The sequence below is a fragment of the Salmo salar genome, chromosome ssa17 (assembly GCF_905237065.1).
Source record: "Salmo salar chromosome ssa17, Ssal_v3.1, whole genome shotgun sequence".
Taxonomy (NCBI): domain Eukaryota; kingdom Metazoa; phylum Chordata; class Actinopteri; order Salmoniformes; family Salmonidae; genus Salmo; species Salmo salar.
In genome coordinates, this window is record NC_059458.1 from 68,811,936 (window position 1) to 68,956,114 (window position 144,179).

General features: G+C 45.0%; 1 protein-coding gene and 1 long non-coding RNA gene across 4 annotated transcripts; one reads left to right on the top strand and one right to left on the bottom strand.

Moving 5' to 3' along the window:
- Nucleotides 1-215: 215 nt before the first annotated feature.
- LOC106609664 (semaphorin-3ab-like) lies at nt 216-61,875 on the bottom strand. The gene is made up of 16 exons (XM_045700031.1): nt 61,236-61,875; nt 38,111-38,271; nt 35,876-35,938; nt 21,580-21,699; nt 20,710-20,803; nt 20,480-20,599; nt 17,774-17,916; nt 13,041-13,155; nt 12,825-12,894; nt 10,601-10,745; nt 9,941-10,160; nt 8,923-9,014; nt 8,507-8,706; nt 4,392-4,459; nt 4,024-4,169; nt 216-3,762 (listed from the first exon to the last, which is right to left on the bottom strand). The coding sequence occupies exons 1-16, from the start codon at nt 61,342-61,344 to the stop codon at nt 2,935-2,937; spliced, it is 2,694 nt and encodes an 897-aa protein (XP_045555987.1). The 5' UTR covers nt 61,345-61,875; the 3' UTR covers nt 216-2,934.
- Nucleotides 19,524-59,473, top strand: LOC123728256 (uncharacterized). Of its 3 annotated transcripts, XR_006760174.1 has the most exons (4): nt 19,529-19,687; nt 38,204-38,300; nt 58,516-58,989; nt 59,096-59,473. It is a non-coding gene; the product is annotated as an uncharacterized lncRNA (long non-coding RNA). The 3 variants fall into 3 exon arrangements; XR_006760173.1 differs by lacking the exons at nt 38,204-38,300; nt 58,516-58,989; nt 59,096-59,473 and adding exons at nt 20,535-20,645; nt 21,604-21,750 and having other exon boundaries at nt 19,524-19,687; XR_006760172.1 differs by lacking the exons at nt 58,516-58,989; nt 59,096-59,473 and adding an exon at nt 43,275-43,936 and having other exon boundaries at nt 19,551-19,687.
- Nucleotides 61,876-144,179: the final 82,304 nt, after the last annotated feature.

Consider the following 144,179-nt stretch of genomic DNA (forward strand, 5'->3'; position numbering starts at 1 on the left):
AAAAATATGTTTTTCATCAGCTCAACCTTTTATCTGTGTGTTTGAGTGTGCAAACTGACTGCTCCCAGTCCCACCTGTGACTAAATGTGATAAAATGGCACAATTTGAAATGACGGTACACCACAAACAAAATACATTTTGTCAACTCAGATTCACATGCATCATACTGTACCATATATAACTGGACAGAAGTTACAAAAAAACAACAACAAGGCTAGGTTTTACAGGAAATGTTTAATTAGACAACTGAACGCATGCCAGGAAGAGCCATGTTACAGCAGGGGTATCTGTTCTCTCCTCGTCCACCCTACACACCGTGAGAGACCGGAAACATGCCACAAACCACCAGGAAACCTTGCTATCTGCTGTCCATTATTGCATTGACACATCAGTCTTGTTGTATACTGAGGGGGAAACACACTGTTGTATGAAAAGTTGAAGGTCTTAATACAAGTTTTGGGGTTGGAGTAACATCACTGGGGTGTATTCATTAGCAGACACCATCGCAAAACGTTTAGCTACAGAAAACGATTTGCAACAAAAATGTGCGTTTGTTATTGGACAAGTTCAGGTTAGTCTCTCCCCGTTTCGGCCCGTTTGCTTCTGTTTGGTTCCTAGTGAATACACCCCTGGTACATGTTGGCATCTTTGTTTTGGCAAAAAGGAAGAATATTCACATCTCTCTTACACATGTTGCCTACAGGACTTTTACCTCTCACAGGAAACATCTAGAGACAATAGAAAAGATGCACTTAAGTAGCATTCACATGCAGCTTTAACTCAGCGTCCTCAGACTAGGTTTAGATTTGAACCTTTTCCTTACTAGTTCTTACATTGAAATTCACAGCTAATGTTTATCAGGTTTTGGGTAGTATTATCTTACATAAAATGAGTATTTGGGATGAGCGAATGAAATAGGTGGATGGGATTCCAAACTCCAACGAAGAAACCTCCTAGGTAGAAAAATCCCCCATTTACGAAAAGACCAGAAGAGACAGACACGTAGAAGAGGGCTTGAGAAGCTTGTGCTTATCATCCTGAAGGCTCTCAGTCTGGATAGTGTAAAACACACAACAATCCCCTGCTCCCACTCTCAGTCTGGATAGTGTAAAACACACAACAATCCCCTGCTCCCACTCTCAGTCTGGATAGTGTAAAACACACAACAATCCCCTGCTCCCACTCTCAGTCTGGATAGTGTAAAACACACAATAATCCCCTGCTCCCACTCTCATATCGTGGTTCACTTCCAAAACATGCCCCCCGGAAAAAAGGTCCTTGACAGAGGAAGTCCGTCCTCATTGGTCTGTCTGTGTTTCTCAACGTGCCGCAGTTTCTTTTCTTGGTTATTGATGAGCCAAAATACCAGAATATCAAAAATAAATGCAACCCTTTCACAAAACAATGAGAAATAAATAATCAGTGGTGTTCTGGTTGTATATATTTACATACATAAAGAGTCGTTTTGTTGTTGTATGTATATGTACAGAATCAATAAGCAGTCTGTTTTCCAGACTGAGCACGAACATATGACTGGAATTAGAAGTTCACACGCAACTCCAGGAGAAAGCAAAGAAAGAAAAATAACTTAAAGGGACAGGTCAAAAATTCTACTACATAATTGTTTACCCCTACAGGGATGCAGTGGTTTGTAGGGAGAGAGAGAAGTAAATATCAAATAAAAACAGAAAATAGATTTTTCTTTCATAGGACTCCTTTAACATAAAAAAAAACCTTACATAGCGAATAACTGCCGAAAAATAGCTTATTCATTGATTGACTACGACATGCACAATGCTTTTCAAGCCTTGGGAGGAAGAGAAGCTTGATTTTGCTGCACAGATCACAGGCTATTGTGGATTTTGTTGTTTTATATTGAATTTTTCTGTTATTGAACTACAAACAATATGCACGGCATCGTTGTGGATTGTTAACCAGCTAACTGTGCCCCATTTAATCTGTTTTACCTATAAGACAGTCAAGCTCTATGTACAAGCCCAAAGTGCTCATTCATGAGAGTCATTGTGAATCGAATCAGTTGAATAAAGTTGAGCCGACGAACTGTATTGTGGGAATTGCAGTTCACTCTCTGAAAATGACTATGCTTCTTTTGATGTATTTCGGGTCTAGTTTGCAATCGACTGGACAAATTATTCTTTATCCTTATAGTTCTTCCAGTCTCTATATAGTGGACATCCTCTTCCTTCTGCGCATGTCAACAAGGCCAGTAGCTGCAGTAACGGACGTCCCTACTGACCATTCAAGTCTTAATCCCTTCTGAAATGTCTTCTGAAAGGTCCTGTAGGGGCCATTGTCCAAACTTGTCCAGAGGTCTGAATATGTAACATGTATCATCCTCACTGAAAATGAATGTTTTTTTAACCCCATCCCAGTCCTATAAGGAAGTAGCGTCTGTACTGGAGGGATGGCTATGTATCCACCAGATAACTCGGTCCCCGTTGCAACACGGACCTGGACTACACAGTTCCTCAAATTATACCCACCGGGCCACTATATCCACATGGTTAGCATGTACAGTACGCATACGATTCCAGTTTAGCCTCAGTCTTCAATGTCCTGTTAGTCGCCAGTCTTCTCCAAGTCTTCACAGGGTATTTGCAGTGTGTGTGTGTGTGTGTGTGTGTGTGTGTGTGTGTGTGTGTGTGTGTGTGTGTGTGTGTGTGTGTGTGTGTGTGTGTGTGTGTGTGTGTGTGTGTGTGTGTGTGTGTGTGTGTGTGTGCGCTTTATGGGTATGTTTTAGAGCATTCTATTGGGACGGTATTTTTCTGTCCACATATTATGTGTGAATGAGCATATGTCCATGACCATGAGTATTGCATTATGTGGGATCCTACAGTATATCTTTATGGGATAGCAAGTCTATATTTTAATGTACAATATGTGTGTAAGTGTGTGTGTTGCTGTGTGTGTGTCTCAGACACTCCGCGGGGGTCTCTGTTGCTCGTGGGTCCTCCTGTTTCGCCCCTTCTTATTCTCCTGCATCCGCCTCCACTTGGCCGTGTGCTGGGGTCCACCTCTGGCCCCACCACCAGGCACCTGGGTTCCCCCCAGGGTGCCTTGGCCCTTCTGGGGGCTCTGGGTGTTGGGTGTAGCCTGAGAGTTCTGGGCATTCTGGTTGTTGTTTTTAGGGGCCTGTGCCTGGGTCAGCGTACCCGCATGGTGTTGCACCTTCTGGGGGTTCGTGCTCCGGGTGCTCCCCTCTTTGTTCTGCTGCTGCTGCACCATAGGATGCCCACTCTGCAGCTTCTGGGCATTGGGTGCACCTGCGCCAAGAGGACTACTTTTAGGCTTTAGGCCTGAGCTTAGAGCTCCGCCGTCAGGCCTAGCCAGACTTTGGTCATTGGTGGTGATGGTGGGGGTTTTCAGACGCCGCTGCTTGCGCTCCTTCCGCCACACACGCTCGCAGAACTCCTCCACGCTGTTCAGGTCAGGGTGGTCGAGGAGGGAGAGGAAATCCCTGTACCACAGCTTGTGTTTTGTCGAGTGCCCTGCAGCAGCAGGCCCACCTGCACCACCAGACCCACTACCTGCGCCACCAGACCCTCCAACTCCACCCTGAGGCCCACCAGGCAGCAGCTCACCCAGCCTCTGTGTGGGGATGACCTGGAGGGAGAGGCGGAGGAGGGGCTGGATGAAGCCGTGCTCCACAGCGTGGCAGGTGTAGACACCTGAGTCGGCCTGGGTGAGGATGCGGATGAGCAGGCCCTGCTCCATGCGGATCACCCTGTCCTCCGACTTGATCTGGACAGAGAGATGGAGAGGGAAATGAGGGGGAGGGGAGGAAAGGGAGGGGTAGAATAGAAAGGGTGGGATGGATTCAATATCCACTCAATATGGTTACATTTGAGTGCATGGCAATTGATTATTAACAAACTGAAGCAATTTCGGGTAATCATTTGTGAAGGTTTAGTGTGATTGCAAAGTTATTGAAAATGATTGGGACGTTATTGAGAATGATGGTGAATAGGACACATCTTGCATGCAGAGTGTGTGTGTACCCACCTCATGTTTGCGGTCCTCGTTGGGTCTTTGGAGCTGCCAGTAGATGAGGGCTCTCTGGGACTTGGGACTGCACTCCAGGAACATGCTGCTGTTCTCCACTCCGTACACACTCCTGTCCTCCACATGACCCAGCCCGTCCACGTCGTCTACACAGACACAAGGAATGGGTTACCAGAGAGACACCACAGTGGGTTTCTGTGTGTGTGTGTGTGTGTGTGTGTGTGTGTGTGTGTGTGTGTGTGTGTGTGTGTGTGTGTGTGTGTGTGTGTGTGTGTGTGTGTGTGTGTGTGTGTGTGTGTGTGTGTGTGTGTGTGTGTGTGTGTGTGTGTGAGAAGAAAGCGTAAAATAAAAATCTAAAGAGTTTGTACCATGATGCTGCAGGTCAGAGCACTGGGAGAGGGGATCTCCATTCCTGATGTCCTGGCGTCTCGTTCTCCTATGAAACAACCAAAGAAACATACACACGTTAGATTGTGTTCCCAGTGAGTTAATAAACGTCCCTCACACACAACATATCAACCTGTTTGTGTTGGTCAGGCCACTCACTGCTCTGTTTCCTCAGACTTATTTCCCTCCTCAGTTCCATCGGGAAGGAGCCAGTGATTGAGGGCTCTATGTACTGTGACGTTTCTACCACTAGAGGGCAATCTTAACCAGTGGCACAGCTGACACGTGTGTGTGCAGTACAACTGAAGAACAGAGCAGAACTTTATTTCACCATCAGTCCTCTGTTAAGTCTGATGCTATTGAGTGGGTGGATAAATAAAAAGAGATAAAATCACATTTAAAAACATGTCAATCTTTTTGCTTCTATTAAAGGAATGATTCATTGTGATTTATCATTCAGGGACATGTCATTACTAAACATTATGAAACACAGATAGCCTGGGCCTTGAAAATCCTGACTATGTCCTCTACGACTTGAAAGACCCTTTAGTCCATACAGTGTGTGTGTGTGTGTGTGTGTGTGTGTGTGTGTGTGTGTGTGTGTGTGTGTGTGTGTGTGTGTGTGTGTGTGTGTGTGTGTGTGTGTGTGTGTGTGTGTGTGTGTGTGTGTGTGTGCTCCATGTACTGTGCATGTTCATGCCGATTGCGTGTCCCGAGTCATGTTATAAGCTGTTATAAGCTGTTTTTACAGCTGCGTTGTGGACATTTTGTACTGGCTAACAGATAACATGCTTTCCTGTGCTCCCTATGTGTTTCCTGGTTCTATGGTTCCCTGGTTCACCACCACTAAGATCATAGGCTCTTACGTGTCGTAAAAATCTGAAGGGAGAGAGCCAAAGGTGGAAGTCTCTAGGTCTCGTGTCAGGGTTTCTATAACCGTACAGGACATTTATAAGAGGGAGGCAGGAGAGAGGGAGAGAGAGAGAGAGAGAGGGAGAGAGAGGGAGATGGAGCGGAGAGAGAGAGAGAGAGAGGGAGAGAGAGGGAGATGGAGAGAGAGAGAGAGAGAGAGAGAGAGAGAGAGAGGGAGATGGAGAGGGAGAGAGAGAGAGAGAGAGGGAGGGAGGGAGATGGAGAGGGAGAGAGAGAGAGGGAGATGGAGCGGGAGAGAGAGAGAGAGAGAGAGGGAGGGAGGGAGATGGAGAGGGAGAGAGAGAGAGAGAGAGGGAGGGAGATGGAGAGAGAGAGAGAGAGAGAGAGAGAGAGAGAGAGAGAGAGAGAGAGAGAGAGAGAGAGAGAGAGGGAGGGAGATGGAGAGGGAGAGAGAGAGAGAGAGAGAGGGAGGGAGGGAGCGGGAGAGAGATGGAGAGAGAGAGAGAGAGAGAGAGGGAGGGAGGGAGATGGAGAGGGAGAGAGAGAGGGAGGGAGATGGAGCGGGAGAGAGAGAGAGAGAGAGAGAGGGAGGGAGATGGAGAGGGAGAGAGAGAGAGAGAGAGAGGGAGGGAGATGGAGCGGGAGAGAGAGAGAGAGAGAGGGAGGGAGATGGAGATGGAGAGGGAGAGAGAGAGAGAGAGAGAGAGGGAGGGTGATGGAGCGGGAGAGAGAGAGAGAGAGAGAGAGAGAGAGAGGAAGATGCAGCGGGAGAGAGAGAGAGAGAGAGAGGGAGGGAGATGGAGAGGGAGAGAGAGAGAGGGAGGGAGATGGAGCGGGAGAGAGAGAGAGGAAGGGAGATGGAGCGGGAGAGAGAGAGAGAGAGAGAGAGAGAGAGAGAGAGAGAGAGAGAGAGAGAGATGGAGTGGGAGAGAGAGAGAGGGAGGGAGATGGAGCGGGAGAGAGAGAGAGAGAGAGAGAGGGAGGGAGATGGAGCGGGAGCGAGAGAGAGAGAGTTGTGGGATTGGAGGAGCTGCAAAGGTGAAACAGATGGGGGGAGGGGTTGAGGGAGGGAGGTTTGGTTCAGGCTGATTATTCCTGTATTGGATGGTCAGATTGCTCCTCACTCTCTCTTGCTTTCTTTCTCTCTTTCACAAACACACGTGCACACACACACTCATGCAACAACTCACACCCGTCCACCCACACACACACAAATATAAACAACATGTACACACACCCATTTACCCACCCACCCGCACACACCATTTACGACGCACACACCCTGCTCCTACCCAACACACACACACACACACACACACACACACACACACACACACACACACACACACACACACACACACACACACACACACACACACACACACACACACACTCCACCACTCTTCCTACATTTCCTCCCAAGCATTCCTGTCTTTGGCTGTCTGAACACGTGCAGGTCAGTCCGAGTGCCTGCTGAGCCGAGCCCGGACGTCTGGTTCTCATTTAGCTGGAGAATAAAATATTTGGAGAGTACTGGAGCGCCCCAGCAGCCCTGACCAAGGGTGTACCACCACCCCTCTCCTGCCCTCCTTCTGAGGCTGCTAGTCAATTCTCTCATACTTCCCTAGTGTAAATGTTGATCTTAGGTAAGTTTTGTGTTTTCGGACCTGATGGTTAGGATTGAGGGAGGGTTCGCTGATCCTAGATCTGTGTTTAATAGAGAGTTGTGCTGGACGGAGGTGGATGGCTGGTAGTGGTCAGGCTAATCCTGCTTGATGGAGGAGAAGGTAATTTGAGGGTGTGTTTGTTCATACCTCTCGGCTGGTGGGGTGAAGAAGTCAGATGGCTCCTGTTGGCCTATTATTTGGTGTGTGTGTGGCTATGTGGGTGTTTTATAACTCTTGGCTGTAGGGTGACGTGGTTCTAACACTGCTACTGGCCAGGACTGTGTGTGTGTGCGGGGAAGCATGTTTTTACCACCCCTGAGCTGTGGAATGCACAACAATCACACAAATTGAATGTGTGTACCAGTGTATTTGTGTACCTGTACAAAGGCAAGAAAAGTATGTGAACCCTTTGGAATTACCTGGATTTCTGCATAAATTGGTCATCAAATTTGATCTGATCTTCATCTAAGTCACAGCAATAGAAAAACACAATGTGCTTAAACTAATAACACACAAATTGTTGTATTTTTCTTGTCTATATTGAATACATATTTTAAACATTCACAGTGTAGGTTGTAAAAAGAATGTGAACCCCCAAGGCTAATGACTTCTCCAAAAGATAATTGTAGTCAGAAGTCAGCTAACCTGCAGTCCAGATGAGATTGGAGATGTTGGTTAGAGCTGCCTTGCCCTCTAAAAAACACTGACAACATTTGAGTTTGCTATTCACAAGAAGCATTGCCTGAGGTGAACCATGCCTCAAACAAAGGAGGACCTAAGATTAAGAATTGTTGACTTGCGTAAAGCTGGAAAGCGTATTTCATTTTGCAGGAGAATGTAAGGCTATCTGTCCGCCAATTGAAGCTCAACAGAAGTTGGGTGATGCAACAGGACAACAACCCAAAACACAGAAGTAAATCAACAACAGAATGGCTTCAACAGAAGAAAATACGCCTTCTGGAGTGGCCCAGTCAGAGTCCTGATTGAGATGCTGTGTAATGACCTCAAGAGAGCAGTTCACACCAGACATCCCAAGAAAATTGCTGAACTGAAACAGTTCTGTAAAGAGGAATGGTCCAACATTTCTCCTGTTGTGCAGGTCTATGCAGGTCTATGCAACTGTGTTTGGTTGAGGTTGTTGCTGCTAAAGGAGGGTCAACCAGTTATTAAATCCAATGGTTCACATATTTTTCCCACCCTGCACTGTGAATGTTTACACCATGTGTTCAATAAAGACATGAAAACGTATAATTGTTTGTGTGTTATTAGTTTAAGCAGACTGTGTTTGTCAGTTGTTGTGACCTAGATGAAGATCAGATCAAATTTTATGACCAATTCATGCAGAAATCCAGGTATTTCCAAAGGGTTAACATACTTTTTCTTGCCACTGTATGTGATATGTGGGCATGTGCACACGTGTGCCTAAATGCTTGCACGTGGATTCTGTGCGTATATGTGTATGCATATGTACTTTTCTGTCTGTTTGTCTGTGTGTGTGTGTGTGTGTTTTGCCTGTGTGTGCATGTACAAGAATGTCTGTGTGTGTGTGTTCTTACCGTTTGGCGGTAGGGAAGTAACGGGAGCACTCTGTTCCATCCCAGGCACAGTAGGGGTCACGTGCCAGACAGCACTCAGCGCAAGCCTTCCCGTACACCTCACAGCGGTGCAAAGGCATCTGGGAAACGCCTAGCGCCGAGCCCAGGTACAGCTGTTGCTGTTTGGTGGAAAGCTCCATTGCCGTGATGGGGGTGGGCTCCTGCAGAAAGACACAGTTAGAGCAGATATAACACTCTGATTCATTTACACACACACACCCCCCCCCCCCCTCATAACTTCCAATGGGATTTCCCCATTCCTCCCTTTTATTTCAGAGCTAGACATTGATCAGGTGTTCTATTAGACTTCCTTGAATATTTGCCATATAAATGCAATCAATTATAACCATAACCAGTTTCCCAGTGTGTGACCGTACCCTGAACACGGTCATCTCCTCCAGGACGACCTCTTCCAGGTCATGCCAGCTCTCTCTTGGGATGGTAACCACCTTCAGGACCGTGCCCAGGTCTACAACAGGAAACATACGTCAGTATTCAGTTATCTATCTGACCCTAACCACCTTCAGGACCGTGCCCAGGTCTACAACAGGAAACATACGTCAGTATTCAGTTATCTATCTGACCCTAACCACCTTCAGGACCGTGCCCAGGTCTACAACAGGAAACATACGTCAGTATTCAGTTATCTATCTGACCCTAACCACCTTCAGGACCGTGCCCAGGTCTACAACAGGAAACATACGTCAGTATTCAGTTATCTATCTGACCCTAACCACCTTCAGGACCGTGCCCAGGTCTACAACAGGAAACATACGTCAGTATTCAGTTATCTATCTGACCCTAACCACCTTCAGGACCGTGCCCAGGTCTACAACAGGAAACATACGTCAGTATTCAGTTATCTATCTGACCCTAACCACCTTCAGGACCGTACACAGGTCTACAACAGGAAACATACGTCAACATCTAGCATTTTTTGTGCATGAATTATCAGGTAACATACCTTAATTGTACATATTCTAGACATCCTTCTACTGTACAGTGACACTTTTCATTTCAGTTGTCCCTTACATACTTCATAGTATATTCCCATGGAGAGAACACAGAAGGAATTATAGTTCCACTTCAATGCATGTCCTTGACTTCACATTGCTTGTATTCAATACACTACAATATAACTGTACAATCACTCAAGGTCAAAAGAAGGAGGCAACGAATCATTGCAGGATTTCCTTTTTTATTGAAGTTGATGTCAAGGTGAGCTTTGCTCATTTTCTTGGCTTTTGCGCTCACGCAGCGTAACAATCTTGAGCCCAAATCCTAAATCCCCCCCCAAAAAACATGGACTTTTTTTTATGTAGCATTCAACCAGTTGGATTGCTAATTTTAATAAAAAAGGGTAATCTAAAAATAAATGAATCATATCTCACTGACCTGTTCCAATGAACATGACGTCGTACTGTCCGTCCTCGGCCTCCACCTTGTCCACCACTAGCTGGGAGAACTGGTAGTCCACATCAGTCCTCACCACGATGGGACGACCCCCGATGGGGTGCACAGGGTTAAACATGGCCGGGTGGCCCCGCGCAAAGGTGATCACATCATCAGGGAGGTCCTTGGTGGAGTCAAAGCCCCCAAACGTTTTACTGGGGCACTATGAAGAACAAGAGGCTATAGGTCAGTTTTAATACATCTATGTGTCTGGAACTGAGGTCATAGCTGGGGCACTATGAAGAACAGGAGATTCTAGAGTTAACAAGTCACATTTAATACATCTATGTGTCTGGAACTGAGGTCATATGTATTTCATGTTGAGCCGTGTTATAATTAGTAGGAAATATGGTTATTGAGGTTATTGTAATGAATACTAATGTTTCGTTTCCCTTTCGTAAGTCATATTACCTTGCTATAACTATTGATCTTCATCACTTCTATAAAACTAGACATGTGTGTCGTCAGTCACTTGCTACTTCCATACGTAAATATGGAAATATGGAAATATAAGTATCAGTTTAAATGACTTGTATTTGTCTATCAGCTTCTAAGTAGTATCTATGAGGTGCTATAACTTGTCATAACCCCCATATGACTCACCGTGCCAGGGCGGGGGTAGGGCACCCTCCCCTGGAAGGGTACCCACTGGTAGGTGGGCCCATCTCGGTGGGCATACGGACCCAGGAAGACCCTCCGGATGTCTGCCATGTTGTACATACACACTGCTGAGCCTTTGAATATGTTACTGTAGTGGGGGAGTAGGGAGGGAGGGAGGGAGAGAGAGAGGATGAGAGGAGAGGTAGAGGGAAAGAAAGAGAGAGGGATAGAGAGAGAGAGAGAGAGAGAGAGAGAGAGAGAGAGAGAGAGAGTGAGAGAGAGAGGGGGGGGGAGAAAAAGACTGTGAGACCCATCACCATCACAACATAAGACAATAACAATATTCAGATTTGATATTATAGCTGTAGAAGAGGACAGAATCAAAGCTCACCCTGACTTACAACAGACAGACCAAGAAGAATGTTGTCATAATTTAATGGAGAGGATGACGGTGAGGAACATGGCTGTGATAGAATCCAGCTTCCAGAGAATGGACAGGAATTTAGGCCGGTTACCAACGAGCAAGACCGTAATTCACCTCTAATGGAACACAGTTGGCGGGAATGATGGGACTGCTGCTATAAGGCACAAACTGATCTGGGACCTTTTGCTATAAGGCACAAACTGATCTGGGACCTTTTGTTATAAGGCACAAACTGATCTGGGACTTGGCTATTCAGCACAAACTGATCTGGGACCTTGGCTATAAAGCACAAACTGATCTGGGACCTTAGCTATACAGCACAAACTGATCTGGGACCAGGCTAGCATATTGTGACAATGACTATAGGAGTTGGCTATACAGCACAAACTGATCTGGGACCAGGCTAGCAGTGATGTGGGTGGCATAGGAGCATCGGTCCACCCAGAACCACAGATATCAGTAAACCATTAAAGATTAATGGAGGAGCTTTTGTAAAATGTTAATTAGGGAGAAATGTAATTAACCGCTGGGCATACACAAACACTTCAATCCCTGACACGCCTGAATGGTGGACAGACACTAGTGCATATTAAATACACACACACACACACACACACACACACACACACACACACACACACACACACACACACACACACACACACACACACACACACACACACACACACCACTGGTATCAGTACCATCGATCTATCAGCAGCAGCCTATGGGCCTCATTAAGTGGAATATTAAAAGCCAGTCCCCTGAATCCCCGGCTCTATTCATCTCTGAAACAGGCCACTTACAAAAACAATTAAACCAGTCTAATTCCTCAAAGCCTGTAATTGAATTTTCAAGTGCTGTGTTACACTGCATGCATTAGAGATGGTGGAGAGGAACAGACCCGCACAGTGATTGGTTAAACAAAATGATGGGCCTGTTTTGTTTGTTAACGAGCTTGGCCTCTCCCTCTCTCTCCCCCCCCTCTCTCCACCTCCCTCTCTCGCTCTTCCCCCCCTCTCTCCACTCACCTCTCCTCTCCCCACCCCCTCTCTCTCTCTTCTCATTCTCTCTGTATTCATTCTTATTATTAGGTCTGTGATTAATGATGAAGTGTTTGTCCTAATCGTGCGGCGGCGGCTCCAGACAATGCCGCTCGAACACGGCACGCCGAACGCCGCCAGCCGCCTAATCCATCATCTGAAGAAGCACCCCTCACCACCATTGTTTTTCGCCTCCCGCCGCTTTTAACTCGCTTATTTCATCTCGTACTGCCCAACAGTGTGTACAGTACAATAGAACCACGGCTCTGGAGGCTACCCCTGTCGAGGTTTGAGCGTCAGCCAGGGAGAGGGAGACGTTCCCTGGGAAGCGAGGATTGTGTCCCCCCTCCCCCACCCCACTACCTCTCCACCACTTAATCAGATTTAGCTCCAAGGTTCCACAGAGTTTAGCAATGAAAGGGGACAGGTAGCAAAGAACGGGGAATAGGCTAAAAGGGATTTTCAATTTGAGGAGGAGGTAAGACAAGGTGATGTCTGGCCACTTGTAAGTGGATTAAAGGAGGCAAAAGGGGTTTTATAAAGGATTGTTTAGGGATTACAGAAAGAGAGAGAGGACAGTAGAGATATGAGCTTTGTGTGTTTTAGTAATTTGCCTAGAATGGTTTCACTGTTATACAGTACAGATCCCCTAGTAAACATAGCACATAGCAGCGCGTGTGTACTATGATCAATAGTAGTAGTATTGAATACACACACAGGCACAGTAGGTTTTATGAATCATACATATCTAGATCATTACCTAGAAGTGGTGAAGACAGCATAGATCACTGGGTTCTTAGGATCTTTGGAGCTCATCAGAAAGACATCCTCTGAAACACATAGAAACCACATCAGAACATTAGCACAACCATCCCAACACCATACAGTGTTTGAATGAAACGATGGTACGATACGTACCCCTCTCGGGTAGAAAGTACCCACAGAGAGGCTCACACATACACACACAGTTCCTTACGCAGCTCGTCGAAGTGTGTGTCGATGCCGTTGAGGCCTGGCACTGAGCAGGTCAGTCTGGCCTTGAGGAAGGTGGTCCACTTGTTGACCAGACTCCTGTGACCTCCCAGGTCATTCTGCAGGGACAGGCACACACAAACACACACACACGTTACACACACGTTACACAACCAAATAAACACAAACATGTTACACACACAAACACACATACATTACACACACAGATAGTCTACAGACAGGCATGAAAATCCACAATATATAAGACTTGTGTGAATTCAGCTTTGGTACTGGGGAACCAAATGAGAATATTACATCTGTGTATGTGACATATTTCTGTGTCCCTGTGAATGGAACCTTGTGTGTGAGAGTTTAATATATCCATGATGTGTGTGAGAGTTTAATATACTGCTCAAAAAAATAAAGGGAACACTTAAACAACACAATGTAACTCCAAGTCAATCACACTTCTGTGAAATCAAACTGTCCACTTAGGAAGCAACACTGATTGACAATAAATTTCACATGCTGTTGTGCAAATGGAATAGACAACAGGTGGAAATTATAGGCAATAAGCAAGACACCCCCAATAAAGGAGTGGTTGTGCAGGTGGAGACCACAGACCACTTCTCAGTTCCTATGCTTCCTGGCTGATGTTTTGGTCACTTTTGAATGCTGGCGGTGCTTTCACTCTAGTGGTAGCATGAGACGGAGTCTACAACCCACACAAGTGGCTCAGGTAGTGCAGCTCATCCCGGATGGCACATCAATGCGAGCTGTGGCAAGAAGGTTTGCTGTGTCTGTCAGCGTAGTGTCCAGAGCATGGAGGCGCTACCAGGAGACAGGCCAGTACGTCAGGAGACGTGAAGGAGGCCGTAGGAGGGCAACAAACCAGCAGCAGGACCGCTACCTCCGCCTTTGTGCAAGGAGGAGCAGGAGGAGCACTGCCAGAGCCCTGCAAAATGACCTCCAGCAGGCCACAAATGTGCATGTGTCTGCTCAAACTGTCAGAAACAGTCTCCATGAGGGTGATATGAGGGCCCGACATCCACAGGTGGGGGTTGTGCTTACAGCCCAACAGTGTGCAGGACATTTGGCATTTGCCAGAGAACACCAAGATTGGCAAATTCGCCACTGGCGCCCTGTGCTCTTCACAGATGAAAGCAGGTTTACACTGAGCACGTGACAGACGTGACAGAGTCTGGAGACGCCGTGGAGAACGTTCTGCTGCCTGCAACATCCTCCAGCATGACCGGTTTGGCGGTGGGTCAGTCATGGTGTGGGTGGCATTTCTTTGGGGGGCCGCACAGCCCTTCATGTGCTCGCCAGAGGTAGCCTGACTGCCATTAGGTACCGAGATGAGATCCTCAGACCCCTTGTGAGACCATATGCTGGTGCGGTTTGCCCTGGGTTCCTCCTAATGCAAGACAATGCTAGACCTCATGTGGCTGGAATATGTCAGCAGTTCCTACAAGAGGAAGGCATTGATGCTATGGACTGGCCCGCCCGTTCCCCAGACCTGAATCCAATTGAGCACATCTGGGACATCATGTCTCGCTCCATCCACCAACGCCACGTTGCACCACAGACTGTCCAGGAGTTGGCGGATGCTTTAGTCCAGGTCTGGGAGGAGATCCCTCAGGAGATCATCCGCCACCTCATCAGGAGCATGCCCAGGCGTTGTAGGGAGTTCATACAGGCACGTGGAGGCCACACACACACTACTGGGACTAATTTTGACTTGTTTTAAGGACATTACATCAAAGTTGGATCAGCCTGTAGTGTGGTTTTCCAGTTTAATTTTGAGTGTGACTCCAAATCCAGACCTCCATGGGTTGATAAATTGGATTTCCATTGATTATTTTTATGTGATTTTGTTGTCAGCACATTCAACTATGTAAAGAAAAAAGTATTTAATAAGATTATTTATTTCATTCAGATCTAGGATGTGTTGTTTAAGTGTTCCCTTTATTTTTTGGAGCAGTGTATATCCATGATGTGTGTGAGAGTTTAATATATCCATGATGTGTGAGAGTTTAATATATCCATGATGTGTGTGAGAGTTTAATATATCCATGATGTGTGAGAGAGTTTAATATATCCATGATGTGTGAGAGAGTTTAATATATCCATGATGTGTGAGAGTTTAATATATCCATGATGTGTGAGAGTTTAATATATCCATGATGTGTGTGAGAGTTTAATATATCCATGATGTGTGTGAGTTTAATATATCCATGATGTGTGTGAGTTTAATATATCCATGATGTGTGAGAGTTAAATATATCCATGATGTGTGAGAGTTAAATATATCCATGATGTGTGTGAGAGTTTAATATATCCATGATGTGTGTGAGTTTAATATATCCATGATGTGTGTGAGTTTAATATATCCATGATGTGTGTGAGAGTTTAATATATCCATGATGTGTGTGAGAGTTTAATATATCCATGATGTGTGTGAGAGTTTAATATCCATGATGAGTGTGAGAGTTTAATATATCCATGATGTGTGTGTGAGTTTAATATATCCATGATGTGTGTGTGAGTTTAATATATCCATGATGTGTGAAAGAGTTGAATATATCCATGATGTGTGTGAGAGTTGAATATATCCATGATGTGTGTGAGAGTTGAATATATCCATGATGTGTGAGAGTTTAATATATCCATGATGTGTGTGAGAGTTTAATATATCCATGATGTGTGTGAGATATATCCATGATGTGTGAGAGTTTAATATATCCATGATGTGAGAGAGTTTAATATATCCATGATGTGTGTGAGAGTTTAATATATCCATGATGTGTGTGAGTTTAATATATCCATGATGTGTGTGAGAGTATAATATATCCATGATGTGTGTGTGAGTTTAATATATCCATGATGTGTGTGAGAGTTTAATATATCCATGATGTGTGTGAGTTTAATATATCCATGATGTGTGTGAGAGTTTAATATATCCATGATGTGTGTGAGTTTAATATATCCATGATGTGTGTGAGAGTTTAATATATCCATGATGTGTGTGAGAGTTTAATATATCCATGATGTGTGTGAGTTTAATATGTCCATGATGTGTGTGAGAGTTTAATATATCCATGATGTGTGTGTGAGTTTAATATATCCATGATGTGTGTGAGAGTTTAATATATCCATGATGTGTGTGAGTTTAAGATATCCATGATGAGTGTGAGAGTTTAATATATCCATGATGTGTGTGAGAGTTTAATATATCCATGATGTGAGAGAGTTTAATATATCCATGATGTGTGAGAGTTTAATATATCCATGATGTGTGTGAGAGTTTAATATATCCATGATGAGTGTGAGAGTTTAATATATCCATGATGTGTGTGAGAGTTTAATATATCCATGATGTGTGTGAGAGTTTAATATATCCATGATGTGAGAGAGTTTAATATATCCATGATGAGTGTGAGAGTTTAATATATCCATGATGTGTGTGAGAGTTTAATATATCCATGATGTGTGTGAGAGTTTAATATATCCATGATGTGAGAGAGTTTAATATATCCATGATGTGTGTGAGAGTTTAATATATCCATGATGTGTGTGAGAGTTTAATATATTCATGATGTGAGAGAGTTTAATATATCCATGATGAGTGTGAGAGTTAAATATATCCATGATGTGTGTGAGAGTTTAATATATCCATGATGTGAGAGAGTTTAATATATCCATGATGTGTGAGAGTTTAATATATCCATGATGTGTGAGAGTTTAATATATCCATGATGTGTGTGAGAGTTTAATATATCCATGATGTGTGTGTGAGTTTAATATATCCATGATGTGTGTGAGAGTTTAATATATCCATGATGTGTGTGAGTTTAATATATCCATGATGTGTGTGAGAGTTTAATATATCCATGATGTGTGTGAGAGTTTAATATATCCATGATGTGTGTGAGTTTAATATATCCATGATGTGTGTGAGTTTAATATATCCATGATGTGTGAGAGTTTAATATATCCATGATGTGTGTGAGAGTTTAATATATCCATGATGTGTGTGAGAGTTTAATATATCCATGATGTGTGTGAGAGTTTAATATATCCATGATGTGTGAGAGTTTAATATATCCATGATGTGAGAGAGTTTAATATATCCATGATGAGTGTGAGAGTTTAATATATCCATGATGTGTGAGAGTTTAATATATCCATGATGTGTGTGAGAGTTTAATATATCCATGATGAGTGTGAGAGTTTAATATATCCATGATGTGTGGAGAGTTTAATATATCCATGATGTGTGTGAGAGTTTAATATATCCATGATGTGTGAGAGAGTTTAATATATCCATGATGTGTGTGAGAGTTTAATATATCCATGATGTGTGTGAGAGTTTAATATATCCATGATGTGTGTGAGAGTTTAATATATCCATGATGTGTGTGAGAGTTTAATATATCCATGATGTGTGTGAGAGTTTAATATATCCATGATGTGTGTGAGAGTTTAATATATCCATGATGTGTGTGAGTTTAATATATCCATGATGTGAGAGAGTTTAATATATCCATGATGTGTGTGAGTTTAATATATCCATGATGTGTGTGTGAGTTTAATATATCCATGATGTGAGTGCGTGTCCATGCGTCCATGTGTGTTCGCGTGTCTGACTGTGCATGCCAGTGTGTGCGTGTCTATCTGTGCATGCCAGTGTGTGTGCATGGGATGCTGTGTGTGTGTTTGTGTGTGTGTTGTTACCTTACACAGTTGTCCTATGCGGGCGATAGTGGCCTTGCCAGTGTGTTCTCCGTCCATGGCGTTCTCTTTGAAGAACAGGAATATCTTATCATCTTCAGGGTTGTCACTCTCAGGGATCAGGTTTACACCTACAAACCTGGGGTCTGACACACACACACACACACACACACACACACACACACACACACACACACACACACACACACACACACACACACACACACACACACACACACACGTCAACAATTACATGGGTACACACACACACACACAAACTGCTAACACACACTCACACACACACACAAACTGCTAACACACATGATCACACATTCCAACACATATGTGCAAACACAGATACATGAGCACGCAAACAAACAATGACTAAACAAACAATGACTAATTTTCACAAGGGCTTAACCATGAAACCCTCATATCCACATTAAACCAACCACTATCTAAATCCACCATGTCCTCCATCCTCCAGTCCTCCATAACCCCTATTAGAAGACACCTCCATCCTCCAGTCCTCCAAAACCCCTATTAGAAGACACCTCCATCCTCCAGTCCTCCATAACCCCTATTAGAAGACACCTCCATCCTCCAGTCCTCCATAACCCCTATTAGAAGACACCTCCATCCTCCAGTCCTCCATAACCCCTATTAGAAGACACCTCCATCCTCCAGTCCTCCATAACCCCTATTAGAAGACACCTCCATCCTCCAGTCCTCCATAACCCCTATTAGAAGACACCTCCATCCTCCAGTCCTCCATAACCCCTATTAGAAGACACCTCCATCCTCCAGTCCTCCATAACCCCTATTAGAAGACACCTCCATCCTCCAGTCCTCCATAACCCCTATTAGAAGACACCTCCATCCTCCAGTCCTCCATAACCCCTATTAGAAGACACCTCCATCCTCCAGTCCTCCATAACCCCTATTAGAAGACACCTCCATCCTCCAGTCCTCCATAACCCCTATTAGAAGACACCTCCATCCTCCAGTCCTCCATAACCCCTATTAGAAGACACCTCCATCCTCCAGTCCTCCATAACCCCTATTAGAAGACACCTCCATACAAACACATATGACTGATTCTATGTAATATACACTTCAGGATGTGTCCCAAATGGCACCCTATTCCCTACATAGTGCACTTCTTTTGACCAGGGTCCATAGGGTGCACTACATAGGGAATAGGGTGTCTCTTGGGACAAAGCCCTAATAAATCGATTACAGCTTTCGGAGTGCGAGGAAATCAAACTGCTAAATGACTTGAGCCAAGTGCCTAGGGTTTGAATATCCCCAGCTAGAGGGATAGAGCTCTTTACGGAAAACTGATCTGGGAGCAGTCAGTCACGGAGGCGTTGGCACGGGAAAGGCGAGATGGCGTTTCGCCAACCCAACTGAGTTAGAGAGAGAGCAACAAGCGGGGCAGTGTTACGGTGGCGGTAAGCTCCACACACACACACACACACACACACACACACACACACACACACACACACACACACACACACACACACACACACACACACACACACACACACACAGACGACGGCTGCACTCATGCCATTCAATACATTTAATGTCGGACAAAGGCCACTTCATTGGTCGTGGGCTTAACTATAAACCCGAGTTAGGAGTGTTAACAGATCGGGAGGATGTGTAAATAAATGTCTTGGCCAAAGTCTGTCTGGCCAACCTAGGGTCTGAAGCCTTCTGAAGTGCATACCTATTCACATAGCCATGAAGGATTCTCTCTGAAGTATGAACACCATGCTTACCATTCATACTAGTCTAGAGTCTAGAATAGAATAGAATCCATTTTGGTAATCCCCAAATTACAATAACCAGAGAGGATTTATCCGGAGCCAATGGATGGAGAAGCCAACAGACAATAGGAGGATTAAGGTGAGAAGATTACCTTTTGGGTAAATCGCTCTTTCTGAATATGTCACGGCATTCATCACCATGGAGTGGATTTGGGGGGTTCACTGTTCTGTGAATGGGACGTGGGGCTGTAAAGGAGTGGTGGGGGGTTGAAATTTGACGTCGCTGCCGGAAACAGCTGAGGGGATTAACTCCATGGGAAAGAATATGGACGGCGGGAAAAAAAACATAAATTGACCTTTTGTGCGGCAGCTAGTAAGTCCTTGGCTATGTAGACAGACTGACAGAGTAAGGGCTCCTCTCCTTCCCACCCCTGGCTAATCTCCCCAGCACCAGCAGCCACACACATTCATATACACACTGACTTTATGAATGGGATCTGATATCTATGTCTGTCTTTGAATGGGAATCAGAGATACTCAGGACTTGTAGATGGGACTAAGCTCTGTCCGACAGTTATTTAAACCAATGAATTGCGTCCTCTCGCCAATTGACCAATGAGAAGGTTCCTTTGATGCGCTTTAACGGATAAAGTGTATCATATCTATATTATACTATCAAGAGCCCCCTCTCCTATCGACCAATAAAAAGGGCTGATTCATATAATTTCAGCCTATAAAGGTTGTTTGACCTACTGTGTCATATCATCAACAGTTCCCTCTTGTTCATTTCAATCAGTTATACCTCTGCAAACACAATTTAATCAGAACTGTCTTACATGATTTCTCCCTTGGAAAATAGCAATTTGCTTTAATGTGATCGAGCTGTATAATTAAGGATAAATAAAGAAGATATTAAATCACTGTGTTGTACCATTGAGCCATCTAGAGTCATGTTGCTCAGTCCTGATAGGATGATGCTCCCCCAGGGTACGGAAGATGGCAAAGTCCCTTCCCATGAAGTCTGCCGACGTGCCAGAGTACAGCTCTCCATCTGCCAATCAGACACCAGGGACAGCAACAAGCAGCCAATGAGAGATGTTAAGTGTCAGGAAGTCCACTGGCAAACTCAAACCAATCACGAGTGGGATTAGTCGGACTCACCTAACATGATGGACGCAGAGAGCATCTTGGGGTCGTAGGGGCTTTTCCCCCGGCCGTTCTCGAAGTGGGATGACTCCAGTCGAAAGATGTTGTCCTGAAGGGAAAGATCAGTGTTTAAGAATAGCCCGTAGGAAGCCCATCTAGAACATTCCAAAACAACACGCAAATGACACAAACTTGCGCACTATATAGGGTAGAGTGTCATATTAGTGCACTACAGAAGGAATATGGTTTGCAAGAAGTTCACTAAATGGGGAATAGTGTGTCTAATTAGTGCACTTGATGGGAAACAGTGTGTCATTAGAGACCTGAAACCACGTACTGTGGAGTAGAGCTGTACCTTATGGACCCTTGTAGATGTTTATTAATGACTGACAGACCCCGTCAATCTATGTAAAATAGCACCATGGTATACACACACACACACACACACACACACACACACACACACACACACACACACACACACACACACACACACACACACACACACACACACACACACACACACACACACACACACACACACACACACACACACACACAAGCTCACACACAGACCCCATTATATTAATGCAGGACAAGATAGTGGTTTCCCCCCCTTTGGAACATTGATTAAGCTGCATCTGCTTATCAAGATGATTGATTAAACTGTTGTGTGGGAGAACGATTTCCGCTTGTTAATGTGGGCCTGTGTAATGAGCTTTTTTCCCCCACTTTGCACAAATGAAATCATTGATTAGAAACACTGAATGAGTGGGAAATAGTCACAACAGAAAATAATTATCTAGTCCCTTGTCTTGTTGCAATTTAGATTCTACTGGAGGTTAGAGGGGGCGGTGTGTGTGTGTGTGTGTTGTTGCCCCTTACCTCTGCCCGTTTGCCCATCTCCAGGTAGGCACAGATGGGGTGGAAGGCCCCTGTACCACAGATATACAGGTGGGTGGAGTTGTAGGGCTGGAGCACTCGGATGAAGTTGGAACATTCTTTCTGACAGGAGACGAGAGACAAACACCTCATCAACATCTCATCAACTTGGGCTCCCGAGTGGCACAGCGGTCTAAGGCACTGCATCTCATTGCTAGAGGTTTCACTACTGACCCTGGTTTGATTCCAGTCTGTATCACAACTGGCCGTGATTGGGAGTCTCATAGAGACTCTAACCCGACCAAACCCTGGGTTAGGGTTTGGCCGAGGTAGGCCGTCATTGTAAATAAGAATTTGTTCTTAACTGACTTGCCTAGTTAAATAAAACAATAAAAAAACATCTGATCAGTCTCAAACTCTCAAACAAACAACACTCACATGTTAAAGCTGGAATCCTTAATGATGAAACAGCCATGTCTGTTTGGGATATTACAACAACAAAGAAGTTACTGGAAACAGAAGAGCACACTATGTACTGCTATTTGTTTTTCCATGCTGCATGACGCTCCTCAGCTCGGCAACAAAAACAATAACAACGGTGGTGTGGCCAGTGGCGCTGTTACCCCATACTGCGTAGTCCATCTTTAAGTGTCCACATAGCATCTAGCATTTATTGTATCTGTGTAATTATATACAGCTACAACTAAGCAAATTAAGCAACGATTCAGTTAATATGCGAGTAACTACTTCGAACCAATGATTGTCCAGTTTTGCTGATTGCAGTTCAATCGTTATTTTAAGTGCCTTATCTGCAGTTATCTTGATCAGCTGAGCTACCACATTCTGCCTACCAAAGTAGCTCTACACTGCGTGCACAATTATTAGGCAAATTGTATTCCTCGGGATTCATTTCATTGTTGAACAAACACAATGCTCTCAGTCAATCCAAAATGTTATTGAACCTCAAACCTGAATGTTTAACAAAGGAAAAGTGAGTTTTGTCTTTCTCAGTGAAATATATAAGTGTGCACAATTTTTTGGCAACTATTAGTGTGCAGAATTATTAGGCAACTAAATTACAAAAATAATTTTTAGAGTAAGTATAACAGATAAGTAACACAAAATGACAATTATATAACATTTTTGGCCTTTCAAAAATATTCAGTGACCAATATAGCCACCCTTATTTTCAATAACTGCCATGAGCCTTCCATCCATGGAGTCTGTCAGTTTCTTGATCTGTTCACGATCAACTTTCGCTGAAGCAGCAACCACAGCCTCCCAAATGCTGTTCAAAAAGGTGCATTGTCTTCCATCACTGTAAATCTCACGTTTGAGAAGGGCCCACAAGTTCTCAATAGGATTTAAGTCAGGTGAGGAAGGGGGCCAGGTCATTATTCAGGCATCTTTGAGGCCCTTGCTGGCTAGCCAAGCAGTGGAGTAGTTGGATGCATGTGATGGAGCATTGTCCTGCATAAAGATCATGGCCTTCTAGAATACTGAGGACTTTTTCCTGTACCACTGTTTGACGAAAGAATCTTCCAGAAACTGGCAGTAGGTTTGGGAGTTGAGTTTCAGTCCATCTTCAACCCAAAAAGGTCCAACTACCTCATCCTCAATGATAGCAGCCCATACCAGTACCCCTCCTTCACCTTGCTGGCACCTGACTCAAAGTGGTGCCCTGTGTCCATTACTGATCCAGCCACGGGCCCATCCATTTGGTCCATCAAGAGTCACTTTCATTTCATCTGTCCATAAAACCTTTGAAAATTCTGTCTTCAGGTATTTCTTTGCCCAATGTTGACGCTTCAACTTGTGAATCTTATTCAGTGGTGGTCTTGTTTCAGTCTTCTTGACCTTGGCCATGTCTCTGAGCACTTTACACCTTGTACTTCTGAACACTCCAGGTAGGTTGCAGTTCTGGAATACGGTGGCACTGGAGGATAATGGGTTCCTGGTAGTTTGACGTTTAATTCTTCTCAAGTCTTTTGCAGTTAATTTGCGCCTTTTCTTCCCCATGCGTTTTTTGCGCCCCAGTTGACTATTCGCAACAAAACGTTTGAATGTCCGGTGGTCACACCTCAATAGTTTAGCTATTTAAAGAGTGTCGCATCCGTCTGAAAGGCATTTTACATTTTTGGTTTTTCAGTGTCAGTTAAATTTCTTTTTTGGCCCATTTTACCTGAGGTAATGAGGCTGCCTAATAATTATGCACACCTTGATATAAGGTGTTATTCACTTTCGCCACACCCTCCCTCATTACACAAATACATATCACCTGAAAATGATTAAATCCAATAAGCATTCAAGTTTATATGGTTTGGAGTTCGAAAATGTGAATAGATACAATGATAAGATCAGAATACTCACTTGCCTAATAATTGTGCACGCAGTGTAGAATACAGAGGTTACTACAGGACATAGTGAGGAAAATATGTGTGTGCGCTTCAGCTGTCTTAAAGTGCTGTAGGTGCAACCTAAAACATCTTCAGATTTGATCACTCCAGGCATGAATAAGACTTGGTAGTTGGCACTACTGGAAAGCTCCAGCAATCTGAAGTAGGAGTTTCCAGTTCCCGTTGCTGTGGTAAATTGCTTGTGAAATGAAGTGGCGTTCAGTTTTGCTGAAGGAAATGCCACCTGTGAGCTAAATCAGGCCATGACTGTGTCCTAAATGCACCTCGTACACTCTGTTTGACCAGGGACCATAGGTAGACCCATTTGGGATGCATCCCATGTTCACATCAGATCTTTAATGACCCGTCCGTCCGTGTGTGTTTCCATGTGTGTCCCGTCCGTGTGTGTGTATGTGTGTGTGTGTGTGTCCGTCTGTCTGTCCATCCGTGTGCGTTAGTGCGTGTGTGTTTGTGTGTGTGTCCGTCAGTTCGTCCGTCCGTGTGTGTGTATTCCCGTCAGATCTGTAGTGATCCATCTGGTTGAATTTACTGAAGGTATTTGGACTCCCAGCCTCAGCACATGTGGATAGTCCCAGTGCTGGGAGACTGTTTATGCTAACCCTAATGAATGGGATTAGTTCATGTTCTTGTCCTCTGGTAAGTCTTCTATAGGGTTCAGTAGGGTACACACATGCTAAAAAGATGAAGGCACGATTCATTGATGAGGAATACACACCTTGAGTTGACTGACACACATGCACACACACACACACACACACACACACACACACACACACACACACACACACACACACACACACACACACACACACACACACACACACACACACACACACACACACACACACACACACACACAGACACACACACACACACACACACACAAAGCCCATTCCAGGTTAATACACACACACACACACGTATCTCTTTCCCGGGTCATTAAGAAAATAAATATGGACCTTCTGTGTCAATAAAAATCCTAAACCCAAGGTTTATGTTCTGTCTACACAGAGCCACCTCTAGTCTCAGGGATGCTAACTGCTCAGGCTTCCCTGTCCCTCACAGCAATGAGACATTTCATTTATTTCCTTGCTTCGCTAATAAGTAAGCTAGGACAGTGGAAGGGTCAAAAGTTTTTTTTAAAAGGCTGATAGTTCAACAAACAAGAGAAAATAGAAAATAAACCATTCATGGAGTATATCACTCACAGAAGATATAGTATGTATACCTTGGCCTATCTTCAACCATATACAGTACAACATATTATCCAACAATAAGATGGTCAAAAGTTACACTAACTTAGCGTGTAACCTGTTTCCACCATAAGGTCTTCCTCTGTCAACATGAAATACCAGATTTTGAATAACTAGCCTCTTTGTGTGATGGCTGCTAAAAGTCATTGATATCTAACTGGACAGGTTTGAAGGATATCAACCTTGAGTTAAACTTTAACTGTCAACCCAGGATATTATCACTAACCCATAGTCACAACACCAGGTCACCCCAGGAGAGGATATTATCACTAACCCATAGTCACAACAACAGGTCACCCCAGGAGAGGATATTATCACTAACCCGTAGTCACAACAACAGGTCACCCCAGGAGAGGATATTATCACTAACCCATAGTCACAACAGCAGGTCAACCCAGGATATTATCACTAACCCATAGTCACAACAACAGGTCACCCCAGGAGAGGATATTATCACTAACCCATAGTCACAACAGCAGGTCAACCCAGGATATTATCACTAACCCATAGTCACAACAACAGGTCACCCCAGGAGAGGATATTATCACTAACCCATAGTCACAACAACAGGTCACCCCAGGATATTATCACTAAACCATAGTCACAACAGCAGGTCACCCCAGGAGAGGATATTTGTCACGTCCTGGCCAGTATAAGGGTTAATTGTCATTGTAGTTTCGTCAGGACGTGGCAGAGGGTATTTGTTTTATGTGGTTCGGGGTGGTATTTTGGTAAAAGGGCGTTTGATTTAGTATTTCCGGGTTTTTGGTTTATGGTCTATGTTTATGTATTTCTATGTGGAGTCTAGTGAGTGTGTTTCTATGGTTGATTAATTGGGGTTGGGACTCTCAATTGAAGGCAGGTGTTTTCTCTTTGCCTTTGATTGAGAGTCCCATATATTAGGGTGTGTTTGTGTTTGTCATTTGTGGGAGATTGTTTCTTGTCTAGCGTATGTGAGCCTGAGAAGACTGTCTATATCGTGAGTTCGTTTTGTTATTTTGTATGTTCATTTTGAGTCTAATAAATGTTCAAGATGAGCCAACACAATTCTGCTGCGTATTGGTCCTCCTTTTCCGATGATGATTTCGCCATATCGTCTGACGACGACGAAAGCCGTGACAGAATCTCCCACCAAACCAGGACCAAGCAGCAGAGGATGGAGCAGAGGGATTTTGAATTGGACAAACGGGAGAGATGGACATGGTATCAAGTTATGGCCGGAGAGGGCCCATGGAGAATGGCTGGTAAGGACCGGGAACGTTTCCGAGGAACACGACTGGCGTTGAAGCACGAGAGGCACCCCCAAGAATTTTTTTGGGGGGGCACACGGGTAGTTTGGCTAGGCCAAGGAAGAGCCAGAAGCCAGCTACCCGTGGTTATATGGAGGAGCGTATGAGGTGGAGGGCGCCATGTTTTGCTGAAGAGCGCACTCTCACCCATACGCACGCACAGTCCGGTGCGCGTCATTCCAGCCCCTCGCAGGTGCCGTGCTAGAGTGGGCATCCAGCCTGGTAGGAGGATGCCTGCGCAGCGCATCTGGTCGCCGGTACGCCTCCGAGCGACCAGGCTACCCAACTCCCGCTCTACGCATGGCTACCATCAGGCCCCTGCACAGCCCAGTCCGCCCTGTACAAGCAGCCCGCTCGTACAGGGCTACTAGTTCCATCCAGCCAGGACGGGTTGTGCAGGAGGTAAGATCAAGACCGCCTGTGCGCCTCCATAGCCCGGTGTTTCCAGTTCCTGTCTCTCGTGCGGACCCGGAAGTGCATCAGCCCAGTCCGACTCGTCCTGTTCCCGCTCCCCGCACTAGCCTGGAGGTACGTGTTCCCAGTCTGGTACGTCCAGTACCAGCACCACGCACCAGGCTTCAAGTGCGTCATCCCGTCAGTCAAGAGCCTGAACCACCACCTGCATAGGTGGGTTGGGGAGGGGGGGTGTAGCACAAGTGCCGTCAGTGACGGCAGCCACCCTCCCTTCCCTCCCTTTACTTTAGGGGGATTTTTGTTGTTGTTTGGAGTTTTTGTTTTTCTTGAGGTGCTTCCGGGGTTAGCACCTTTAGGGGGGGGGGTACTGTCACGTCCTGGCCAGTATAAGGGTTAATTGTCATTGTAGTTTGGTCAGGACGTGGCAGAGGGTATTTGTTTTATGTGGTTCGGGGTGGTGTTTTGGTAAAAGGGCGTTTGATTTAGTATTTCCGGGTTTATGGTTTATGGTTTATGTATTTCTATGTGGAGTCTAGTGAGTGTGTTTCTATGGTTGATTCATTGGGGTTGGGACTCTCAATTGAAGGCAGGTGTTTTCTCTTTGCCTTTGATTGAGAGTCCCATATATTAGGGTGTGTTTGTGTTTGTCATTTGTGGGAGATTGTTTCTTGTCTAGCGTATGTGAGCCTGAGAAGACTGTCTATATCGTGAGTTTGTTTTGTTATTTTGTATGTTCATTTTGAGTCTAATAAATATTCAAGATGAGCCAACACAATTCTGCTGCATATTGGTCCTCCTTTTCCGACGATGATTTCGCCATATCGTCTGACGACGACGAAAGCCGTGACAATATTATCACTAACCCATAGTCACAACAACAGGTCACCCCAGGAGAGGATATTATCACTAACCCATAGTCACAACAACAGGTCACCCCAGGATATTATCACTAACCCATAGTCACAACAACAGGTCACCCCAGGAGAGGATATTATCACTAACCCATAGTCACAACAACAGGTCACCCCAGGATATTATCACTAACCCATAGTCACAACAACAGGTCACCCCAGGAGAGGATATTATCACTAACCCATAGTCACAACAACAGGTCTCCCCAGGAGAGGATATTATCACTAACCCATAGTCACAACAACAGGTCACCCCAGGAGAGGATATTATCACTAACCCATAGTCACAACAACAGGTCACCCCAGGAGAGGATATTATCACTAACCCATAGTCACACCAACAGTTCCAGTGTCCCTGTCTATATTCAACCAGCATTCACTTCCTACATTACAAGTATTTCTGTGGTTAGACCAAACCCGGATATGCGCCACCTTATATGGTTCACAACCTTGACCGTTACAAGGGTTACTTGTGTAAACGTCTTCTTAATGACTTTACCTTATGGGCTTCCTAACATTCCGGCAACGTTCCGGCAACAACAGGGCAATGGAACGTTTCAATGTCTTCCTCCATCATTCTCACATTGCTATTATATACATTGTAAACTGTCTCATTAATTATCTTACTGACAGACAGAGATGTTTAGGTTTTCTCATGGTCGTTAGACTCATTTCCAGCCAGGCATTTGTGTCTCTCTGTGTGTGTGTGTGTGTGTGTGTGTGTGTGTGTGTGTGTGTGTGTGTGTGTGTGTGTGTGTGTGTGTGTGTGTGTGTGTGTGTGTGTGTGTGTGTGTGTGTGTGTGTGTGTGTGTAATATTGAGTGCATGTTGTGTGTGTGCCAAGGCTCTGACAGACATTTACTCAGCCTAGTCAGACATGCTACTCTGCAATTTTCTAGGTGAAAAATGACTTCTCTACACACATACTGTGTCGTTACCTGAATACCACTGCATCCTCTGGGGAGAGAAGGGTCATTATTGGGAATAACTGATTACTTTCTCTATAAAGGAGGGGGAATTAGTAGGCAGCTTTGTTTAAGGTAGATGGTTGACTGTGTTTAGAGAGCACACAGTGAACCTAACATGCATCAGTCTGCAGATAAAACTATAACTTCTGGACTAAATGAGAATCATTACTCACTCTGCACTGTGTTGAACCATTCAACATTTTCTGCATCACTTGTCTGTTAGGGCTGGGAATTGCCAAGGACCTCACAATATGATATTATCATGTAACGCCCTGGCCATAGAGAGGGGTTTTTTGTTCTTTATTTTGGTTAGGCCAGGGTGTTACATTGGGTGGGCGTTCTATGTTCTTTTTCTAGGTTTTTGTATTTCTGTGTTTTGGGCCGTGTGTGGCTCCCAGTTCGTTGTTGTTGATTGGGAGTCACACTTAAGGAGCATGTTTTTCCCTTGGGTTTTGTGGTAATTGTTTCTGTTTAGTTTTGTACCTAGCAGAACTGTAGGCTGTCGTTCATGTTCGTGTTTTGTTTAAAGTGTTTCTATTAATTAAATATTGAATATGAACACTCACTCCGCTGCGTTTTGGTCCACCTTTTCCGACGATGACTTCTCTGTTTCATCTGACGACGAAGACAGCCCTTACAGAATTACCCACCACAAAAAGACCAAGCAGCGGAGGAAGGCGAGGCACCAGGAGAAGGAAAGGAATGTGGACTCATGGACTTAGGAGAAAATGGAGAGGATCGTTCAGGATTCCTGGAGATGGGAGGAATTACTGGACGAAGGTGGACCATGGGCTCAAGCTGGGGATTATCGCCGCCCGCAGTGGGAGATCGAGGCAGCGATAGCTGAGAGGCGCTGGTATGAGGAAAGGGAGCGCAGCAGACACGAGAGGCAGGCCCCCCAAAAATTTTTGGGGGGCACACGGGGAGATTGGCGGAGTCAGGCAGTAGACCTGAGCCAACTCCCCGTGCTTACCGGAAGCAGCGTGGTACTGGTAAGACACCGTGTTAAGCTGTGGGGCGCACGGTGTCCCCAGTGCGCGTGCATAGCCCGGTGCGCTACATACCAGCCCCCCGCAAGTGCCATGCGAGTGCAGGCATCGAGCCAGGGTGGATGGTGCCAGCTCAGCGCGTCTGGTCTCCAGTGCGCCTCCTCGGTCCAGGTTATCCTGCGCCGGCGTTGCGTACTGTGTCTCCAGAGCGCTGGGAGGGTCCAGTTCGCCCAATGCCTGCTCTCCGCCCGTGCCGGGCCAAAGTGGGCATTCAGCCTGGAGTAAGCATGTCGAGCGTACATACCAGAACTCCAGTGCTCCCCCACAGCCCGGTTTATCCTGTGCCTCCTCCTCGGTCCAGGCCTCCAGTGGGTCTCCCCATCCTGGTCCGTCCTGTGCCTCCTCCTAGGACCAGGCCCCCAGTGGGTCTCCCCATCCTGGTCTGTCCTGTGCCACCTCCCAGGACTAGGCCTCCAGTGGGTCTCGCCAGTCCGGAGCCGCCCGCCAGTCCGGAGCCGCCAGAGCCGCCCGCCAGTCAGGAGTCGCCAGAGCCGCCCGCCTGTCAGGAGTCGCCAGAGCCGCCCACCAGTCAGGAGTCGCCAGAGCCGCCCGCCAGTCAGGAGTCGCCAGAGCCTTCCGCCTGTCCGGAGCCGCCAGAGCCGCCCGCCTATCCGGAGCCGCCAGAGCCGCCCGCCTGTCCGGAGCCGCCAGAGCCGCCCGCCTGTCCAGAGCAGTCAGAGCCGCCCGCCAGCCCGGTGAGTCCTGTGCCTACGCCTAGGGCCAGGCCTCTAACATGTCTCCTCAGCCTGGTGAATCCTGGGTCAGTGCCGCCAGAGCCGCCAGGGACGCCCGCCAGCCGGGCGCAGCCATCGCCGCCCGCCAGCCGGGCGCAGCCATCGCCGCCCGCCAGCCGGGCGCAACCAGGGCCGCCCGCCAGCCGGGCGCGGTCAGGGTCGCCCACCAGACCTTCGGCGCGGCCAGGTGCACCACCTAAGAGGGCGACGCCAAGGGTGGAACAGAGGCCACGTCCCGCACCTGAGCCGCCGCCGTAAGAAGGCCCACCCGGACCCTCCCCTTCAGTGTCAGGTTTTGCGGCCAGAGTCCGCACCTTGGGGGGGTACTGTAACGCCCTGGCTATAGAGAGGGGTTTTTTGTTCTTTATTTTGGTTAGGCCAGGGTGTTACATTGGGTGGGCGTTCTATGTTCTTTTTCTAGGTTTTTGTATTTCTGTGTTTTGGGCTGTGTGTGGCTCCCAATCAGGCACAGCTGAAGTTCGTTGTTGTTGATTGAGAGTCACACATATGGAGCATGTTTTTCCTTTGGGTTTTGTGGGTAATTGTTTCTGTTTAGTTTTGTACCTAGCTGAACTGTAGGCTGTCGTTCATTTTCGTGTTTTGTTTAAAGTGTTTCTATTAATTAAATATTGAATATGAACACTCACTCCGCTGCGTATTGGTCCACCTTTTCCGACGATGACTTCTCTGTTTCATCTGACGACAAAGACAGCCCTTACATATCACAATATTTAGGTGCTGAAATTATATATATGTAGTGTGATTCTATATGTAGTGTGATTCTATATGTAGTGTCATTCTATATGTATTGCGATTCTATATGTATTGTGATTCTATATGTATTGCAATTCTATATATATTGCAATTCTATATGTATTGCATGCATTGCGATTCTATATGTAGTGTGATTCTATATGCATTGCGATTCTATTTGTAGTGTGATTCTATATGTAGTGTGATTCTATATGTAGTGTGATTCTATAAGCAGTGTCATTCTATATGTAGTGTGATTCTGTATGTAGTGTGATTCTATATGTAGTGTGATTCTATATGCAGTGTGATTCTATATGTAGTGTGATTCTATAGGCAGTGTCATTCTATATGTAGTGTGATTCTGTATGTAGTGTGATTCTATATGTAGTGTGATTCTATATGTAGTGTGATTCTATAGGCAGTGTCATTCTATATGTAGTGTGATTCTGTATGTAGTGTGATTCTATATGTAGTGTGATTCTATATGTAGTGTGATTCTATATGCATTGCGATTCTATATGCATTGCGATTCTATTTGTAGTGTGATTCTATTTGTAGTTTGATTCTATTTGTAGTGTGATTCTATAGGCAGTGTCATTCTATATGTAGTGTGATTCTGTATGTAGTGTGATTCTGTATGTAGTGTGATTTTATATGTATTGCGATTCTATATGTGTCACGTCCTGAACAGTAAAGGGGTTATTTGTTATTGTAGTTTGGTCAGGACATGGCAGGGGGTGTTTGTTTTATGTGGTTCGGGATATGTGTTTATGTAGAGGGGTGTTTGTTTACAGTGTTCGGGGTTTTGGTTAATGTTCTATGTTAGTATATTTCTATGTTCTAGTTTAGTCTTTCTATTTCTATGTTTAGTTGATGGGGTTGACCTTCAATTGGAAGCAGCTGCTCTTCATTGCTTCTAATTGAAGGTCTTATTTAAGAGGGGTGTTTTTGTCATGGAATTTTGTGGGAAGTTGTTTTTGCACTGCAAGGGTTAGCATGCATTACTGTTCGTTAGTTCGTTTTCTTGTTTTGTTTCATTAAGTGTTCTAATAAAAGTTGCGCCTTGATCCACTATATACGACGATCGTTACAATATGTAGTCTGATTCTATATGCAATGCGATTCTATATGTAGTGTGATTCTATATGTAGTGTGATTCTATATGTAGTGTGATTCTATATGTAGTGTGATTCGATTTTTTATTTGATGTCGAAACATTTTGCCTTCATAAAGTACTTATACCCCTTGACTTATTCCAGATTTTGATATGTAATAGCCTGAATTCAAAATCGATTTAATTGACACAATACCACATAATGAACCCCAAGTAAAAACGTTTTTTTAGATTTTTTGCAAATGTATTGAAAATAAAATTAAGAAATATCTCATTTACATAAGTATTCACACCCCTGAGTCAATACTTTGTAGAAGCACATTTAGCATTGATTACAGCTGTGAATCTATCTTGGTAAGTCTCTAAGAGCCTTCTACTCCTGGATTGTGCAACATTTTCCCATTATCTTTTTCAAAATTCTTTAAGGTCTGTCAAGTTGGTTGTTGATCATTGCTAGACAACCATTTTCAGGTCTTGCCATAGATTTTCAAGTAGATTTAAATCAAAGCTGTATCTCGGCCACTCAGGAACATTTGGCCTTGTGTGTTAGGTTATTGTCCTGCTGAAAGGTGAATTCATCTCCCAGACAGAACCAAGTTTTCTTCTAGGATTTTACCTATGCTTAGCTGCATTCCATTTACAAAAAGTGAATTGTTTTGCCACATTTTTTTCAGTATTATATTAGTGCCTTGTTGCAAACAGGATGCATGTTTTGGAATATTTTTATTCTGTACAGGCTTCCTTGTTTTCACTCTGTCAATTAGCTTAGTATTGTGGAGTAACTACAATGTTGTTGATCCATCCTCAGTTTTCTCCTAAACTCAAACTGTTTTAAAGTCACCCTTGGCCTCATGATGAAATCTCTGAGCAATTTCCTCCTCTCTGGCAACTGAGTTTAAATATCAATGTAACGTCGTCCAACAATAATATCACGATATGTAACTGTATCGATCCCTCATCGCTATAATCAACTCTCTCAGATCTCCACAAGTCCACATGGGCTATGGGAATGGGCAATAATCCATAACTGAATCAAATGAGTCACGTTCCTGACTGAATCATACCAAACCTATTGAGTCATATTGTACGAAGCCCAGTGAATCACCAGTAAGACATTTGGGCAGAGAGTGCTGTACTGTTGCATTTGTTCCAGGGCTCCAAATTGAGTGGAGAAATTCAACACTTAGGAGCTAGGAATGCTTTTGTAATGTCCTAATCAAGCATTCGTGTCCACAAAAACGCAGCTTTCATCGCCTCTTTTTCTATAGTAAACATTTTTGCAGCATGCAAATGCCTCATCAAAGTGTGTGAATGTGCGCATGCATCTGTGTGTGTGTGTGTGTGTGTGTGTGTGTGTGTGTGTGTGTGTGTGTGTGTGTGTGTGTGTGTGTGTGTGTGTGTGTGTGTGTGTGTGTGTGTGTGTGTGTTATAGAGTACACGTGTGTGTATCTGGTCATGTGTACAGCAGGAATGTCTGTCTGTATCTGTGTTTGGGCAGTGCTGTGTTTATAACCCAAAAACCTGCCACAGACTATGACCCAAGTGGAACCTCTGTGATTTATGGACTGAACTACGTAATCCCACATAATCCTAGAGCCCCCTCCCCTGCACTGCATGTACACTCAGCCATGAAATTAGAAGCAGATACAACACGAGGGCTGTGTGTAAACCCCACATGAGATAACACACACAATCTGATAAGTAACACACACAGTCTCTCTCTCTCTCTGAGATAACGCACACAATCAGACGGCACACCCACACACACTCACTTCATCTCTCTCTCAAACACACAGACACACACACTGAGTTCAGCTGTGCATGCAGAACATTGGTAGATAAATAAACAGAGTGATGTGATGTAGTGCGTTCTTGCCGCCGTGCCAACCGGCCAACAGCGAGAGGAGAGTTGTGTGCTCTCTGAACCAACAAACACACACAGCGGGGAAGGAACGCTTCCAGGGGACCACAAGGTCATGGAAACTACTAGCAACGACAGCTATGCTAGTTTGGATCAATGTTGCCATAATGTTGCTTCCACATCATTTCCACAACAAACATCTTCTAAATGTTTCCATCTGACGACGTTGAAACGACGTGGAAAAATATTATTATTAATGTTGCAGGTTATTAATGGTTATTAATTATTAATGGTTATTATAGGTTATTAATGTTGCAGGTAACACACAAACAACATGTCAAACATACTAGTTACGTAGGTTACTAATGGTAACACACTAACAGCATGTCAGACATGCTAGTTACGTAGGTTACTAATGGTAACACACTAACAACATGTCAGACATACTAGTTACGTAGGTTACTAATGGTAACACACTAACAGCATGTCAGACATGCTAGTTACGTAGGTTACTAATGGTAACACACTAACAACATGTCAGACATGCTAGTTACGTAGGTTACTAATGGTAACACACTAACAACATGTCAGACATACTAGTTACGTAGGTTACTAATGGTAACACACTAACAGCATGTCAGACATGCTAGTTACGTAGGTTACTAATGGTAACACACTAACAACATGTCAGACATACTAGTTACGTAGGTTACTAATGGTAACACACTAACAGCATGTCAGACATGCTAGTTACGTAGGTTACTAATGGTAACACACTAACAACATGTCAGACATACTAGTTACGTAGGTTACTAATGGTAACACACTAACAACATGTCAGACATACTAGTTACGTAGGTTACTAATGGTAACACACTAACAGCATGTCAGACATACTAGTTACGTAGGTTACTAATGGTAACACACTAACAACATGTCAGACATACTAGTTACGTAGGTTACTAATGGTAACACACTAACAGCATGTCAGACATACTAGTTACGTAGGTTACTAATGGTAACACACTAACAACATGTCAGACATACTAGTTACGTAGGTTACTAATGGTAACACACTAACAGCATGTCAGACATGCTAGTTACGTAGGTTACTAATGGTAACACACTAACAACATGTCAGACATACTAGTTACGTAGGTTACTAATGGTAACACACTAACAACATGTCAGACATACTAGTTACGTAGGTTACTAATGGTAACACACTAACAGCATGTCAGACATACTAGTTACGTAGGTTACTAATGGTAACACACTAACAACATGTCAGACATACTAGTTACGTAGGTTACTAATGGTAACACACTAACAGCATGTCAGACATACTAGTTACGTAGGTTACTAATGGTAACACACTAACAGCATGTCAGACATACTAGTTACATTCCCCTGCATAAGCTGTGTGCTGACAAGTTAAAGTATAGCCTGCAGGTAACATACACCACATGTATCAATCTATTGTGCCAGGCTACATAAGAGTGACATAAGTGGTTATAAGGTGACTCGCAGAACTTACCCCGAGGTCTTTCCCCGCCCATTTGCACTCGTCACGCTTTGAGGGCGTGGCTGGCCATGCGATCTATGGAGAGGAGGAGAGAGGGAGTGTTATAATTCGGAACAGAGGAGAGAATGTGTCATTGAGAGAGATTATAAACAACAACATCATTGAGTTTTATCTCAATCTCTTCATTCGAAGATTCAATCATGGACACTCTTACTGGCTGCTATGTGTGATGTATTGTTGTCTCTACCTTTCTACAGATTGTGTGTGTGTGTGTCCCGCCAGTGTCCCCTGAATTATAAAAACAGATCGTGTGTGGGGCCCTGCCAGTGTCCCCTGAATTATAAAAACAGATCGTGTGTGGGGCCCTGCCAGTGTCCCCTGAATTATAAAAACAGATTGTGTGTGTGTCCCGCCAGTGTCCCCTGAATTATAAATACAGATCGTGTGTGGGGCCCTGCCAGTGTCCCCTGAATTATAAAAACAGATTGTGTGTGTGTCCCGCCGGTGTTCCCTGAATTATAAAAACAGATTGTGTGTGTGTCCCGCCGGTGTTCCCTGAATTATAAAAACAGATAATGTGCTGGGCCGGACTCGTAATAAGAGCTGGAATAATCATCCACACACATGAAAGTTGAGGAGTACAACAAGTCATAGAGGTGCAGGTACCAGAATGCAGGTAGGTGCTAGAACATGTGTACACACCCACACATGGTATGCTCATGGCACTAGAAAAAACACCACACATAGCAGGTTAGCAAACACACACACACACACACACACACACACACACACACACACACACACACACACACACACACACACACACACACACACACACACACACACACACACACACACACACACACACACACACACACACACACATCCTTCTATTCATAGCGTATCTCTCTTCAGGATCAGCTGAGCTGTTCTGTCAGACCAAGGGGACTTGCAGTGCACATCTGGGTAATTGCATTAGATTTGCTAAATCACCGCCTTTCCACTTATCTTTCTCTGCATTATCAAAGATCTGAATAGGGAAAACACATCCGCGCCAAGGGCCCAAAAGAATTATGTAATTCTCTTATATTTAAATAGCCTCTGCAATGCATACAGTGTGTGTGTGTGTGTGTGTGTGTGTGTGTGTGTGTGTGTGTGTGTGTGTGTGTGTGTGTGTGTGTGTGTGTGTGTGTGTGTGTGTGTGTGTGTGTGTGTGTGTGTGTGTGTGTGTATTTCAGCACTTAAGCGCCTTTGTAGTTTCTCCAGTGCCTCAGTGCTTCTTGTTCACATCAATCTCCATGTCTGTGATAGCTGTCAGAATCAGGTAAAAAAGACTCTTAACTCTCCTATAACCTGTTCCAGGTGGACTGATGGAATTATAAACAGGCCTGTCTGGAAAAAGAGACAGAGCGATGGAGAGAAAGGGATGGAAGGAGGAAATCACAGTAATGGACTCCAGAGAGATGGAGAGAGGAGCAAGTGTGGGTCTCGAATAACAATTTTTTAAATTTGAACACACTATGTTCACTAGCCAATCAGCATCATACTCTGTGCTCACTAGTCAATGAGCATGACCTCTGCACTCAGAGATCCAAACATCCAATTAGGATAGGTTTGGATATAACGTGAACCTAAATCCTGATCATGCCATATAGCAGATCTAGTCAAATGGAATCCGGCTCGCCAACTGGTTTAATTACATTTATTCAATTATATTCCTGTCCCCCAACCATCTGCACAGAGGAAAATCATCCCAATGAAAAACATGTAAATACATAGCTCTGCCATATACAGCTGAGAAGTGCATTCTAATTACTCAAGCATCCTCACTTCCTTTTGCTAATTATTCATAGAGATCATCATAGGAAAGTTCAGACAGCTTTCAGCTTTTCAGTATTATGGGAAATGCGGTCCAAGTCTTCTTCTCTCAGAGTTTGATTTGGCAGTGAGGTCCCTTCCATAACTCCATAGATTTTCTATTATGTGTTTTCATTGGCAGTTACTAAATGGACGGCTTGCCTATACACTGGACCTCCTGTCTGAATCAATATCCACTCCTTAAAAGTAGGTTTATTTTATTTAATGTATATGTGCCTTTTACTGGAAGGATTGAGAATAAGCGGTCCATTGTATGTCTGTATTGATGCAAGACCCATAGAGCAAATGTTGGTTTTGTGTGGTCTGTGTGGTCATTGTGTTGTCTTCATAACGTTGACCTTGTGTGCGGTCGAAGAGTAGGACTCTTACCTGTTTGTGCTCTCTGTTGAGATTGACCAAGTCGAAGGAGAAGACATGGTCCTCGGCACCCACCAACAGTCTTCCTCTCTCCTCGTCCAATAGGAAGGTGTCGTAGCCGGAGCTGTTGGTGAGGCCGTTGAAAGTGATGAGGTTACTGGACTCTACCATCTCTGAAACACACACAGAGGACAGAGCATGGGTGAGTCTAAATCAGATAGACAGACAAACGGATGGATGGAAGAGGAAGAAAGGTGGACAGATGGATGAATGGATGGGTGGGTGGGTAGACAGACAGACAGACAGACAGACTAGGGTTAAACAGTTCCAGTAATTTTCCCCAAATTCCCTGCTTTTCCAGAAATCGTGGTTGGAGGATTCCTGGATTTCCAGCTTATTCTCTCATAATTCCAGTAACCTCCCAACCAGGATTTCTGGGAAATCCGGAGAGTTTTGGGAAAGTGACAGGAATTAAGCAACCCTAGAATAGACAGACAAACATATCTAAAGAGCTTCAATTTAGATACGCTGCATGTCCATAGTCAATGTTACGGTTATAACCAACAGCAAATGAATTGTGGCACAACAGAGTATTGTATGACTGTGTTCCTGGTAAAGTGACATAGACAGATGAAGAATTTAAGTTCTGGGAGTTCAGATTTCTCAAGCTAGACACTTCTAATAAGGTTCACCAAAAACTGTCCATTGGGATGTCACACAGATCTGGTCAGGCATGGCGTGAGGCCTCTAAGGTGGACACTGCGTGACCCAATCTCAGCATGGCGCAAAAGCTGCCCAAGCGTATGATTGGCTGAATATTTTATAGGCATTCGGGACAGGGCTGTGTGTGGTCAGTTAAGATGTGTAGTACAGTGAGTGCAGAGGCATAGCGATAAACAGCAGGTGGTGGCAGGACAGTAAGTTCCTATAAACCTGTCAGGTCAACTAAACATCCTCCAACCTGAGACAAAACCTCTGAAACGTTTATCACCAAAGGTAACTTTTGATGACACATGCAGTAGTAACAGCATGTTGAGACTGCTGAGATAAAGCCGAGCCAGCCTTCATTACACCAACAAAAATAACCAACTCAGAAGACAACAGTGTTGCTATGTTTTTGCCTCTGGTTCCTCAATACAAATCAGAATTGCTACTCAACCAAACAACCTGGTCAAAAAACGTTCCAAGAAAATCTAAAAGAATGATTAAGATATGTGAGCATGATGATAAATAATTGATGCGTCGCTAACAGTTTTTCGGGGGTTGGATTCTGCCCTTCTACGTATCTGCTTCCATTCAGACCACACTCCTTGTATCAGACACACCTGGACATACTGTAGACATATGGCCTGTACAGAAATTACAGGTACATTAAAAACCCATGTCTCAGCACCCTGCAACACCCTAGCTCTTCCATCACCGTCCCCACTGGCAGTCTGGACTGTGATCTCCTCTGAGCCCTGATTGACGGGCGGCTAGAATATCGCCCTAAATGGCACACTATTAACCCTACGTAGTGCACTACTTTTGACTGGGGCTCTATGGGTCCTAGTCATCAGTAGTGTACTATGTCGGGAATAGGATGCCACTTCGAACCTTAACCCCAGAGAAGCCATCTGCGCCCACTCTCCCCGGGTATTGTGGGTAAGATCGTGGACATCTGTGTGTATAGAGAGAAGAGGGAGAAGAGAGGGGGTGGGGGGTGTCAGTGATCATCTCGTCTGTGTCAACATCGCTCCGTATCAAGTGTTCCATGGTATTCCCAATGGGATGAGGAGGGGAGGAGAGAGGGATGATGGGGGACTGTGGATCACCCAATAAAGCAGCTCACAGCTCATCTAAGTCGACTAGGGCCGCTTCAAGGCTGAATGTGAGGCTTTTCAAGTCATGTGTAGTGGTTGGTGTTACAGTACTGATATTGTGCTGTCTGTATCGCCTTTATGGCAACCTGTTTGTCTATGTGTGTGTGTGTGTGTGTGTGTGTGTGTGTGTGTGTGTGTGTGTGTGTGTGTGTGTGTGTGTGTGTGTGTGTGTGTGTTTGTGTGTTGTTCATAGGTACGTCATTATACAGTACTTGTGTGCAATTCTGTGTGCACGTTGCTGCCTATGTATGCATGTCCATCAGTCATCTAACAGCTTATCCAACAGTTATAGCAGATGTAACCAGAGAAGAAATGTCAAGTAGACAAACAGAGACTGGCTGACTGATCCCGAGTCTGGAGGCATCGTCAGTGGCTATCAGATAACCCTTTACTCCTAATCAACCAATCAGTTATGACAGCCCCGGGACAGGAAACAAGTTATAGTGAGCACAAGGAAAAGTGCTTTACAGTGAAGGTAATGCTTGAAGAGGTGGACTTCTATTACATACAGTAAGTAAAGGGGAAAATGGAGAAAGTTGGTCAGAGAGGAAGGGAAGAGATGGAAGAAAAGTTACATATTGAGCTGTGATGGTTTTTAAATGGAGACGATTTGTCACTGATAACCTGAATACAACTTCTGCTACAAAAACAAAAGGTGAGGAAGAGAGGGTGAAAGAGGAGAATGGAAGAGAGAGACCACAGGAGGTTGGTGGCACCTTAATTGGGGAGGACAGGCTTGTGTTAATGACTGGAGCGGAATCAGTGGAATGATATCAAATACATCAATGTACATCAATTTGATGCCATTCCATCTGCTCCGTTCCGGCCATTATTAAGGACCGTTCTCCCCTCAACAGCCTCCACTGTGAGAGACAGGAGAACAGATAAAGAGAGCGAGACGGATATACCAAGACAATGGACAGAGACAAAAATAGGAAGAGCAGACGAGATCTGCTCATCTCAAAACAGAACAGAAAGGTATGCAGCTATGCTCTCTGCCATTTTGGCTCTGGATCTGACACTTTCCACCCCTTTAAAAGCCCTCTAAAAGTGAGCGACTGTTGAACCCTGGAGCCAGGAATTTGCACACTCTCTCCATAATGGCAGCCGTGGCGATCCATCGCGAAAGGTTTCCCCCAGATGGGCCGGAGATTAAACACATGCCACATATTTCAACACGTCGCGTTCTCAGAGTAAGACAAGTTGGGATGGTAGGCTGAGCGAGGCTTTATCGTAGCTGAGGATCACCAAGGCTGCGAGGCCGATGGAACTGGGGCGAGACACCTAAGAACCCAAGAGGTAAAGACGGACACACTCGTTTGGAGACGTGTTCACACACAGTACACACACAGCACAACGGCCTTTCTCTCAAACAAATGCAAGGGAGCAGACACACAGAGATATACACACTCTACACACACACACACAAACACACACACTAGCATGTATTACATACTCTCTGTCTTTCTACGCGTGTGTGCACGTGCACACACACACACGCACGCACGCACGCACGCACGCACGCACGCACGCACGCACGCATGCACGTACACTCCTCTTCCCAGACTAAGTTGTAATCCAATCAGTGTTTCTGCAATGGCAGCATTAACCAGTGGAACACTGAGCCCACTCAGCAGTTTCACCGCAGACACACACTCTGCCCAACACCACCACACTCCCACCTCTCTCAAACACACACACACACATCTGCCCAACACCACCACACTCCCACCTCTCTCAAACACACACACACACACACACTCTGCCCCACACCACCACACTCCCACCTCTCTCAAACACACACACACACACACACACACACACACCACACACACACACACACACACACACACACACACACACACACACACACACACACACACACACACACACACACACACACACACTCTGCCCAACACCACCACACTCCCACCTCTCTCAAACACACACACACACACACTCTGCCCCACACCACCACACTCCCACCTCTCTCAAACACACACACACACACTCTGCCCAAGACCACCACACTCCCACCTCTCTCAAACACACACACACACACTCTACCCCACACCACCACACTCCCACCTCTCTCAAACACACACACACACACACTCTGCCCCACACCACCACACTCCCACCTCTCTCAAACACACACACACTCTGCCCAAGACCACCACACTCCCACCTCTCTCAAACACACACACACACACACACACACACACACACACACACACACACACACACACACACACACACACACACACACACACACACACACACACACACACACACACACACACACACACAGGCACACTCCTTATAACGTCTTTCACTCAGACACGTGCGTACACATATCCATTCTCTGCTGCCCATCTCACACACTCACTTATACAAACCTCCTTCTCTTCATACACATCCTCTGTTCCCCTGTTCTCCCTCACACACAGAAGACAGGGAGGTGTGGCTGAATCTGGACCACAGACCTGTCTGTCTGTCTGTGTGTGTGTGTGTCTGTGTGTGTGTGTGTCTGTGTGTCTGTCTGTGTGTGTCTCTGTCTGTCTGTCTGTCTGTCTGTCTGTCTGTCTGTCTGTCTGTCTGTCTGTCTGTCTGTCTGTCTGTCTGTCTGTCTGTCTGTCTGTCTGTCTGTCTGTCTGTCTGTGTGTGTGTGTGTGTGTGTGTGTGTGTGTGTGTGTGTGTGTGTGTGTGTGTGTGTGTGTGTGTGTGTGTGTATACCTGTGCCTGCTCAGGCACACATCTCTCCATGTGTTCAAGCACTCTTTCTACGCGTGGACATGTGTTCGCATTAAGTACGTCCTCAAAACCGATAAACACTCCTGATTCATTCAAATAAATTATTCGCTCCCTATTGTACGCCTCTATGGAAAATAACCAGGCTCTTGTTTTATTTTAAAAGCCTCTGGGGGGAAAAAACTATCCAAATTGAATTCACAAGTGTGATTGTCAGGAGGAGTGCACTTCATCTTTCCATTCTCTAAACAGAGGCCTTTCAGCTGCCTACACCCTCTACACTCAGCACAACGGCAGAATAACCAAACATGAAAAGCAGCGAGACATTAAATGATGTTTATATATGTTTATCGGAATGACTCGAGCATAAAAGTAAGGCCCAACAAGAAAAAAGCACTTCACAAAAAACGTATGCAACACTAGGTTATAGGAATAATAGCAGCGTTTATTGGGGAGTGTTGGTAGTGGGAGAGAGGTATTCTGGGGAACAGAAGTAGAGACTACCTGTGTTTGAAATTGCCTCATTTCCTCTTTCAACATTTCATTTCCTGTCTCTCTGCCAGATCTGTGGTTGGCACTAGTTACCACAGCCACAAAGTCAGAAGGCCCGCCTACTTGACCAATCAGATGAGGAACTGTGATGATGCGTATGCCAACCGGCTTGCAGGAGCAGACGAGATACATGCTTTTATCTTGTGATCCATCAATGATTTGGTTTTTATTAGGTACAATAATAAAACCAACTGTTCTAAATGCAAATTGTCCTATTCAAACTCAGCTTGCAAGCTTATCATTATGTTTGCACTTACTCACTGTTACTTGTCTTAACTCCAAATAGGTTTAGTCCAATACCTGCATTGTTTTTAAAATGGCATGTAGACAAACAAATTGACACATTTTGATTTTCAATTTTCTATTTCAAGTAATCCGCAAGTAAAAAGTGCAGTTCACAGAAGTTTTTTATTTTTTTAATTGGCTGATTTAAGATGGAAAACTTCAGCCCTGTTACATTTATTAATTCAAAGTTGCAATATGCAGAAATCAGTCCTCCATTTCCTTGTTGCACAATGTCTAATAGTTTGCCTAATTTCAGCTTGTGACTAAACAAGCAAGTCTAGTGTAGAGAATCATTGTACCATCTAAACCGCTGTGAAATATATTTTCAATAACCAAAAAATGTATTTTCCGCTGTTTGAAGCTGGTGTACAAAACCAGACAAAAAGTATAAGATGCAAAAATGAAACTTAAGAACGGGAAGCATAGAAATAGGGACTTGCTTTCAAGAGAATGACAGATCTATAACTCACATTTCTATGTGAATTTGGTCGGGTCGCCCAAAAACGTACATACTGCAACTTTAACTTAACATAGCCTTGCAGTCCACCTTTTTGGCATTTCCTACCAGTTTCCATCACTATACGAAGACATGGTCTTCAAGCTATGGAAGATAGCAAAACATGTCATAATAATAATTGATTGGACTTACAGTACATGGCACTTTTCTAGACACCCGAAGCTCTTTATAGTGTAAGGGGAAACTCTCCACCCTTACATAGTATATTTGTATTTCTTTTATTGGCCCATCCACCCCCCTCTTCGAAGGACAAAAGTAACTTTGTTTTACATTTTAGTTTATTTTTATCAGATATTTTGTTACATATATTGTACATTATTCATACAATTTGCATACATGGTGCTTTTATAGACAGTATTAAATGATAGGAATACAGTTTGATATACACATTACACATCATGACATACTCTTGCAATGAGTACCATGGGATCTTTAGCGACCACAGAGTCAGGACACCCGTTTCAAGTCCCATCTTCTTCCATGTTTTTGAGGAACATTACATTGTTAGTTAGCACTTCAAAATGATTCAAATGAAATGAATGTTGTAAAAGTGTATAGAGTAAATTACAGTGAACTGTCTTTGGACTTCTTGTTCAATTCAGAAGCATATTTCTCTTGGGCTTTTGTTTGTCTGTCTTTCCGCTGGTGGCATCCATACGTCTTTGTGCCCACAACCTGAAATGGAAAACCATTGAATGGGAGACTTTTACTCTCCCAAATTAATTGTATTTGTTCCTGCCAAAGGCTGAGCATCTGTTGAAGGTCAATATCATGATATATTACTATTAGAATGAAAGGCAGCTCTATCAAATACAATAACTCTGTGCTTGGAATGGAACCCCTTATGTTATCTAGCTAGCTCATTTTAGATGAGAGTAGCAACAGTTAGCTACTAGTTTCTCAATGTTAGAGAATTTGTGACGTTGCCAATTCTTGTTCCAGAATGTATTTAGTTATTTGATCCTCAAACTTGTACTCGATACGCCATTTCGAAAATGAGGTGTTTCCCGCGAAACTTAATGCATGTCATCACACTCACTCATCTGATTAGACAGGGAGGCGGGCCTTTGGAGACGGCATACGTGTCATCACACTCACTCATCTGATTAGACAGGGAGGCGGGCCTTTGGAGACGTCATACGTGTCATCACACTCACTCATCTGATTAGTTGAGTAAGTGGGCTTTCTGACATTGTGGCTGTGGTAACTAGTGACGTCCCAGATCTGTTGGCATAGCTTCTATTTCCTGGATGGGGTTGACAGGAGGGGTGTATGTCGATGTGTGTGTGTGGTCTTGTTCATCTATCCTCGTGGAGACCTGAAATCCCCAGAAGTCCCCACAAGGATAGTAAAACAAGGAAAATTCTCCCTTGTGGAGAACCAATTTCCCCATGAGGAAAATGGCTATTTTAAGGTTAGGGGTAAGTTTAGGGTTACAATTAGGGTATGGTTACAATTAGGGTTAGGGGTTATGTTTAGGCGTTAGGGTTAGGTTTAGGGGTTAAGGTTTGGGTTGAGTTTAAGGTTAGGGGTTAGGGAAAATAGGATTTTGAATGTACATCAATTTTAGGTCCCCACGAGGATAGAAAAACTAGTGTGTGTGTGTGTGTGTGTGTGTGTGTGTGTGTGTGTGTGTGTGTGTGTGTGTGTGTGTGTGTGTGTGTGTGTGTGTGTGTGTGTGTGTGTGAGAGGTTGGGGTGTGAACATGTGTGTGTGCATGCCTGTGTGTGTTGCGTGCGGAGAGTGTGTGGAGATAGAGGAAGAGATTGAAGATAAATCTGAACAGATCTTGCAGATGATTTGGGAGCTACCTGTTTATCTTTCAAAGAACAATAGCAGACTTTGGAAAAGAAAAACGCCCTTCTCCCACCCAACACCAACAGTCTGGTTTGGCATCCATCTGTCTGTCTCTCTCTTTCTCTCACTCCATTCTCGGTGTGGTTTTGTCAGCGCTCTCACGCCAACCTCCGCTGCAGAGCAAGCACAGGTTGTGGACGCATTTCGATGGAAAGGTGGGGGAGGCTTAGAGCAACACATTTTTTGAATGTTATCTTAAGCCCTGGGATATCCACAAGCCTTGATGCTTGGCTTCTCCTCTCCTTCCTCCTTTTTCTGCACTTCTTCTCCCTCTTTCACAGCTGCTGGTGTGTGTGGCAGGTTGCCTCAGTAACGGTTACTATAACAGAAACGTCCAAAACCGATGGATTTTAAAGCGAACCGACGATTGACAGGCATTGAAAACGGCTGCGAGTGTAAACAGGAACTTGAAATACAGGTGTCTCGCCCTTAGTGACACTGACACACCATTTAAACACAGGAACTATTCATGTCTAAACCCAAGGACTCTGTTGAGGGTTTAGACACTTCAAAGTGTTCCATTGGACAGAACATGTGGATGAATATTTAATGCACATTCATTTTGTTCTCCAATTCATGGAACTGGTTGGATTCTGACGTCACTCTACTGTACTTATGTCTGTTTTGACATACTTTTTCTTTAAAACTGAACTAATCATTATAGCCATGATTTCTCCATAGTGGTAGCTATTCCTTAGAGAGTAACCATCCTGTATGATTTCTCCATAGTGGTAGCTATTCCTTAGAGAGTAACCATCCTGTATGATTTCTCCATAGTGGTTGCTATTCCTTAGAGAGTAACCATCCTGTATGATTTCTCCATAGTGGTAGCTATTCCTTAGAGAGTAACCATCCTGTATGATTTCTCCATAGTGGTAGCTATTCCTTAGAGAGTAACCATCCTGTATGATTTCTCCATAGTGGTAGGTATTCCTTAGAGAGTAACCGTCCTGTATGATTTCTCCATAGTGGTAGCTATTTCTTAGAGTAACCATCCTTTGTGATGCACATAAAGTGAATGTTCACTCCATGTTTGTTGCCCCCTCCTACAATAGCTACAAACAGTAAGTTCATCGGTATCTACAGTTGAAGTCGGAAGTTTACATACACTTAGGTTGGAGTCATTAAAACTCATTTTTCAACCGCTCCACAAATTTCTTGCTAACAAACTATAGTTTTGGCAAGTCTGTTAGGACATCTACTTTGTGCATGACACAAGTAATTTTTCGAACAATTGTTTACAGACAGATTATTTCACTTATAATTCACTGTATCACAATTCCTGTGGGTCAGAAGTTTACATACACTAAGTTGACTGTGCCTTTAAACAGCTTGGAAAATTCCAGAAAATTATGTAATGGCTTTAGAAGCTTCTGATAGGCTAATTGACATCATCTGAGTCATTGGAGGTTTACCTGTGGATGTATTTCAAGGCCTACCGTCAAACTTAGTGCCTCTTTACTTGACATCATGGGAAAATCGAAAGAATTCAGCCAAGACCTCAGAAAAAAAATTATAGACCTCCACAAGTCTAGTTCATCCTTGGGAGCAATTTCCAAACGCCTGACGGTACCACGTTCATCTGTACAAACAATAGTATGCAAGTATAAACACCATGGGACCACGCAGCCATCATACCGCTCAGGAAGGAGACGCGTTCTGTCTCCTAGAGATGAACGTACTTTGGTGCAAAAAGTGCAAATCAATCCCAGAACAGCAGCAAAGGACCTTGTGAAGATGCTGGAGGAAACAGGTACAAAAGTATCTATATCCACAGTAAAACGAGACCTATATTGACATAACCTGAAAGGCCACTCAGCAAGGAAGAAGCCACTGCTCCATAAAAAAGCCAGACTACGGTTTGCAACTGCACATGGGGACAAAGATCATACTTTTTGGAGAAATGTCCTCTGGTCTGATGAAACAAAAATAGAACTGTTTGGCCATAATGACCATCGTTATCTTTGGAGGCGAAAGGGGGAGGCTTGCAAGCCAAAGAACACCATCCCAACCGTGAAGCACGGGGGTGGCAGCATCATGTTGTGGGGGTGCTTTGCTGCAAGGGGGACTGGTGCACTTCACAAAATAGATGGCATCTTGAGGTAGGAAAATTCTGTGGATATATTGAAGCAACATCTCAAGACATCAGTCAGGAAGTTAAAGCTTGGTAACAAATGGGTCTTCCAAATGGACAATGACCCCAAGCATACTTCCAAAGTTGTGGCAAAATGGCTTAAGGACAACAAAGTCAAGGTATTGGAGTGACCATGACAAAGCCCTGACCTCATCCTATAGAAAATCTGTGGGCAGAACTGAAAAAGCGTGTGTGAGCAAGGAGGCCTACAAACCTGACTCAGTTACACCAGCTGTGTCAGGAGGAATGGGCCAAAATTCACCCAACTTATTGTGGGAAGCTTGTGGAAGTCTACCCGAAACGTTTGACCCAAGTTAAACAATTTAAGGGCAATGCTACCAAATACTAATTGAGTGAATGTAAACTTCTGACCCACTGGGAATGTGATGAAAGAAATAAAAGCTGAAATAAATCAATCATTCTCTCTACTATTATTCTGTCATTTCACATTCTTAAAATAAAGTGTTGATCCTAACTGACCTAAGACAGGGAATATTTACTAGCATTAAATGTCAGGAATTGTGAAAAACTGAGTTTAAATGTATTTGGCTAAGGTGTATGTAAACTTCCGACTTCAACTGCATCTACAACTCATGCTTTACTTTCTAACACGATGTGCGTAGGTCAACTCAACCCACCATAGGATATGAATCAGCCACCCTAACAAGACATCCCCAACCACAAACTCTTTACATGAGTGGGCTAAGAATGGATAGAATTTCAGCTTACAGTGATGCTCATCTTTCTTGGGCGAAATAATATATTTCTGAGTAACCGCATGACATTCCTGTTTTTCCTTGAGCCGCAGCGGGAGAGAAAGAGGGAGCAAGAGAGAGGAAGAAAAAGAGAGTGAGAGATGAGTGAGAGAGAGAGAAAGAGGGAGGGAGAAGATGTGAAAGGAAGAGAAAGAAAAAGAAAGAGAAAGAAAGAGGGAGGGATAGAAAGAAAGAGAAATATAGAGAGAGAAATAGAGAGAGAGAAACAGAGAGGGGGAGAGGGACCGTATGTGGAACCATTTAATTAGTTGGATTCTCCGCCTGACACTGGGAGTAGACCATAGAGAGTAGTTTAACCAGCCCATGACAACAGAAACGGTTCAACCCTAAACCCCCCGTGACTACAGAAACGGTTCAACCCTAAACCCCCCGTGACTACAGAAACTGTTCAACCCTAAACCCCTCGTGACTGCAGAAACGGTTCAACCCTAAACCCCCCATGACTGCAGAAACGGTTCAACCCTAAACCCCCCGTGACGGCAGAAACGGTTCAACCCTAAACCCCCATGACTGCAGAAACGGTTCAACCCTAAACCCCCCGTGACTACAGAAACTGTTCAACCCTTATACCCCTCGTGACTGCAGAAACGGTTCAACCCTAAACCCCCCATGACTACAGAAACTGTTCAACCCTTATACCCCTCGTGACTGCAGAAACGGTTCAACCCTAAACCCCCCGTGACTGCAGAAACGGTTCAACCCTAAACCCCCCATGACTACAGAAACTGTTCAACCCTTATACCCCTCGTGACTGCAGAAAGGGTTCAACCCTAAACCACCCCATGACTGCAGAAACGGTTCAATCCTTAAACCCCCCTTTACCGCAGAAACGGTTGAACCCCAAATGCCCCGTGACCTCAGAAACGGTTCAACCCCAAATGCCCCGTGACCGCAGAATGCCCATTCATGCAGGACTAAATGATCCTGTTACCCCAGGCGGGCCATTGTTGTCCCTGTTCTCAATTATGATGAAATCATGCGCACACACACACACACACACACACACACACACACACACACACACACACACACACACACACACACACACACAGGCAGTTGCAAAACCACACACAAACACAGCCACTAAGCTTTGCTGAAAGGGAAAGATTGGTGGATCATTAGACCCACTGATGGATTGGGTTTTGAAAGACAGCGGTGGTTGGTGAGGTCGTGTCTGTTGCCCTCCACTGTTAATATGGTATGTCTTTAGTATAGCATAATGTTCAACATTACTAAGGCTTACCAAAGAGTTTGAGATTACACCAAGAGACTCACGCTCACACAATGAACATATACACAAAAGGTGACACAAACACATAGACAGACTGACAGAGATAGACTGACAGACTGACAGAATGCCAGAGAGACAGACTGACAGAGACAGACTGACAGAGATAGAGGGACAGACTGACATACTGACAGAGAGACAGAGAGACAGACTGACAGAGAGACAGACGGACAGACACAGACTGACAGACTGACAGAGAGACAGACTGACAGAGACACAGACTGACAGACTGACAGAGAGACAGACTGACAGAATGCCAGAGAGACAGACTGACAGAGACAGATTGACAGAGAGACAGACTGACAGACTGACAGAGAGACAGACTGACAGAGAGACAGAGAGACAGACTGACAGAGAGACAGTCGGATACACACCCACCCATGCACACACACAGACAGACAAACAGAGACTTTTACACATGCACCACACATGCACACCATAGAGACATTAGCCTGGGTGAAACATGACCCTGGAGCGGCGCTCCTTGTGGCTGACTGACGAGCCTTAGCAGCTGGGTCTGATCCACACACACTGCTGCAATGCAATGTCCACTCAGTAACCAAACCCTCTATACATAAAACACAGGAGTCATCCCTGTTACACACTGGACCCAATGTCCTCACCATAACCATAGTCAAAATTACAAGTATACATCCATTCCATAAGGATAAACTTCCGCCGTACCTTAATTACAGTGAGGGAAAAAACTATTTGATCCCCTGCTGATTTTGTACGTTTGCCCACTGACAAAGAAATGATCAGTCTATCATTTTAATGGTAGGTTTATTTGAACAGTGAGAGACAGAATAACAACAACAAATCCAGAAAAACGCTATAAATTGATTTGCATTTTAACGAGGTGTAAGGGCTGTCTTCAGGAAAGGACCAAAATGCAGCAGAGTTAGTATTCATCCTTCAATTTAATTGGAAAGAACACTATACAAAAACAAAAAACAAGGAAACTGACAGCCAACAGTCCTGTCAGGTGCAACCACACTAAACAAGAAACAATTACCCACAAAACCCAAAGGAAAAACATGCTCCTTATGTGTGACTCCCAATCAGCAGCAACGAGCTTCAGCTGTGCCTGATTGGGAGCCACACACATGGCCCAAAACAAAGAAATACCAAAACATAGAAAAAGGAACATAGAACGCCCACCCAATGTAACACCCTGGCCTAACCAAAATAAAGAACAAAAAACCCCTCTCTATGGCCAGGGCGTTACACAAGGGAAATAAGTATTTGACCCCCTCTCAATCAGAAAGATTTCTGGCTCCCAGGTGTCTTTTAAACAGGTAACGAGCTGAGATTAGGAGCACACTCTTAAAGGGAGTGCTCCTAATCTCAGCTTGTTACCTGTATAAAAGACACCTGTCCACAGAAGCAATCAATCAATCAGATTCCAAACTCTCCACCATGGCCAAGACCAAAGAGCTCTCCAAGGATGTCAGGGACAAGATTGTAGACATACACAAGGCTGGAATGGGCTACAAGAACATTGCCAAGCAGCTTGGTGAGAAGGTGACAACAGTTGGTGCGATTATTCGCAAATGTAAGAAACACAAAAGAACTGTCAATCTCCCTCAGCCTGGGGCTCCATGCAAGATCTCACCCCAGAACTCCATGCAAGAATCAGCCCAGAACTACACGGGAGGATCTTGTCAATGATCTCAAGGCAGCTGGGACCATAGTCACCAAGAAAACAATTGGTAACACACTACGCCGTGAAGGACTGAAATCCTGCAGAGCCTGCAAGGTCCCCTGCTCAAGAAAGCACATATACATGCCCGTCTGAAGTTTGCCAATGAACATCTGAATGATTCAGAGGACAACTGGGTGAAACTGTTGTGGTCAGATGAGACCAAACTGGAGCTCTTTGGCATCAACTCAACTCGCCGTGTTTGGAGGAGGAGGAATGCTGCCTATGACCCCAAGAACGCCATCCCCACCGTCAGTCATGGAGGTGGAAACATTATGCTTTGGGGGTGTTTTTCTGCTAAGGGGACAGGACAACTTCACCTCATCAAAGGGACGATGGACGGGGCCATGTACCATCAAATCTTGGGTGAGAACCTCCTTCCCTCAGCCAGGGCATTGAAAATGGGTCGTGGATAGGTATTCCAGCATGACAATGACCCAAAACACACGGCCAAGGCAACAAAGGAGTGGCTCAAGAAGAAGCACATTAAGGTCCTGGAGTGGCCTAGCCAGTCTCCAGACCTTAATCCCATAGAAAATCTGTGGAGAGAGCTGAAGGTTCGAGTTGCCAAACGTCAGCCTCAAAACCTTAATGACTTGGAGAAGATCTGCAAAGAGGAGTGGGACAAAATCCCTCCTGAGATGTGTGCAAACCTGGTGGCCAACTACAAGAAACGTCTGACCTCTGTGATTGCCAACAAGGGTTTTGCCACCAAGTACTAAGTCATGTTTTGCAGAGGGTGTCAAATACTTATTTCCCTCATTAAAATGCAAATCGTTTTATAACATTTTTGACATGCGTTTTTCTGGATTTTGTTGTTGTTATTCTGTCTCTCACTGTTCAAATAAACCTACCATTAAAATTATAGACTGATCATTTCTTTGTCAGTGGGCAAACGTACAAAATCAGCAGGGGATCAAATCATTTTTTTCCCTCACTGTAATTGAGACCCGGTCTCAGGGATGGCTAACTCTTTCGATCTCCACTGAGTTGGGTATATCTGCCTCACATGTGGAATGATCTCCAATGCACTTTCATATTGGAGGAATAGGTGCCTCTGTTTAGGACATTTCAGACGGCTGCTAGGGGACCTTTTTACTGAAGAATGTGTCTTTTATGACTGTGTTTTGCTTTTCATGTATTGTTGTGTAAAATAATGTGTATTGCTGTGTATAATAATGTGCATTTTAATGTGTATACTGTATTTTGATGTGTATTGTTGTGTATAATAATGTGTATTTTAATGTGTATTGTTGTGTATAATAATGTGTATTTTAATGTGTATATTGTATTCTGATGTGATTTGTTGTGTATAAAAAGTGCATTTTAATGTGTATATTGTATTTTGATGTGATTTGTTGTGTATAATAATGTGCATTTTAATGTGTATATTGTATTTTGATGTGATTTGTGTATAATAATGTGAATTTTAATGTGTATATTGTATGTTGATGTGATTTGTTGTGTATAATAATGTGTATTTTAATGTGTATATTGTATGTTGATGTGATTTGTTGTGTATAATAATGTGCATTTTATTGTGTAAATAGTATTTTGATGTGATTTGTTGTGTATAATAATGTGCATTTTAATGTGTATATTGTATTTTGATGTGATTTGTTGTGTATAATAATGTGAATTTTAATGTGTATATTGTATGTTGATGTGATTTGTTGTGTATAATAATGTGCATTTTAATGTGTATATTGTATTTTGATGTGATTTGTTGTGTATAATAATGTGTATTTTAATGTGTATATTGTATTTTGATGTGATTTGTTTTGTATAATAATGTGCATTTTAATGTGTATATTGTATTTTGATGTGATTTGTTGTGTATAATAATGTGTATTTTAATGTGTATATTGTATTCTGATGTGTATGGCTGTGTATAATAATGTGCATTTTAATGTGTATATTGTATTTTGATGTGATTTGTTGTGCTAGACCGGTACGTCTTCAAAAGACACCTTGGTCTCAGCATTGACTTCCTGTAAAAAGAAAGGTTACATAAAAACGCACCAAACTCAAAGTCCTCTTCGGTGTAGTTGACAATGAAAGTTCTACATGGAATTTGCTTTGGGGATTGCATGCTTTGCCTAGGCTAAATAAACATATTGGGAGATGCACTGAACTTGACCAAAACTCATCACCACCAAACCACAGCTTGTGAATGTCAATGTAACTCTAAAGAGCACACATTTCTCAACACAAATATGAAAACATCCCATTCCAAATAAGGAACAGAAATGAAGTGGAAAGGTGCCTAAAACACAAGCCACACATTGTGTCTGTGACATACCAGCATGTTAACCCTTGCAAGGCTGCCGGCACAGACGTGTGCAGACCAGCAGTCTGGAGTGTTTATGGTCATATTCAATCTCTCCCAGTCAGTTATCCCCACTTGCTTTAACCCTAACGTTGATGTCCGCGCCCCCGCGGACACCCCGCGGACACCCCGCGGACACCCCACGGACATTTTAAGCTAGAGATACACTTCCACATCTGCAGTGAAAGGTGACAGAGCTATAGCGGTGTTTGTCAGACCATGAGACATCCCGAAAATCGGTCTTCTCACAAAATGGTCTGTAGCATCTGTAGTGTACTCAAGGTTTAAAAAGGCTTCTAAAGTTAGATTTTTTTATCAACCCCCTACAAAAATGTCCATTAATTATAATCTACATAATATTTTCCATCTGTAGCCCCATCACAAATGTTCAAGCAACACTATAAAACATGCAAGGGTATTGCACAGATCATTAAATGCTTTGATTAATGACTGTTTGTTCTCCAAAGCCATCATGTCATTGTGTAACCCTGTGTGTTATACACAAGCTGACTCATTCTGCAGTATACGAGCTGGTCCACAGTAATGGGAGTTGCCCAGTGTTGTGGTCTGCTCAGAGTACTGACATTATTCTACCTGGGATGGAATGGTTTGGGATGGGGGGGCAGAGAGAGAGAGAGAGAGAGAGAGAGAGAGAGAGAGAGAGAGAGAGAGAGAGAGAGAGAGAGAGAGAAAGTCAACTGGAGGAGCCTGACTGAAGACTGTACTTAGGGGCTGCGGTATTGTGAGCTGCCTGAGAGCGACTGAACTGAGGGAGGAGGAGAGGAAGGAGAGACGGAGGAGAAGGCAGACGTCTTTGGGGTCGGTCGGTGCGTTGGGAGCACACCTTATAATTATCCACATCCGCTCTGTCAGAGGAGGCCCACAGAATGGACAGATCCACCAGAGAGAGAGAGAGAGAAGGAGAGAGAAAGAGAGGGAGAGCAAGAGAGAGGTCTCTGCGGATCTCGACGGGGGTTATTATGGGTTAGCTCTATTCCAGACTGTGTTGAGTTGGAGTGCGGTTCTGTGCCGAGAGAGAGTGTCTATTTTGAATGGTTCCGAGTGAATTCCGATGGCGGGCTAGTCTCTTCCCTCTATTACAGTTCCACCCATCCGAAACGGGTCACTGTGGGACGACCAGGGTCTTCATTAAGAGGTTAAAGGGCCCAGTAATTACCCCAGAGGAGAGTAATTATCAGGTTGTTTAACAAGCCTTTTAATATTCCCCCATGCTCCGCGAGAGATGTGTGTGTTTTTTACAATCACAATAGTCCCATCTCTAATGCTGCTATGGTTCATCTCTCTCTCTCTCTCTCTCTCTCTCTCTCTCTCTCTCTCTCTCTCTCTCTCTCTCTCTCTCTCTCTCTCTCTCTCTCTCTCTCTCTCTCTCTCTCTCTCTCTCTCTCTCTCTCTAATGTGTGCTCCCTGTTCACCCACGGCCACGTGGCTTTGCACGACACCAACTCAATCATCTAGTTTGCTGACGACACCACGGTTGTAAGCCTGACAACCAACAACGACGAGTCAGCCTACAGGGAGGAGGTAAGTGAAGTGGCATTGTGGTGCCAGGACAACAACCTCTCCCTCAACATCAGCAAAACAAAGGATTTGATTGTTGACTTCAGGAAGCACAGGAGGGAACAAGCCCGATCCACATCAATGGGACTTCAGTGGAGAGAGTCAGCAGTTTTAAGTTCCTTGGCGTCTACATCACCGAGGACTTGACAAGGACCAGCAACACCACCACTCCTGTCAAGAGGGAGCAACAGCGTCTCTACTTCCTAAGGCGGCTGAAGAAATTTGACATGCCACCCCGGAAACCTCTCCAAATACTACCACTGCATCATCGAGAGCATCCTGACCGGCCTAGAAGGGGAATTGCTCCGTCCATGACCGTAAGGCCCTCCACTGGGGCCGTGTTCCCACCCATCCAGGACATCTAATGAAACGGTGCCTGAGCAAGGCACGCAGCATCATCAAGGACCCCACACACAGCCCAGCTCCGAGTTGTTCACTCCGTTACCAACAGGCGGACGGTATCGGAGCATGAGCCAACAGGCTCAGAGACAGTTTCTATCTACAAGCCATCAGACTGCTGAACACTTGAACTGGACTGTCCACCTGTACTAACTCTCTGCACCTTATCATACACTCCCTCCCTCCCTCCCTCCCTCCCTCCCTCCCTCCCTCACTCACTCACTCACTCACTCACTCACTCACACACACCCATCATAACTGCTGCTACCAGACTCTTATTCACTATTTCTAATACTGCACAATTTAAACACTTGCTCCCCCAATCCTCCCTTTCTCTGATACATGTGGAAATATTGGACTATAAATTGTGCCTTCCTGTATTATACTTACGCTAAAATGTTTATTCTGTTCATATTCTTATTTTATTGTTGTTGCGTTGTCAAGGAGAAACCTGCAAGTAAGCATTTTGTTAGACAGTGTATATGATGTGTATCCTGTATATACACTATATATTTAAAAGTATGTGGACACACCTTAAAATGAGTGAATGTGGCTATTTCAGCCATTTCAGTATAAAATTGAGCACACAGCCATGCACTCTCCATAGACCAACATTGGCAGTAGAATGGCCTTATTCAAGAGCTCAGTGACTTTCAACGTGGCATTGTTATAGGATGCCACCTTTGCAACAAGTCAGTTCTTCAAATTTCTGTCCTGCTAGAGCTGCCCCGGTCAACTGTAAGTGTTGTTAAAGTGGAAACATCTAGGAGCAACAACGGCTCAGCCGCGAAGTGGTAGGCCACACAAGCTCACAGAACGGGACCGCAGAGTGCTGAAGCGAGTAAAAATCGTCTGTCCTCGGTTGCAACACTCACTACTGAGTTCTAAACTGCCTCTAGAAGCAACGTCAGCACAATAACTGTTAGTCGGGAGCTTCAAGAAATGGGTTTCCATGGCTGAGCAGCCTAAGATGTGCAATACCAGGCGGAATAACGGTCTGGGGCTATTTTTCATGGTTTGGGCTAGGTCCCTTACTTCGAGTGAAGTGAAATCTTAACCCTACAGCATACAATGAAATTCTAGACAATTATGTGCTTCCGACTTTGTGGCAGTTTGGGGAAGGCCCTTTCCGGTTTCAGCATTATAATGCCCCTGTGCACAAAACGAGGTCCATAACTTGACTGGAAGTACTTGACTGGCCTGCTCAGAGGCCTGACCTCAACCCCATCAAACAACTTTGGGATGAATTGGAAAGCAAACTGCGAGCAAGGACAAATCGCCCAACATCACTAATGTTCTTGTGGCTGGAGGGAAGCAAGTCCCCACAGCAATGTTCCAACATCTAGTGGAAAGCCTTCCCAGAAGAGTGGAGGTTGTTATAGCAGTAAAGGGGGAGAGGACCAATTCCACATTAATGCCCATGACTTTGGAATTAAATGTTTGACGAGCATGTGTCCACTTACTTTTGGTCATATAGTCTATGACTAATAAAACATGAAACTTGAATGTGTGTGCTTGTTGTAACCTGCAGGGGTCAGTGTTTCCCAGGTTGAATACTACTGGGATGACCGTAATATAGTAGTACAGTATGTCCAGGTACAGTATGTCCAGGTTGCACTGCTGTGTGAAAGACAATGCTGTAATAACCTATACCTTGATCTGCATTAGAGTGTAATCAATTCAATGACATTGAGCATTAGAATTCATATTTGGCTAACTGTGACTTGCTTTGTCTCATGATCCATTCAATGCTTGGGCCTAGTTGCGGCCTATCGACAATCTAAGCAACGTTATTTAAGAAACTGTAAATGATCACATTAACTTGGACTTAATCTCCAGTTACTTGAGGGAGAAAAAAAATAATTAACTCTGATCAATACTCTGGCTCTCTGAAAACAGATCCTTCACTGGGAATGTCTCACTGACTGACCCCACAGGGAAATCATTCACTCTGGACTCGCTTCGCCAGCCTTCCCAGGAGAAAGGTCACTCAATGTGCTTTAGTTTCTCCATTCTTATTTTCCTGCAAAAACTGCTCATTCCGCATTTGTTTGACTGTCCTTCCCGGGGACACAAACTGCCGTCCTAGACATGTCTGAATATCACCCCTTGGGGAAAGAGCTCTCCTCTCGCTTAATGATCCTTCTCCTGGGAAAATGTTTACTCTGTGCTCGTCTGACTGTCCTTCACTGGAGAATTCCTCCTTGTCGTTTATTTGACTTAATTACTATGCCAGATTCACAGAGGGAGAGAGAATGAATGGTACTTCATTTAACAACCAGTCTCTCTCCCTCCTAGTCTACTGTAAGTCTGCCAGCACCCTTCATTAAAGCAATGCTTCCCTCCCTCTCTCATCTCCTCCTTTCCCTCTTCCCTCTCTCCATCAGCCAACGTGTGGGTGTGAACAGAAAGGTTTCAGTCGACAGGCATCAAGAGAGCCATCCAACACCTGTGGACCCCTCTACCTCTGAGACGCACACATGTACACACACTCATACGTATGAGCATACACAAGAGCACACACACACACACACACACTGCGCACAAACACGCACACACACTGCTCACAAACACACTGCGCACAAACACACACACACTCACACACACTGAGCACAAACATGCACACACAGACACACACACACACACACACACACACTCATCATCACATTCAGCCAGGTGTGTAATTATCTGTGTCTGTGTCAGATCTGACACATCCCATCCCGTCTGAATGCACACATGCCACTTTCAGTCTGAAGAGGAAATCAGCAGAGAGATGGTGTTGAGTCGTCACACACACCAAGCTGCAGCAAGAACGTTAAAGACAGACAGAGCGACAGACAGGCAGCTACTGATGTGCTTTGGTTGGTCTGACTACACATTTCAATCACCCACTGTTTACAATGCAGTTCAGCTTTGTATCACCTAATGACACCTTTCATCAATGACACATCTTTCCTCCCTTGTCAGACAGCATCATGGCGACCTGTCAGAAAAACGAGTGGGGGAGATCAGAGAAGACCGGTATTGTTGTTGTAGTCAACTGACAGATGGCTCAATCTTGGGAACCGTTTGAATGAAGCAAAATGCATTTTCCCATGATGCCTCTGGGCTGTTCCTGGTGTAGATTGTTACCTCGGGAGGATGTGACGCGGTGGCGGCGCAGGTGGAGCTGAGTTTTACGGCGGTTTTTACAGCACACTACTTGACCCTTGACTGCACAGAGAAACATCTTCAACATAGTGCCCCCTAGAGACAGACCAGGGTCTTACAGTACATACCACAAATAAGTGCATGTATACTTATACATCCTGTATAGCCATATAATGGTAGCCCAGTGGTTAAGAGCGTTGGGCCAGTAACCGAAAAGTCACTGGTTGGAATCCCAGAGCCAACTAAGTGAACATCTATTGATGTGCCCTTGTGCAAGGCACTTAACCCTAATTGCTCCGGTATGTCGCTTTGTATAAGAGTGTCTGCTAAACGTATACTTTGATTAACAAAACTGCTGATAAATGTTATTTATTCTCTGATTAGAAAAAATATTATGTCATGTTCATACAGGCCTTGCTGTGCACAAGTTAAATCTAAACTCAGTGAAAACACCCAGATACGAATTCACCACTCACAAAATCTCATTCTTCTCTCATTGGATTAAAAATAACGTGACACTCATTTCAAAGCAGTAACACCCCTCTAAACCAGAAGCACTACTTTCCTCCACAACCTGACCTTATTCCCAGCCTGAGAAAAAAGGACAAATTGCCCACGTTTGTACATTTTAGGAATGTATATTTTTTTAAAGGAGACGAAGAGAGAGAGAGCGGGGAGAGAGAGAGAGAAAAGGAGATGGAGAGAAAACGGAGATACCACACAGCTCTCTAGCCGTGTACTTTTGGTCATGTTTTGGACAAGGAACCGCAACAGCTCGCCTCTCAGACGACCGACATTAAACGAAACGTCCCAAAATATGCCAAAAATGTCTGTGGTTTATTTTAGTCCCGAGATGAAAGGTCTGCCATTACAAAGAGCTTGATTTAGTCTAGGGTGTGAGAGAGAGAGGAGAGAGCCGGCTCTGAGGTCTCTCCACAGCCTTCTACCTCAAAATAACACAGAGGGAAGGCAGAATAACATGTTGACTTGCCCGACAAAAGCTCACACGAGCACCGTATGAACGGTACCCAGCCAGATGTGTGACTGATGAGTGATACACTCACCTGTGCCGTGAACAACCCCCTGAATCCAGTGCATATCTTTTCCATATGCAGTATATCTGTTAAAACAGTAAGATGTGTGTGTGTGTGTGTGTGTGCAGACTTTCTCCTAAGCAGAAGCAGAAGTACTTGTTGACTTTGGAGAATAGCTGGTAAATCGATTTTGGGGTTAATGAGAACTAGGGAGACCGGATTACCCCCTTAAAGTGTGTGTGTACAGAATTCGCATGTCCGTGGGCGTGTGTGTGTGCTTGTTCGTGTCTATGCGTACATGTGTGCCTCTCTCTCTCTGTGTGTGTGTGTGTGTGTGTGTGTGTGTGTGTGTGTGTGTGTGTGTGTGTGTGTGTGTGTGTGTGTGTGTGTGTGTGTGTGTGTGTGTGTATTGATGTGTTTCACGGCAGTGCAGCGGTAGTTCTGAAGGGGACAGTGGAAGGGGAAAATAAATGCGAGGGCCAATACATACATTTAACCAAGCCCCTTGTCCGCATATGGAAACAATCTGACCGTAAAGAGAATACAATCTAAGGCTAAGGAGAAAGCATTATTCTAAGTGGGAGAGAGAGAAATAAAGAGAGCGGGGAAGCAGGAGAGCGAGAGAGAGAGTGAGAGAGAGAGAGAGAGAGAGAGAGAGAGAGAGAGAGAGAGAAAGAATTGAAGAATTAGAGAGAAATGATTGCGAAAAGAGATACGTAGATAGATGTGCAGACAGAGGAAGATACACCGAAGAGTGAGAGGGAAAGAAAGAAATAAAGAAATAAAGAAAGGAGAGAGTGCACACAAAGAGGAAGAGTAATTCAGACAGCACACATAATATCTCCTGGAGCCATGCTGGCGGCTGTATCAGAACCAGAGAAAGAACCAGAGAGCCGGGGGGGAGAGAGAACATACACACTTACCCCTGTAGGAGAGCTTTAACCTGGGGACGCTGTGCTTGGGCTCCCCCTGCCCCGGCACCACCGCCCCGCAGAACAGCAGCAACAGTACAATCCCAGGTAGGTAATCCATGGTGCTGGAGCGCTGGCCTCCAGCCCAAGGGGGGCACACACCCCACACTTGCCCAGAGAAGAGTGTCTCACACCCGGGTATGCAGAGACCTGGCAGTCCCTCCCTTCCCTTCCTCCTCCTGCAGCTAGAGAAGATCCACAAACCCAGGAGGGGGTTTCAGGCAGGGGGGACACACTCCTTGGTTTCAATCCCGATTCAGAGCACCGATTTGGGGAGATTTCAGCAGCGCAAGGGGGTATCACATGGCTCCCTGTGTGGAGGTCCGGGGTGGTAAACCCTCTGTGCTGTTCATATGTCCCCCTGGTAAGGGTTGGGTGATGGGGGGTCCGGTGGGAAGTGTGAGGCTCGAGCTGGTTGAGGAAGAATTCTGATTGAAATATTGAAGAGGTATCCAGCAGAGATACTGCTACTATAGATCTCTCTTCTGCTCTGTTCTCTTCTCTTCAGTCTCTCTCTCTCCGCAGTCACTCACTACTAGCCTCCAATCCTGTCCACGGCTCCGCCAGACAGAGAGGGAGAGAAAGAGAGCTACACCATCCACAGGAGGGGAGGGAGAGCAGCTGAGCGAGAGAGAGGGGGAGTGTGTATGAGAGAGGGGGGAGGGAGTGAACTGAGCAATGTTGAAGTACTGTGTAATAGAAGAGAATCCTGTGCACATGGTTCTGTCTTCCTCTATTCTCTCTCTTTTGTTTTTCTTTCTTTCCTTCCTTCTGCAGTCCCTGGTCAGCCCCCAGCACCCTTACTCTAGAGGTGTGACACATTAACAGACTCACACATGCTTACCCTCCTCTCTACCTCATGCAGTTACAGACAAACTGCATAGCATGCAACTCAGCAGGTAATCTCTGGTCAAACCTGGTTTCAAAATGAACACCATGAAAAGCAGTGAGCTGGCATTCAGGATTAGTTAAACATGTATATTGTTCCTAGAAAGGCATGCTTCAATTAATACATGTTTGTTGTACTGCACTTCTATGGAGTACAGGAGTCCAAACATATCAATTTTACAGCAAATAAAGAATGACATTTTGTTTTTTGACTTGTCCAACAAACCAGGAAAAAGGGGTTTGATTGAATGTCACAGACTAGAAACCTGGCCCATATGGAAATCTGAAAACATGGCTTTCTAGTAAAGCAGGTCTGTGAGAGATCCTGTCACTGCTAAAGTCATTCTATAGTAAACCTGGTCTGGGTCTGTGGTATTCCCCTTCCCCAACTCTCCACCCCTCTGCCCCTGCAGGTGTGACCCTTCTGTTTCTTCTCCCGGTTTGTGACTGCAGGCAGCTAACAGCACTGAGGTGATGGTGATAAAAGCTGTGACAAACACAAGCATTTATGTGTCAGCTCACACACCTCAACAGTCACAGAACAAAAACACATCCCGGCAGTAGATACTGCATGGCTATAGTGTGTGAGAGGAGGGTGTGTGTGTGTACTGGTGTCTCTGTCCATGTCTGTGCACCATCATATCTCAACACTCCCAGCAATGCTTTGTCCCTCTTAACAACTCCAAACAATGTGTGTGTGCACGTACGTGTTCCCAAGTGTGTGTGTGTGTACGTACTTGTACCCGAGTGTGTATGTGCACTCCCACATACATCATCACCCCTTTAGTCTTAACAGGCTTTTTAGATGTTTACCCACAACAAAGAATGTGCAGATAGACATGAAAGGATCTCTCTCTCTCTCTCTCTCTCTCTCTCTCTCTCTCTCTCTCTCTCTCTCTCTCATCTGATCTATTGTGGGGATTAATACCTGTATTAAATACCTGTATTAATCCCCACTGGGAGCAGGGAGGCGAAATATGCCGCAACACGCCTAGACAGCCCGCCCTTTAGGAGATGCGGCCGGCAGCAGCAACAGGACCCATCGCCACCAATCTATTTGTGATGCCTTGGGCGGGAAGGGAGCGCAGTGCTGCTGAGTAAGGACATCTTAATAAATCGTGACATGTTCTTGACCGCATAATGAGCAGTCATTGACAAGGAGCTTCCAGAAACTTTCAGCGCCTGTAAAAATAGTCACCCTATACCCCGGTGTGGAGGTACAGTAATACAGGGATGAACCCTATACCCCAGTGTGGAGGTACAGTAATACAGGGATGGACCCTATACTCCGGTGTGGAGGTACAGTAATACAGGGATGAACCCTATACCCCGGTGTGGAGGTACAGTAATACAGGGATGAACCCTATACCCCAGTGTGGAGGTACAGTAATACAGGGATGGACCCTATACTCCGGTGTGGAGGTACAGTAATACAGGGATGAACCCTATACCCCGGTGTGGAGGTACAGTAATATAGGGATGAACCCTATACCCCAGTGTGGAGGTACAGGAATACAGGGATGGACCCTATACCCCAGTGTGGAGGTATAGTAATACAGGGATGAACCCTATACCCCGGTGTGGAGGTACAGTAACACAGGGATGGACCCTATACCCCGGTGTGGAGGTACAGTAATACAGGGATGAACCCTATACCCCGGTGTGGAGGTACAGTAATACAGGGATGGACCCTATACCCCGGTGTGGAGGTACAGTAATACAGGGATGGACCCTATGCCCCGGTGTGGAGGTACAGTAATACAGGGATGGACCCTAAACCCCGGTGTGGAGGTACAGTAATACAGGGATGAACCCTATACCCCGGTGTGGAGGTACAGTAATATAGGGATGAACCCTATACCCCGGTGTGGAGGTACAGTAATACAGGGATGGACCCTAAACCCCGGTGTGGAGGTACAGTAATACAGGGATGGACCCTAAACCCCGGTGTGGAGGTACAGTAATATAGCGATGGACCCTAAACCCCGGTGTGGAGGTACAGTAATACAGGGATGGACCCTAAACCCCAGTGTGGAGGTACAGTAATACAGGGATGAACCCTATACCCCGGTGTGGAGGTACAGTAATACAGGGATGGACCCTATACCCCGGTGTGGAGGTACAGTAATACAGGGATGGACCCTAAACCCCGGTGTGGAGGTACAGTAATACAGGGATGGACCCTATACCCCGGTGTGGAGGTACAGTAATACAGGGATGGACCCTATACCCCGGTGTGGAGGTACAGTAATACAGGGATGGACCCTATACCCCGGTGTGGAGGTACAGTAATACAGGGATGGACCCTATACCCCGGTGTGGAGGTACAGTAATACAGGGATGAACTCTATACCCCGGTGTGGAGGTACAGTAATACAGGGATGAACCCTATACCCCAGTGTGGAGGTACAGTAATACAGGGATGGACCCTATACCCCGGTGTGGAGGTACAGTAATACAGGGATGGACCCTATACCCCGGTGTGGAGGTACAGTAATACAGGGATGGACCCTATACCCCGGTGTGGAGGTACAGTAATACAGGGATGGACCCTATACCCCGGTGTGGAGGTACAGTAATACAGGGATGGACCCTATACCCCGGTGTGGAGGTACAGTAATACAGGGATGGACCCTATACCCCGGTGTAGAGGTACAGTAATACAGGGATGGACCCTATACCCCGGTGTGGAGGTACAGTAATACAGGGATGGACCCTATACCCCGGTGTGGAGGTACAGTAATACAGGGATGGACCCTATACCCCGGTGTGGAGGTACAGTAATACAGGGATGGACACTATACCCCGGTGTGGAGGTACAGTAATACAGGGATGGACCCTATACCCCAGTGTGGAGGTACAGTAATACAGGGATGGACCCTATACCCCGGTGTGGAGGTACAGTAATACAGGGATGAACCCTATACCCCGGTGTGGAGGTACAGTAATACAGGGATGAACCCTATACCCCGGTGTGGAGGTACAGTAATACAGGGATGGACCCTATACCCCAGTGTGGAGGTACAGTAATACAGGGATGGACCCTATACCCCGGTGTGGAGGTACAGTAATACAGGGATGGACCCTATACTCCGGTGTGGAGGTACAGTAATACAGGGATGGACCCTATACCCCGGTGTGGAGGTACAGTAATACAGGGATGAACCCTATACCCCAGTGTGGAGGTACAGTAATACAGGGATGGACCCTATACCCCGGTGTGGAGGTACAGTAATACAGGGATGAACCCTATACCCCGGTGTGGAGGTACAGTAATACAGGGATGAACCCTATACTCCGGTGTGGAGGTACAGTAATACAGGGATGAACCCTATACCCCGGTGTGGAGGTACAGTAATACAGGGATGAACCCTATACCCCAGTGTGGAGGTACAGGAATACAGGGATGGACCCTATACCCCAGTGTGGAGGTACAGTAACACAGGGATGAACCCTATACCCCGGTGTGGAGGTACAGTAACACAGGCATGGACCCTCTACCCCGGTGTGGAGGTACAGTAATACAGGGATGAACCCTATACCCCGGTTTGGAGGTACAGTAATACAGGGATGGACCCTATACTCCGGTGTGGAGGTACAGTAATACAGGGATGGACCCTATACCCCGGTGTGGAGGTACAGTAATACAGGGATGAACCCTATACCCCGGTGTGGAGGTACAGTAATACAGGGATGGACCCTAAACCCCGGTGTGGAGGTACAGTAATACAGGGATGGACCCTATACTCTGGTGTGGAGGTACAGTAATACAGGGATGGACCCTATACCCCGGTGTGGAGGTACAGTAATACAGGGATGGACCCTATACCCCAGTGTGGAGGTACAGTAATACAGGGATGAACCCTATACCCCGGTGTGGAGGTACAGTAATACAGGGATGGACCCTATACCCCGGTGTGGAGGTACAGTAATACAGGGATGGACCCTATACCCCGGTGTGGAGGTACAGTAATACAGGGATGGACCCTATACCCCGGTGTGGAGGTACAGTAATACAGGGATGGACCCTATACCCCAGTGTGGAGGTACAGTAATACAGGGATGGACCCTATACCCCGGTGTGGAGGTACAGTAATACAGGGATGAACTCTATACCCCGGTGTGGAGGTACAGTAATACAGGGATGGACACTATACTCCGGTGTGGAGGTACAGTAATACAGGGATGAACCCTATACCCCAGTGTGGAGGTACAGTAATACAGGGATGGACCCTATACCCCAGTGTGGAGGTACAGTAATACAGGGATGGACCCTATACCCCGGTGTGGAGGTACAGTAATACAGGGATGGACCCTATACCCCGGTGTGGAGGTACAGTAATACAGGGATGGACCCTATACCCCGGTGTGGAGGTACAGTAATACAGGGATGGACCCTATACCCCGGTGTGGAGGTACAGTAATACAGGGATGGACCCTATACCCCGGTGTAGAGGTACAGTAATACAGGGATGGATCCTATACCCCGGTGTGGAGGTACAGTAATACAGGGATGGACCCTATACCCCGGTGTGGAGGTACAGTAATACAGGGATGGACCCTAAACCCCGGTGTGGAGGTACAGTAATACAGGGATGGACACTATACCCCGGTGTGGAGGTACAGTAATACAGGGATGGACCCTATACCCCAGTGTGGAGGTATAGTAATACAGGGATGGACCCTATACCCCGGTGTGGAGGTACAGTAATACAGGGATGAACCCTATACCCCGGTGTGGAGGTACAGTAATACAGGGATGAACCCTATACCCCGGTGTGGAGGTACAGTAATACAGGGATGGACCCTATACCCCAGTGTGGAGGTACAGTAATACAGGGATGGACCCTATACCCCGGTGTGGAGGTACAGTAATACAGGGATGAACCCTATACTCCGGTGTGGAGGTACAGTAATACAGGGATGAACCCTATACCCCGGTGTGGAGGTATAGTAATACAGGGATGAACCCTATACCCCAGTGTGGAGGTACAGTAATACAGGGATGGACCCTATACTCCGGTGTGGAGGTACAGTAATACAGGGATGAACCCTATACCCCGGTGTGGAGGTACAGTAATACAGGGATGAACCCTATACTCTGGTGTGGAGGTACAGTAATACAGGGATGAACCCTATACCCCGGTGTGGAGGTACAGTAATATAGGGATGAACCCTATACCCCAGTGTGGAGGTACAGGAATACAGGGATGGACCCTATACCCCAGTGTGGAGGTACAGTAACACAGGGATGAACCCTATACCCCGGTGTGGAGGTACAGTAACACAGGCATGGACCCTCTACCCCGGTGTGGAGGTACAGTAATACAGGGATGAACCCTATACCCCGGTTTGGAGGTACAGTAATACAGGGATGGACCCTATACTCCGGTGTGGAGGTACAGTAATACAGGGATGGACCCTATACCCCGGTGTGGAGGTACAGTAATACAGGGATGAACCCTATACCCCGGTGTGGAGGTACAGTAATACAGGGATGGACCCTAAACCCCGGTGTGGAGGTACAGTAATACAGGGATGGACCCTATACTCTGGTGTGGAGGTACAGTAATACAGGGATGGACCCTATACCCCGGTGTGGAGGTACAGTAATACAGGGATGGACCCTATACCCCGGTGTGGAGGTACAGTAATACAGGGATGGACCCTATACCCCAGTGTGGAGGTACAGTAATACAGGGATGGACCCTATACCCCGGTGTGGAGGTACAGTAATACAGGGATGAACTCTATACCCCGGTGTGGAGGTACAGTAATACAGGGATGGACACTATACTCCGGTGTGGAGGTACAGTAATACAGGGATGGACCCTATACCCCGGTGTGGAGGTACAGTAATACAGGGATGAACCCTATACCCCGGTGTGGAGGTACAGTAATACAGGGATGGACCCTATACCCCGGTGTGGAGGTACAGTAATACAGGGATGAACCCTATACTCCGGTGTGGAGGTACAGTAATACAGGGATGAACCCTATACCCCGGTGTGGAGGTACAGTAATACAGGGATGAACCCTATACCCCGGTGTGGAGGTACAGTAATACAGGGATGGACCCTATACCCCGGTGTGGAGGTACAGTAATACAGGGATGGACCCTATACCCCGGTGTGGAGGTACAGTAATACAGGGATGAACCCTATACCCCGGTGTGGAGGTACAGTAATACAGGGATGGACCCTATACCCCGGTGTGGAGGTACAGTAATATAGCGATGAACCCTATACCCCGGTGTGGAGGTACAGTAATACAGGGATGAACCCTATACTCTGGTGTGGAGGTACAGTAATACAGGGATGAACCCTATACCCCGGTGTGGAGGTACAGTAATATAGGGATGGACCCTATACCCCAGTGTGGAGGTACAGTAATACAGGGATGGACCCTATACCCCAGTGTGGAGGTACAGTAATACAGGGATGGACCCTATACCCCGGTGTGGAGGTACAGTAATACAGGGATGGACCCTAAACCCCGGTGTGGAGGTACAGTAATACAGGGATGGACCCTATACTCTGGTGTGGAGGTACAGTAATACAGGGATGGACCCTATACCCCGGTGTGGAGGTACAGTAATACAGGGATGGACCCTATACCCCGGTGTGGAGGTACAGTAATACAGGGATGGACCCTATACCCCAGTGTGGAGGTACAGTAATACAGGGATGGACCCTATACCCCGGTGTGGAGGTACAGTAATACAGGGATGAACCCTATACCCCGGTGTGGAGGTACAGTAATACAGGGATGGACCCTATACTCCGGTGTGGAGGTACAGTAATACAGGGATGGACCCTATACCCCGGTGTGGAGGTACAGTAATACAGGGATGAACCCTATACCCCGGTGTGGAGGTACAGTAATACAGGGATGGACCCTATACCCCGGTGTGGAGGTACAGTAATACAGGGATGAACCCTATACTCCGGTGTGGAGGTACAGTAATACAGGGATGAACCCTATACCCCGGTGTGGAGGTACAGTAATACAGGGATGAACCCTATACCCCGGTGTGGAGGTACAGTAATACAGGGATGAACCCTATACCCCGGTGTGGAGGTACAGTAATACAGGGATGGACCCTATACCCCGGTGTGGAGGTACAGTAATACAGGGATAGACCCTATACCCCGGTGTGGAGGTACAGTAATACAGGGATGAACCCTATACCCCGGTGTGGAGGTACAGTAATACAGGGATGGACCCTATACCCCGGTGTGGAGGTACAGTAATACAGGGATGAACCCTATACCCCGGTGTGGAGGTACAGTAATACAGGGATGAACCCTATACTCCGGTGTGGAGGTACAGTAATACAGGGATGAACCCTATACCCCGGTGTGGAGGTACAGTAATACAGGGATGGACCCTATACCCCGGTGTGGAGGTACAGTAATACAGGGATGGACCCTATACCCCGGTGTGGAGGTACAGTAATACAGGGATGGACCCTATACCCCGGTGTGGAGGTACAGTAATACAGGGATGGACCCTATACCCCGGTGTGGAGGTACAGTAATACAGGGATGGACCCTATTCCCCGGTGTGGAGGTACAGTAATACAGGGATGGACCCTATACCCCGGTGTGGAGGTACAGTAATACAGGGATGGACCCTATACCCCGGTGTGGAGGTACAGTAATACAGGGATGGACCCTATACCCCGGTGTGGAGGTACAGTAATACAGGGATGGACCCTATACCCCGGTGTGGAGGTACAGTAATACAGGGATGGACCCTATACCCCGATGTGGAGGTACAGTAATACAGGGATGGACCCTATACCCCGGTGTGGAGGTACAGTAATACAGGGATGGACCCTATACCCCGGTGTGGAGGTACAGTAATACAGGGATGAACCCTATACTCCGGTGTGGAGGTACAGTAATACAGGGATGAACCCTATACCCCGGTGTGGAGGTACAGTAATACAGGGATGGACCCTCTACCCCGGTGTGGAGGTATAGTAATACAGGGATGGACCCTATACCCCGGTGTGGAGGTACAGTAATACAGGGATGGACCCTATACCCCGGTGTGGAGGTATAGTAATACAGGGATGGACCCTATACCCCGGTGTGGAGGTACAGTAATACAGGGATGGACCCTATACCCCGGTGTGGAGGTACAGTAACACAGGGATGGACCCTATACAGGGATGGACCCTAAGTCTCCCCAGCCTGACTTGCAGGATGCCTGGCTCTGGGCACAGGCACAGGATCCACCAGGCTGGGGAGACATGCAGGAGGCCTGGCTCTGGGGGCAGGCACAGGACGCACCAGGCTGGTGAGACTTGCAGGAGGCCTGGCTCTGGGAGCAGGCACAGGACTCACCAGGCTAGGGAGACATGCAGGAGGCCTGGCTCTGGGCGCAGGCACAGGATCCACCAGGCTGGGGAGACATGCAGGAGGCCTGGCTCTGGGAGTAGGCACAGGACACACCAGGCTGGGGAGACTTGCAGGAGGCCTGGCTCTGGGAGCATGCACAGGATTCACAAGGCTGGGGAGACATGCAGGAGGCCTGGCTCTGGGCGCAGGCACAGGATCCACCAGGCTGGGGAGACATGCAGGAGGCCTGGCTCTGAGAGCAGGCACAGGACTCAACAGGCTGGGGAGACATACTGGAGGTCTGGTCCGTGGAGGAGGCACAGGATAGACCGGGCTGTGGGGGAGCACTGGAGGTTCCGGGCTGAGGAGCATCGCTGGAGGCTCAGGGCTGTAGGCCGCCTCTGTAGGCTCCGGACTGTAGGCCGTCTCTGCAGGCTCCGGACTGTAGGCCGTCTCTGCAGGCTCCGGACTGTAGGCCGTCTCTGCAGGCTCCGGACTGTAGGCCGTCTCTGCAGGCTCCGGACTGTAGGCCGTCTCTGCAGGCTCCGGACTATAGGCCGTCTCTGCAGGCTCCGGACTGTAGGCCGTCTCAGCAGGCTCCGGACTGTAGGCCGTCTCAGCAGGCTCCGGACTGTAGGTCGTCTCTGCAGGCTCCGGACTGTAAAACGTCGCCGGAAGCTCTGGACGGGGAACTGTCGCCGGAAGCTCTGGACGGGGAACTGTCGCCGGAAGCTCTGGACGGGGAACTGTCGCCGGAAGCTCTGGACGGGGAACTGTCGCCGGAAGCTCTGGACGGGGAACTGTCGCCGGAAGCTCTGGACGGGGAACTGTCGCCGGAGGCTCTGGACGGGGAACTGTCGCTGGAGGCTCTGGACTGGGAGTGCGCACTACAAGGCTAGTGCGAGGAGCAGGAACAGGACGTACTGGGCTGGGCAGGTGCACTGGAGAGAGAGTGCGAGAGGCAGGCACATGCTTACCACAAAAAAGCACGGGTAGTTGACTCAGGCCTCACCCCTGGTCCAGCCAAACTACCTGTGTGCCCCCCCCAAAAACAATTGGGGGGCTGCCTCTCGTTCTTCCCGGGTAGGCTCCGATATCTGTCGATCACCTGGCCCCAAGTCCAGTCTCTCCTCCCAATCCACTCCTGATGAGACCAGGTGTCCATCTTCTCCCGAGCACGCTGCTTGATCCAGTAACGATCGTCTGGAAGAGGGGACCAAGATGCAGTGTGGTAAGTGGTCATAATTATATTTAATGAAACACTTTAAAACAAACACAAAAACGAAAGCCAACAGTTCTGCCAGGTGAACACACACAAGACAGAAAACAACTACCCACAAAACCCCAAAGGAAAACAGGCTGCCTAAGTATGACTCCCAATCAGCGACAACGACGATGTACAGCTGTCCCTGATTGAGAGCCATACCAGGCCAAAACAAATAAATACAAAAACATAGAAAAAAGGACATAGAATGCCCACCCAAATCACACCCTGACCAAACCTAAATAGAGAAATAAAAAGGCTCTCTCAGGTCAGGGCGTGACAAGGAGACAGGGATGAATGTGTTTGTGGGTGGGTGTAATGTTGCTGCCCTGTGGTATGACAATGTAAAATATCTTAATCTCACTGTCTGATGGAAAGCACCGTTAAAGTTGAATTGTGTGTTGGGGTTGAATGACGGGAACCCGGTTACCGAGATTTATCGGGATTTACTGCCAAAAACACTCAATTTTTCTCAAGATAAATAACTGAGAGAAAAGGCGTGAAATGGAACTGTTACATTATATATAAATCTGGCTTCTCTACGGTCTCTGCACGATGAATCATCAATCGGGGGGGGGGCAGACAGCCCATCACAATATGGAGCCCAGTTCAAAAGGCATGAAGACCTATCATCTCATCATGGTAACTTTTGCTCTTGGTACAGGTAGGCCTACGTTTCCTGCAGCATACTCTATGTATGCTACAGTAATATAAAGACTGCTCTACTCTATGTATTTCCTGCAGCATACTCTATGTATGCTACAGTAATATAAAGACTGAATTCCATCTCCATCTGGCTTTTGGGGGTCACCTTATTTTTTATTGTAGCTGCAGAGTTTAAAACAGCCGATCACTCGAATATAGTTGCTTTTAATCAGTGCACGCAAGCACTCTCTCGCAGTCTCTCTCTCTCTCCATCAACTCCCAAGAAATTGTATCCAAAATAGATAATCCCATACTAGGTTGATATAAAGCCCTATACATAGATGTCCTAGCCTACCTCTTTCAGATAATATGTTCAATGCCGTATTAGCCTTATATTTAGATAATTCATGATGAATTATGCATAACAGCTTCTAACTTATAGCCTCTGTCTCTTGCGCAATACGCACACACCTGTGCTCCGCTGGACTCTCTCATTAAAAAATGCTCCTAGGCTCTTGGAGTCCCATGCAGGAAAAGCTAGAAAAGAATAGCTTGCTGGACATAGCGTAAGCTCTTGTTCGCTGAATGTTAAATACAGTAGCCAATAGAACTCACAGGTAGTTTGAAAGAAGAGCGAATGCACATTGGCTGTAGGTTATAGCAGGTATTTATTCAGACCCATAACCATTCAATCTTTGTGAAGAGAAGTGAAAGCATTCTGCATCTAATTCTAGTCCTATATTATTCAACGATGTCATTGGAATGATGAAGATAAGGACAACAAAACGTATTTCATTTAACTGTTGAAAGTGAGTTAGAACTGAAGCAACTATAGAGAGAACGTGGAGGTTGGCTAATAACATCAGGGGACATATTATGAAAGATATAAAAAGTGCTAAAATGGACTACATTCTTATTCTGTTTTTTATTTGTTATAAATTTGCAAACATTTCTAAAAACCTGTTTTCGCTTTGTCATTATGGGGTATTGTGTGTAGATTTATGATGATTTTCTATTTATTTAATTCATTTTAAAACAAGACAGTAATGTAACAAAATTTTGAAAAATTCAATGGGTCTGAATACTTTCTGAATGCACTGTATGCGTCAGCCTACTAATAATAAAAATAGGCCCTATTATATTTCCAAATTAAAAGGAAATTCGCTAGTCTATACTTGTAACTTCTTAGGCCGCATGTGCAGCACCAGAATCACATGTTCTCTCCCTGCTTTATCATGGTTTGAACGATGTGTGTAATTCCAGTCCATATAATACAGTATAATACAATATAGTACAGTAATACAGTTCACACTGAAAAGGATAGCCTACTGGAGCTAGTTTCATTTATTTACCCAAGAGAGCATATAGCTAGCTACATCTATGGGCTTTTATGTTTTCTGTCGTGAGTAATGTGCGGTAGCCTATATCATATACAGTATGCATTTAATAACGATAAAATAATTTGGGCTTTTTGGGCTTGGGCTCATTAAACGTCTTTAATGTAGGGCTCATAAAATGTATTTAATGTAGGGCTTATCAGGCTCAGGTAGCATCAGGTTTGAATTTTCTATCAAAGCTCTCAACAAATCCAGACAAACACCTATTTATATACCAGGTTACCCGGGTGAAAAGTGACTTATTCTCGGGATGGAACGTTTGTAAAATACCAGGAAAATATTTAGCCCTAGTGTGTGTGTGTGTGCATATGTGGCTGTGGGTGTGTATGCATGTGACATGAGCCCATGGATGACCATGTGCTTGTGAGTGTGTGTATCACCCTCCACCAGCCCTTCCACAGAGCAGGACCTAGGATATGACCCACCAGTCACACCCTCCTACACCCTAGCAGAGTACTAACTGCACCACTCACATCCTAACTGGGAGTCTGTGACCCCAACTTCCTGATGATGCAATGGCTCTCCCATAGAGATGGATAGAGGACTCATCTTTGTATCTGTGCCATTATAGCTTCTGTGACAGCATGGGCAGCTCCATTGAGGTCATTTTGAAGTTGTTTTCTTCTTCACGATTGGCTGATCCCTCCTGATGACCAAGTTGGAAATGACTCCAACAAGGTCACACTGAGGGATCAGCCAATTAAGTTAGAAGTCCCATCAAGTTGATTACATTAAAATGTTTGAAGCCTTCAATGGTGCCGCCCATGCTAATACAGCCTTTTGGCCACTAGAGGACTCTATCACTCTCTATGGTCTCTCCTTATACAGTATTACTAATAACCATGCCGATAAGTGACGTCTGTGGTTCAAGGTTCCACATGGTGTGACTATCGCTCCCTTCCTGTTCCAGCAGTTGCACTTCCTGTTTCCGTCCGACTCCCACTCAGGTCACTGGAGGTCTCACTACACCCCCCTCTCAAATGACACGAGTCAGCTGATAACTGTCAGTATCACAGTGTGTGTGTGTGTGTGTGTGTGTGTGTGTGTGTGTGTGTGTGTGTACACATCTATACTTGTGTGTGGGTGTCAGTGTACATACACACATAATTGTGCGTAGGGGAAAGGGTGGTTGGTAACAGTAGCTGGGGTGGTTGGCTGGTGTTATGACAGCTCAACCTTGCTCACTTCCTTCTGTGTGACGGTAGAGTGGAAACCAAGGCCATGCAGCTCCCTTTTATTTGGCATGTTCAGGCAGACATGATGATAGCCACAGGATTAGAGCTCCTGCTATACAATATGACACAATGAAAGACATACAATATGAGAGAACTATTGGTGAGACCATGATTGATCATTACTACATGTATGCTTAATAAATCGGTTGGTAAGTCCTACCTATAGAGTTAGATGATAGACCACACGGTCGAGACCATACGGTCGAGTACTTTAGCACTTGGGGCTTACCGAAGAACCACGATGCACTGCAAGGCAGATGTCCCAAAAGGTCCCGGATGTCAAAACATAATTCACAATCAAACATTAGTCAATGTTTTAGTCTACAAGGACAATATCTGCTCAGCTCATTATAAACGTAAGCAATACAGTGTATGGTGAACTGCCGTCTTTCGGAGTCAGTCTACACACAGGAATATATCACAGGAAATGGTGCCTGAAACAACGTCCCCCGCTACCACGTGAAACTGTCAACCTGGGGCTTATAACGTTATCAAACTCCAGACACGGAGCAGTGTTGGATAGCAGATAACTTTAACAGAGTACTGACTACAACATCTGTATGGAGAATGGACAGATGGAATGGAATGACGGACATACAGAATACCGGGGACAGCTAGGTCCACTCTGACATGAAGGACACAGTTGATTCCAACATAGAAAGGAAACCACATTTGTCAGGACGGACGGAAGCACTGAAGGACATACCAACTGTTGGGTGGCCAGACAGACAGGTCCACTCAGACTAATTCATGAAGGACACAGTAGATTCCAACCTTGAAAGAAAGCCATGTCCATCCACTTACCGTCCAGGTCAAGTGCTGACACCTGTTTCAGCACCACCATGCTCTTTTTCCTCCCTCCCTTAATCTTCCCCTTCAGACAGGGCGGTGGTTTCACTTGGTTTCATTAAAAAGCCACTCCAGAGCTCATTACTAATGCTCCTACTGAACCGGAATGGCCGCCCAACCTCTGCGGAGGGAAATGGGAGTTTCCCTCCCATTTCATCAGTTCTCAAAAGGTCAAAGGTCGACCTTCTTTTTACAATGGGGTCGCACCCCCCATCGCATGTGTGACGGAGGTTGGGTAATGTCTTTCAGCAGCTTTTTCACCTACACACACATTGATGCACGCGCGCAAGCACACATTTTCCACATCCACTCGGAGAAAGTACATGCAAATGACTGTGAAAATAAACAATCAAAAAGTGTAACCACATTGCACCATGGGAGAGGAACCACAGTGGGTTGTTGTGGGAAGTGTTGCCTCGTTGCGAGCAAGAGAGCGAGAGAAGGAGTATTTATTTATCAGTGAGATGTTTCCATCCATCTCCTTGACGGAAGACTCCCACTGACGTGCTCCCACAGATGTGTAGGTTGCTCCATCCTCCCGTTGATGGGATATGGGAGGTTCAGGAAAAGGATTTACAAGAAAGGAGGATGTTTGAGTGAAAAAAGAGACACTGATTCATAAAATGGAACTATATATTGAGCGCTGTAATAGGTTGCCGTATTCTGAGGAGGGGGAAGCTGTGGATTTTCAGTATGAGTGTTCCATACAGATTGGTTTTCTCCCTTGAGTGAAGCAGTTAAAAGGAGTCAGTTTAAACTTTGTGATTATTGTTCCATTATTAGTTTGACATAAAAAATAAGCAAGGCCATGGAGATTTTCCTGACAAAGTGACGCTGATCATAAGCATATGGATTCCTAATCAATAGCTACATCATACTAATACACATTAATATGGCTAAATACAACAAACTAGCTTCTTCTACCTGAACTTTCAACAACACCGTTCTAAAGTATACTGATTTAGTTTAGTGGGACCGGGGACATCCGAAAGACTGAGCGAGCTCAACTCCAGGATGAAAGACAACAAGACCCCTGCTATTGTTTTGCCCAGAAAAGCTTTATCGATGCGGAAAAGTCCCAGAGGGGGGTTCCGAAGGGGGGAACTAATCCATGACCCGGAGGTTCCCTTTAAATCTCATGTATATGTAAATTGTCAAAGCAGCATCGGTGAATGCAGCGGCGGCCGGTTTAACTCGGGGATGAGCTGAGACAACAGAAGAGCTCTCATTATTCCCCTATGTAACCTAATCAGGCAGCTTAGGCTCGCAGAAATCCCCCTCCCTGGCTGCTCAAGGTGAATAGGACCTCAGAGATTCTCCAAAGAGCATTAACTTCTCTGCTTGGCTGCTGAAATTAAAATGTAACCTAATCAAATCAAGTGGGAGTATTTGCACCAGGGTTAATGATGCCACTGATACCATTACAGGGACCTTGTTTTGAGGTGAAACCGCCCACTGGCACCAGCCATGTTAGAAGCTAGCACAAGGAATGCCTACTTTCTCAAAGTCTATCACTATTTTGGGGGGCCAAAACATTCAATGGTAACCAAGGAATTCAATGGTAGGAGTAGGACAATGTTTACCACTCACTGTAGCGTTTGAGAGATAAGCAGCATGTTATTATGCACACCTGGTTAAAATGGTATATTCAGTTCGTAATATTAGAAATATGTATCTGATTGGATGAGCATAGCTAAATTGGCAGGCCCTCATTGGTTGTTGGCCAGGGTATTCAAGTGTGCTACCTTTGAGCGGGAGCAGATGGACTCAGCTTGGAAACGGTTATGTTTTATCTGCTGTCATGTTGGAAATAAACCGTCTTTGTGATGTTAATGCTTTATACTGTTGAGTTTCTCTTTGCAATAACTAAAAATAACCCGCTTCCTTTAACTGGGGATACAACACTCACAAGTGATCTTTAGTTTAGATTTGGAGAAACAAACAAGAAATAACGCTTCAGCCAACATGGTCTTCATCGGGTTGTGAGCGGGATCTTATTGCTACAGCTGCTTGAGCCTATTTCTCTGTCCAGCCGCGGTGCCCAAAACTGAATAAGTCATCCCCAATGAACCAGACAAGTCAATGAAACAGACAGATCATTGAAACACAAAGAATGTTGTATGTTGGAATTACGTTAACAGGGTGACAACTAGCACATCTAAATCGACAGCAACATGAGGCGACATGCATTTGAGGTAAACATGCCTTGTATGCTTTGTGGTCATACGATCTGAGCCACTTGACCTGGAGCACTCTGAGAAATACAGTTAAGAATAAGTGGAGTCTATCAATCACCGGTCTTGCGCGTCATAAATTCCACTTGTCATGGTGACAGTGTCTGTGTGTCTCTCTTGGGGCTTGTCTCTGGGTAGACGGGGCAGACAGAATGACACAGCACTCCATCCTGCCATTCTATTAAATATTTACATGCTTGTGAAACGTATAAAACTAACCGCCGGCGCTCGCATTACCGCTCCGGCAGAGGAATCATATTTAATATGGCTCAGAGATTTTTCCAAGAATATGGCTCTCAAGAGAAGACAGGCTATGTGCACACTGCCCACAAAATGAGGTGGAAACTGAGCTGCACTTCCTAACCTCCTGACAAATGTGTGACCATATTAGAGACACATATTTCCCTCAGATTACACAGACCCACAGAGTTCGAAAACAAATCCAATTTTGATTAACTCCCATATCTATTGGGTGAAATACCACAGTGTACCATCACATCAGCAAGATTTTTGACCAGTGAAGAACAAACACCATTGCAAATACAACCTATACTTATGTTTATTTATTTTTCCTTTCATACTTTAACTATTTGCACATCATTACAACACTGTAGAGAGAGAGAGAGAGAGAAAGAGAAAGAGAAAGAGAAAGAGAGAGAGAGAGAGAGAGAGAGAGAGAGAGAGAGAGAGAGAGAGAGAGAGAGAGAGAGAGAGAGAGAGAGAGAGAGAGAGAGAGAGAGAGAGAGAGAGAGAGAGAGATGGGTCCTGCCTGAAGTGATCTTAAGACAGGTGAGGAACAGAGATTTAGGAATGGGGATATTTAGACAGAGTGAAGGTTCAAATCCCAGCTGTACTTGTATCTCTTGGTAAACTGTCAAAAGTGATTTTGTTTAATAGCTATCCCACCAGTTTAATAGAACACATGGGGAAAACATACCTGAGCTTAAGTCTGTCTGCTGGCTGTCACGTTGCATTAGTGTGTCAACTAAGACCTTGAGAATGTGTCCCTGTGAGAAAAATAAGCATGTCTCTAGATGCATTATGTATTTTAGCACAGTCATTCAGCTAATGCAGGTCTGACTCATTGTACAACATGTTCATCATCTCACATCTGTAGGGTTGCTCTCACGCTCCATCATTACATACTTGTTTCCATCCTGAGAAATCTCTGAGTAAAATGGTGGCTTGTTTCCTGTGGATGTTGAACGTCTCCTCGCAGAGTCACAGATGCATGGTGGCATTCGGGTGACTCAACCGCCCTGCACTTCGTCGTGGTGATTCGGCCCGGCTGTTGGAAACAGGCCCACACTTCCATTCCCAGAGAGAAAACATTGCTGTGTTTTATCAAGAGAAGAATAACCAGTCAGTCCAGTGCCGGTACGAGAGGGCTGAGTAACCTAGCCCAGGGGTGGCAGAATCTTCCGTCACCTTCCATTAGTTAACTCCCCCTTTTCCGCAGATAAAAAGGGGCTAATTTCAGGGATATTCATTGCAACAACATAATTAACTTATTTTATTTATTGTTCTAGGTCGTTCCCAGAGCCATTAGCACAATATTATCAGTGCAAGTGTCTGGGAGAGGTCTCACCTTTTACCAGCACCCCAAACAACTCACAGGACCTTGGGTCATTCAAGTCTGCAGTATGTCTGGCTATTGAAGTGGCTCAGGTCTACTCTAGTCTGTTTTATACTTTGTTATGCGATCCAGGTCATGTCACTTGGCTACTTCAAAACAACACTGTGACCACAGGGATGTATTCTCCAGTCATCACTCATATTTTGCCTCATATCCACCCAGGTTTACTGCAGTCCTCGGTCCTAGAGGAACCTGTGTGAATATGAACCATCTGTGTAAATAGAGACTTGTGACAGGCTGCCAGTGAGTGATGGGTCCCACCTGTACTGACGCTTTAAAGCCCTGCACGGAATTCTGGGAAGGTCTCTTGGGGGTGTTTAAACTGTTGGTGTGCACTTACATGTGCTCATATGTGCACTGTAATATGTGCACGCTCATGCAGATGAATACAGTACACTAACTCATACACAGCCATACCAATGCACATACACACCCACACAAACACAGACCACACATACATACAGAAATGAGTCTCCAGCCAGGTTAGATAAACAACTTCACAAGAGTCCAGACAGAGTCACTGGCAATTAGAGTGAAGGACATCTCTGCATGTTAATGACTGATGGCTCCTGCCATCGCCTCTCTCTCCCCGGAGCAATCACACTCCCGCAAATTGATGTTTCACATTTGATGTCCCTCAGACACCTTGTAAATCAAGTGTTATTGACAGACATGAGGGATGAAATGCAAAGCGGTGCAACTTAACGACTCCATCAGAGCCAGGTCCATTAAGACATCCTAGGTGACCAATTATGCTGTCACGATCGTGAGGAAAGACGGACCAAGACGTAGTGTGTGTTGAGTTCCACATCTTTTAATAAAGTGAAACATCAAAACAAACCAATAAACAAACAACGAAACATCCATGGTGCTACATGCACATACACAAAACAATATCCCGCAAAGCAGGTGGGAACAGGGACACCTTAAGTATGATCCCTAATTAGAGACAATGAACATCAGCTGCCTCTAATTGGGAACCATACTAAGAGCACCAACATAGAAATGAAAAGACTAGAACACCCCCTAGTCATGCCCTGACTAGGGGGTGTATGTCACACCTGTTCAGGGCGTGACATACGCTCCAAACACCTGCTCAACAAACAGATGTTTTTTGACAGATGTTTTGGGTACAAACGCTGTACTTGTTAATAAGCTGACTGTATGAATGCTGTATTTTATCAATGTCAAATTGATGCCCCAATATGCTTTCTTGTTAATTCACACAATATGATAATACTTTTTCACATGTTAAACTGTTCAAGGATCAGAGAACAAGCCTGACAATTTAATCAAATATCCATAGTAATTCATAACAAAATATCCGATTTGAGATTTCCTAACTCCCAGAGGGTACGCCCTTCTCTATTACAGAACTTTCTATAAGCTGTCAGAAGTCTTCTCATTCCCAGGTGACCAATACAGAAGAACTTCCTGGTTCCTACTACTCTTCCCTATCTGCTTCCCAGACTTCATTCCTATACGACATCAGGGATTGCCTCCCTCAACTCCAACTGGCCAGGATCTGGGAACCGTTCACACTACTGGTATCTGACCATAAAATATATTGGACAGATGGATTCAAAGCACTATCCTCAGAGTGATTAGGTTTCATTATACCAAATGAAACACCCCATTAGGCTTTATTGTCCTATAATAAATGTCTTGAAAGAGTGTCTTCATGTACAAAAAGGTGGGCCCAGGGATCACAAGGAGGATGACATTGATGCTGACTTTGGGAAGTGTGCACGCTAACCAGAGAGAGAGAGGGGTAGAGAGAGAGAGAGGGGTAGAGAGAGAGAGGGGTAGAGAGAGAAAGGAGAGAGAATATTCTGAATTGAAAATGAATGTCCCTGGCATGTATCTGTCTCACTGATCCCGAGACCTTGTTAAATTAAATAAGATGGTATGTCGTTTGTGTCTTGTGTTTCTGGACTATATTCAGTCCATCTGGGGCCTCTTCGGGAGTGTTTTACCCCTTTTTCTCCACAATTTTGTGATATCCAATTGGTAGTGGGGAGTGTTTCTGCGGCTCAGTTTTTTTAGCAACACAAAGACCCAAATTCAACAGCCCTATAGCTGGAGGAGACACCAGACACAAACCAACACATTCAATTTACAGGGCAACCAGAGCTGTGGTGGCTGTGGTCGCATTCAAACACTTTTTCTACCAGTTAACATGACAAACAGAGGCCTTTTATGACAAAGTCCTGACAAGCCGACGGTAACTGATACCCATCTAATAGGATAATCCTCCATCCCAATAATTTACCACTTTGGAAACATAACATTTCCTCAGCCTCGTCGGTTTGCGAAGCCCAGAACGCAAAGTGATATTTTGTTATCAGCGCAAGTCCAGAAATGATTAGGGCTTTCAGAAATTGTAATAGTGGAATGGGGAGTTGGGGTGGGGTGGTGGGGGCTTGCTAGAAAATCGACACTGCGGCCAAATACATAGTTGTCCCCAGCTGAGCTTCATGGCAGAGGATCAATCCCATTCCTCTCCGAGTCCGAGTTCCTTTTCTCCTTTTCTCTCTCTTGCTGTCAGCCAGACGTTTGAGGGGAACTGATGCACGGCAGCTTTGAAAACAGCCTCTGGTCCTGCTGGTGAGAACTGGGCCTGTCAGCTTCAGAGACGGACCGTTCATCTGCTCCACACACGCTGTGCCGCTCGCGCTGTACTCAGAACAGCCCTTATTGTGTCAACCAGAAAGAACCAACAAGATACTGTACAATACTAACATTCCAGTTCTTCAGATGTGGAGATTTGAGTGGCAGGCTGCTGGAAGGTTTTCTGGGATACAGTAGGTGCTGGTAATGGAATAGATACCGATGGATAAAATGAATCAAGCAGATACTTCATAATACGTGCAAGCGCATTAATCATACCTTCAAAGATGTGTGGTACTAACGGTGTGGAAAACCACACCAGTCACCTGCCATGGTGAATGAAGCCTCACGCAACCACAGCATTCGCATTGTGGGATGTGAAAGGTCCCCCCACGGTTTCGTCCAACTTTTTTAAAAACCTCTGAAGCATGCGTTCTATTCATCGGCTCATCTCACTGACAATGCTGCATCCGGGCCAACTTTTCACTTACTAGCTGTCTGTTTGTAAAGCAAAAAGGAAACACAAATAAAAGAGAGAAAGAAAACCTTTTTGTGAGGCTCACACACATGTGGCCACCACTCTGATAACATTAGAGCAGTGCCTGGGACAATGTTAGTTCAGAGATAACCCCAGGCCCCAAAACCATCCCAACATCCTGTTTTTTACTGATTGGGGGTTGACAATAGTCGCATCTCTCTCTCTGTGTTTTTGTTCTGGGTTGATTGTTGTTGGATGATGGGTGAAGCAGTGCCCTCTTGTTTCCCTCAGATGTTCGGGAAGGATTAGCCTGTTAGCTCAGCAATGTTTTTGGTGGATTTCACCCCTAAGCTCTGTGCTTCTGTCTCACTGTGGTGAAAGACAGCCTGTTGGTATTGGCTCAGAACACCCTCTGACTCACTCGCACAGGTGCACTATGGGGAAATGGTTCCACTTTACACGCTGCATGGTCTCTTGTTCGGACATCTGTGGTATCGATAACTTTCTCAAAGCTGACATTCTGAGCAGAAAATCATTTTTTTTTGCTGAAAATCAATGAAACAATTCTGCAGGTCTTACTATTGACTTTTTATACTGTGCCAATATTACAGGCTGCTGGTTCACAAGACAGAGTAGCACAACACATGCCATCTCTCTCTATCTATAATCTACCCACTGGGCACATACGTCAGTTCAATGTCTAGTTTTCATTTACATTTGGTTGACTTGTCAACTAACGTAAATTCAACCAAAAATGTCACCATTGGATTTAGGTTAAAAGTTGGGTGAAAAGAAGTATCCTATGTTGATGACTTTTTGCAAATCCAATCAGTTTTCTACATTAATGCAACATCATCACATTGATTTGTCTGGTTGAAATGAAATGGAAACAACATTGATTCGACCAGTTTTTGCTCAGTGGGTAAATTCTCTGGAAAAAACAAACATCACTCAAGTTTCAGCATGAAAATCTGATTTGTGGAAACGCACTGAATTTACAGAATTTAGCATTTTTATGGCTTTAAACTTTAATCGTTTAAAAAGGGCTAAGAAACCCAATGCAAACTGTTCTGTTTATACTTTGGTTACAGGCCTTAGCACAGTGGACAGGTTTATTCTCTGCTGCTAATCCGGTTGTGATTACCACGTCTTATTGTTGTACAGGAGTGGAAAATGTTAAAACAGCAATTATCAGCAGGAAAAATGTCAGTGTAAACCTACAGCACAAAACAAGACACGCCCTTGGCCTACACATCTCTTACCTTGTACAATCACTCCCATTATTCACACCGAATGGAAAGATTGTATTGTACATGTCAACACAACATTGTGCGGCTTATAAATGGCTTATAAAACCTACAAGCTCTCAGTCTCACGTCAGAATTAGACGTTCATCCATGTTTTTCAAACGTCAAATTTCAAGGTTGTTCCAAACGTCACATTTCAACGAGTTTAAGGTTAAGTTTAGGCATACACTTCAAATGGTTAAGGTAAGGGTTAATGTTTGGGATAGGCTTAAAACAAAAATATAAAAACCAACTTTTTATCGCTGGATTCATACGTGCAACCTTTGGAATCAGAGGCAGACACTTACTTGAAGGCAACAGCGCTCACTGTTGCCCCAAGTGGCCGGTTTACACGTCATCTCCTGACGTCCTCAGACATGGATGGACGTTGAATACTGACTTGTATCACGGGGGACCTGCCTGTATAAAACACCTGCATGCTACAGGTGTGTATATTATGTGGGGGATCAACATCATGTAATTAACATTAATCTACTGCAGCTACTAATGACATTCATAATTGTCAACATGAAGCATGTTTAACTAGCATAAGTTGTTTAAGTGTATGCTTAGAGGCAATGTGTTTGAATGTTTTGAGGTAACACTCTCTTCCACAGTATGGAAAACAGACCTGTATCTTGCCAACTCCATTGATCCCATAATGCATCTGATTAGCCGGGTGGCCACAAAGGGAAGGAATTAAAAAATATATATATTTACAGAAACGATCAGCGGTTTACCGGCCAAAACATCAGTTCATGACGGTCAGGGTCAGGTGAGATCTCATCATCGGGGTCTCCCCTTCCTACCTGTCCCTACCACAGGGGCTGGTAGCAGCGTCGGCAGTGACCAGGAGTGGTCAGCTAACCATTTTGACCCAGGGGAGCGCTTCTGAAGAAGGGGGATTACCTTGATCCAGCCCCCGACACGCCAGACCCAAACAAAAGATGGAACTCCTGAGCTCAGAGCCCCTCGGGCCCCCGGTGTGTTAATCCCATTCCAGCTGGACACAATCCGTCTGGCCGGAGCCCACACTGAGGCACTAAGCTCCCATAAGAGGCTTGGAGGAGAGGTCAGACAGCTCGTCAAGGATGAGGACTTAATTAGCCATGCAAAGTCAACCTGGCTAATTGAAAAGATCTCATCGAGTGGCGTCCCAAGAGAGGAGCGCGCTCTTGTTTACTTCGCTCCAAGGTGTTTTGTTGCTTTGTGCTGAGAAATGCCAGAGATGTGGATGAGGTAACCCGCTGCTTCACATGTAGGCCGAGTCCAAAGTAATTCTGATGAGAACCAAGGCTTTGCCAACTTACTGGATCTTGGACTTCTACAGCTAGTCTGGCATGACTGGATTCATCTATGGGGTACGGACATTTTATTAGAGCAGATATGGAGGGATTCTTGTCTAAGTTATGTTATTGTGGGCAAAAGGAGTATTTGAAGAGTTCACACAAACACATTAGGCTGTGTCTGTGTGTGTGTGTGTGTGTGTGTGTGTGTGTGTGTGTGTGTGTGTGTGTGTGTGTGTGTGTGTGTGTGTGTGTGTGTGTGTGTGTGTGGACCAGGGAGTCTCTCGAACTAGTGAGACATATCACTAGAGTTAATTATCTTGTTTGTTTATCCAAGGCGAGTTGTTTTTTGTTCATTCTTTCCAATGTGTCAAGTAATTATCTTTTTGTTTTCTCATGATTTGGTTGGATCTAATTGTGTTGCTGTCCTGGGGCTCTGTGGGGTCTGGTTGTGTTTGTGAACAGAGCCCAAGGACCAGCTTGCTTAGGGGACTCTTCTCCAGGTTCATCTCTCTGTAGGTGATGTCTTTGTTATGAAAGGTTTGGGAATCGCTTCCTTTTAGGTGGTTGTAGAATTTAACGTCTCTTTTCTGGATTTTGATAATTAGTGGGTATGTCCTAATTCTGCTCTGCGTACATTATTTGGGGTTTTACGTTGTACACGGAGGATATTTTTGCAGAATTCTGCATGCAAAGTCTCAATTTGGTGTTTGTCCCATTTTGTGAATTCATGGTTGGTGAGCAGCCCTGAGATCTCACAACCATAAAGGGCAATGGGTTATATAACTGATTCAAGTATTTTTAGGCCGATCCTAATTGGTATGTCGAATTTTATGTTCCTTTGATGGCATAGAATGCCCTTTCTTGCCTTGTCTCTCAGATCGTTCACAGCTTTGTGGAAGTTACCTGTGGCGCTGACGTTTAGGCCGAGGTATGTATAGTTTGTGCTCTAGGGAAACGGTGTCTAGATGGAATTTGTATTTGTGTTGCTGGACATTTTTTGGAACCCCATTATTTTTGTCTTACTGAGATTTACTGTCAGGGCCAAGGTCTGACAGAATCTTTGCAGAATATCTAGGTGCTGCTGTAGGCCCTTCTTGTTTGGGGACAGAAGCACCAGATCATCAGCAAACAGTAGACATTTGACTTCAGATTCTAGTAGGTGCTGCAGACTGTTCTAGTGCCCACACCAATTCGTTGATATATATGTTGAAGAGGGAGGAGCTTAAGCTGTACATGGATTTTATAATGTCGTATGTTTTTCCCCCAACACCACTTTCCATCAATTTGTATAGCAGACCCTGATGCCAAATTGAGTCTAAAGCTTTTTTGAAATCAACAAACCATGAGAAGACTTTGCGTTTGTTTTGGTTTGTTTGTTTGTCAATTAGGGTGTGCAGTGTGAATACGTGGTCTGTCGTACGGTAATTTGGTAAAAAGCCAATTTGACATTTGCTCAGTATATTATTTTCACTGAGGAAATGTACGAGTCTGCTGTTAATGATAATGCAGAGGATTTTCCCAAGGTTGCTGTTGACGCATATCCACGGTAATTACTGGGGTCAAATTTGTCTCCACTTTTGTGGATTGGGGTGATCAGTCCTTGGTTCCAAATACTGGGGAAGATGTCAGAGCCAAGGATGGTGTTAAATAGTTTAAGTATAGCCAATTGGAATTTGTGGTCTGTATATTTGATCATTTCATTGAGGATACCATCAACACCACAGGCCTTTTTGGATTGGAGGGTTTGTATTTTGTCCTGTAGTTCATTCAATGTAATTCAATAATACAGTGGGTTCTGGTAGTCGTTAATAGTTGATTCTAAGATTTGTATTTGACCATGTATATGTTTTTGCAGTTTGTTCTTCGTTTTAGGGCCAAAAGGATTGGAGAAGTGGTTACCCATACAATTCCGTTTTGGATAGATAACTCTTCGTGTTGTTGTTTGTTTAGTGTTTTCCAATTTTCCCAAAAGGGGTTAAAGTCTATGGATTCTTCAATTACATTGAGCTGATTTCTGACGTGTTGTTCCTTCTTTTTCCTTAGTGTATTTCTGTATTGTTTTAGTGATTCACCATAGTGAAGGCATAGACTCAGGTTTTCTGGGTCTCTATGTTTTTGGTTGGATAGGTTTCTCAATTTCTTTGTTAGGTTTTTGCATTCTTCATCAAACCATTTGTTATTGTTATTAATTTTCCTAGATATTCTGTTTGAAATTTTTTGATTTGGTAGGGAAGACAAATCAAATATACTGTTTAGGAGGTTTTCTACTGCCAAGTTTACACCTTCACTATTACAGTGGAACGTTTTGTCCAGGAAGTTGTCTAAAAAGGCTTGAATTTGTTGTTGCCTAATTGTTTTTTGGAAGGTTTCCACACTACTTTCCTTCCACCTATAGCATTTCTTAATATTATTCAGTTCCTTTGGCTTTGATGCCTCATGATTGAGTATTGTTCTGTGATTTTGCTGTGATCTGATAGGGTCTCTGTAACCTAGAGGGCAACCAGTGGGTCCATCTCCTCTATACCATATTTCTTGTAGGTGAAGTCTAGGTTCCTGCTCTTTAAGCCAAAGGCAGATGACCTCAGGCCTTGCATATTCCAGGATGAGATAGTGAAGGCTTTGTGTTCCATAAAGTGTCCAATGTTGTTATTTGTGGGTTTTTGCCTCAGACCAGTAAGTGTGAGCAGAACCTGCTGAGCATCGGGTACATGCCATTGGCTTGGGCTAGTGTAAGAGTGGGGGTTTGGCCTGTTTGCCTGCTCACGGCCTGGGCGTATGTGTGACTTTCATGTTAAGGCCTTCTGCAGAAGTTGGGGACATGGGGTGGGCAAGAGAGGCATAGGTCTGATCTGAGGGGGCCTAAATGGGGTGTGGGCATGGTTGACTTAGTGGGGTGTTGATTGGTTGGGGTGGTGGTGTGAATGTGGCTGGTGGTGCTGTGGTCTGGATGTAAGTCCTTTCGGTGTGTGTAGGTCCAGGGGGAGCCTGGTCGTAAAGGCTGTTCAAGTCCAGGGTGGAGTGGTGGGCCAGGTAAATATTTGGTTTTGGAAAATACTTGTGTTTACCCACTGTATGGTAGCAGGGAGGAGATAACCACTTATGTGTTTGGGAAAGCAGAAGAAGCTTTTTCAATCACTCACTTGAGTGTGTGGCCACCCTTTCCTGCTGTGCTCTCAGGTGGTTTGTGCCTGTGTGTATTATTATGTGGCTCGGTGACCCTAGTTGGTCGTCAAACAGAAGGTCTAGGGCGCACTGGGTGTTTGGACACCAGAGTTTAGACACTGTGTGTTTGGGAAAATGTTTATTTTCTTGTAGTCAGGAGGACTATCGGGGGGGTGCTCAGAGGGGGTGGAATCCCCTGGGCTTGGGGTTGTTAATTTGTCTGTTCTGCTGTGATGTCGAGGCTATGGTCAGGGTCTGGGGTGGGCTGTTCTGCTATGATGTCGAGGCTATGGTCAGGGTCTGGGGTGGGCTGTTCTGCTGTGATGTCGAGGCTATGGTCAGGGTCTGGGGTGGGCTGTTCTGCTATGATGTCGAGGCTATGGTCAGGGTCTGGGGTGGGCTGTTCTGCTGTGATGTCGAGGCTATGGTCAGGGTCTGGGGTGGGCTGTTCTGCTGTGATGTCGAGGCTATGGTCAGGGTCTGGGGTGGGCTGTTCTGCTGTGATGTCGAGGCTATGGTCAGGGTCTGGGGTGGGCTGTTCTGCTGTGATGTCGAGGCTATGGTCAGGGTCTGGGGTGGGCTGTTCTGCTGTGATGTCGAGGCTATGGTCAGGGTCTGGGGTGGGCTGTTCTGCTGTGATGTCGAGGCTATGGTCAGGGTCTGGGGTGGGCTGTTCTGCTGTGATGTCGAGGCTATGGTCAGGGTCTGGGGTGGGCTGTTCTGCTGTGATGTCGAGGCTATGGTCAGGGTCTGGGGTGGGCTGTTCTGCTGTGATGTCGAGGCTATGGTCAGGGTCTGGGGTGGGCTGTTCTGCTGTGATGTCGAGGCTATGGTCAGGGTCTGGGGTGGGCTGTTCTGCTGTGATGTCGAGGCTATGGTCAGGGTCTGGGGTGGGCTGTTCTGCTGTGATGTCGAGGCTATGGTCAGGGTCTGGGGTGGGCTGTTCTGCTGTGATGTCGAGGCTATGGTCAGGGTCTGGGGTGGGCTGTTCTGCTGTGATGTCGAGGCTATGGTCAGGGTCTGGGGTGGGCTGTTCTGCTGTGATGTCGAGGCTATGGTCAGGGTCTGGGGTGGGCTGTTCTGCTGTGATGTCGAGGTATGGTCAGGGTCTGGGGTGGGCTGTTCTGCTGTGATGTCGAGGCTATGGCCATCCCCCTCACCCTCTCCTCCAGCACGCTGATCCTCTCCTCTAGTGCTCTGTTCTTCTCCTTCTCCTGCTCTTTCACCACAGTCCAGAGTGCAGATATATCTCTCTCCACCTCTGGTTGAGGGGGTGTTGTTGAGCTGGATAATTTTTTGTGTTGACTGGAGTGTGCTCACCTGCTGTTCCAGCTCTACCTGTCTTACCTCCAGCTGGCTGAATTTATCCTTCATTTCAATGAGAGAGTAGTACTCTGTGCTGGAAGGTTGAGACTCTCTCTCTCTCTCTCTCTCTCTCTCTCTCTTGCATGCCATCCCCCATCCTCTCTTTCAACATAATGTGTTTAGAAATGTCATATCCCCCCTCGCTCTTGACATTGTAATGTATTTGACTATGCAAACCCCCTCTCGACTCAACATAACGTGTTTGAATATGCCACCACTCCCCAAACAGAGTGTGTTTAGAAATGTCAGTCTGGGCCTCCCGGGTGGCGCAGTGGTCTAAGGCAGCGGTCCCCAACCCCCGGGCCACGGACCGGTCATTTGGTACCGGGCCGCAGAGAAGGAATAAATAACTTACACTTCGCAAAGTTTCTTTGCGAAGTGGAAAAGGCCCAGTGAGGAGACAGAAGAAAAGCCTACGACTTCCAAGAAAAAGAAAGCTGCATTTAACAGACAATACCAGGAGTCCTACTTAAAATATAGATTTATCGCGACAGGTGATTCCCGCGCACCAAGCCCGCTCTGCATAATATGCGGCAACCGGCTCTCTAATGAGGCAATGAAGCCACTTGGAGACCAAGCACCCTGCATTAAAAGACAAGCCTTCGGAGTATTTTGAAAGAAAAAAGCATGAACAAGAAGGACAGAAGCAATTACTGAGGGCCACCACATCAACAAATGCGAGTGCACTGAGAGCATCATACTTGGTGGCTAATCGTATTGCTAAGGCTAAGAAGCCATTCACCATTGGTGAAGAATTGATCCTGCCCGCCACTAAAGACATTTGCCGTGAACTTCTAGGAGAGGCTGTGGTTAAAAAGATAACACAGGTGCCTCTTTCGGCTACCACCGTCACTCGGCGCATTGAGGAAATAACAGAGGACATTGAGACACAATTGTTGGAGAGGATTAATACATCACCGTGGTACGCACTCCAGGTTGACGAGTCTACAGATATTGACAACAAGGCAATACTACTTGTTTATGTGCGATATCTTTATCAGGAGGATGTGCATGAGGATATGTTATGTGCGCTATCGTTACCAACCAAAACCACAGCCGCAGAACTATTCAAGTCGTTGGATGATTATATATCAGGAAAACTGAAATGGTCCTTTTGTGTCGGCATATGCACAGATGGAACTGCTGCCATGACTGGGCGGCTGTCTGGTTTAACTACTCGGATTAAGGAGGTTGCACCTGAATGTGAGTCTACGCATTGTGTCATTCACAGGGAAATGCTGGCTAGCCGAAAAATACCACCGGAACTTAACAGCGTATTGAATGATGTCGTTAAAGTTATAAACCACATCAAAGCACATGCCCTTAACTTGCGCCTGTTCGAGCAGCTTTGTGAAAAGATGAACGCGGAGCACAGACACCTTCTCTTATACACAGAAATAAGATGGTTATCCCGAGGCAGATCTCTGGCCAGAGTGTTTGAATTACGAGAGCCGCTGCAGAGATTTCTTTCAGAAAAAAGTCACCGCTGGCAGCACATTTCAGTGACGAGGAATGGGTCGCAAAACTCGCTTACTTGTGCGACATATTCAACCTGCTCAATGAACTCAATCGGTCACTTCAGGGAAAAATGACAACTGTCTTCAAGTTGGCAGATAAAGTAGCTGCATTTAAAGCCAAACTGGATTTGTGGGGATGGCGCGTGAACAGAGTTATATTTGACATGTTTCAAACATTCGCGGGGATTTTGGAAGAGACTGAGCCCGAGCCTTCATTCTCCCAGCTGGTGCACGATCACCTGTCTTTGCTTTTAAAAGAGTTTGAGCGCTACTTCCCAACCACAAAAGACCCACGAACTGTCAAGGAATGGATCCGCGACCCATTTGTCAACAAACCAGGTGAATCCAGCATGTCTATGCAAGAGGAAGATCAACTGCTGGAGATCGCAAATGACGGCGGCCTTAAAAGTATGTTCGAGACAACAACTCTGCCGGTGTTCTGTATTAAAGTCACGGCAGAATACCCTGAGATCGCCACAACAGCACTGAAAACCCTGTTGCCATTTCCGACATCCTATTTGTGTGAAGCGGGATTTTCTGCAGTGACAGCAACCAAAACAAAATTACGGAGTAGACTGGACATAAGCAACACACTTCGGGTGTCATTGTCTCCCATTACCCCTAGATGGGACCGTCTCTTTGCAGAGAAACAAGCTCAGGGCTCCCACTGATTTAGCGTTATGGTGAGTTGTATTTTTCATGCACTTTATATTTGTTTTTGTGTTGTATCTTATTTTGAAGGCATGTTTAAACGTTTCCATAGCGACCAGAGAGTGTTAGGGGGCAGAGAGGATGTTACTCATGTTATGTTGTTAGTGCGATGTTACGAGGACGCTGCTAATAAAGTTGCATACGAGTACACAGTGGATTCACGTTTATTATTATATTTAAAAAATACCACAGTTTTTATGCCGGTCGTATCATTTTATTTTGTGTATTTATCCGCCACACCTTAACCTGTCTGGGCTAGGGGGCAGTATTTTCACGGCCGGATGAAAAACGTACCCAATTTAAACAGGTTACTACTCTGGCCCAGAAACTACAATATGCATATTATTAGTAGATTTGGATAGAAAACAATCTGAAGTTTCTAAAACTGTTTGAATGGTGTCTGTGAGTATAACAGAACTCATATGGCAGGCAAAAACCTGAGGAAATTCCAAGCAGGAAGTGGAAAGTCTGAGAATTGTAGTTCTTCTTTTGATTCTCTATCGAAGCTACAGTGTCTGTGGGGGACGTTGCACTTCCTAAGGCTTCCATTGGCTGTCTAAAGCCTTTATTGCAATTTTACATTAAAAATACCATAAAGATTAATTTTAAACAGCGTTTGACATGCTTCTAAGTACGGTAATGCAACATTTTGACTTTTTGTCTCTCATGCTGCGCTCCCGCGTTATGCCTTTGGATAAGTGATCTGTATGCACGAACAAAACAGAGGTATTTGTACATAAATATGGATTATTTCGAACAAAAACAACATTTCTAGTGGAAGTAGCAGTCCTGGGAGTGCATTCTGATGAAGATCAGCAAAGATAAGAGAATATTTCTAATACTAATTCTGAGTTTAGGTTGCCCTGAACTTGGCGGGTGTCTGAATAGCTCACCGTGATGGCTGAGCTGTGTACTCAGAATATTGAAAAATGTGCTTTCTCCGTAAAGCTATTTTAAAATCTGACACAGCGGTTGCATCCAGGGGTAGTCTATCTATAATTCTTAAAATATTTTTTATATATTTTGTCAACGTTTATGATGAGTATTTTTGTAAATTGATGTGCACATTCACCGGACGTTTTGGTGGGAATACATTTTCTGAACATCACGCGCCAATGTAAAATGCTGTTTTTGGATATAAATATGAACTTTATCGAACAAAACATACATGTATTGTGTAACATAATGTCCTAGGAGTGTCATCTGATGAAGATCGTTAAAGGTTAGTGCTTCATTTAGCTGTGTTTTGGGTTTTATTGACACATGTCCGTGCTTGGAAAATGGCTGTGTGATTATTTTTGTCTATGTACTCTCCTAACATAATCTAATGTTTTGCTTTCGCTGTAAAGCCTTTTTGAAATCGGACAATGTGGTTACATCAAGGAGAAGTGTATATTTAAAATGGTGTAAAATAGTTGTATGTTTGAGAAAGTTGAATTATGACATTTTGTTGTTTTTGAATTTGCCGCCCTGATATTTCACTGGCCGCGACCGGGAGGCTCATGGGGCGACCCAGCATCGTCCGGGTTAGGGAGGGTTTGGCCGGCAGCAATATCCTCGTCTCATCGCGCGCTAGCGACTCCTGTGGCGGGCCGGACGCAGTGCACGCTGACCAGGTCGCTAGGTGTACAGTGTTTCCTCCTACACATTGGTGCGGCTGGCTTCCGGGTTGGATGTGCGTTGTGTCAAGAAGCAGTGGGGCTTGGTTGGGTTGTGTTTCGGAGGACGCATGACTCTCGACCTTCGCCTCTCCCGAGTCCGTACTGGAGTTGCAGCGATGAGACAAGACAGTAACTACGACCAATTGGATACCACGAAATTGGAGAGAAAATGGGGTAAAATAATAAAGAAATTATAAAAAAATGTCAGTCTCCCTCCTTGGTCTCAATCACCATAATGTGTTGGAGTATGTTAGGCACCTCTTCTGCATAATGTGTTTGACAATGCTGACCCCCCGACCCGTCTATGTCACTTACACCTAATGTGTTTGAGAATATACACTCTGTATACACCCCCGCCCACACAAACACACACCCACACATACACTCACACAACCACCACCAAGCCAACCACCTCCATTTTTAACCTCTTAGGGCTAGGGGGCAGTATTTACACTGCCGGATAAAAAACGTACCCGATTTAATCTGGTTACTACTCCTACCCAGTAACTAGAATATGCATATACTTATTAGATATGGATAGAAAACACCCTAAAGTTTCTAAAACTGTTTGAATGGTGTCTGTGAGTATAACAGAACTCATATGGCAGGCAAAAACCTGAGAGATTCCTTTACAGGAAGTGGCCTGTCTGACCATTTATTGGCTTTCTTTGACATCTCTTTCCAAAACAAAGGATCTCTGCGGTAACGTGACACTTCCCACGGCTCCCATAGGCTCTCAGAGCCCGGGAAAAAGCTGAATGTCGTCATTCCAGCCCCAGGCTGAAACACATTATCGCCTTTGTCAAGTGGCCGATCAGGGGACAGTGGGCTTAGGCGCGTACACTGGTCGCCCCCGTCTTTCTTTTTTTCCTCTATTTACCGAAACGCAGATACCCGGTCGGAATATTATCGCTTTTTTTACGAGATAAATTGCATAAAAATTTATTTTAAACAGCGGTTGACATGCTTCGAAGTACGGTAAAGGAATATTTAGAATTTTTTGGTCACGAAATGCGCCATGCTCGTAACCCTGATTTACCATTTCGGATAGTGTCTAGAACGCACGAACAAAACGCCGCTGTTTGGATATAACGATGGATTATTTGGGACCAAACCAACATTTGTTATTGAAGTAGAAGTCCTGGGAGTGCATTCTGACGAAGAACAGCAAAGGTAATAACATTTTTGTTATAGTAAATCTGATTTTGGTGAAGGCTAAACTTGCTGGGTGTCTAAATAGCTAGCCCGTGATGGCTGGGCTATGTACTTTGAATATTGCAAAATGTGCTTTCACCAAAAATCTATTTTAAAATCGGACATATCGAGTGCATAGAGGAGTTCTGTATCTATAATTCTTAAAATAATTGTTATGCTTTTTGTGAACGTTTATCGTGAGTAATTTAGTAAATTGTTAGTAAATTCCCCGGAAGTTTGAGGGGGGTATGCTAGTTCTGAACGTCACATGCTAATGTAAAAAGCTGTTTTTTGATATAAATATGAACTTGATTGAACAAAACATGCATGTATTGTATAACATAATGTCCTAGGGTTGTCATCTGATGAAGATCATCAAAGGTTAGTGCTGCATTTAGCTGTGGTTTGGGTTTATGTGACATTATATGCTAGCTTGAAAAATGGGTGTCTGATTATTTCTGGCTGGGTACTCTGCTGACATAATCTAATGTTTTGCTTTCGTTGTAAAGCCTTTTTGAAATCGGACAGTGTGGTTAGATAAAGGAGAGTCTTGTCTTTAAAATGGTGTAAAATAGTTATATGTTTGAGAAATTGAAGTAATAGCATTTTTAAGGTATTTGAATATCGCGCCACGGGATTAGACTGGCTGTTGCGTAGGTGGGACGATTTGGTGCCACCTACCCTAGAGAGGTTAACATATAGACTTTTGTCTTAGTGGATTGTGATAGACAATGCCCCATATCAACCCCCATAAACAGAATGTGTTTTTAAGAGCGTGCAGAATGTGGGGGACACTATACTTCAGATACTATCTACAGGGCTAGAAGTGGTTCCATCGCATACAGAGGCCATATTCCCCTACTCTACTTTGTTTGGGACTTTTGGTCTTTCTTTCCCGTGGCCTCTTTCATCCTATTTTTCCACCTCTCATTTCCAACCACTGTTTCTCCCTCTTTAATTTCTAACCCCTGTTTTTCCCTCAGTCTCCCCTCAGACTTCCTTTCCCCTGGCCTCTATGTGTATGGGCCTCTCAGTCTAGAATACGACACTCTGACTGACCCACAGCTGCAGAGCCGTCATCCAGAGCTGTGATGCTAATGGCGTGGATCTGCTAGGAGCTAGCCAATCCTACCTGCACAGGGCTGGAGCCACCATGGAGATACGTGACAACAGGGCTGTCCTCACAGACTCATCACTCACAGGTGAAGACAAGGCATGCACTAGAAAAGCCATTCAACAAGTTTCCTGAGCCAGAGAAAAAAATACTTATTCTAACCCCTTTAATTGTTTCAGTGGTAGTTCTACTTGCCTATTCAGTGGCTGTGAGGTACTATAGCAGCGATGCCTTGGTGTTGTCCCTCAAACATCCATCAATACTGGCATTAATGCTCTACAAAGTCAGGGTTCCACCATGGTTATTACACATCCTGCTTTCTCTCATAATACCTGCTCAGAATCCCTTGGCACATACTTTGTTATCGCCCAATAATCTCTGTCCGCTTAATATCAAATGCAATGCTTACAGAATCAGTTGAAATAACAGCGGTGGTGTTTTAAGCAATTAACCTTTTCACAGTGTAAATGGTTTCGGGGGATATGGGGGCCCTATAGGGGCCCTGCTGGGGGATGAATGTCTGCCTATCGGCCACCGGGAAACACAAACATGACGTTTCAGAGAGGCCCCAGGCCCCGACAGCAGAGAGTGAGTGAGAGACAGACAGACAGACAGACAGACAGACAGACAGACAGACAGACAGACAGACAGACAGACAGACAGACAGACAGACAGACAGACAGACAGACAGACAGACAGACAGACAGACAGACAGACAGACAGACAGACAGACAGACAGACAGACAGACAGACAGACAGAGAATAAGAGAGAGAGAGAGAGAGAGAGACAGACAGACAGACAGACAGACAGACAGACAGACAGACAGACAGACAGACAGACAGACAGACAGACAGACAGACAGACAGACAGACAGACAGACAGACAGACAGACAGACAGACAGACAGACAGACAGACAGAGAATAAGAGAGAGAGAGAGAGTGAGACAGACAGAGAAAGAGAGAGAGCCTCTGCGCTTCGTGTGCGAGTGCATGGAGACGAGAGGAGAGGAAATCAGTGTGGTCTCCAGAAGAACCCGTTGGGAGTTCAGTGTTGGACCGCTGAGAAAGGGTTGAGGGAGGGAGGAAAGGGGGGAAGAGGGAGGCATTAATAAATCCCAAATCAGACCCATGCAGCTAGCGCACATAAACACTCCATTGTCCTTTGATGTTGTGGGCTGTAGCCAGTCAGACAGCAAGTCATACATCACACAGCAGCTCTAGTAGCCCCTCCAATACACCCAGAGGATAATATTACAGACCCCCTCCTCTCCTACCCCCCCCCAAAAAACGTACCTGTAGGGCTAATACCCTGGGTTTGATAATGGAGCGCTGTGTCTGAATCAGGTCTGCAGGAAGGAGACATGAAATTGCCTTCCCTATAGCCTCAGACTGCAGTATATAAAGCCTTCACCTCAATCACCAGGAGAATAAGACCTATTGTTACAGTGTGTGGACGGTGTTGGGTAAGTAAGTGATCCTCCACAATAAATGGAAGCCAATGAGTCATGGAGGTTTACATAGAGCTCAGTTTGAATCCTGGGGAGAATACGGACTCAACTGTGTGGTTATGAACAGACAATATAATGCCAACCTCAGTCCCAACATGCTCCAGGTCCTACAAAAACTCTATTTTCATTCACAGTTTCGCTTGGCATTTGGCATAAAGAATTGCTATTGTCAAATGGCTCAATTTAAACTAATGAAACTTGGCTCTGAAAGAGGGTGTGCCAAAGAAATCTGCCATACACTCTGAGCAAACGTTGAAACTCAGAAGCCACGTTGAAACAGTTCCCGCCCGCTGACCCCATCCACTTCAGGTGAAAGAGGGGGTCAGCGGAACACGCTCAGAGGGGTCCTAATGGACAGCGGTCAAATGGCCAGAGGTCAGCGAGTCATGTTTGTCCTGCCTTGGGCCGGTCACAATAGAGAGCGATAGATAGATGGATGAATGGTTGGATGGGATGAAAGAGTAGAGTGGAAGAATAATAGTGGTCTGGCTCTTATCAGTGAGACAGACAGCAGTGAAGCTGGACAGACTGGGGAGCTAACTGTGGGTCTCTGACTGTGTCAGTAAACTACTCCATCACCCACCGGGGTGCCCACTCCACTACACACTGGCTTAAAAAGACTTCTCTACAGGACACATTAGTTATTTAACCCAGGTAAGTTGACGGATAACACATGACAGGGGAGAGGGGTTGGGTTAGTGTTCATATTAAGGGTACAATGCATGTGCCCTAACAGTGTTTGGTAAAGTGGTGTAAAGTGGGGTTTTGTGGGCTACCTCTTTGTAAGTTGGGCTATAGGAAATGGAGGATGTGAGGACGTCTGAGTTAGTGGTTCATTAATGAGCCCCCACCTCCCACTGTAAGCTATAGACCCATCGAGGAAGGTAGTCAGACCAGACCAATGTTTGTTTAATTAACAAAGCGGGAGAGAGCTCTGGTTCTGTCAATGGCCACCGTCTGTCTGTCTGTCTGTCAACGGGCTCTGTTGTTGAGTTATTTTTCTGTGACACGGCTGGCCATTGATCCGGACCCGCCATTAACATTGAGTGACAGACAGGAAGGCGGGTTGATCCAAACCAGACCCTTTACTGACATTGACCCAGACTCCTGAGTTGTGTGTCAGCTCCAACCCGTCGATGTCATCGATGGCCAGATCTCTCCCCTGAGGCGGAACTGGGTGGGATTGATTTGGGGTGGGGTTAGGGGATGTGGAGCGGGGGGCACAAGTAGAGTGATAATCAAGTCCCATGAGGAATCGACCCCCATCCACACACAGTGACATACATCTTTGGGTTGTCCAGAGTTGTCTGCCATTACATATGAATTAAGGCTCAGAGTTCACACTCAATCGCATGACCCGTATATCGCCTGTCCTCTTGATCGAACTTGATTTAAGAATGGGTGTAAAGGAAATGAAAAAGTTAAATAAAATATGGATTTCATGTCAAATAACAGATTGAATGGTTATTGTAACGTTACAAGGCAGTCGTGTGCTTCTAGAGTTACTTCACGCTCTCCTTGAGGCTAGCATGCTGCATCTCCCTCACAGACCATTCATGATGTGTTAAACCAAGGATAGGCTACAGTACAATTCCCTATATCTCTCCATCCTTCTTCTCCTGCTCTTTCTGCCTATCCTCCTACCTCTCCCTCTCTCTTTGCCTGTCCTCCTGTCTCTCTCCCTCGCTCCCTCCCTCCCTCAGGAGAATCTCTCAAACAGACAGGACCAATTTTCTGCTAATTGGGCCTCAGGAAATTGCTCCTCGTTTTAATTTACTGCTGGACATCCACAGAAACATGTGATCCACCGTCGCTTTTAGTTTCTTCTCCTAAAAGCCAGCAGTGCCCAGCGCAGGTGTGAGGATGTGACACATGCAGTACCGTCTGGGGCAGAAAAAGCTCCCCTTTCCCCTCTTTGAAAGTGACACACTATCCTACAGCATCCATGTAGGCTAGTCCTAGGTTACGTTAGGTTAGGCCCCATGACATCCAGACAGTAGATATACTAGGGCTGGACGATACCAGTACTGTGATACTCGTTAATATCGTGGCAATGAAACAAAACATGAAGTGGATTTAACCTCTTTAGGAAAACAGCCCTAATGTTGGAAACAAACATCCTTATGTTGTCATCCAGTCACATTTATTTATTTTTCAAGCGATATCATGAAGGCATAAGGCTGAAACATACGCTTCGTTTTAGTCTTAAGGCACTTCAAATTGTTTTATTCTTTTGAGCATGGGTTATATGAAGTATATTAGTTTTGCATCTCGCCCTCCTTGGGTTAATCCTTTTCATGGTTTTGAGTGCGAGAACCTTTTAAACTCCCCAAGCTATATCACTGTCACGTGTGCTATCTTCGTATTCCCTGTCATAAATTAGCCAATGCGCAGCGTGCCGGTAGTTCCACATCTTTTATTTGTGAACTCGAACAAAACAAGAAAACAGGTGAAAATTGAAACAAACGTGACGTTCTGGGGCTGCTCACACACAGCTGCACAAAAACAAGATCCCACAAAAACACAGGGAAAAACAGGCTGCCTAAGTATGGCTTCCAATCAGAGACAACGATAGACAGCTGCCTCTGATTGGAAACCATACCCGGCCAAAACATAGAAAACAAAACATAGAATGCCCACCCACCTATCACACCCTGACCTAACTAAACAGAGAAAACACAGCTCTCCTAGGTCAGAGCGTGACAATCACACAATACTGTATTATCATTAAAGGACCAAAGAGTTTGCTCTGCTTTGTGTTTTCTTTTTGTCATGGAAAAAATATTCCGATACTGGTATCGTGACAGTCCGAAAATGTACTGTAACATGTTCAGAGATTAAAAGGTTACACACACATGGAGGACAGGTCATGATTGGCCTCCATCGCGAGGCTCCTACACAATGTCAAACCCAGTCGAACTCGAAACGAAGGTCAGAATATAATCGATGGGATCTTTTGTGAATGCAGCCCTAGTGGGTTGAAAGCTGCTCTGGTGGCTTGCAGTCATTTGACAAACACCAACTGTCACAATATTTTAGGAACCGCCAGAGACCCTGCTGGAGCGAACAGGAAAGCAAAGTGTATTCATTGGAGATCGAGTTAACCTCTGCTATCTGGCTATCGCCGGGCGGATTTCAGGGCCGGGATGCCGAGTGTGCGTTGACATCATCCATATCGAATGACGCTGTTCTACTGAGCTGTGATGTCTAGATAAGATAATGGCCCTACAGTGACAACACTGACACATTATAATGATAAGACGTTACTTAAAGGGACAATCTGCAATTGCTACATCAATTTTTGGACTTATAAATGTATGATATATTCACATTGATTCTGGAGGAATATAACTTAAAAATGCCTCAAGAGTTTAGTTCAACTGTCATACCCCATCAGAACCCAGAATATAAGCTTGTTTTACTCCAATGTTGGTTAGCATTGTAAATCCAAACAAACACTGTGTAGCCTCAAAACTTTAAACCTTCATTTTGATATTTTAGGTTGTCAGTCCTTGCATCCACAGCTCTGTCCATGAATTTGAGAGTGGTTACATTTCTCCAGACCCATCCCTCAGCGCTTTACCAAAATTAAGGCGGGTGGATGCTTTGTTATTGTTTCAACAGCTAATTGCCCCTTTAATGGGATTAATCTGTGAACAATTACTGACCCCATTTTGAAGGGAAATGTAAACTATTCTCTGATTTCAGAGCGCTGATAATGGAAGAGATAGGAGACACCAGGAGGCTCAAATGGGTTTGCTTTGGAGTTACTTTGACACGTGCAATTGTCACACGTTTTAGAGCATGCGATGAGCATGCCTTCCATTCATTAATGGTCCAATAAGGCTAACGCTAGCCAGAGGCTGTTAAATGGTCCAATAAGGCTAACGCTAGCCAGAGGCTGTTGAATGGTCCAATAAGGCTAACGCTAGCCAGAGGCTGTTAAATGGTCCAATAAGGCTAACGCTAGCCAGAGGCTGTTAAATGGTCCAATAAGGCTAACGCTAGCCAGAGGCTGTTGAATGGTCCAATAAGGCTAACGCTAGCCAGAAGCTGTTGAAAGGTCCAATAAGGCTAACGCTAACATGAGGCTGTTGAAGCGAACTAAATTTGGTTAAAATGTGCACTTAACTTTACATTTTGGGTGAAATAATACAATGTCGGAGTTGGACAGTGACTGCAGTGAAGCTTGTTGCAGTTTGTCGAGAAGGCTGCTTTATAAATATGAAAGGGTTGTTATTCATGTTTGAAGTGTTAGACGGCATGTCCATCCTGTTCAGAGTGCAGTCGGTGCAGAGAGTAATCTCAAGGTGTCAACAACAGTCAAGGAGAAACGTCCTCACTTCTTTAAGTCTTCACCAAAGAGCAGCTAATGGAAAATTCCTCTCTCTGTCCTTCTTTCTCACTCATCCCCCCTCTCCCTCTCTCTCTCTTTCTGTTTCGCTATCTATCTCTCTCACACAGACTAGTTTATTATCCCAGCACAACTGGGTAGAATTTTGCAGCAGAGATGTCAGAAAATGTTTATTTGGAATATGTGAGGTCTACCACATCTTTGACAGTTTATATGCACACACAGACAATAACACAGTTTTTAGTGGAGAGAATTAGTGGTTGGAGCTCACTTACATTTTAATTGTAATGTATGCAACTTTGAATGATGCTCTCCGCAAATATTTCCTATCGTGGATGGGTGCCATTGTAATGAGGACAATAGCAATGTTGAGTTTATTACTGTGAGACTCTGGCACTAACTATAGAAGCTCAGAGAGTTGGGGATAAAGACCATGAGTCCATTTCATTTACAAAAGATACTCATTCAAAGATATGCACACGTTGTCAAAACCTCTGATACACGCACACACACACGCACATACGCACACACTCACAAATATACGCACACACACACACGCACACATGCATGCACACACACAAACGTGTTGCGGAATGACAGAGCTGACCTTGGTTGACATTCACACAGACACATCCCATCCCCTAAAGGCTTGTTCTGACCCCCTCATCGGGTTCATCTACATAAGCCAATCAATAAAGACATAATTTAACACAGAATCCCTCAATCTCTCCTGTCAATACCGACCAATGTTACCAAACACAACAAATCCATCCATCAATATGACGTGTTGTTCAACACAAACCACTATTCATCAATGTTGGACGTTTTTCACATTTCAAAACATCTATAAATCATTAAGGCATGTTTCCAAACATTCCTGTTGGTCAATAGGTAAAAAGTCTAAAGACAATAAAGCACTGACCTCCCCTCAAGGACCCTTAAAACACTATCGCTGCAAAGTTATTGTTTTACATAGATCTCCTCCCTGTCTTTCTTATAGACCTATACAGTGGAAATTTGATAAATCAGGAAGTGAGGTTTGGGTGACTTCTAATGGCCTGTATTGATCGGTTTAGGTTGACGTTGGGTCAGTTTTGCATTTCCCTCACTAATGGTTACAGATAGGATTGGGGGAGGGAAACTTGTCGGATGTGGCAGGGCTTGCAAACTATTACGGTCTACAAAGGGAAGCACAGCCGCGAGCTTCCCAGTGACACGAGCCTAACAGACAAGCTAAATTACTTCTATGCTCGCTTCGAGGCAAGCAACACTGATGCATGCATGAGAGCATCAGCTGTTCCGTACGACTGTGTGATCACGCTCTCTGTTGCCGATATGAGTAAGACCTTTAATCTGTTGGGGCTAGGGGGCAGTATTTGCACGGCCGGATAAAAAACATACCCGATTTAAACTGGTTACTACTCTTGCCCAGAAATGCGAATATGCATATAATTAGTAGATTTGGATAGAAAACACTCTAAAGTTTCTAAAACTGTTTGAATGGTGTCTGTGAGTATAACAGAACTCATATGGCAGGCCAAAACCTGAGAAGATTCCATACAGGAAGTGGCCTGTCCGACAATTTGTTCATCTTTTGTGGCATCTCTATCAAAAATACAGCATCTCTGCTGTAACGTGACATTTTCTAAAGCTTCCATTGGCTCTCAGAAGGCGCCAGAAAGTGGAATGATGTCTGCAGTCTCTGGGCGAAAAACAGCAGGAGTTTTTGTGAGTGGTCAGGCAGGGAACAATGACACTGGAGATGCACGTCCACGAGACGACTCCATGTTTTTCTTTCAGTCTTTGAATGAATACAACGTCGCCCGGTTGGAATATTATCGCTATTTTACGAGAAAAATAGCATAAAAATTGATTTTAAATAGCTTTTGACATGCTTTGAAATACGGTAATGGAATATTATGAAATGTTTTGTCACGAAATGCGCTCACGCGTCACCCTTCGGATTGTGACCTGAACGCACGAACAAAACGGTGCTATTTCAATATAACTATGGATTATTTGGAAGCAAAACAACATTTGTTGTTGAAGTAGAAGTCCTGGGAGTGCATTCTGACGAAGAACAGCAAAGGTAATCCCATTTTTTTTTATAGTAAATCTGAGTTTGGTGAGGGCCAAACTTGGTGTGTGTCAAATTAGCTAGCCGTGATGGCCGGGCTATCTACTCAGAATATTGCAAAATGTGCTATTTTAAAATCTGATACCGCGATTGCATAAAGGAGTTCTGTATCTATAATTCTTAAAATAATTGTTATGTATTTTGTGAACGTTAATCATGAGTAATTTAGTAAATTCACCGGAAGCTTGAGGTGGGTATGCTAGTTCTGAACATCACATGCTAATGTAAAAAGCTGTTTTTTGATATAAATATGAACTTGATTGAACAAAACTTGCATGTATTGTATAACATAATGTCCTAGGAGTGTCATCTGATGAAGATCATCAAAGGTTAGTGCTGCATTTAGCTGTGGTTTTGGTTTTTGTGACATAAATGCTAACTTTGAAAAAGGCTGTGTGATTATTGTTGGCAGGGTACTCTCCTGACATAATCTAATGTTTTGCTTTCACTGTAAAGCCTGTTTGAAATCGGACAATGTGGTTAGAATAACGCAAGCGTCCCACCTTGCCCAGGGAGGTTAAACAGGTCAACATTCACAAGGCCGCAGGGCCAGATGGATTACCAGGACATGTACTCAGAACATGCGCTGACCAACTGGGAAGTGTCTTCCCTGACATTTTCTACCTGTCCCTGACCGAGTCTGTAATACCAACATGTTTCAAGCAGACCACATAGTCCCTGTGCCAAAGAACACTAAGGTAACCTGCCTAAATGACTACTGACCTGTAGCACTCACATCTGTAGCCATGAAGTGCTTTGAAAGGCTGGTCATGGCTCACATCAACAACATTTTCCAAGAAACCCTAGACCCACTCCAATTTGCATACCGCCCCAACAGATCCACAGATGATGCAATCTCTATTGCACTCCACACTGCCCTTTCCCACTAGCTAAGGGCCCTGGAACAAAACACCTCCCTCTGCAACTGGATCCTGGACTTAATGACGGGCCGCCCCCAGGTGGTAAAGGAACAACACATCTGCCAAGCTGATCCTCAACACAGGGGCCCCTCAGGAGTGTGTTCTCAGTCCCTTCCTGTACTCCATGTTTACCCATGACTGCATGGCCAAGCACGACTCCAACACCATCATTAAGTTTGCCGATGATACAACAGTGGTAGGCCTGATCACCGACAACAATGAGACAGCCTATAGCAAGGAGGTCAGAGACCTGACAGTGTGGTGCCAGGATAACAACCTCTCCCTCAACATGATCAAGACAAAGGAGATGATTGTGGACTACAGGAAAAGGAGAACTGAGCACGCCCCCATTCTCATCGACAGGGCAGTGGAGCAGGTTGAGAGCTTCAAGTTCCTTGGTGTCCACATCACCAACAAACGAACATGGTCCAAACACACCAAGACAGTCGTGAAGAGGACCCGACAAAGCCTATTCCCCCGCAGGAGACTGAAAATATTTGGCATGGGTCCTCAGATCCTCAAAAAGTTATATTGAGAGCATCCTGACTGGTTGCATCACCGCCTGGTATGGCAACTGCTCGGCCTCCGACTGCAAGGCACTACAGAGGGTAGTGCGTACGGCACAGTACATCATCGGGGCCAAGCTTCCTGCCATCCAGGACCTCTATACCGGGCGGTGTCAGAGGAAGGCCCTAAAAATTTCCAAAGACTCCAGCCACCCTAGTAATAGACTGTTCTCTCTGCTACCGCACGGCAAGCAGTACCGGAGCGCCAAGTCTAGGCTTCTTAACAGCTTCTACCCCCAAGCCATAAGACTCCTGAACAGCTAATCTAATGGCTACCCAGACTATTTGCATTGTCCGTCCCCCACCACATTTTTAAGCCGCTGCTACTCTCTGTTTTTTATCTATGCATAGTCACTTTACCTCTACCTACATGTACATATTACTTCAATTACCTCGACTAACCTGTGCCCCCGCACATTGACTCTGTACCGGTACCCCATGTATATAGCCTCGCCACTGTTATTTTATTGTTGCTCTATAATTATTGTTATTTTGCTATTTTTCTATTCTGTTCTTTTTTATTTATTTATTTTTACTTCTGTTTTTTTTAGTAAATACCTTAACGCTTATTTTTCATAAAACTGCATTGTTGATTAAGTAAGCATTTCACTGTAAGGTGTAACGTATTCGGTGCATTTGACAAATATGACTTGATTTGATTTGAAAACTTGTTCTAGATCTGTACCTAGAGGTAACATCCCCCCAGAGCGAATTGATCCTGATAGCACAGGGACTGATGTGTCCTAACAATCCTAACAAAGCCCCTCTAGGGACCTGCTGAGTGGCTGTTGGATCGAGGGACCTGCTGAGGGGTTGTTGGATCGAGGGACCTGCTGAGGGGCTGTTGTAGGGAGGGACCTGCTGAGGGGCTGTTGGATCGAGTGACCTGCTGAGGGGCTGTTGTAGGGACCTGCTGATGGACTGTTGTAGGGAGGGACCTGCTGAGGGGCTGTTGGATCGAGGGACCTGCTGAGGGGCTGTTGGATCGAGGGACCTGCTGAGGGGCTGTTGGATCGAGGGACCTGCTGAGGGGCTGTTGGATCTAGGGACCTGCTGAGGGGCTGTTGGATCTAGGGACCTGCTGAGGGGCTGTTGTAGGGAGGGACCTGCTGAGGGGCTGTTGTAGGGAGGGACCTGCTGAGGGGCTGTTGTAGGGAGGGACCTGCTGAGGGGATGTTTTAGGGAGGGACCTGCTGAGGGACTGTTTTAGGGAGGGACCTGCTGAGGGACTGTTTTAGGGAGGGACCTGCTGAGGGACTGTTGGAGGGAGGGACCTGCTGAGGGGCTGTTGGAGGGAGGGACCTGCTGAGGGGCTGTTGGAGGGACCTGCTGAGGGACTGTTGTAGGGAGGGACCTGCTGAGGGGCTGTTGGATCGAGGGACCTGCTGAGGGGCTGTTGGATCGAGGGACCTGCTGAGGGGCTGTTGGATCGAGGGACCTGCTGAGGGGCTGTTGGATCTAGGGACCTGCTGAGGGGCTGTTGGATCTAGGGACCTGCTGAGGGGCTGTTGTAGGGAGGGACCTGCTGAGGGGCTGTTGTAGGGAGGGACCTGCTGAGGGGCTGTTGTAGGGAGGGACCTGCTGAGGGGATGTTTTAGGGAGGGACCTGCTGAGGGACTGTTTTAGGGAGGGACCTGCTGAGGGACTGTTTTAGGGAGGGACCTGCTGAGGGACTGTTGTAGGGAGGGACCTGCTGAGGGGCTGTTGGAGGGAGGGACCTGCTGAGGGGCTGTTGGAGGGAGGGACCTGCTGAGGGGCTGTTGGAGGGAGGGACCTGCTGAGGGGCTGTTGTAGGGACCTGCTGAGGGGCTGTTGTAGGGAGGGACCTGCTGAGGGGATGTTGGAGGGACCTGCTGAGGGGCTGTTGTAGGGAGGGACCTGCTGAGGGGATGTTGGATCGAGGGACCTGCTGAGGGGCTGTTGTAGGGACCTGCTGAGGGGATGTTGGAGGGACCTGCTGAGGGGCTGTTGTAGGGACCTGCTGAGGGGATGTTGGATGGACCTGCTGAGGGGCTGTTGTAGGGAGGGACCTGCTGAGGGGATGTTGGATCGAGGGACCTGCTGAGGGGCTGTTGTAGGGACCTGCTGAGGGGATGTTGGAGGGACCTGCTGAGGGGCTGTTGTAGGGAGGGACCTGCTGAGGGGATGTTGGATCAAGGGACTTGCTGAGGGGCTGTTGTAGGGACCTGCTGAGGGGATGTTGGAGGGACCTGCTGAGGGGCTGTTGGAGGGACCTGCTGAGGGGCTGTTGGATGGACCTGCTGGGGAAACTAAGGGGACCGGAATGGCAGCTCCAATCGAAACACACACATACAATTCTAATGGTAGACCTGGGCTACACACACACAAATACACAGACACATGCACATGTGTGCACATACACACACACACACACACACACACACACACACACACACACACACACACACACACACACACACACACACACACACACACACACACACACACACACACACACACACACACACACACACACACACACACACAGAGGATATAATAGCAGATCAGTCTCAACACACACCCTGAGCTCATTACAAATCCCCCCTCTGAGCTGACAAACAGTTGACAACTTAGCACCCTTGACTCGTTTTCACAGTTATCAAACTTCCTCACCCCTCTCCTCCACACATCAACTCTCAGTGGAGAGGATATGGCTCTCTGAAGCTTGTCTGCTGCGATAGAAAGAGGTCAGTACTCCATCTTATCAAGGCGCGTCCCGACCAACTCCTATCTCAGCTGTAATTGTTCCCACTAGCTATCTGTCCTAGCAGCAAACCAAGCAGCTACGCTCTGTAACCTTTGAGAGACGAGTCTGGAACTTTTTTTAATAAGAAAGTGAGTTAGTCTCCCGTTCTCCCCTTAAAGCCAAGGGGTCTGTCATGACTAATATCTCCTTCAATCACACAGATGGCTATCTGTCTCCCGGGGCCTCTTTTCCACTCTCCCAGTCTTTGTAATAAACATCACGCATCAGTCAGGAGCTGTGAAAAACGGCCGCATGTGTGGGGCCTTATGGCTTATGTGTAAACCTCAGTCAGAGATCCACTCTTGCCAGGCTGGCATCACACCTTTAAATACAATATTATCTAAACTGGATGGAGGTAGGATAACCAAAGGGAGTTTGGGGGATGGGGACGGGGACGGGGGTTCCTGTGGTGTTGGTTTGGGGGATCAAAGTTTTATTGGTGGTGGTTGAGGTGAGTTTACCACTTTACTATGTGCTAAACTTAGAGCCCCTGGAAATGTGCTGAATAAATCCAGTCAATTATGGATTTTAACTAAATAAATACCACAATAACAAGAACAGGACGAGGGAAAGGGGCACTAACAGACATCATAGTACAGTTTCAGTATCTACTGAAATCTGTCGGAGCTTTTGAAGTTTTACCTCAGAGTGTGTGCCGACTTGGAGGACAATGGACAATGGAGTGACCCCAAAGGAGAAGTCAGACCAACGGCCAGCAGAGCACCAGAGTTCTGTAGTCTACAACAATAAAACAATGCAGCTCTGCAGTAACAACAGAGAGATAGAGCAAGGCGTCTGTAAACAAAGCACTGCTACACTATATAATATTAGGCCTATATAATAATGAAAGTTATTTGACCATTTGACCCATGTTGGAATCAATCCCATAACTCTAATTTTACAAGCACCATGTTCTAACCAACTGAACTATTGGAACCACAATAAATCTGAGTCCACCAGGAAGTGGTCATAGATCATGTGTGCTCTACTCAAATACCCAGAGTGTACAGCAACAGAGACCACAACCTCAATGACCTGGGGTGTCCTGTACAAGACTGTATCTCCACCTGGGTGGTTTCACAGTAAAAGGGTGAGATTGAGAGATCAACAGGAAAGAATGCTGAGGATTTATGCATGTCAAGTACCTCCTGTCAGGAAAAAAAGGGATGAAATACAGGCAGGGGTCCATAATAAAGAGAGGAAGGTGTGTAAACTAGCCTTCTGTGGCATAATGAAGGAGTTACGACCTGTATCTCTCCCATCAGTTAAATAAAGGTTAAGTAAAATAAAAAAATACATATCTCTCCCATCATATCCCCAACGGTGGCCTGAAGGGAGGAGAGACTGTGACAATCCTGGAGATAGTAGAGTTCATTATGGCTACCCTTGGGGCTTCTGCAGAGGGGGTGGGAATTCTGTTTTCCTTTACTGAGGTGTCTTGTCTGTCTGCCAGCTGAGTGCTGACTGAGTTCTGACATCAACTCACCTTGGATAAACAAACAAGATAATTAACTCTTGTGATATGTCTCACTAGTTCCAGATACTCCCTGGTCCACACACACAAACAGCCTAGTGTATTTGTGTGAACTCTTCAAATTCAATTTTTGCTCACAACAACATAACAGAAAAGAATCCCTCCATATCTGCTCTAATAAAATGTCCATACCCCATAGATATAGGGATGAGAGGGATGGATGGACAGAGAGAGAGACAGAGATAGAGAGTGAGAGGGGGGCGCGAGAGAGAGGTAGACAGCATGTCCTTTCTCTCAACCTCACCCCACCCAGAGGCAGCTATTCCTGTTCATCTCTTAGAGAATTCCCCACATCCCTTCCCCTTCTCCTCCCCTTCCCATCCCCTCCCCGAGACAGTCAGTGGATGGACTCGTTCCTCTAGAACAGTCTATTGAGAGTGTGAGGTGGGGATCAAAAATCTATGCGAGCCCACTCCTACCATCACCTGTGATTACCTGACCCAGGTAATTCACTGGGACAATCTGTACGTCCCTCAGGGTTGTTTTTAGTTGGCTAAGTGACTGCCCCCCCCCCGCCCTAAAATATCACTGAGTACCCCTGAAGGTGGGACTCCCTGACCTTTGACCTTGGGGTCCTCTGGTTAATTACTCCACACCGCTCCAGAATTCTGGAATGTTCTGTGCCAAGGGCCAGAACATTGGGAAGGGGGAAACTGTCAAGAGTGTTTCCTGAACTCTTATCAGGGAAGAGGTGCGCTATTGCTCAAGTTAAAGTTACGGGCCTGTCGTGCGAACCTAGTGTGTACTACACAAAGTGGGTAAACTACTAAATGTGTGCAATACCATGGGAGGGGTTGAACCCAGGATTTAGCAAATGAGAGATAGGAAATAAGAGATGGATTCAGGGTCCCTGGGGAGACGGACACTAGCTTGGAGTGTGTTGACAGTAAACATGGTAGAATCATCCTCTTCAGCCCAGTGGTATGTATGCAGGCTGGCTGACACTATAGTTGCCCCCCAGATGGCAACCTATTCTCTATACTGTGCTCTACTTTTGACCAGGGCCCATTAAGGGCTCTGGTCAAAGGTAGTGCACTATGTAGGGAACAGGCTGCCATTTGGGACGCACTCCATCTTCCTGACAGGAATAGTGCTCTTTCCCCAGAGGAATGCTAGCTCATTCCCATTCCCAATAATGTAATGGTATATGTTCTGATGAAGGGGAGAGGGGACAGCCAAGCGGTAGGATGATCTATATAATGGTCCTGTGTCCTGCAGTGTTTATTGGCTTCTCAAGGACATAATGACAGCCAACGACATACATTACATTTCATTACTGTAGTACCTTGGTCTGATCGAGTAGAATCATCCTTCATCTTCCTCTGCGTCATCCCTGGAGCCAATAGGGGCTTCCTGTGTCGTCTATGTCATTGTCACTCTCCACACGCCCTCCATGGTAGAGGAATCAACTCAGAGCCACCTTGACACAGAATTCACCATGATTGATGATGATTGCTTTTCATCAAAAGTCGTGTAAACCTACATTTTCTTCCATCTACCCTAGTGAGAATACTACCCACACTGTGACACCATCCATTTGCGTTTCATGACACGTCCAGTCCTCCATGCTAATGACTTAATTATGCTGAAGACATGGCACGATTCATTGGCCTATTTAAGTCATATAAGGTAGAAGTGGGCCAGGTTTGCCGGGGATAAGAAGTACATTGTGTGTGTTGGATGAACGAGTATAAAATAGGGGAAGGTGTTTGAAACTGAAAACAGATGTGTGCTCACTAAGGGTTTGCTGGCCTGTATAGCCAGGGCAGTGATTTTTTAAGGAGCATGTGGTTTTGAAACAAGTCTGTTTGGTGTAATTATGAAATGAATAAAACGGGGTAACACGGTAGGGCAAAAAAAACACAACTTGAAGTTTTCTAAAGTAATTTCGTTGTGTTCTTTCCTTCCTGAGCAACTGAAAAAGGGGATGGATGTTGGAAACGAAAATCCATCAAGGACTATCTGCTGCTCTGACACAGCACTCATTCGAGGAAGGGAACGTTAAAACATGACATCCTGAATTCACATCACACTAACAAAAGATGGGCCCGCCGACAAATTTACCCCTCGCATGACCTGCATGATAATAGTGGGCTTACATAAACATTATCCCAAAATATCTTCCATTGGAAGAGAGAAACAAGGTTTGCTCTATCCAAAACTGTTCTGCCCAAATAGAAGTTCTACAGTGTACTAAGTGGACCAGGTTAATGGGCACAAAACCTTTTTTGTCCCAGTAAATTATTACAAAATGCCCCTGCTCTGGCAACAGAAAAAGGAGGTTATTTCGAGGGCAAGAGTGCACGGTGCACTCAGTAGTCCCAACTCAATTCCCTCCCTCCAGCTTGAACATGTTCAACTGTGACAGATCAGATTGTTCCAGGTGTGTCATTGAATTGGGGGCAGTTTTTCTACTCAAAGCAGTGCAGAGAGCTGTGAACGGGAAGTGTGATTGTGTACAGGCTTTGTAATGCCTTAAAGGACTGGATAGAGGGGTTCTATAAAGGCGCTGTGCCCTCTTTCACCCCAACTATCATGTTTTATTGACAGGTGTCTGGTCACCTGATCACTCCTACACATGTTCCGTAAACGCCATGATGGAACAGACCAGATGGCTAAAAGAGAATGAAGAAACAGATGCTGTCTACAGACAAGTCACATTCAGAGGACTTGAAAAGTTTAAACACATTATAGAATATGATGTGGTCATTTAGCGATTCACAGTTGATTCAGTATTGGGGAATCAAATCCCCAACTCGGGTCATTCCAGGACCATGCTCCGTCAGAAGCATCAGATTCATGTAAAGTAGGCTATCATTCATAGTTCTCCACATGTCTTGTGTTCACAGATGACTGTTTGACACAATGTTCTGATATCCCGTCCTGTTTTATGCTTCTCTCAGTCTCAAAGTACAGTATCTATGGTGGAACTGGAGTCCAATCTGACCAATGAATCTCTTTGACCCACAGCTTCTTCTTCACCTTTTGAGGTTTCCAGTGAAAATCCTAACAAACGGCATGTCTTATGGAGTGCTGCTTTCTCTCCGGGGCTCGTCAGCTGAAACCTGAGGGAAAAAGGGGGCAGCACCACATATGGAAAGATTTAGGTGAGCGGTAAACTCCTTTTTTAGGGAACTTATGTGAAACACCTGTATGTCTATGCACGGACATCAGCCACATGAATCAAAACCCTGAACACAAAACTGGGGGGCAGAACACACAAATCAAGCACTCAATATCACACAATAAAGCCCTGAACACACAATTGGGGGAGGAATGCACAAATCAAGCACTCATCATCACACAAACAAGCCCTGAACACAAGTATGAAGAGCTGAACACACAAATCAAGCACTCATCATCACACAAACAAGCCCTGAACACAAGTATGAAGAGCTGAACACACAAATCAAGCACTCATCATCACACAAACAAGCCCTGAACACAAGTATGAAGAGCTGAACACACAAATCAAGCACTCATCATCACACAAACAAGCCCTGAACACAAGTATGAAGAGCTGAACACACAAATCAAGCACTCATCATCACACAAACAAGCCCTGAACACAAGTATGAAGAGCTGAACACACAAATCAAGCACTCATCATCACACAAACAAGCCCTGAACACAAGTATGAAGAGCTGAACACACAAATCAAGCACTCATCATCACACAAACAAGCCCTGAACACAAGTATGAAGAGCTGAACACACAAATCAAGCACTCATCATCACACAAACAAGCCCTGAACACAAGTATGAAGAGCTGAACACACAAATCAAGCACTCATCATCACACAAACAAGCCCTGAACACAAGTATGAAGAGCTGAACACACAAATCAAGCACTCATCATCACACAAACAAGCCCTGAACACAAGTATGAAGAGCTGAACACACAAATCAAGCACTCATCATCACACAAACAAGCCCTGAACACAAGTATGAAGAGCTGAACACACAAATCAAGCACTCATCATCACACAAACAAGCCCTGAACACAAGTATGAAGAGCTGAACACACAAATCAAGCACTCATCATCACACAAACAAGCCCTGAACACAAGTATGAAGAGCTGAACACACAAATCAAGCACTCATCATCACACAAACAAGCCCTGAACACAAGCATGAAGAGCTGAACACACAAATCAAGCTGTAAACACACAAACTAAAGCTACAAAAAATACAAATCAACATGATTGAAAACTGAAGAATGCAGAGCTGAGAAAACACAATTGAGAACTGAACACATAAATCAAGCACCAAACACACAACTGAGAACTCAACACGTCATCAAGAGCTACTGTAGCAACAAAATTGAGAACTGAACACAACTTCAAGCTCTAAAAACACAACATAGGCCTAAATCCTGAACACAGTGGAAAGCTATACCAGACAGTAACCAAGGCCCGAAAACAAATCCGAGATCGAGGAACCCAACCCACAATCAAGCTGCAGGAAAAACCTTCTGAGGCTTCTCGCATCATTTCACCTCTGTGTTTATTCCCAGGTTTTTTTCCTGTCTCGTTTGATTGTGTTATAAATCATTTAGTGTGAGTCAGGGGCTTCAGTCTGTATTTTTACAGGGCAGTGTTTGATTGAAGTCATTAAGCCAAATCTGTTCTACACTATCAAACCAGGGGGAGAAGGCAAGGATCGGGTCTCGCATTGCATCTAGGCTAATCCGTGGCCTATGCTTCCAAAACTTTTCTCTTTGAAAATAAACTGTAATTTAGAATCCGTTAACATTGCCTCCAGGGCATGTAGGGTGAAGTTAAAACATTGCCCTCACACTGCCCTCACACGCTTCTTGGCCTATTTATTTAAATGCTTAAATAGCATGCTGTTTTGGAAATGAAATCAAATAATAGAAAATGCTTCGTGATTTACATTCAGTTAATGAAACCTAATTAAAGTTGAAGAGAGTGTGACTAATTTCAATTTCGTACAATATAATAAAAACAATTATTGCGAAATCTCAAGTGGTGATCTTCAATTTCCGAAGTGTAGAGAAGACTCAGCTGCTGGCAAATACAATGTGAAAGGAAATGAAACACAAACGTCCCTCAACCCAGGTTCCGGGAGGTGATTACATTACCATTGTGTCCTTCACCCTGTATGGCCCTGCCCTGTATGTGTGTGTGTGTGTGTGTGTGTGTATGTGTGTGTGTGTGTGTGTGTGTGTGTGTGTGTGTGTGTGTACGTCCGTGGGTGTGTTTGTTGAGCTATGAGTGGGGAGGCAGCCAGTAAGTTGCTGGTGATAGCAGTTGTCATAGCCAGCGTCTAAACTTGCAGCGCTCACTTTCCACTTCCAGTCCCAGGAGAATGTTTGACCAGAGTGCAGTCACAGCAGTGTTCCTTTAAACCAGACAGTCATCTGACCTTATGAGCACACTTACATACAATTCTGACGCGTGTCATGGAAGGAACATTCTAGTGGTCAGTGGAGTCTACTCAAAGAAGGAAGGGGAGGACCATCCTCCAGTGAATTTCATACAAATTGAATTGGTGAAACATTAAAAAAGGTAGCATTTTTAGAAACAACTATACTAAATATATTCACATAAAATGGTTGAATCAACGTTGTTTCCACGTCATTTCAAAGCAAAAGAATCATTGTATCAACGTGGAAACCTGAATGTATTTGCAAAAAGTAATGACATTTTGTCATTTTTTTAACCAAACTCTTAACCTAAATCCAATGACATGGCGACTTTTTTTTACATTTCATGTTGAATTCACGTTAGTTGACAACTCAACCAAATGTAAATCAAAACTAGACGTTTAACTGACGTCTGTGCCCAGTGGGATGAATCAGTGAAGTGTATTCGGCCATGAATCAGAGGAAAGTTCCAACCAAAGGAAGTTCTGACACCTGTCATTTCTTGTAGACATTCATCATCATTAACCTCTTCAGAATGACACTTCCCCAGAAAATGATTCAGGTGCTACCGCTACATACTTGCCTCATCATTTTGAACGGTGGTCAATGAGAAAAATACAATGCACTGTTTTATAAAAAGGTTGACCAAAACGTTAATTGAGCTATGAACTTTGTGATTTTTTTTTTCTTCTCTAATGTAAAAGGGGCATTTTAAAAACGAATTCAGATGGGAAAGAGCATACAGGAACCGTGTAAGTGTGTATGTTAGGCAGGAGGTCGGTATATTGTAAGGTTATTATTAGTACTGTAGAGCAGTATCATCATGGGTTATCTGACTTTGAACTGTTTTGCTCTTTAAAACTCAATTCAGCACAAAATGTCAACTCAACAATGGCTCTTCCTGTCCTAGGTCAGAATGAGGCCTACAACGAACGGACACACACACACACACACACACACACACACACACACACACACACACACACACACACACACACACACACACACACACACACACACACACACACACACACACACACACACACACACACAGGGTCAGCTCAGCTACTGAAGAGCTCGTACATCAGGCTAAATGCAGTGTGGAGCTGATGTCCAGAGACCTCAGTAAAGAGCTAACAGGAAAACAGCATGTATTCCTACCACTGCTGAGCTTTCAAAGAAAACAGTCCACAGTGTTGTTGCAGAGAAGAAGCCTGTAGTGAAGTACTTTTCACTGCAAAGATGACCCAGCTATATGCCTCAATCCCAAATTAATGGAAAAGATGGCAACCATCTGAAATTAGATGGTGCCTATTTTTTCCTATTCCTTTGGGATTGAGGCATACTGTATTCAGTGCCTTCAGAAAGTATTCACGCCCCTTGACTTTTTCCACATTCCACATTTCGTTTTGCTATAGCCTAAATTTAAAATTGATTAAATTTAGATTTTTGTTTATCACTGGCCTACACACAATACCCCATAATGTCAAAGTGGAATTATGTTCTAGAGCTTTTAATTAAAAATGAAATGCTGAAATGTCTTGAGTCAATAAGTATTCAACCCCTTTGTTATGGCAAGCCTAAATAAGTTCAGGAGTAGAATCTTAACAAGTCAGATAATAAGTTGCATGGACTCACTCTGTGTGCAATAACAATGCTTAACGTGATATTTGAATGACTACCTCATCTCTGGGGTCTCCCGAGTGGCGCAGCGGTCTAAGGCACTGCACCTCAGTGCTAGAGGCGTCACTACAGACACCCTGATTCAAATCCAGGCTGTATCACTACCGGCTGTGATTGGGAGTCCCATAGGGCGGCGCACAATTGGCCCAGCGTCGTCCGGGTTTGGCCGGTGTAGGCCGTCATTGTAAATAAGAATTTGCTCTTAACTGACTTAAATAAAAGGTTACATTTAAAGAATACCCCACACATACAGATAATTGTAAGGTCCCTCAGTCAAGCAGTGAATTTCAAACAGAGATTCAACCACCAAGACCAGGGAGGTTTTCTAATGCCTATGGGTCAATGGGTAAAAAAAAAAGCAGACATTGAATATCCTTTTGAGCATGGTGAAGTTATTAATTACACTTTGGATGGTGTATCAATACACCCAGTCACTACAAAGATACAGGCGTCCTTCTTAACTCAGTTGCCGCAAAAAAAGGAAACCAATCAGGGATTTCACCATGAGGCCAATGGTGACTTTAAAACAGTGACAGAGTTTAATGGCTTTGATAGGAGAAAACTGAGGATGGATCAACAACATTGTAGTTACTCCACAATACCAACCTAAATGGCAGAGTGAAAAGAAGGAAGCTTGTACAGAAGTAACATTAACAAAAACATGTAACAAAAACATGCATCCTGTTTGCAACATGGCACTAAAGTAATACTGCAAAAAATGTGGCAAAGCAATTAACTTTTTGTCCTGAATACAAAGTGTTATGTTTGGGGCAAATACAACACATTACTCAGTACCACTCTCCATGAATGAATGTACCTTTCAGCAGGACAATAACCTAAAACACAATGCCAAATCTACACTGAAGTTGCTTACCAAGAAGACAGTGAATGTTCCTAAATGGCTGAGTTAGTTTTGACTTACTGTAAATCTGCTTGAAAAATATATGGCAAGACCTGAAAATGGTTGTCTAGCAATGATCAACAACCAATTTGACAGCGCTTGAAGAATTTTGTAAAAAATGATGGGCAAATATAGCACAATCCAGGTGTGGAAATCCTTTAGAGACTTACCCAGAAAGTAATCGCTGCCAAAGGTGATTCTAACATGTATTGACTCAGGGGGTATGAATACTTATCTAATCAAGATATATAATATTTTTCATATTTTTTTTTTTTATAAATGTTTTAAAAAAGTGTCCACTGACAGAGTATTTTGTGTAGATTATTGACAAAAAATTACAATTAAATCAATTCTAATCCCACTTTGCAACAGCAAAATGTGGAAAAAGTCAAGGGGTGTGAATACTTTCTGAAGGCGCTGCAGTTGGATCTTAACAAGAGATGGTATGAACTATCAGTGACTATACATACATGCAACGGCTTGGGACTGTACTGAAAGCTTATACTAAAACAACAAACTGTGGAGCTACCCTGAGTAAGTCAAATAAATATACAGAATATCTAGGACGGCGGAAGTCTTCTCTCTTTTGTCCCTCAATATGCAATATCAGGGGTTGACTGCATTCTGTGAGAAATTAACGTGGTGTGACTTCACAGATTTAGAATGGGGTTCCACGATGAACAGCTTTTACAGTTAGCCTAGTCACTAAGGCCCTAGTGTGCACAGAAAAAGCAATATGGTGTACTTTCAACAAGATTTCACAGTCAAAAACAGGATAAGGGTTGTGACTAGAGGGAGTACATCTATGACCAGAAGTTACTTTCCGTAGCATGTTAGTAGAGCATTTTAGCTAACCCTAACCCTTTTCCTAACTTTTACTTAAGTCTCCTAACCTCCCACGCTAACCATCCTAACCTGCTGTGTGAATTCTCCTAACATGCTTTGAAAAAGTAACTTCTGGTCATGGTACTCCATCTAGTCAGATCCCAGGGTAAGGGTCATAGTGGTACTCCATCTAGTCAGATCCCAGGGTAAGGGTCATAGTGGTACTCCATCTAGTCAGATCCCAGGGTAAGGGTCATAGTGGTACTCCATCTAGTCAGATCCCAGGGTAAGGGTCATAGTGGTACTCCATCTAGTCAGATCCCAGGGTAAGGGTCATAGTGGTACTCCATCTAGTCAGATCCCAGGGTAAGGGTCGTAGTGGTACTCCATCTAGTCAGATCCCAGGGTAAGGGTCATAGTGGTACTCCATCTAGTCAGATCCCAGGTTAAGGGTCATAGTGGTACTCCATCTAGTCAGATCCCAGGGTAAGGGTTGTAGTGGTACTCCATCTAGTCAGATCCCAGGGTAAGGGTTGTAGTGGTACTCCATCTAGTCAGATCCCAGGGTAAGGGTTGTAGTGGTACTCCATCTAGTCAGATCCCAGGGTAAGGGTTGTAGTGGTACTCCATCTAGTCAGATCCCAGGGTAAGGGTCATAGTGGTACTCCATCTAGTCAGATCCCAGGGTAAGGGTCGTAGTGGTACTCCATCTAGTCAGATCCCAGGGTAAGGGTTGTAGTGGTACTCCATCTAGTCAGATCCCAGGGTAAGGGTCGTAGTGGTACTCCATCTAGTCAGATCCCAGGGTAAGGGTTGTAGTGGTACTCCATCTAGTCAGATCCCAGGGTAAGGGTCGTAGTGGTACTCCATCTAGTCAGATCCCAGGGTAAGGGTTGTAGTGGTACTCCATCTAGTCAGATCCCAGGGTAAGGGTTGTAGTGGTACTCCATCTAGTCAGATCCCAGGGTAAGGGTCGTAGTGGTACTCCATCTAGTCAGATCCCAGGGTAAGGGTCGTAGTGGTACTCCATCTAGTCAGATCCCAGGGTAAGGGTCGTAGTGGTACTCCATCTAGTCAGATCCCAGGGTAAGGGTCATAGTGGTACTCCATCTAGTCAGATCCCAGGTTAAGGGTCGTATTGGTTCTCCATCTAGTCAGATCCCAGGGTAAGGGTCGTAGTGGTACTCCATCTAGTCAGATCCAAGGTTAAGGGTTGTGACAGTATTCCATTTAGTCAGAGCCCAGGTTAAGGGTCAATTTCATTTAACTTCATGTGCCATTTGGTTTTTATGAGGATCCATGAATTCATATTCACTTCCTCAGTTGACTGAATTAAAAAGGAAAATAACCTAAGCCTGGTCAACAACAACCAAATATAGGGTTTCCAACATTGTTCCTTCACATGAAAATGCACACAGCCTGCAGGACGTTCACAATTCCACGTTGCATTGTTTATTGGTAAACCTTCCACCAGCCCTGCAACCCAGCAGTGGTCTGTCAGCACCTTTAACAGGCCTCCCAACAACCCTACAGGAACAGATTCCTGGGTCACACACACACACACACACACACACACACACACACACACACACACACACACACACACACACACACACACACACACACACACACACACACACAGCACCACAACAACCTTTCAACGCGGATACCTGCAAGGCTTCTCCTTTAGCAACACGTCTCCACACAACACTGTGTGGACAACATCCATTAGAAAGAAAATGCTTATATTTCTCAGTCGCTCTGCTCTTAAGAAAACTGCACCGATATCAAAATGAAACACATCCATCTCTGTCTGGGCGGCTCTGATTAATAAATACTGCCAGGACACGGTGTGTGTGCTGTAAGAAAATATGATGAAAACATTTCTGTGTGTGTGTGTGTGTGTGTGTGTGTGTTGTACAGTATGTGAACAGCTCTAGCCCAGAGGACAGTAGAAGTCACCGAGCCCGTGCTCCACTGTGTTAGTTATTATAGTTGTTGTAGTGCTGGCTCAGCAGGCCTGGGTCAGGATCATTCCCTCCCCTGATTGCCATCGGCCTTCTGTCCACCTCGCCATTGATCTCCAGCCCCAGCCAAGCACTTTCCAGACCCCCACCCCCTTTCTCTCGTCTCCCAATACTCCCCTATAGAGCTATTGCAGAGCCCTCCTGAGCTGCCTTAGTGCTGGTATTAGCATGTTTGAACCCGTGTCGGCTAGAGAGGTCAATGGGATTGAGAGGGCCGGCTCGTCTGTATTAGAAAGGCATGGAGCCTGGCTTTGTCCACTTGATATCCTGACATGTCCTGCTCTGATGGTACAGCTGACTACAACACTGACAGTCCATCAGGTCACAAGGTGCTGGTTCATTAGAGAATTAGAGATCTAGCAGTTGATCGGGCAGGTTGACAATGATGGGTGTTTGAGGCCAGACTGCAAACTGCCTTGCAGGGGATTTACTGTAAGTGAAAACTCAGGCTGTGTAAGAAGATGTATTGAACTAATTTCCCAGAAACAGCATCTCTAACATGTGGACTCAATGGGCATCGTGATACGACGTTCAAAATAGCCTACCGAAAAAATCACTTTGTGAAGACATCAACCAGTGCCTTCTGGATTGATGTGAATTACACCTGAAATGTGACCTGAAACCAATATCAGTCTTCGGTAGATACCTGGGCAGCACTACAGAGCACTTTCTCCTCTTTGTCAGGGCTCTTGATCTGAGAGAGCACTTTTTAATAATACCCTCACCTAACAAAGAGCCCTTCTGAGTGAAGGCAATTCATCCTGTCACACCGTCGCCATGGCGAAATGGCACAGATGAGATGGAGTGCGGATGAGGCTGTCAGTGAGGGTAGCCCAGCATAAATACAGTGGTGTCATTTATCACGAGACAAGACAGCGTGCTCATGAAAGAAACCAGGAAACATGACACCGGACGCAGAGGTGGGAAAACTCCCCCACGCAAAATATTCCCAACAGCACAAAGGAATGCCAGCCTCCCCTTTGAAGGAGGGAAACCCAAGGAGGGAGCTGATCCTGGGGAACATATGACAGGGGAGCTTTAGCGAGACGTGTTTTGAAGTTCTCCTGTCCTCCTCTTTGCTTTCTTCTTTCACTGTAGTTGTGTACGCCGCATATCTCCAATTCCATCAGGTGAGAACTTTGGGAAACAACTTGAGGATTTTGGACGTTGAGCACCACATGAGAAGTGTTGAGATTCTCTGCCGTAGGGTTTTATTTCTTCTACTGTAGTTGTGCACATCATTTACCTCCAACTCCATCAAGTCCACCAGATGCAAACTTGAGAATGGAGTAACGTTCTCCAATGTTCTCCATTGACCACCATACACAACCCAGAGAAACAGAAAGAGTGGATGGAGCAGCATAAAGAATGCCTTTTAATGAATTCACTCTTACAAGCCGGGTGGCGCTTTATTGAAAATCAATAGTGTAATTTTCTACTTAGATAACCCAATTCCTTCAAACTGATTTTTTAATTTCCTCCCCGAGCATCTTCGATTATTCAATCAAGAAGCCAATTCCAGCAGCTCCACCATTGAGATGATAGTTTTTAAATCTGTCACTCCGCCCTGGGTCAGTCTAACCTCAGGTTTACAACAGTTCAGCTGCTGTTGGAATTTCATATTCAGCAACTGTTTATAGTATAATGCCTCACATTGAGGCCTCTTTTTTTAATCAATGTGATTAACTTTACGTCTGAAGTACAAATCAATATGGTTATGAGCAAATGTAAAACCTCCCAGAGTTTCAACGCTGGTGTTCAATAAGTGGGCGGAAAGCGGTGGTTTGACTACTTTTGGAACTGCTGCATACAGCCAATCATTCTCTCAGGTCTCGGCTAATGATATTCAGACATTCAGCGCAAGGCAGAACAGGGCAGTCAACCAATGACCGCAAATCTATGTTCTGTCCTATTGGGTTCTTGCCCTGTACTGCCTACAGCCTTTCTCTCCATTTGAAGTGGACACATATTCTCTCGGGAAAGCATTGACCATACAGCAGTACCTTTTAGCATTGACTGAGTCTAAGTTTGATTGGGCTGGGTAACTTGCGTTGGTGTGGGGGTGTGGATTGTGTCATGCTGCTCGGTTGAAGGGATTGAAAACAATTATAAACACGTCTAGACATATAAAACAGTCTAGTTCGGGGGAAACCCAGGAAGATTGGGGCAGATTCATAACCTCATAGTAAATCAAATTGAATACAACCCTTAAGTGGTTTATGACAAATAATGTAAGAGAAGCCTGATTTAATGGGTTTAAAACAGATGAAACGTCAGAGGAAGTGAGGGAACTGATTCATCAAAGAAAATGCAGGCAGAGCCACTTACAATGTTATCTGTTGTAAACAGCAGGCCTAGGTTGCTGAATAAGGCCTATTCATTAATGAAATTCAATTACTCATCATGAAGCCTCTGCCTGACTTTTATTGAGGGCACAAAATAAATCAGCTTTATTGCATCCAAGAACTTCCTAAATCTATCCACTCAATACTAAAGAGGCCACTTTTTTTAGGCGATGCCAAAGCGATTGAAAATCCTTGAAAAAGGATCTCCTCCGACCAGATGCCGTTAGCATGAGGGTTCTGTTTCGTGTTTACGCTGCGGTCCACTCTGGGTTGAGGTAAGTGTGAGCTGATCCATACCAACAGCTGGAATGGGTTCTTTTTCATTGTATGGATCCTCTTTCTTTCTTTCTCTCACACTCGAAACAAATAGCCTACAGTGGATGGGCTGGAGTGGGAGAGGCAGGGTTGGGAATGCTATGTCTTAGGAAGAGGAGAGGCATGAGAGAGAGAGAGAGAGAGAGAGAGAGAGAGAGAGAGAACAAGAATGAAAGAAAGTGAGAGAGAGGAAAGGAAAGGAGAGAAGAGAAAAAAGGAGAGCCTCTAACTAGCTGACAGTCGGTCAAAGCCCATCTGGTTCGGATACGTCAGCCTCCACCCCAGCTTTCTCGTGCCTTCTCCTTCCTTCTCCACCCTTCTCCCTTCTTCACCCTTCTTAAACCTTCTCCTCCCTTCTTCAACCTTCTCCTCCACCCCAAATGCATGATGATGCCATTGAACAAAAGGAAAGTATTTGATAACTCTGCAGCCGTATTCAATTACAATAATATTGACACCCAAAATGACAGAACTTAAACTAAACTAATTGATAAGAGTTTCCCTCCTCGTTGGGAGTTTCTGTGCTCTGGGTTCGCTGGCACAGATTTCTCCACTCACTCTAGGCGGTCCGTTCTGTTTTGTGGGCCGGCCCTTTAAAAACATGTCTGCCATTGTGAGAAACAAAAGAGGGGGTAAACACAGGGCACTTGCACAAACACAAACATGTCCTAACATTTTACCACAGTTTTTTGAGGTGGTCGGCCCCAAAAATTCGGAACACGGCGGCCCCCTGTTTCCATGGGTGTGTGATTCACAGCGTGTTCTCTGGCATTATTCTAGGCTTGTTGGAAACATGAGGGCTGATATTACATCCGTGTTGTAATAATACACTGTTTCATCTCCGCAGAGATGGATCGAGAGTTCTGAAGGGCACAGCGGCCTGAAATTACATACCAGATGCTAAGGGCATCTCTCCAGAAACGTAATGAAAGCCAATAGTAATATGCACTGCTGCAGCCGCACATGCCTTCCTGCTTCCTACTCTTCATAGATACAACAGTGAAGATGGACTCTAAATAAAAGGTGGCTTTGATGATGCGTTCTCATAAATCTGGGTCCTGCATTTTCCTCTGCCACCAGGACTGACACAGATCAACTGGATTCCCAGTGAGTTTAGTTTCCTGTCTGGTATCAGAACACACAGGAACAAGTGAATGAGCCTTGGCTGTAATGCTCACATCAAAGACAATAGGTTAGCTAGTGGAATGGGGAGAGAGCATGAAAACAGGCCTAAAATTCAGCGGTCTACAAATTATGTCAGCCACAGACACACACAGACAGAGGACCCAGACCCAGGGGCATGCCTCTCTCAGGGATCATTAAGTGATTGCGGCAGGTTGTTTTTGCCCCGGTTGTCCCTCTCTATCTGTTCTCTATAGCCACTCATTAGTGTGGTATTCCTAAGGGAGTGCAGCCTCAGGCCAGGGAGACCCCTGTGTGTCTGTGAACCTGAGAGCTGATAACGCTGAGGCCTGGACGGGATGGGGGTACCCCTGACCTCCAACTCAGTCAAGAGGGGATAAGCCATCCCAGCACTCCCTCTCCCTCTTTCCCTTTCATCCTCACTAGTTATTCATATTAACGTCAACTAACATATTGTGGTCAATGCATCGAACTGGGTGATTCATTGTGACAACATTGTAATTGTATCAGTTCCCGGTCAGGACTGAGAAATATAAAAAGCCGTCCATACCCGAAATATGCTAATTCATTTTACTTGCGATTTCAGCTTGAATGTGCCATTGTGTGTGTATTGTAATATCCATGTATTTCAGTGTCTTTGAATGTTGTGTGGATATCAATAAAAACCTAAACTTGTTCTCCAACAAACAGCATTGAAGAGGGAGTGAAGCCTCTCAGCTGGTTTTCATTTCTCCACCGTCGTAGCAGGTCAGCGTCTCAAACTGTACCACACAACCTGAACATGATACCCCCCAAATCCCACCAGAGCCCACTGCTATCACCCTACATGCTACACACACACACACACACACACTACACCACTCTGCTACCCCCTCACCAACCTGACGCATATCAACACCACCTTTGAAGAGAAAGTGTGTGTGAATACACAACGTTTCCCAAAGGAGCGTGCTGAACCGGACTGATGTCAGCGCATTCCTGTCCATATTAGACGGATTTTCACCGCTAAACCAATCTCACCATTTGATGTGGAGGTCAGTTGTTTGCTATGCTCTCTGGAGTCAGAGGGGGTCAGTGTGAGTTCACGTAGGGAAGCGAAACATGCAGCATTCAGAAGCCATTTTGCTCACCCGTTTGTAGATTAAGCTTCTTGACTAGCTGCTCAGTCTCACCTTGAAATAACATGCTGCTGTAACTACAACGTTAGCCTAAATATCATGCGTCCACGTCTATGGAGGAAATCTCAAGTTACAAATTGGCCCAATTATATTAGGCTAGTTTATATGAAACCGCTCTATAAACTTCTCATATCAAATTCCTGATTATAATAGTCGCTCAAAATAACTGTTTATATATTTGTGGCGAAATACATCTATTTCCATTTGCACTTCATCAGTACATATTGCATTCCAAAATATTTTTGTTAAAAAAACACATTCATGTTCAGCATAAACTATAATGAGCTATCGTAAAGCGTAGTTGAAATTGCAGTCAGTTTATTACTGAATGGAGTTGTTCAGGTTTTAATGATCGAGACGCGCTCCTTCCAACAATTGATCAAATATACAGAGTTACAGTCCAACGGTTTACTCTAACCTTTCACTCTCTGCAGTGCCAAGCTTTCCCTTAAGAATCATACACTGCCTTGATTGTGTCTAAGACACAAAACGTGGCTGATGGTGGACTAGCCAAACTTCTCACCTTATTCTCTTCTGTCACACATTCAATAGTACATTTTGCCTCTTGGTCATAATGAATCATTGCAATGGGCAATCTCGTTGGATATTGGCAGGTGGTCAAAAATCTGGTCTGTTTTAATGAAATGTGACTGCCCATTTTAAACAGGGTGGAAAATGAAAATTCACTCTCCCTCTCCTAAAGCCAGAACACTAGGAATATCCATATAAATATCTCACGTTTGTGGAAATTCACCAGTTTGACAGCACACAGCACGAGTGATTGTTTCAGGCAGAGAAGCCCCCATAGTGCACTGCAATAAGCAAACTTTACCCTTTTAAAAAGTCCCCCTCTTACAATCTGATCTCACTTCCATTTTGGTTATATTAAAAATACCCAGTCCCTCGTGGTCTGAAGTACTCCTGGGTTTTCCCTTGTCAAACGTGGGAATCGTAACCAGATGCGACGCAAGCCAAGCTCACGTCAGTCGAAGTTGAAGAAGAAGATGACGATTGGCATTCAGCACGCTCCGAATCGTATTGAGCAAACATGACCCCGCGGTGACCCCACAGCCCTCCCTGGAGGGGCTTCTGCAGGTCCATTAGGGCTGTTCAGATACCCCAGGGCTGACCTGCACCATTTCAAACTCAATCAACATCCCAGAGGTACTCCATTATGGCCCTTTCCACGCTCAGAGCAACACGGCAAAACAGCACCTCCACAGCAAGGGCCCCATCCACCAGAGAGGAAACCCAGATGCCTACTGGAAAAGCTCCGCTGAAGGAAAACAATTGAAGCACAAAATTGGGGTTATATATTTTTTTCCGGCACAATAACCAGTGAATGCAGTGGAGGCGTGGACCTGGTCCCTGAGGAGCATCTGGCCACCAAAAGGTTATTTTTTTGTTTACACTGTGCGCTGTATCTAAAATCAGCCCCACGTTTCCGTTATGGATTCCTATCTTGTCTTTTGGCCGTCACGCTCAGCTAGTTGGAGTGAGTCATAAAAACACCCGGGCCTCAGCCAATCAGAGTTGGTTTTTTTGCGAGTTATGTGTTTAGTTGATGTTTGTTCTGTCATGTCTAAAACAAGCCAGAGATACGGGATGTCAACATCTGCCAGGCCCTAATCACAAACCGCACAGTTAGAGCATTCGCCCATACCACCCACAGATTGGAGATTGGGGCAGAGGAGTGAACAGGGAGTTGGGGATGAGGAGTGATCAGGGAGTTGGGGATGAGGAGTGATCAAGGAGTTGGGGATGAGGAGTGAACAGGGAGTTGGGGATGAGGAGTGATCAAGGAGTTGGGGCAGAGGAGTGAACAGGGAGTTGGGGCAGAGGAGTGAACAGGGAGTTGGGGATGAGGAGTGATCAAGGAGTTGGGGCAGAGGAGTGAACAGGGAGTTGGGGATGAGGAGTGAACAGGGAGTTGGGGCAGAGGAGTGAACAGGGAGTTGGGGATGAGGAGTGAACAGGGAGTTGGGGATGAGGAGTGATCAGGGAGTTGGGGATGAGGAGTGATCAGGGAGTTGGGGATGAGGAGTGATCAGGGAGTTGGGGATGAGGAGTGATCAAGGAGTTGGGGATGAGGAGTGATCAAGGAGTTGGGGATGAGGAGTGAACAGGGAGTTGGGGATGAGGAGTGATCAAGGAGTTGGGGCAGAGGAGTGAACAGGGAGTTGGGGATGAGGAGTGATCAAGGAGTTGGGGCAGAGGAGTGAACAGGGAGTTGGGGATGAGGAGTGATCAGGGAGTTGGGGATGAGGAGTGATCAGGGAGTTGGGGATGAGGAGTGATCAGGGAGTTGGGGATGAGGAGTGATCAGGGAGTTGGGGATGAGGAGTGATCGGGGGTTGGGGATGAGGAGTGAACAGGGGGTTGGGGATGAGGAGTGAACAGGGGGTTGGGGATGAGGAATGAACAGGGAGTTGGGGATGAGGAGTGAACAGGGAGTTGGGGATGAGGAGTGAACAGGGAGTTGGGGATGAGGAGTGAACAGGGGGTTGGGGATGAGGAGTGAACAGGGGGTTGGGGATGAGGAGTGAACAGGGAGTTGGGGATGAGGAGTGAAAAGGGAGTTGGGGATGAGGAGTGATCAAGGAGTTGGGGCAGAGGAGTGAACAGGGAGTTGGGGATGAGGGGTGATGAAGGAGTTGGGGATGAGGAGTGATCAAGGAGTTGGGGATGAGGAGTGATCAAGGAGTTGGGGATGAGGAGTGATCAAGGAGTTGGGGATGAGGAGTGATCAAGGAGTTGGGGATGAGGAGTGATCAAGGAGTTGGGGATGAGTCATACCCAATGGTCAGTCATACCTCATCACTGCAGCCTCAACCCCATATAGAGTTTTTGAGTTGCCCTGGTGACAGAGATACAAATTCACCTTGTCTTCATTCAGCCAAATAGGAAATGGAAAAAGCTTTCAACATCTTGGACCAAGAGTGGCTAGATGATACTGAAGACAGCTGTAGCTATTGTATGCTGGGGCGCAACTTTCACTGGGGACATGTCCCCCCCCCCACATTCTGAAATTGCATTTTTGACCCCCCCCCAAAAAAAAAACAAGACATTGGTGTGCTTTAGGACCATGTGGACGCCTCGGAGCAGTCTTGTAGGCTGTTTGAAGTGTTTATCCAACTGGATCAAAAAAATTAGAAATATATATACAGCACCAGTCAAAAGTTTGAACACACCTACTCATTCAAGGGTTTTTCTTTATTTGTACTATTTTCGACATTGTAAAATAATAGTGAATATATCAAAACTATAAAATAACACATAATATGGAATCATGTATTAAGCAAAAAAGTTTTAAACAAATCAAAATGTATTTTATATTTAGATTCTTCAAAGTAGCCACCCTTTGCCTTGAAGACAGCTTTGCACACTATTGTGTGTTATTTCATGGTATTTATGTCTTCACTATTATTCTACAATGTAGAAAATAGTACAAATAAAGAAAACCCCTTGAATGAGTAGGTGTGTCCAAACTTTTGACTGGTACTGTATATCCATTGCCACATAAAAAGGAAAGGGCTGGAAATTCAAAGCAATCAATCATCACTATAAAAGTGACAAACAACATCTCACTTAGCATCTAGCTTTCCACCAAAACCAGAGGGGTGCAGAAACACTCTTCACCCCCAGCGTCTTGTTTTACTTCTCCCCACCACACACAGGGAAGTAGCAGTAACCTACTTTCACTCCAGACCTGGAGGTGACTCTGCAGGGCATTATCAGCCAGAACCTTTTTTTTCACCAACTGCCAACACTCCCCAGCAGAATCTGTTCTGACTGCAGGCGCTTAGTTCACGTGCTGCAGAGTAATTACGGCACTCTTGGAACTCATCGGCGTTCCCCTTGCTCTACAGCGACTAATTATCTATTCATGCATCACATTCCTCGGCAGAGCGTATCGATTCCAGCTGTGAAGGGCTTGCGAAGCCTCAGAGCTGTGCAGAACAACAACGGAAAGCAACCTAGAAGCCCTCCAGTTCGAGTAAGGGAGGGTGTCTGGAAGTGTCTTTACATGGCAGATTCATGGCAGAGGTGAACACACTGTCATTGCTTGAGGGTATTCACTCCATTAGTGATCTGTTACTGATAGGCCTACAATGCAAGTGAGAGTTGAACCTTTGTTCCACAGTCACATTCTTTTACAGCAATCAGGAGAATAAATTAAAGTGAATAATTACAGCAACAAAACTGACAACAGGCGCATTGTGTACTTTGGCTGAGGATATCCTCTCTTGTTCAGAAAGATAATTAGCCATCATTATACGAGTAGATTTAGACTTAGCATGTTAGAATTAAACATGACCTTAGATTGGAAAGTTTAACTTTGAAGGAAAATAGATCAATGACCGCTATCACAAATTAATCATAATGTCATAATATGCAATACCTTTGGATTTAACACCAAAAATGGCAAAATATAATCAACTTTGAATAAAGTCAGCCATAACACAACGTCATAAGCCAAGAGCTAGTCTCTTAGAAGTTTGTGAGTTGTATAAAATAAAGTGTTTACTTTTCCCATTGTTCATCACTGGTCCTGATTGGGGGAGGGGTGGGGGGGGGGGTCATAAGATGACGTCTCTACTTCTACATACCAGGTTTCACCAGCAGGGAAGTTATCTGGGGGCACAATAAGATTTTTGGGATCCTTGTCAAGGCTCTAAATAACAAACCACAAGCATTTCATAGCGCTTCTAACCCAAACCCTTGACTAATCAAGAGTGAAGGACCTATTTTCTTACAGGTACCCGAGCCACAAGGCACCCCCCAAAGTAGGGCTGACCCACTCCAGTGGCCCACACCTTCGGACCTATGAAGACCAGGGCAGCTGCCAAAGTTCCAGTCAATAGAGCGCCATGTTTTCCCATACAACCGTGATAAAGTTGTAGATCTTTGTCCAAAGTTAACTTCTATAGCCACATGATTGCATAATTATGTTAGAGTGTGATAAAAAAATAATATTTGCAGACTTTTTAAGAGCGGTCTGCCTGAGAGCAGTAAAGCCCCCACAGAAATGCCATGAAGTTATTTAATAGAGCCCAGTTGTATCTGGGGGGGCTAACAACATGGGGGGGGTATGTTTACCGATAATTGAAAGTTTGAAGGAATAAGCATAATGTTTCTGAACTCTGTAAACACATAAGATGATGTCTTCCAATCTCTATTTAATGAGCTTGTGGTGACCAGGCTTTCTTAGAGGCCCAATGCAGCAGTTTTTATATCCATTAAAATGTGCAAAAACAGCTTTTTTTGCGTCAAAGAAAAAATATTTCTTAAGCAATCATTTTGCTAGTACTGTCTAGGAGGGGGGAGGGGGGAGGGGAACTAGCTGGTACTGGCAGAGAGGTTTGGAACTCCATATTATTAACCAATTTACCGCATGGTGATGTCACTATGGAAAGCCGAAACTCCAATCCATGTAAACCTGCTGATTAGAAGGTCATCTGTAGATTGTATTTTCAAAATAATCCTGTAGCAACAGGAAATGTGAATTATAATTAATGGACATTTTTGTAGGGGTTGATACATTTTTTGTTAGGGCGGCAGGTAGCCTAGTGGTTAGAGCGTTGGGCCAGTAACCAAAAGGTTGTTGGATCAAATTGCTGAGCTGACAAGGTAAAAAGCTGTCATTCTACCCCTAAAGAAGGCAGTTAACCCACTGTTCCCAGGTAGGCCGTCATTGTAAATAAGAATTTGTTCTTAACGGACTTGCCTAGTTAAATAAAGGTTAAACATTTAAAAAAAATAAAATAAAAAAAAAATAAAGTGGAAATTACAAAACTTTAGAAGCCTTTTTAAACTCAAATACATTACAAGTTTACATTTCAAAATTCTCAGCAACATAAGAGTGATCAAGTTAAGATCCTACATCCAGGGCTGGGGAGTAACGGATTACAAAAAACTGTAACTGTAATCCGTCATATTACCAGCAAAAATATTGTCATCAGATTACAGATACTGTACTTTTGAAAAACTAGATGATTACTTCTAGGATTACTTTTACATTCAGAAAGGATGTTTTCTCAATGGCGTTCAAATCAGCATTGTAAGTTTGTTCTGACTGAGTAAGTCTGATCACTAGTCAGAGAGCACCACTATGATGATACCAAATCCCTTTGATGGGTCGTGGGAAAAGAGCAGGAATAGGCTTTTGTAGGTTATAGTCCATGCTATGTCTTCCAATGGTGTGACTGCTGTCGGCATCAAAAGATTATACAACTTCAATAAACGCTTGAGGGTAAGGACGACAGCAGTGATGTAGCCTACGGGCAATACAGGTATCACTCATTGTTGATATCTATGCTACACAACATATTGATGTGAATCACACTGCTGCTCTCTCATTTAGCTATTTGCACCTTACAGATTGTGGTTGTTGTGGATGGCTGTTCACAAATGTATGTGTATTTTAACCCAATATTGGTTGAATTTAAGAAGTGTAAACTGCCTATCAATCATTGTTTTTGTGACCAGGGGTGTACAGTATTCATTACGGAAACCGTTTACTGTTTGAAAACCAAACGGAAGAAAACAGAGAAAAACAAGAGTTTCTATCAGACAAATTCAGGTAGGTCTGTTCCCTGTTTTATTCCGTTTGCTTCTGTTTATCAAACTTTTTGCAATAGAATCGGCATAATGAATACGCCCCAGTGTACAGCCAATTAAAAATGCACTCCTCCCTTCTAAACTCCCCGTGGTATTGTGGTCCATACTGTCAAAAACAGTTTAATTTAAGACTACGAGTAGGGCTTTTATTGCTCAATCTAATATGTGCTGATTCAAAAAAATATTCTATTGGCCAAAACGGACACATGCTCAAACTCGTGCACTTTTGATAGACTTAAACAACTGCAAATTATCGAGATATTAAAGTGTCACCAACAAAAACATAGACAATAGGCCTATAACAAATGCAGCATATGGAATGCATTTTTTCACATGCAAATAGCACTTTTTGGTAGTACTCAAAGCATCCCATTCTGTGAGAAGCATTTATTTTTCAACTCCAAACAATGAGCCCAATCAGTCCTTGACAACAAAATCATAAACAACAGATCAGGCTAATTAGTCCTTCGTTTTTGAGTTATGCGCAGGTAAAACTATTTAGCTAATCTATATTCCCAAGTCCTGTTCTTGAAGATCAAGGCGTACTAAATTAATTGCAATGATTGGAAATCTGACCGACTCTGTTTTTTATATGTAAATATTTAGCCTAATCATTTTATCTGTAGTAGAAAGCAATGGGTTAAAAGAAGCCTACATAACCAACCCATAAAGTAAAATGCAACATCCATGTCACGCCTTCTGCCGAAGTCGGTCCCTCTCCTTGTTCGGTCGGCGTTCGACGGTCGACGTCACCGGTCTTCTAGCCATCGCCGATCCACTTTTCATTTTCCATTTGTTTGTCCTTGTCTTACACACCTGGTTTCAATCCCCCAATTACTTGTTCATTATTTAACCCTCTGTTCCCCCATGTTTGTTTGTGAGTGATTGTTATTGTATTGCAGTCCGTTATTGTGGCCATGGATTTATTTGACGTGTATTGTGATTATTGTTGAGTAAAATTGCGTACATTACTCATATCTGCTGTCCTGCGCCTGACTCATCTACGCCAGCTACACACAGACGCATTACAATCCATTAATGGCCAGCTATGTAAATTATAACATAGATTTTTCCTGCAATAGATGTTGTTCAATTGGTAATATTCTTATTTGTTTTCTTCTAATGTCTGTTAAGCAGGTTGAAACATTTAGAAAGTAACCTACCCAACCCTGCCTATATCTGTAGATGTATTTCAACAAACTACATAGTATTTGAAATTAAAACATACTGTACCTAAGACAAAGCTGAAAATTACATGTAGCCCAAATCATGGAAAAATTTAATCCCTCAAACAATTGTTTTCTGATTAGCGTCGACGTTGGCCTCCAAATAAACAAAAGTTGTCCAGATGTGAGCTCTTCTCGTGTTTATTCATGTCTTGTCGATGTTGGTCAAAGGAACGGTTTGATCAACTGGACATTATTTACACCACTGATTTCCCAACATTTCAAACTTTAGTTGTGTAACTGTTAGATCAAACCCATTCCGTGTCATTAACAACTGTCTTATACAGAAAACTTGCAGCTTTCAATTATCGTCAAATCCGTGAGAAACACACAAACACTCCACCAAAGTGATTCACATAAGTTAGTATGGCAAGCAGTTTACCGACGGTAATGAAGCTTAAACCTGAAAGAGTGATAAGAGTTTAAACATTCCTGTCAGCTAAGACCACTCCTGAACAGGGAGGTCATCACAGTTCCTGGAATTAAAGACATCATGAAGAGAAGGAGAACTGACTTCAGGAATAGATACCATCTGAGAGCCATTATCCAGTGTTCTCTACATCCTCAACAGGAAAGAAACACAAACATGAATACGCCTCAGAGACGCAAGTCGTTTATTGTTCTTAAACCTTGTCTAATCAATGTTTAAGAAACAGGAATGGTCCGGAACGGTTCTTTATAACTGAGAATGTGACTGCACCTAAGGGTCTAGAGCAGGGATCATCAACAAGATTCAGCTGCGGACCAATTTTGTCTTGAGCGGATGTTCAGGGGATACCCAAGGGCCGGCTGTTGGGGGGAACCCTGGGATAGAGGGAAGCTGAGTGGGGTGAGAGGTGAGGGGTGCAAGGAGCTTCACAGACCATTGCACCTCAAGACACTAGTGTGTGCCACTGGTTGAGGTAGGAGTTCAGTCTGGCTTCAGTCTCTGCATGCCATTCAGTCTGGCTTCAGTCTCTGCATGCCATTCAGTCTGGCTTCAGTCTCTGCATGCCATTCAGTATGGCTACAGTCTCTGCATGCCATTCAGTCTGGCTTCTGTGTCTGATTTCCTGTTTGAGCTGTAGCATTACCATTTATCTCCAAGATGGCACCCAGCCCACCTTGTGTCTGTGGGATAATCTACATCTCCATTCAAACTGCCTGCTGTAATGCTGGGAATGGATTACAATGAAACGGCATCTCGATTTCACTGATTATCTTAGCTACATCTACAAGCGATGCGCCGTGTATCATCTGCTGACATTGATTCGCCGGTTCATCAGCCAAACCACTAATATAGCTACCGTAAACGGTCTATGCAGCCAAACAAAGTTGCTTCAAGTTCAAACCTTGAAGGGAATTGTGGAGAAGTGGAAGGGGGGAGTATAGATGCTGTCAGGAGGTCATTGAAAGGATCTGACTGCAAATTAGTCTGTGGGTTCATGGTAATGTGAGGCCTTCATCAGAAGAGTACAGGCTCCAGACACAGATCCCAGTGGTATTAGAGAGACTGAAGAGAGGCCAGGAAGGCAGCGTCATATACTCTGATCTTCGTTGAGCCATCTATACTGATGACATAAGGGAAAGACTCATCACTGCACAACACCACATGTCTAATGTCAGATTCCTGTCCCGTCGTAGATCCGTCTTTTTATTGAAATATGGCCCAAAGGGCGAAGTTGCGAAGATATCTTGTAATGTAAATGTTCCATTGTCATTTCCTGAATCAACTTTAATTGAATTTCAATTGAAGTTCATGTAGTTTATGAGCGTAGTACAATACTTGATGCAACTTTTAGCGGACTGTATCTCTGCAACAGATGAGTATGTTCATTGATCAAGGCATGTGCCGACCGAAAGTCAGCAGGTGTTATCCCCTTATATCCCTAACACCCCCAAAACTAAGACTAGAAGACTACCCCCATTCATTCTCCAAGGACACACAGCCCTGGTGAAAGTTTTGCCCTCCTCCTCTTCCTCCACCCTCAAGGCAGTCGATTTAAAACCAGGAGGGCACAAGTGGTAAAACAATCAGCTATAAGTGAGAGGGAGTGGTGGTAGGGTAGGAGAGGGGGAAAAAAATGGGGAGGCGAGCGTGGTCTGTTCTGCTTAAACAAACGGGGGTTATTAGCACTTCCAGAGGGAGTGCGGCAGGGGGGCCGAAGTTTAGGAGTTTGATCTCAGTGAGTGTGTCTGAAGCCATGGAACCCGGGGGCACACACAAACCATGGGGAGGGCACAAATGGTAGAGTGATCACAGGGTGACCAAAGGCCTCGTATAAAAGGCCAAATGGTAGAGTGATCACAGGGCTACCGAAGGCCTCGTATAAAAGGGGTCAGGTGGCTTTTTCTATCTCTGCCAAATGAGCCTGGGGAAAGTGACGTGATGTACCAAAGAAGGGCTCTCTGTGATTGACAGACTCTGAAGAGGGGAGGGGGAGGTTAGGGTTAATGCTATTCCATTAACTCCCTTACTGAGCACGTCTAAACAGAAGAACAATAAAAGGAGAGAACAGCCCGGTCTCTTTTTCTCTGAGGTAGGAGGATATAAAAAAATATTGGACGTTTTATCTGACGGAGATAAACTGTCAGTTTTAATGGGCGGTGGTGTAAGAGCTCTGTCCAATGATCAACACAAGGGAGCCAATTAAAAAGCAGACTCTGGCAGCCGAATGCATTACTCTGACCCTTCTGTGAGGCTGGAAATACAACAGAAACCGTTGGGGTTAATGGTACAGAACTCAACCCCCCCCCTCCATCATCCCATCAGATGGAGGGAGAGCGCACTATGACAAGGTCACTCTAAGGGAAGAAGTTTCCTCTTCTTGAGATAACACACTTCAATTGAGACTACATTCCTCTCTTCCGTTCTGTCCATTTCCACTGTATAGATCAAAGCTTCAGACAGTGTTTACAGTCTTTACTTGAGTTTGTCTTCTTTCTCTAGGTTTAGCTTAGTTTTTCGCCCACTAATTGGAGGGAAGACTCTGGGAGGAGATAGCTGGAACTAGAGGAGGTCAGCGATATCCTACTCTTTTATTTGATGCTTTGAAATGGATTCCGAAGCACAATCATGGTTTCCCTGGAGACAGAGAGGGGTACTGAAAGCTGCCAGGTGACCGTGATGAAGCAAAGAGGACTCTGCCAATTGAGAAGCGTTAAAAACACAAAGCATGCAGAAATAAAAAATAACACATGGGACCAGTGATTACTTGTTATACAATCAATCTCAAAATAAGAATAGACCAGGTTAACTAACAGACTGTGCATCCTGGAAAATATGTAACATGTAGGCCCTACTATATTTTATTGGGACATGTTACATGAGCATAGGCATTCATATAGTGCTCATAGAACATTTACAATTTCCTATTCTTTACAAGATATATATCCCAGACAACTCAGCGTGTTATATGGACGGACATCAATATCAATCTAAAAATCGCATCGCATGTAACCGGCTTAGGTTGTAATGTTTCCACATAGTAGAAACATTGATGGACTTGGTGACAGAGATAGTGAGTGGTGCATGTCAGAGATGTTTGAGTGTATCCACCCGACCCTGCCTCGTAATCGCCAGAGAGCTGGGTGAGACCAGCTGGAAATAGCAGTCCTCAACGAGGCTTCGGAGTCTCCTCATTTTACACTCATATGACCGACATTTCCACCTGACTCACATTCAGTGTTTTAATATACTCACCGAAAACAAATCAAAGTTAAATGAGGCTTTGAGTGTCACAGCTGTAAATCCTTGTCTGTTTTTTATCATAAGCTGCTGTAGTTAGTCATCCTTGTCCCCGAGGTGGGTTGAGTCGTTGCTCCTTTTCATCAAGCGTCGCCGTTTTCTAACGGAGAAAGCAGACGGTTCTTCTATCATCATCCCCTCCCCGGACTTCCAGCAGCATGCTACATCTGTCGAGCAGCCTACCAAACATCCTCAAGACTGATTACATGTCACATCTGTACCATTCACAATAACTGTAATTCTTCAGTTTGAAGCAGCCTATCGAAAACACATGTCTGTCATTCACCCTTAGGAGACGGGGGAAACCAATGCCATAGTTGGAGAGAGTTATGGCTTGTTGCCGATGAACTAGGAGTTGTTGGCCCAAATGTGGCATTACTGAACATTAACGCAGATCTTAGGACATGTACTTAACACCCTTTTCAGCCAGTCACAACCCTATGGGTTTCCCAGAGGGTGCCTACCGAAGAAGCTAAAAGTAGTATCCCAGATCACAGGTCAAGGGTCGGGGGTTCAAAGGTTCGCTGCCAGTCAACACATCAATTGGACACATTCTCTGCCCGACATCTTTCTTAAGGTGTTATGAGTTATGGCCGCAGTCCTCAACAGTGGAAGTTGAAGCACAGTTCACACGTGGCCCATTGTCATTGGTAGAACATACTATATAACGGCAGAGTAAACATGTCAAGTTCATCAAAGAAGCCTCTCGCTCATCACGCGAAAACAAAAATCAGCTGAAGAAATCAAAGAAATATGGATGTTTAGTAAACACGCTAGAGCAATGCTTTACTGTGGTCAAGTCGGACTCATAGACTTCGATAGACATCGCATCATTGTACTGTATATGTCTCATTATGGCATCTGTGAGAGCATGGGCAGTGCCATTGAGGCCATCTCCATTTTTATGTAGTACATTTTCTTCTTCTACTATTTCTATGAGTTGACAAACACACTAAAAGGGTGCATACTGCACCTAGAGTGTGTTGTTTTAACAGGTATAAAGCCAAGGTTTGCAATTTACTGCCACCTGCAGTTGTGGAATGTTTAATTAAGTACAATTAATTGGCTGATCCCTCCTGATAAGCGGATGGAATCATGTGATCCTTCCTTAACCAATAGGAAGTCCCACCCAGTTGACTACTTCCTGCTAAAACAGGCTTTTAGGCACTAGAGTCCTCCATCTATGTCTATGGTCAGACATCAGTGGTCCAAACCTGAGGGACTAACCTTCCAATGCCAATGAAAGCACAGCCTTGTTGTTGGCCACAGCTTGTTGAATGAAGACATTTGGGAAGGTATTATTGCTCATAAGGATTAAGGCTAGTTGATCATAAAAATAAATAGTGTTTGGGTGTGGTGAGAACTTTCTTACCGCACACTATTCTGGGACTGGCATGAGCCTGTACGCAGACGGAGTCATCTTTCCAGTCGGGAGAATGTCAGTGCGGCTGCCTGGATTCCTTCCCCTGGTTCTGGGGGTTTGACCTTTGCTCTTTGCCCGAAAAATGCTCCAGTCTCAGGCCCACCTCCAAGATGGCGCCCGAGGGAGTCGTGACCGGCAGATGAGACGGAAGGAAAGGGGCTGGTTCTCATCAGTCACATTCACCTGTGGTGAAGGCCTTTTAGACAGGGATTCGTTACGCTGTCTGTCCCTCACCCTGTTAGTAAGGCTGGAAGACTCATTAGCAATGTTCAGTATTCAGACCCTTTTCCCATTACAACCTCTACGGCCCGTTTCAGAAAGTGTCCTTAGTCCTGACCACCTAGCCAGTTGTGTAGATCTAAAGGGTTGGATAGGTGTAAGGAATGTGGCCACAAATGCAGTATCAGAAGACAATGTGAGGTTAGCTATATTTCTAAAATATGATGAATAAAGGGGTTGAGGGGAGTTCATGAATAAGGCCTTTCTCTTCTCTTCCCTTCTTACTGCTTCTCTCCTTCACGGTCTCCCCAGTCTTTTCATCGCTCACTACCTCTCCCCCTGCCTCTTCCTCTACCTCTCCTGCCCTCTCTATTTCTCCCAAACCTACTCTGTGTGTCACTCTCTCTCCCTCTCTCACGGTGTAGTGCCTGAAATCTCTCCATCACTGAGAGGCACTGGCATCAGACAGCTTCTAGAGCAGGTGGTAATTAAACAACTCAAGCCTCTGGTAATTACCTCATGCCGGGCCTGATTACCCCATTCTCAGGGTAATTACTGCCTACGAGGGGGGTTACTGTATAAAGGCCCCTCCCTAAGAGGGAAGGGGGAGGTGGGGGACAGTGTGGGAGTTGTTTGAGGCAGTAATGGTGTCATTGGGTAAATGAGCAGGAACATTAGCACTGGGAGAAATAGTTGGTCTCTGACAGGATGAGATTACAGCTCTGCGCAGGAAATTACCCATTAGTGTCAATCTGCCCCGATAGGGGAGCAGGGGAAGCGAGAAGGAGAGGTAGGATGGTGGAGTTAATGTCACCCTCATGTAGTCGCAGGTTGACGTTTATTGGGATGAGTCTTGTCCTGGAGACAGATCTGAGCGATTTCTGTAGATGGGCCAGCTGCAAAGTCAAAATTGTCCATATTGTAAAAATAATCATGAAAACAGAAATGTGCTTTTGGTCTTAATTTAAGGTTATGCTTTAGGGATAGCAGTGTTGTTAAGGTTTGGGATAAGCTTAGGGTTAGGTTTAAAATCAGATTTTTACAAATTTGTGGCTGTGCCAGCTAGTGACTATTCTGTAGAACTGCCTCCTGAACAAGATTCATGGCGGAAAAATGGTAATGTAGACCATGTAGACACCAAATATACTCCCGAGTGGCAATGGACTCATCACAGAGGGGAGTTGGCACAATGTCAGAGAAACATGCCACAATGCACCAGAGAGTGGGGGTGGCTGTTTGCATTTATACTCCATGTGAATATTTTACCAACCCCGCGATTACTGCTACCATTACAAACAGCAGTAGCCACCCCAGGCCTATTTTATTTGAATTACAGCAAGCATTATGACCTCTACCACTACTACCAATGCATTAACAACCTTTATGTCAGCTTTTGTAGTTAACATTACTGTACAGTATGCCTTGAAACTTGGCCAACTCGGTCCATCATGCTGTGTACCGGGAGTGTATCATCCACAGCCCAGCCCGTCCCCTCTCTCTGTCTCAGCGTTTTCTGGGGGCCAGTGCTGCTCTAAGCACATCTCTCACCCTCCTTCTGGACTGCTGACTACTCCAGGGGACCGGGAAGGGGGATGGATGGGGGTCAGGGAGGGATCGATGCTTCGCTCCACCAGACAATGGCATGTCGATTCAGCACCTGACTGGAGGACGAAAGAAACAAAGACACATCACCTCCAAACTAGGGGAGCAGAACTCCTCCACAAACTAGGGGAGCAGAACTCCTCCACAAACTAGGGGGAGCAGAACTCCTCCACAAACTAGGGGGGGGAGAACTCCTCCACAAACTAGGGGGGGGGAGAACTCCTCCACAAACTAGGGAGGGAGAACTCCTCCACAAACTAGGGAGGGAGAACTCCTCCACAAACTAGGGAGGGAGAACTCCTCCACAAACTAGGGAGGGAGAACTCCTCCACAAACTAGGGAGGGAGAACTCCTCCACAAACTAGGGAGGGAGAACTCCTCCACAAACTAGGGAGGGAGAACTCCTCCACAAACTAGGGAGGAGAACTCCTCCACAAACTAGGGAGGGAGAACTCCTCCACAAACTAGGGAGGGAGAACTCCTCCACAAACTAGGGAGGGAGAACTCCTCCACAAACTAGGGAGGGAGAACTCCTCCACAAACTAGGGAGGGAGAACTCCTCCACAAACTAGGGAGGGAGAACTCCTCCACAAACTAGGGAGGGAGAACTCCTCCACAAACTAGGGAGGAGAACTCCTCCACAAACTAGGGAGGGAGAACTCCTCCACAAACTAGGGGGGGAGAACTCCTCCACAAACTAGGGGGGGAGAACTCCTCCACAAACTAGGGGGGGAGAACTCCTCCACAAACTAGGGGGGAGAACTCCTCCACAAACTAGGGGGGGAGAACTCCTCCACAAACTAGGGAGGGAGAACTCCTCCACAAACTAGGGAGGGAGAACTCCTCCACAAACTAGGGAGGGAGAACTCCTCCACAAACTAGGGAGGGAGAACTCCTCCACAAACTAGGGAGGAGAACTCCTCCACAAACTAGGGAGGGAGAACTCCTCCACAAACTAGGGAGGGAGAACTCCTCCACAAACTAGGGAGGGAGAACTCCTCCACAAACTAGGGAGGGAGAACTCCTCCACAAACTAGGGAGGGAGAACTCCTCCACAAACTAGGGAGGAGAACTCCTCCACAAACTAGGGAGGGAGAACTCCTCCACAAACTAGGGAGGAGAACTCCTCCACAAACTAGGGAGGGAGAACTCCTCCACAAACTAGGGAGGGAGAACTCCTCCACAAACTAGGGAGGGAGAACTCCTCCACAAACTAGGGAGGGAGAACTCCTCCACAAACTAGGGAGGAGAACTCCTCCACAAACTAGGGAGGAGAACTCCTCCACAAACTAGGGAGGAGAACTCCTCCACAAACTAGGGAGAATCCTTCATGAAGGTGAGTCACTTTCTCACAGAGCCACGAGGGGACCTCCAGGGACAGCCTCGTCCTTCGAGAGGAAAACAGCCCAGGAAAAGGTCAGTGATACTGGGAGAGAGCAAATGAAGGCTCTGCAGTGCGATGGATAAGAGCGAAACGACACCCAGCCGCAGTACCGCACTCCCGGTGCCCATTTGTCCCAATAATGGGGGTTTGTTTTGCCATTGGCTTCATTAGCATACTGCTTTGGCATAATTTATGCACAGCGGCAACGGCGGCGGATCAGAGCGAGACATCTGCCGCGTGTTGAGTGAGCAAGGAAAGGCTGTGTGAGCCAGCGAAGAGGCCCTGATTGATGTCACACATCAGCGAATCCCGGAGGTCCCATTAGCCGCTACAGTCTGCATTACTGTCACTCCCCGTCACCTCTGATGGAGGACTCCTTTAAAGCCGTCACTGTCGGTAACCTCCGCTCAGGGAACAACGCGTGTGGTAGACAAATTAAATGGATTGCACGTTTCCCAAATGAACAGGGGTTGAAATCAGAGACGAGCTACGCTTTAATACGGCCCGCAGCCCCTGTGAAATCGCCTCGTTTCCACCAGAGTGCATTTGGCATTCATCAAAATCGATATCATCTTTCAGGCCTGTCGCTTCTGCAGTCCGTTCCCAGACTTTTAATGAAAACCGAATCCTGTATGATTCCTTAAGAATATTTACATGATAACAAAATATGATACTCTGTATGCCGAGCAGCCTCAATGATCCAGATGCCAGATTTCATTACAACTATTCCTCTTGGGGTGTATTAGTAATATAGTCTCTTCAGTGCAGGTGGTGAAAATTTGAATCACCCCCACGACAAACAGTCTGTGTAGGAACACAACGTTCTTGTTGTTGAAGATGCAACGTCAGCCATCTGAACTCCAGAGGAGTTCTGGGAAACTAAGACATGTCTCCAGTGGCTTCAGTCTAGTTGGATTACATAGAAAGCCTCAGGGACATAGCCATATGCCACAACACATCCTAAATACTAATTAAACATCTTAGCTATTCAAACAGCCCGGTGTTTGACAACAGGAGACAATGTAACAAAACAAAAAGTTATTGTAGATTTACTCTAGTGGTAAGCCACGTCCACAGAACAATTAGCTACCTACATGACAAGGGAGAATTCTCATTTAATTATCCCTCTTCCTCTATCGCTCCCAGGCTTATACCTTACAATGGAGATGCTTCTGGAGAACAGAGAGGGGATTTTAACTGACATAGCTGAGATAAATATGTATCCCAAGCAAGAAAAACAACCACAGATTTCCTAAATTCCTCACTGTAATTTAATTGAGTAATGAAAAGATGGGTTTTGTGCTCAAACATGTTCACTGACAGAAGCCCCAGTGATAGAGAAACAATAGAGCGCTGAAGTCTTTGACAGCTTCATCTGCATGTGTGCGCATTTGCTTTATTTTGGTTTGTGTCTAACTATATAAGTGTCACTCATTAAGCAACATGTGACATCACTGAATCTCAAGGACACCAGATAGAATCAGTGTATTGGCTGGGACTAGACGGTTCACCTCAAAGAAGCAGGCTGTTTATGAAAAGAGCAGACAATAGTCAGATCTCACTGGGGCTTCATGTGGGAGACACAAAAGATCTTCTGATGTCATTCCCTGTACATTTAAGTTATAAGCCATGTACTTTAGTTTTTTGTTTTGTATCCAATTACATGCAAACGTCTTTCACCTGAGCTCTGTTTTCCAAGGGAATCTATTCAAGTAAACATTCGCTAGATGTACTGTAACTTAGCACTACTGTGCTACATGTACAGTGAGGGAAACAAGTATTTGATCCCCTGCTGATTTTGTACATTTGCCCACTGACAAAGAAATGATCAGTCAATAATTTTAATGGTAGGTTTATTTGAACAGTGAGAGACAGAACAACAACAAAATAAATCCAGAAAAACGCATGTCAAAAATGTTGTAAATTGATTTGCATTTTAATGAGGGAAATAAGTATTTGACCCCCTCTTAAAACTTCTTGGGGCTATGTGGGACGCTAGCGTGCCACCCGTGGTGCACCCTATCAACAACAGGTGCATTTCAAGAGCGGCAAATTTGAAACCAAATAAATGTCAAAATTCAAATTTTTCAAACATACAACTATCTTACACCCTTTGAAAGATAAACATCTCCTTAATCTAACCACGTTGTCCGATTTCAAAAAGGTTTTACGGCGAAAGCATAAAGTTAGATTATGTTAGGAGAGTACATTGACAATAG

Bases quoted from the DNA above. Each gene is read 5' to 3' on its own strand.
- LOC106609664 (XM_045700031.1), bottom strand. From the start codon at position 61,344: ATGGATTACCTACCTGGGATTGTACTGTTGCTGCTGTTCTGCGGGGCG. The intron at 13,156-17,773 runs GTAACAACACAC...CTGTCCCTGCAG, and splicing joins GCATAGGACAACTGTGTAAG to AATGACCTGGGAGGTCACAG. The intron at 9,015-9,940 runs GTCAGTGAGATA...TTCCTGTTGTAG, and splicing joins CGTCATGTTCATTGGAACAG to ACCTGGGCACGGTCCTGAAG.